Here is a 121,896-nt window from a genome sequence, read left to right on the forward strand (position 1 = left end):
CATAACCCTAGCCATTTTTGCTTGAAAATCATTAAGCAATGAAAAGCTGTAATATATATATTCTGACAATATTATAACTTTTTTTTTATTCAAACTCATTTTCTGCTTGTACAGAAACCTTTTTTTTCATCCTGAAAATCAAATTTTGTTCATTTTTGTTTTAGCATGAATTCATTTTTGATGAAGTGTTTGATGAAGCCTGCAGCAATGAAGATGTGTACATTCGTGCGGCCAGGCCTCTTATCAACTGTATATTTGAAGGGTAAGCAAAGGGAAAAGTTATACATATATATATATATATATATATACATATTGTTGTGAATTGAATTAACATTTTCTTAAACATCATCAGTGGTGGTAGTGATGAACTAGTAACCCTTGTATATTTCCTGTAGAGGAAGTGCGACCTGTTTTGCGTATGGACAGACGGGAGCGGGTAAGACGCATACTATGATTGGCTCACGGGAGGTGCCGGGCCTGTACCTGCTGGCATCACATGACATCTTCTCCATCATAGAGTCCGGGAGATATGGGCAGGGTATTCGTGTCTGGGTCAGCTATTTTGAAATTTACTGTGGAAACCTGTATGACCTCCTGAACAAAAGAAATAGGTAAATATAAGAATTTATTTAGTAAAATGTATGTTTTTTAAATTTTCTCAGGAAAACTGCATAAAAAAGACATTTTTTGTTTTGATATTTTATTCTCCTTGTTTTTTTAACTGACTTTTAACATTGAGATGTTGTATATTAGTTTCCTTTCAATACTGTATACAGGGAAATAATCGCCCCCATTTATTTTTCCCCCTTTCATCCTTTTTGTCAGCAGGCATTTTAAGACTGGGCAAATTCCAAAATCTCAAATTATCTTAAAAGTTTCTTTAAACACAACTGTGTCTTGGGGAATTCAAGATGGATGGAAACTGCAAGTGTAGAAAAATCAGCGATAGTACAACTGAGCTCAGACTTAAACCTTCAGAATTTCCTAACACACTGGGATGTGCTTGTGTTAAGTTTTTAAAAAGTATCTCCTCAATCTAACCCTAGAAGCAGCAAATCAAATGACATTTTCACCCCTAATGTATGTAAAATATATTACCCCTTTCTTAAATTTGGCATACCACAATTGTTTGATGGTTAAGTAGCTTGCTGTTTTTAATTAGCTTTGTTTTACATGTGCCGCCTGATATGAATGAAGAATTGGAACTACCAGTACATAAAAGAGGGGCGACAACTTCTCAGTATTTATTATTGTGAGTTTTCTATAAAACAGACTCCATGCTCGTGAGGATGGTTCCCACAAAGTGTGCATTGCCGGTCTGACAGAAACCGAGGCCACGGACGTCCAGTCTCTACTGCAGGTAAGACCGGAGACCATGAAGGGTTTAGTGATGACCATCTGATAGATGTTTAGGACCTTATCAGCATGCTACACAAAGCTGTGTGCTCCCCACGCTGAATCACTTATTTTCTAACAGAAAACCTAAAATATTTACTTTTGTAATAGAACTAAGATGCAGATATATTTTACTTTAGGATGCTGATCAGGTTTATCTTCATTGATTCCTGTTTTTCTCAGTTACAAAAAATTACCAACAGAACTTACAATTCTCTATGTTCATAGGGAATATATTGACAAAATCCTGCATATAATGTGTAAATGAATTGCTCCTTTTCCTGTAGATTTTGGAATATGGTAATTCTGTTCGGAGTAAAGGAGCAACTGGAGTAAATCCGGACTCATCTCGCTCCCACGCCATTCTCCAGCTGGAAGTCAGAAACACAAATGACAAAAAACTTGGACGGTAATAAGCCCTCTTAAATTGTCTTTTAAAATGGTTTGTTTATGGATCAGATAGAATAATGCAGCAAAAATACTGTACATAAAAGCATTATACAATTCATATTATGAATTTTATCTGTTTGAGACATGTACAAACAAGCATCTTGAGTGATCAAGATGCTGCACCAGCCATTGTGTGGCTCAGATCTTTACTGGAGTTATCACTCTTGTACTGTCCAACACAAAAGCCTTAGGAATTGTCTTGTCACAGAACTTGTGATTAAAGGATTGAAACTGTTTATTTTAAATAAATCAAAGTTGTGTTGATATTTGGTTGATTTTTGTGCGTGGTGATTTCAGACGGAGAACATTCAGTGGTTCTCCAGAACTCGATCATCATGGCAGAAACTGATTCCTGTTCCTGTGTTTTGTTTTGATAGAATGTCTTTCATTGACCTGGCGGGTAGTGAACGAGCTTCTGATGTGACTGACACAGACAAACAAACTCGCATGGAGGGAGCCGAAATTAACCAAAGCCTCCTGGCGGTAGGTCCATAGTAAATTCCTAAATCCAAGTCACATATCAGAAAACTGTTACTGGTATATTCATATTGATAAGAATTTCAAAGTCTTTATTTTGATTTTTTTTCTAAATTGTTCATCCATTTTCCTCTGTTAACATGTACTTGTGAGAAAATTAACAGGAAATCTAAAACATCCTATATTTACACATTCAGCTGAAGGAGTGTATTCGCTCCATTGACCAGGAGAGTAAACACAAGCCGTTCCGCCAGAGCAAGCTAACCCACATCCTGAAGGATTCCTTTGTGGGGAATTCCCGTACCTGTATGATCGCTAATATCTCCCCCATCCAGTCCTCATGTGAACACACACTCAACACTCTCAGATACGCTGACAGGTAAAGCCTGCGTGTTCAATCAATCAATATTAGTGATATACATAACTAAAGGAGGTAACTTCTGAATGCTCTATTGAAAGTGATATATTGTAAATTCTACAGAGTTCAAAGTAAAATCATGAATGTCTTGCATGAATTGGATGGAAGAGTTACATTGAGCAGTGTCTTGTATGAAAACAGAATTATTCTAACCACCTCTTTGTTCATAAACTGATGAATATATAATGCAACCAACTATCCGCACATGAATTTCATTTCATTTGAAAAGAGCATTCATTCCAATTTCACTGGAAATTTCACATGAAATTCACTTCACATGATTTTTCACAAGAATTTTTCCCACAAAATATGTCACATGCACTTAAGTTGAAATTTACTTTTCATGAAATTCACATTTTATTTTCTCATGTGATACATTTTGTCATGTTAAAATGCCAGTGCTCTCTTGTGAATTTTATGTGAGGTATGATTTTCTATACATGTATGTTTGCTATTCTCTGTTCTTTACATGTAACTAAAGAATAAGTGTAATACTGTATACTATTTTCCCATTCATTGACTGCTATGTGTCTGTTGTCTCCAGGGTGAAGGAACTACGACGTGAATCCTCCTCAGGGATGAGAGCCAGCACAGCCAGTAACATCCTAATGAACATCCCACTGACAGCGCCATCTGTGTTCCAGCCTGGAAACATCCTGTGTTCCTCCACCCCTATCAAACCCAAAGCAACCAGACACTCCGTGGCCCGGGCATCCATGCAGGATCTCCATCTGGATCCCAATGAAACCCCAATCAAGGGTCACGGGGTCAAGAGGAAGACCAAGCCTGCGTCTGCCTCCTCCTCAACCTCCTCTGTCACCAAACCTCAGATCCGAAAGCCTAGTGCTACTGTGGCTAGTCGCCTGTCAGTGGTCAGGCACACACCCCCACCCCAGGAGACAATGAGGGTCAACCCCCAGCAACAGCGCCCTCTTGAGGACAGTGACTCCAATCACACTGACTCAGACTCCTGTAATGTCAGCGAGAAACGAAATGTGAAACCAACCAAAGACATTCATGTGATAAAATCTACAGACACAGAAAATGATTTCCCTACGACTGATTTCAATAATGAGGTGGAACTGAATGACTTAAACAGAACAGGAGGACAAAATGGTCCTCCTGTTGGTGATGTTCTACAGAGTGTGCCCTCGGTGAAAAATGCTAGAGTTCATTTGTCTTCCTCCGGTCACCCTTTACCTGTCATTGAGAACCAAGAATATTCAAATCCTAGCGCTGGTCGTTCGTCCAAACACAGGGGGGCCTCACCTCAGAGGGGGACCTCACCACAAAGGGGGACCTCACCTCAGAGGGGAAACTCTCCCCAAGGTCCATCACGCCCTAGTCCTCCCGTCCTCAGAAAGAAGATTTACACAGATCCTTCTACTCAGTCCTCATCCAACATGGCTACAGAGGCAAGTCAAAGAAATCCAGTCAGGAACTTACCCTTGAACAATAACTTTATGACAAACACCAACAATAACGTCCCTAGGGTGTCTGAGGTGTCTCAGAATAACTCAGGAAGGACTGAGAATTCTGGGAAACCTGTGCTAAGACATTCCCCTGTATCGCTGGAAAGTTTTGCTGATGATCTGTTGTTTGATGGGGGTCCTGGTCCCTCCTCTCCGTCACAGAGAACACCTAGAACCCCCGGCACTGGGGATATGAACTCCTTGGTGTTGGGCCTCAGTAGGGGGAACAGCGTTCAACTGAAGACCCCACAGGACCCCTCTGTGGACCCCGTTCTGCCTGCTGTCATGACAGCAAAGAGTAGTGACTTGACAACATTTTCACAAAGGTCTCCTGGCAGATTTGGAAGATATAACCCGAATCCCCCTCCCCCTCCATTTTCCCTGGCCCTGGTAAACCCAACAGAATCTCAACCCCGAATACTACGTACTCCGCCCCCCTGTCAACCTGAGGTTCAGGATGGGGTAGAGTACTACACTCCTCCCCGCCAGTATAGGGACAGGGATACCCCTCCCACTCAGCAGAATCGGAACTCAAGCCCGTATCAGAGGTACGATGAACGAAGAGTTCCAACCCCAAAGGAAACTCCTCCCCAGGAAAGGAGGAAGCTAGATGGCAGAGGTACGCCTGGGTCTGAAGATGGGTACCAGTCATATGACAATTCGGGCAACAACGAGGTCGAGTTCACTCAAAACGGTCAGTATACTGGATCTAATATTGAACATGATGTGGATGATGGACATAATGTAGACAGGAGGAATTCAGGACAGATGGACAGTGAGAAAAGAGATGGACAGTTTGTAGATTTTTACAACGGACAAGAGAAGCCCTCATTGGTTGAGGTGGACCCCCTCTCCACCAATGACTGGTACAGCACCCCTGCTAACCTCGCAGTACACATCTACTCCTCAGTCCAAAAGTCGACCTCCAACCTAGACTATCACCTTCACCCCGCCACGGTGCAGACTAAACCGGACCACGAGATGCCAGAGAAACCTTTGGAGGCTGACAAGGACATAAATGACAAGTTTGATACAGGTCTCAGTGAGTTTCTACCCATTCAGAAAAGATCTGGTTACTATGATGATAAACCTGCTACATCAAGGAAAGATGTGGCCTCCAGATTGCGGTCTGTATTTTTTAAAGATGCCTCAGATAGACCACAGCAGCCATCAACTACCGTCCCTAGTCCTGTTTATAAATCTAACGTGTCCTCATCGAGTGACTACAGAGAAGCAACATCTACACACACCACGGCCAGGCAAGACAACACACAGACCAAACACAGGGGGACGGACGACAGGAGTGGAGCCGACACCTCGGGAAGCAGTCAGAGTTCCTCCAACAGATTCAATAGCTCTGCTATCAAAACAGAGAAGCTGGAGGGAGGGGGTAGGACAGGCTCAGCCTTTCTCCCCATTCACCCCCAGCCAGTGACCAGCACCCCAGTCACCAAACACCTGGTTGACCCAGGGACCAAGGGTAAGCCTGTCCCCCAGGACTCGGACCAGGAGCCCGGGCAGGCAGAGGAAGATAGTCCCCAGACAGACAACAGGTAATAAATGGTCCTCACACAAAGAACTGATTATGAACCTATACATACAGGCACTGTAGAATATCTGTAATAGAAAAGTCACCTTCAGCGAAGGTGCTCTACTCGTGTTACATCTTAGCCTATAGAAAAGTCACTGTGAAAGTATGTTGAGATGTTTTAGTTTGGGTCAAGGATAGATTTCATTTATAAAAAAAAAAAGGGGGTGACAGCATTAACATTGTTTTGCAGCAAAGCTTATATAGTGACATTTAAGGCATTTAAATTGGACAAATTCAAGGGGAAGGGGATCATCAACAACTAATTCTTGTCATCTCATTTTTCGTTTATCATTTCAGGCAGATGATTATTTCTGCCCATGAGGAACAGTTAGCAACAATTACCTCCCTTTGTAAACAGGAAATGAAGCTGTTGCTTGGGGCCAAGGCAGGGCAAAGAGTGAGTACAAGGGCAGATAATTCTGGAGCAAACTGACATACTGTAAATTCCTAATTAAACGCGTGGAATTAATATCCGCGTAAAATCGCGAGAAGCCCATCACACGAATTTTAAAATCTCACTTTTAATTTTCAAACATATGTAAACTACATGAAACTATGATAAAATTTTGGCATTCGCGATTTTATGTTCTGGCGATTTGATGGAAAACCATTGAATTGCAGAATTAAGTACTCGCGTAAAATAAGGAATCTACAGTATTTGGAATACAAATGATGATAAAACATTTTAGTTATTAAACGCTTGTAAATAAATGATTGGAGATTGTGTTAAGAGCAAAAGAAAAGAACACATGTACAGTAAAGCTTGATTAAAGACTTAAATTATAGCAAAGTCCTAGACACATCAGAATTTACCTTGCTTTATCCTAATTTGTCAAATCCATATAATGAATTCGTTATTATAGGGATTTTGCAGTAGTAAGAATATTTTCTTCACATTGCTCATGGACGTATTAGAATGATATGAAATACCTACTTGGAATTGTCAGATTGTAAATTGAAAGATTTGTGTAGATTAAAAGAATGAAAGTGAATTAAATATTGTTAAACTTTTTAAAAAAATCTGTTATTAGAAATAAATTTATTATTCTTCAGCACCAAAAAATTCAATTTTTTGATCCATAGATATTTTATATCCTAGTTAGTTATAAAATGATATTTGAAATGGTAATTTTTAAGAATTTTGATAGGAACCACATAAAAAATTTAATATATTTGTGAATTCACTACATTTTCGTACTAAAAGAGTTTTACTGCATGCAAGTAATGAGGAAGTTGTTGATTTATCAGGGATATTGACCATAAATTGTACGTTGACAACTTCCAGTGAACGAGATCAGGGTGAAGGGAACTGTATTTGACCGAGAAATGATACGGCTCTCTGTGATCGGAGTTTGATTTTTCTATTGACTTCTGAAAGCTTGACATTTTAATGATCTGTCTATCCCCACTTCCTTTTACTTACTATCGAGTGGATATTGGACGAGATCTCTCATGTCATGCACAGAGGAAAGCCGCAATTATCGTGGGATTAGACATATTGTCCATTTCTCTCAATCCATTAATTTCATAATCATAATCACACAGTGGACATGTTTATAGTGATAGTTATGAGAGATTTCACATAAAAAAGGCATTTTTATCACTTATGTGGGTACAGGAATTCAAGTTTGCCTTGTGGAATCAAGGCTACAGCTTCAGTGTCTGGTAGGCTAGTACACCATCGGTCATGCTGTTACATTAAAGTCAAAGAATTCAAAACTATCTATGAGGCCTGGTGTATCTTTTCTCATTTCTTACATCTTTTGTCTACTCTATTTTAGATTCTTTGGTTTAAATACTGAATGTCGCGTCCAAATCAGACAGTCTGGCTGACCTCTTGACATGCATACTGGTTTTACCTCAAATTGTGTTCAAGGATCTGACACTTTTGTGATAGACTAATCCACCATTTTTATGTAAATAGAATTTACTGTTATCTTCAGACAATGGAATGTATAACCAAATCAAAACATTGTTTTAGACTAAGATTTTGCCAGATTTTATAAGTACAATTCAGTATTCATGTAAGTCTCATCTTAAGAGCTAGGCAATGGTCATTTCTACTCATCATTCGTTAATTGTAAACCTATCTTGTTCATGTTCCTTGATGAGAATGAACTAAAAAATTTTAGTGTGCATACATGTATATGCCTTTTTGCCTCACTTTTGCAAATTTTCCCAAAACGATTTCATTAGCGTGTGGAGTGTCTTAACTATGATTACCTAATGGTCATAAAAACTTTTCTCAGTTTTCTTTTCTTCTAAAAAATTGATTTAACAAAATTCCTGAACATAGCCCTCGCACCCTCCCCCCCCCCCCCCCCCCCCCGGCCCGGAAAACAACCCCACCCCCCCCCCCACCCCCCAGAAAAAAATTCCTGGATCCACGCATGTACTATATAGTTTTTTGAAAGAGGAACTCTTGTATGGTTTTTTTTTTTTCACCAAATATAGGGGATGGTCATTGTTTTAATAATTTTGACTTTAGAAATTAATATTTGACAGATCTTTTAATATTGTGATATTTTTAAAGATTTACTCATTTTTTGACAATGTGTGGTATCTTTAACTTTGCAGTGAACATATTTTTTGTAGAATGACAGCGAGTACATTAGAAAAATCAGCCACATTTTGACTCAGAAACTCAAGGCCATTCAGATCCTACAAGACAAGATAGAACACTACCAGTCATCGACCGTCTCTTACTGAGAACGAGGCTCCAGGACTGGTCCAGGATCACCCACTTACAGCTCGTCTATAGGCTCGTCTGTGATTGTTTAAAACACGGGACAGTGACGTGTACTTTACTGCAGTGCCGTAGAACATTTATTAAATTTCTGAAATGTTTCATGAGCGTATTTGCAGAAGAAATATATCCATTGTGATTGTAATATTATCGTAATTCCGTCCAACAATTTCATAAAACATAGTATTTCTAATGGGAGAAGTTTTTTTTAATTTTTGTAATGAGCATCTGAGGAATTGACGTTTTCTTCCGTCATAAATCTGCAAGCTCCTACAAATAAATTGGGAGAAGTCAAGAAGAGGTCTAAACTCACAGCTGTACACTCTCCACAGGCAGCCAACCAACTTCCTCTTTTTTTCTGAAACAAATGATGAGCCACACGGAAATGTGTTTTGATATTGAAAATAATGCAGTGAAATTGTAATCAATATTTACGGCTCGTCAACTGCTACATGCTGACATTTGATCACAGTCACAGTAGCTAGTCTAGTAGATGAAACCCGCCCTATCATTTACATGACAATGTATTAACGAGGATGGAAAAAGGGAATATTTGTATTTTTTTTTTACCTAAAGATGGTCATTTGGTCAGACCATTTTCGGATGTTTTTCAGTTGCTTAACTTTTGAAAGCTCACTCATCGGTCTTTACATGTACCAGACGGGAAGTGAACTTCATTAGTGTCCATACTGCTTCCTGTAAAACATACCGGGAACGCCCCTACTGGACTGAATGTCGCGTTCTGGAAATGTTTCTTCTTACGAGAAGCCTTATTATACTAGTTCACTATATGGTGGTAATGGGGGGGGGGGGGGGGGGGTTGTCACACTGTACTGAGCTAGATATGATAAGGTCAAATGTATACAAGTGGACTTGCTCCAGTCACCTGACTTCGTTCATAAAAATATATATATTAAAATATATGGTGAGCCACATAATCATATATTAGAACCATTTTAACACGAGCTTGGGCTTTGGGTAGTTGTGTCAAACAGCAATGTGACGTAAGCTTGTCTATTTCATTGTAGGCCACTCAGTCATGGCTCTTTCAAATCAACAAGATTTGTCTGGCTTTTGATCTAGATCTACGCAATTTGTGTATATTTCATGTGAAACCAGCGTCATTCTTGACTTTTTTTATGCAAGAAAAAGATAGTTACATCCATCCGAAAGTCCAAGGTCTTGTTAAAATGGTTCTAGCACTTAGTAAAGCTTTTTAAGTGTGTAGACCAATATTTTGGAGAAAGGGTTTATTTTCTTTTGTATCTGGTCACGTGATATAATCGCGTTTGGATGGTCTCCGTTTCATACAGTGTTCCTTGTTACGTTAATTACATTGTTTAGTTTTGTGTTAATGAAATTTATTTATAATATATAACTTTATTTATTTACATTTGTCAATATCTCAGTATTTCATGAGAAGAAATTAAATAATGACAATTTTGTATGAATTTGTTAATTATTTTTGCCGTGATTTATTTACCATAGTTTTATTTTGATTTATTATGCTACTGATATCTTATTGGTTTAGACACAATTTATAATTCGTTTTATTATACTTTCATGTTAAATACTGAACTCTGATTGGTTGAGACGCAGTTCATAATCCGTTCTATTACCCTCAGCGTTAGCAACGCACTTTGCAACGGGTAACATTAAAGATTGTTACATGCGCGAAAATTATGCGCGTACGGTTTGCCGTAGAATTTACGTTATTCCTATGTAAAAGCATTTAAGTTCTCTTTAAAATTAAGACATTCAGTATAACAAAATAAATAGTGCCTGTTTGGTAGGATAACAGTTGAAATTGACACCCCGAGAAAACCATTGTCAACCGACGCTTCGCGGAGATTGACAATGGTTTTCTCGGGGTGTCAATTTCAACTGTTACCCTCCCAAAAAGGCACTATTTATATACTATTACTCTCAGCGTTAGCAACAGACTTGGCAGTTAGCAACTGGTAGCACTATATACATTTTTAAGAAAATTTTACTGCTATTATATAGGAATAACGTGAATTCTACAAAGAACCGTACGCGCATAATTTTCGCGCATGTAACAATTTGTTATGTTACCCGTTGCTAAGTGCGTTGCTAACGCTGAGGGTAATAGAACGGATTATGAACTGCGTCTCAACCAATCAGATTTCAGTATTTAACATGAAAGTATAACAAAAAAAATTATTACATGCGCGTAAATTATGCTCGTACGATTCGCAGTAGATTTCAAGTCATTTCCCAAAGAAGTCAGTAAAGTTTTCTTTTAAAATTATTAATAAGTCATTCAGTATATTAAAACTAATAGTGCCTGTTTGAGAGGACAATAGTTGAAACTGACATCCCCGAGAAAACCATTGTCAACCGACGCGAAGCCTCCCAAACAGGCATTATTTATATATTGTTCATGAACATGGTTTTGTTTGCATGTACATTTCACGCAGTTTTTGCAACGCATGCATTAGTTCTTCCTGACCAATCGGCTGGACAATGACTGTTCATTTTCATTCACACGTTCATTTATTTTTCAACAGAACAATTAGACTGATCTAGAATAAACATGAAATAAAGCATTCTTGAATGAAAGTCAAACGAGAGATCACAATCCGTTTCTTAATGGGGAAACAATCCAAATAGTTTTGAAAAAGTAAAATTTAATTTATTCAGCACTGTAGATGAACTTGCACAAGCTTTTTATCAAATGAATATCTTGAAACCAAAGCGATCACCAGTAAGTGCGGCACACCGCTGATAAAGAGGCATTAAACTGGTTCGAACCATAAACCGCAGTGTCCGTAAGGAAGAACAAGCAACATTCTCAGTTTTCCTTTGAAATAAAACGAAAACCCTTCTGATACTGTAGAAGTTTGTCTGGAGCCTGACAATCCCATAAAGTAACTTAAATGGCCATTTCATTGGTGACTTCATGTATCGAAAGACAAAATGAGAGGTAGACGACTCAAGATGACCTCATGTTGTTAAAAAAGAGGAACAAATGTGTCCATTGCGGGCAGTGGATGTTGACCCTGGCCGACTACGATCTCTGGTGATTACTGGTCATCTCCCCCAGGTAAGACGTCCAATAAATGATCCCGTTCATCCACGATACGCAAATTGGTTACTTATTAATTCCACGGCTTTTGGCACTTGTCAGATTTCGCTCGGAGAAAAATATATTTTGGTGCCCATTGTTTTTTTTCTAAATTAACGTGTAAAACCGCACATTTATTTTCAGACGTATACCATTAAACCGCCATAAACCGGAGGAATGATACCGGTATCTTATCAATAATGGATAGCAAATTGCCAAGATTGGCTGCAGGACATGATGTTTTATACATCCACTGATGTATTCAATAAGTATTAACATGACATACCGAGTTGGTGTCTCCACTGTATCATAATTGAAAATCTTTCTTAATAAAAGCAGTGAATACTTTATATTAGCGTTTCCTATGAAAAGTTTAATTAAAACTGATCCCAGACTCTCCACACTTTTTTTTAAAAAGACGAATTAAGTCCATCTTATTTTTATCTAAGGTTACCGTAGCAAATTGTCAGAAGTATCTTTATTAAGTTTGGTAACTGATTCTTCGTGTTCACAGATATTCCATCCTCACAATGTCAGGGGTCCTTAGTCCACTCGTGTCCGTGGGACCCCTGATAAACTTAATTGGTCAGGGGTCCCACGGCCACAAGTGGACTCAGGACCCCTGACATTGTGAGGATGCAGCTATTCTGACTGCCCTGCATATGTATTCTCTATAATATCTTATCAGAAACAATTCACACTTTTCTCTTTATACATTGCTCTGTCGTAAATAAGTTGTGCACATACATGTATCTATCAAACTTAGGCAATTTTCTTTTGAATCTTTGTAGAACTCTTCCTTATTTAAAGCCAAGCGACAATCAATAAAACTGTACAACAAGACAGATAGAGCAACCTAAATAAATCTTCTTGAAAAGAAAAGCAGAACATAACATACAAATTTTTGAAGTTTTCATTTACTAAATATTGCCAGTAGTTCATAGCTAGCTGAATCATATCTAAACTTATCTTTAAAATAGCCAGGTCAACACATCACATTTATAGCAAAACATTTCAACGGGCAACCAGATCGTACCAATAACAAAAATACAGCCAAATTAATAAATCATGTTTTTACAAAAATAGTCCGCTTGGGAATATATGATAGCCACATTACAAAGGTTGCTATTTAGATTATCAGAAAGTCATTCCGAAGTTAATAAGTTTCTATAGATAACTAATTATATACATAAACCAAAGCTAGATGAATAATCATTTACTATGGCGAGATCTAACCATTGTTAAATTAACATTTCTTCTGTATCAACGGGTAACTTTATAACAGACCTTGGGGAAAAAGTCAAGAAAATAATTTTTTTGCAGCCATTCTTCAAAATACTAGGGCTTTGACTTTCATAATTCTCTTAATGAGATAGGTAGGATAATAACGACGTTCTACAGTTGATTAAAATGATGTTAATGATAGTTAAACTTGCTTATCACGTAAAATTTTGGAGTCTTTTTACTCACATATTAAGATGCTGATAGTTAATATAAACTAATGATTATAGAAAATATTACTTTGAGAGGTAAAATTTCTTACGGCACGGATCAGCAATGTTCTCATAATTCTAAAATGGAAAACAATCTACCTACTGTATATATATTCAGAATGCGTTACCTGAAATTAGGACAGAAAAACCTTTTTCATCCAATCACTAATATCTATATACGTTCTATAAGTGATGTTTTTATTCTTACTTGTTAAATGTATATTTCTTGAACTGAGATATTATCGATCAATGCATTACTACTGGACGGGTTATTTCTTTGAAGTGCATTGGATATTTTAATAATAAGTTTATGTATCGTGTTCACTACTATCAATTCCTCCACTTTTCGTGTTGGAGTTCCTATATATTGCAATTGGAAATCACAAACTTCCTAAATGAGAAAGATTGACCATAGACAAGATAATCAAACGAAAGTACAAGCTTTACCAGGGACATAGTAACGGGATTGATTTGAATTTATGTAGCATTTCATTTAAAATTTACTAGTGGATAAAGTATTATGGTTAATCGAAGGTTATAAATAAATCTAGACCTCCCAATTTATTGATAACTTAGACTTGATCAGTGGGCAGATTTCAATTACAAGTATGATAGTCAGAATTGATTTATAGTTGTATGCCTTGGCAATATCTTGTGGGTTGATAAGAACTACAACATTCTCCAGCCGGAGTAACTGACACACTCAATTGTAAGTGCGATTCTCTGCCATTTTTGAAGCCTCTCTCCTGGTATCCGAAAGACCCCTACCCTGTCTACATTACAATGGCGATCAGTGTTGAGATATAACTGGAACAAGTATCAATGTCGATTTAGCTGCAATGATTCGCAGCCTACACCATGCTCAATTTTCGGTATCAGCGTATATTGTTTGAATTTTAATTGACAGAACTTCAGAAAACATCAAGGCCTATAAACTACGATGGATTGTCAAATACTCAAGTCGTGTTGCAGTAGCTGAATTATTTAAAAAATCAAATCATGTAGAAGTTAACTTATTTCTGACATAAATGTGTATCACATCTGTCGGAATCCGCGTTGAAATTATACATGTATAATATATATCGTAACTGTATAAGTTAAAACACAACAACACATTCAATCATACTGTAGCTGACTAGTCAGGTCAAGAAAAATAGTGTTTGCAGTTCCTCGACCAACCTTAGATAATTGAATTCCGACCCAAAATAGAACCGACAGACATGTATTTTGCCGTAAGTACAAATGATCATGTTTGGTTTCACTTTAAGAAATATCTGTGATGAGATTATTTGAAACGTCTAAGGAAGGGCTGCAAAACTGACCAAGTTTGAAAGTGATAATAAAATGTTAAATACATACTGTATATGAACTGAAACAAACCGTTTTTTCATATTGACCTCACGGCCTGACATAGACGTCTGAAACGTCCACGATTTACATAGATAGGATGGTGGCCCGCATCATCAGCACCTGCACCCCCCCCCCCCCTCCAACAAAGGTTTCCCGGCATTCCCGCATGTTCTGTTGCCGTCCTATCATCCTGAGCTATTCCGGGACAGATAGTCGTTATCTCTCACATTCTAGATTCAAGAGTATATCCTTCAAATTATTCTGTGTTTTTCGTCGAAAATGGATGAACATCTTTCGACTAACGAAAGTACTAGTCTTCCGAGTTATCTGAAATTCAGCGACAACTACGCTCACTCCATCATTTCTCTGGGTGTGGTTTTCCTGATCGGTGCTCTGGGGAACATTGCGTTCTTCGTCACTCTACTGTGCAGCAAGAACCGGAAGTCCCCGACAAACTTCTTCCTGTTACATTTGTCGTCTGCTGATCTGCTGGTTATGTTCGTTATTCCTGTAGGGGAGATGATCCACAACGCTACCATCGCATGGCTAGGTGGGAACTTCCTTTGCAAGCTGTACCACTTCCTGTGGAACTTTGGGCAGTACGTCACCACCTTCCTCCTGTGCTGTATCAGCATTGACCGGTACCTGGCTTTTGTGTTTCCACTGAGGTCTCTCACCCAGTCTCCTCGCACTCGCTCCTTCATGGCTTCCACCGCCTGGGTCCTCAGTGCTATCCTGAGCGCCCCCGAGGTAAGCGTTTCTTACACGTCACAATGATGTACCCAGAGTTCTCGCCACAGCTTAATTTTGAATGTTAGATTGTGATGTTACATTGCAATGACGAGAACTATAAAAATTGGTACTTGGCTTGCACTGGTCATTGACCAACATAGCAAGCTTTCCCCCGGGGAAATCTGTACTTAAGCCAACAATACAACTTTTTTGTTTGTTAACAAGTTTTAATTTTCAACTTAGCCAATAATCATTAATTGTTAATCTAATTAAACTTAATTTTTTATACGGATACATTTGTAAGAGAAAGCATTATGATATTTAAGATATTTAATGTACAATCTTTGCTCCTTTGGACATTAGAACAACACACTATATCAGTGTCATAATGTTGGTAAAAGGGCAACGAATGGACTGCTAGCGGAAATCTTTATTGCATTGTAATGGTAATTTCTACATTATACATGTTTTACAGTGAATGGACCTCATTTAGAACTTTAATATATGTGTGCTACATGTAAAGATGACGTTCCACTTCGTTTTATTTAATTGTACCTCAAATATTTCAAATCAAACAACATTGCCACTGCTATATCTATTAAAAAACCAATTCTAAATGCACTTCATTTATTTCCAATTAAATCCGCCTGTCTATGTTTAGTATTAACTGATATGGGTTTTTTTTAATTTACACTCTGTTTTAAACTGGGTGCTAGTTTATCCTTGGTGGGGTATTTGTCAGATTTTATTGTAATCTTACCTTTAGTTCTTTATGTCTGTTCTATCCACCATGTTGCAGTGCTGCAGTTTGTTATGCTTTAAGTTCATGGTGACTGAGTATTATGGTGACTAGTTTTATAACAATCAAAAACGCCAAGGAGCAAAGAAAAATAGAGAGGCAAACGTTCACATACTAAAATTAGAAACGAGAATGCTCGCTCAAAGACATGTTTTAAAAGTGCTTAAAAAACCAAAAAATGGCTCTATAATTTTTAAGATTCTGTTCCATACTTTGAACGAATAAAATAGGAATGTATTTTAAATTTCCGACAAATGCATTGTAACAAACACGGCAGATCGACAGGTATGAGAATCGTATTTTTATGGATCTATGTGGTGTACAGCAGTAATTACTAAGAGCGTAATTCTTACAGCTAATAACGTGTTGAATAATAGTGCATCGATTTAATATATATATATAGGTTGCTGATAAAAAAAACCCAATTAATTCAGATATTCCGACTTAATGGTAAATGTAACAGGAGATGAAGTTTAATTTTACGATGTACAATGCACCAGCAGTTGCAGTACGTATATTAGTTTATATTTTTGTAGCGATAATTGTAATTTTGATATCAATGATAAATCAGCTATAGGATGGTCTTGTGCGTGAAATAAATTGATATCAGTAACAATTAATGATACGTTATTCGAATTCTCTTAAAACAAAAATGTCAGGATTATAAATAAATGTCATAATGATAAAAAAAAAGATGCGATGTGAGATCTGGTGAGAGAGAAAGAATGGTATGCCAATACATAAACGATGGATGTGTTCCGAATGTCAAGTCTTTCGTAATTTTACAAATTTTACAACCATTCAAGATCTGTAGAGTAACGTCACTGTTTTGATTGATGACAAAACATGCATTCTCATTAAGAGGTGTCACTGTTCATCAGTCAAGGCAGCCTTAAATCTTAACCAAAAAACGGAGACGATGTTTTATTATTAAAAAAAACCCACAAACTATTGCTTTTTTTGCAAACATCAAAGAAACCATCTGACAATGAAAAGGTTGGCCCAGCGATTCGATAGGAACTATGGGTAAAATCTTTAAAATCAACATGTTATTCGTTAAGAACCTGCCGTACATGTGTCTCCTACACTCTGAGATGTTAATAAAACATAGAAGACGAACTTGCAATGCAAGTCTTGCATCAATACAAGTGATTTCTTGATATATGGATACTATTATAAGTACTATAAATGTTATGATTTATTCTGACGCACTAATGCGCAACTTCCGATTTATCCGCTCACGTGAAGACAGTTTTTAATTGAATGCTACGACGTCAAAAATAAACAATTCCATGCTTATGTTTTCGTACATTTCTTAATAAGTTTAATTATGTTTCTTTAAATATTTTTTTTAAAACTAGCGCAAAGAGCGAATGCATATGGCGATAGATAAAATACATGTAGTTACACAAAGATACTAGTAAGGCGTGGTGCTGTAAGTTGGTATTATTCTTATTTATATTGTATCGCGCACAAAAAATATAAATCAATGTAAGTTTTTAGAAAAATGTTTACTGTATGTACAATTTTTTTACCAACTACAATATCCTCCTCTTAAGGGGATAGAAAATCAGTTTCTTTGTCGGCACTGACGAATTAAAATCTGCTCCTTTTAGATATAAAGTTAATTCTATCGAAGATCTGGTATTATAGATGTGGCTTGAGAGTATGCCACTGAACAAAAGCTTGGGAAAATTGTTAAAGAATCTTAGTATGTAAATGATTTATTTTGCATTTTTTTCATTGTAATTTCTCAACTTCCTTTTATCTTTTAAATAATTATTTGTGGCTTTTTTCTCGTGATACGCGATTTATTATCGATTATTTTAAGGTCAGTGTGAGTAATCCAAACAGAACAACGAACGAACGAGTAAACCGTCTTACATACGAACAAGTTAACCGTCTTACATACGAACGAGTTAACCGTCTTACATACGAACAAGTTAACCGTCTTACATACGAACGAGTTAACCGTCTTACATACGAACGAGTTAACCGTCTTACATACGAACGAGTGAACCGTCTTACATACGAACGAGTTAACCGTCTTACATACGAACAAGTTAACCGTCTTACATACGAACGAGTTAACCGTCTTACGTACGAACGAGTTAACCGTCTTACATACGAACAAGTTAACCAACTTACATACGAACGAGTTAACCGTCTTACACACGAACGAGTTAACCGTCTTACATACGAACAAGTTAACCGTCTTACATACGAACGAGTTAACCGTCTTACATACGAACGAGTTAACCGTCTTACAAACGAACAAGTAAACCGTCTTATGTACGAACAAGTAAACAGTCTTACGTACGAACGAGTTAACCATCTTACGTACGAACGAGTTAACCGTCTTACGTACGAACGAATTAACCGTCTTACTTACGAACAAGTTAACCAACTTACATACGAACGAGTTAACCGTCTTACATACGAACGAGTTAACCGTCTTACATACGAACGAGTTAACCGTCTTACATACGAACAAGTTAACCAACTTACATACGAACAAGTTAACCGTCTTACATACGAACGAGTTAACCGTCTTACATACGAACGAGTTAACCGTCTTACTAGCGAGCGAGTTAACCGTCATACGTACGAACAAGTTAACCGTCTTACGTACGAACGAGTTAACCGTCTTACAAACGAACAAGTAAACCGTCTTATGTACGAACAAGTAAACAGTCTTACGTACGAACGAGTTAACCATCTTACGTACGAACGAGTTAACCGTCTTACGTACGAACGAATTAACCGTCTTACGAGCGAACGAGTTAACCGTCATACGTACGAACGAGTTAACCGTCTTACGTACGAACGAATTAACCGTCTTACGTACGAACGAGTTAACCGTCTTACGTACGAACGAATTAACCGTCTTATGTACGAACGAGTTAACCGTCTTACTGACGAACGAGTTAACCGTCTTACTTACGAACGAGTTAACCGTCTTACTGACGAACGAGTTAACCGTCTTACTTACGAACGAGTTAACCGTCTTACGTACGAACGAGTTAACCGTCTTACGAACGAACAAGTTAACCGTCTTACGTACGAACGAGTTAACCGTCTTACTTACGAACGAGTTAACCGTCTTACGTACGAACGAGTTAACCGTCTTACGAACGAACAAGTTAACCGTCATACGTACCGTCTTACGTACGAACGAGTTAACCGTCTTACGTACGAACCGTCTTACGTACGAACGAGTTAACTGTCTTACGAACGAACGAGTTAACTGTCTTACGAACGAACGAGTTAACCGTCTTACGTACGAACGAGTTAACCGTCTTACGTACGAACAAGTTAACCGTCTTACGTACGAACGAGTTAACCGTCTTACGTACAAACGAGTTAACCGTCTTCACTCGTTCAAGGAAGGTATTAAGCCAAGATTACTTTCGTCTGCGAGTATTTTTTAATTGACCCTCTTACATACCTCGAAATATGTGCACATGCATCCAGCCTGTGTGTTAACGTTATCAAATACGCTTAGGTACACTGTAATGTTTATTTATTGCTTGAATAAATCGTTACATAAACAGGTTGACACATTTATCTTAATCATTTTTGTTTGAATCATGTAACATGAATAATTTTAAACAGTAAGAAAGAGAGGGCGACATAAGAGGCTTGAAATAAAATATGTTCACCCTACCGAACCAGACGTAATATGATAGACCACGACCATTGTTCGATCATTTTTAGAACCATTCCCATATTATTGAATTCGTAATTGTATATATCCGCCACTGTATTTTGCCTGTCAACTTTAACGTATGTTAATTGCTATATGCAGAACTTTTCTCCGCAGCATGTCTTGCCGTGAATTTTATTACATGAGATACATCAAGTTCTGTAAAGTCAAAGGAAGTGAGTATTGTCATAAACTGATTTCCCGACGTCTGTTAGACTGTCTGGTAATAAAGTCTGCACTAGGTGCAGGGATGCGGTAAAGACATGGTGAAGTTTGTCATCACCTCAATGCTTCCAAAGAACTCAACCCCAGACAGTGGGTTGGTCCGGAATTTGTATACAGGAAAGAATTTGTTTAACAGGTCAGGGGTCAAGGTCATACTTAGTACTGCTGCTGGTCTTATTTTGGCCGATTAAAAATCGTAGTGGTGCTCTGCGCATGTTACAGGTCCCCTTCCGCCGAACCATTCTAGCCTTGCTATATCTTTGTACACTTGAAATTCTGGCATAACAGAGGCTAAAAACCACGTGATATTTGACGAAAATGTTGCTGAGAACCTTGCGTTATTTTTAGATATCGTATACGTAGTATCGGTCATCCTTATCGCTGCCTTGGTCGCGTTTAACTTGTAAACAAGCTCCGACGACACGCTGTTAACCTCACTGTCCTCGTACAACACGACTTTATAGTTCAGTGGCGCACCGCCTGCCTCTCGCCGAACAAAAGGAATATCAAACTTGTACTCCAAGAAGTTGGACCGCAGCCATGATGGATGGATTGGTCCACAGTCCAGCTCGCGGCCGATCTCCATCAAAACCGGATGTTTGTCTTCAGGCCACGCCTCCCACGGGGGTCTCATCAGCTCCGCGGGGGGATCGGTGCTGGTGTCTACAAAATGAGTGATAAAGCTTGGTCACATTCCTTATGTTACACCTTTTCCCACTCATATACGCAAACAAGAGAATAGACCCGGAATGCGTACATATCACTAAGACTATGGTTGAAAGAGGGAGGAGTTATCATGATATCTGTGCCTGTGAAAAAAAGGTTTAGATTTTAATTTACAGAAGGTAAATTATTTTCAAGTCACTAAGTATTTATCCTGTGTAGATGATGATGATGATGATGATGATGATGATGATGATGATGATGATGATGATGATGATGATGATGATGATAAACATCATCATCATGAAGAAAAGAGAGAGAGAAAGTTAGAGAAATCAGTGCACATCTTGGGAAAATGCATCAGGACAGAAACACTACGTTGACTTACATTTAACCATTTCGCGCACGTTGGTGATTGGTAGAGGAATTATTACCCACCATGCATGATATGTCCCTCTTATGACATCATCACTTGTCGTCACATGATCCCAGAAGAATGCCACACAAAGTAATCGCCACATACCCCCGAAGGTCATACTGAAACCTACATATACATAAAATCTATCGAGACAACTGCACTGAATTGCAAGCAAACTTTATCATAAAATAAATTTTGACTGATTAAAGTGATTGGTAATAATGTGTGATTGATATTCTGATAGGTTTATCTACTTCCGGTTACCGACATATTTGACGCGTATAAACGGGATGAAGAGGCTCTCGGCACATCGTAGTGTGAATTACGTATTTAGTATTCCGAACGGATTTGTTACACCATTAAAAAGATGGTACAAAATTCCTTCGAATCTCTGCACTACTCACCTGTTTGCTGGAATGGAACCCAGGTACACACTGATCATTCACTGAGATAAAGCGCCTTATCTCTTCTGCCCCGCGACTTGTTACTATTTGCCCTTTATAAAAGGCAGGCACCTGTGTGTGTTCGGAACCTCTCATAAAAACCTAACTTAAATCTATCTCATTTCACCTGGAGCTTTTTGTCTCATCAACCAATTGAATGTGATACACCCTCCACACTATGATTCGTTATAGAAATGTATGTGGAGAGGTTTGGTATACTTTGATCTGTTATATCAATCCGAAGTGAACAAGTCAAACCGATTAGCTCAGTAGATTTTACATTGACAGTTATAATGCGTTCTTTACCAATAATGATATCAGAGAACAAAACTTGTGGTAGCCATTTATGATGTGCTTGTCTATCTCTTGACATAAAAGGGTTTTATGGATTTTAACAAAGTATGCCGTAAAGATTATCGTTTAAAAGAATGCATACAAGTTAATTTTACTTTGTTTGAATGCCTTATTAGTCCCCTACCGGTTTTCACCGGAGGGGACTATAGCTTTCCTCTGCGTCCGTCAGTCCGTCCTTCCGTCCGTCTGTCTGTCCCACTTCAGTTTTCCACACTTTTTTTCTTTATGCGTTTGAGGAATAATATGAAATTTGCTGAACAGCTTCAAAATGTCAAACTACAGATCAAGTTTACACTTTTGTAGCGTCTGGTTGACATATTTTCGAGAAAAATAATTTTTTATATTCCAATTTTTTAATGTTCGTGTTCGATATTCTGCATAACAGTGCATTGTTTTCACAATTTCCACAAACCGGTAGGGGACGTGTAGTGCTTATGCAATACTCTCAGAATGCTTGTTTGATTGGTTATATGGAACAATATGTAAGGAACTTAGTATACACAACACGACAAATGAATTGATCGATCTAGATTTCCAACTTTTTAAAAAATAATACATGTAATGAGATATGATTTTGCATTGCCTTTCTTTCATGTTTTAACATCCATGAATAAGTGAATATTTTTTTTACTGTGTCACCATACCTGCCTCTATCCATGCCACCTATTGCCCCTGAACAAAAAAGACAAAATATAATCAAAATTCAAACCAAAAGAGATTTTAATTTAAGGATTTAAATTTTTATTGGATAATTTTCCGCATGTAATTAGAATCTGGACCCTGATTTGGGTATAATGTTGCTTTCTGTCAATATGACAATTGAGCGACCGGGCCGCCATATGATTCTTGTCATATCCGATAATAGTAAAAGACATAGCCTACACTTAATTTAATGTCAAACAAACATTAAGCATTTCTTATAAATCGATAGTTTCCTGGTAAATATGAACTGTTGATGGTGTTGGCCCAGAGCATCAATGTTTACAATCAAATTGGTGCAATTTTGGTACTATTTCGGTACTATGTCGATACTATTTCGGGTACTATGTCAATACTATTTCAACTCTGTGATAATACTATTACGGTACAAGTATGTTATATTGAAAAGGACAGACTCTATTGGTTAAAAGAATGTGTGCGGGTGGGTGTAAATACAGGAAATTTTGCTGCAGCTGCTTAGCAAAAAAAAAACAACCCGTAGACATGTGGAATACATGAATAATATTGAATTTTAATCAATTACGAATGTTGGAGATGAGATCTTTGTCATTTTTCCTTTTCCTGGTTTTGATTGAGCAAAAACATTTGGAGTTTTGAATAACTTCTTTGCCGAACCTAAGAGTTTATTGGCCCATGCTTGTCTGTTCGTGACATGAATATGATCACGTCCATTTCCTGTCACATACATGTGATGGCGGCCATGTCGGTGAGAAATCGGCATTGGGGTTTCTAACCTCCAGGAGCTACTTCCCTGGCGTTACTATACGAATTTTTGAAAATACACACACATGGGTAATCGATTGAAATGGAAGCGAATGGAAAACTCCAAAATTTCTTTGTTGACTCTTCATCTATTCGGAGAAATTAATATTTCCCGGAAATTAAAAATTATTATACGTATCGGAAAATATGACATCTTTTCTACTCTTGGAGGTACTGTCATGTTGTAAAGTTTGGATTTACCAGGTGGTAATAAATACAAAAATAAATTTTGTACGAATTACCACCCGGTATATTCAAAATTTACTAATTTTGAATTTACCTGGTAAACTTACAAATTTTGAATTTACCGGCAGTAAATACAAAATTTGTATTTTTTGCAATTACTGCGACCCGGTATAAATCTAAAATTTACAACATGGCAATACTCAAGACACCTTGTATTTAAACCTGACAAGCTAGATGGGGCTTTTCAACGGGAAAATCTATTTTCCCATTATTAAATTAACATCGTTTGAACCCCTATACTTTATAAACAACGCGTATTTAAGTATAAATGTGACGTGAAAATAATTTGGGACATCCTATAAATTACAAAAATACAATATTTTGTTTGGTGTGACGAAGTCGCGATCAAGAGGCGTCTAATTAACTACTGTGGAAAAAGCGGGAGATGAGATGCATGGTCAAATGACCATTATAATAGAAAATATTATATCGAGCACGACATAGGCGTCATCGTACGTAAGCTTGTAATATACTTGATAAGTAATTGTGTTTTGTTATAATATCATAGTATGACAACGAGGACAACAAAGGTTTATAGCAGAAGCATATAGTATACGCACTGTTTTCGTGTCTTTGAGTTTGTTTCCATATTTTTAACTGTGTCTGGATAAGTCGGTTGAAATGGAGCATGAAGTTTGTGTACAGATAATTAAACAAAACCCATTCCTCGCAATCCGCCCATCCCGACAGACGTTAACGTCACTCTCGTTACAGACGAGACTTCATCGACATTACCAAGACAGGAACTAAATACTTACCCACCTCTCTCAAATAGTTCCCAGTAGAATTATTTTAACAATACAAGACAACTATTTACTCAATCCATCTCCTAAGGCGTCAGGGTGAAGGGGGGGGGGGGGGGGGGGAGTGGGGTTAAACGACAATTCTTGCTTAACGCGATTCCTTTGGTGGATTTCATCAGAGCTTCATCGATGAATCAAAACTGTTAAGATAAAAGGCCATGTCTTGAATTTTTTTAATAACAAAAAAAAATCTGAATAACTCGGTGATTTTCTAAAGCCGTTGCTTTATGAATAAGCAGTAAGAACTAATTCTTTTAAAGGCAATTTCAACATGCATAAGAAATAGATCCGGAGTCGATGTTCCTTCTAGACATTCCGGTTATAAAATTCTTTATGGAAATATTTTCCCGCTTCTTTCCGACTGAAGGATTTTTTTTCAATGGCAATAAAACATTACTTGAAATTTATCTGTGTGTATTGAACTCAGGCTTCCAAAAAGCCTTCCTTGCTTACATTAAAAAAGATTCTCAGAATTCCACTGCTTCTAATATCGATAAATCTTGAAAAGGGACACCGGAAGTAATGCTTCCCGTCATACTTAGCGGTAGAATTTTCCTCTGTTCGGTCGTTTTTGATTGGTCGCTGAAAACGTTCAAATTTTGTAGGCGATAAGAATCTTACAATTTTAATGCCAACTCTTGGTCTGATATAAACAAATTATTTCAATATTTTTTACGTTTGGTTTCATTTTACATTTCAACACACTCTGTAATAAATGGCATGTTTTCTTTTTACAATAATTTTTCTCCCCTTTTTCTCCCAGGAGGAGCAGCAGACCAGTAACGATGTTAGATTTCAGGTTAGGTTGGGGGAAGGGGGGGGGCTGCTTTAAATGAGAGAGGGTATCGTTTTGCAATTGATAAGCTCATAAGTTACGAGTTCTTTTAAAAATCCAGTTTATTCTGATAACTTTTTAATCATAATCCCCAGCAACCAGGAAGAAATTTTACGAAGTACACGTCACTGTAATATTTTTTGCTTATTAGGATATGTCGTACATACAATCTTTACAATCTGGAAACTCCACGGGGAGAAGGTCAGTCATTCGATGGTATAATGTGAATTTACCAACATACATGTACAAATACATGTAAAATATATTGAAAAACAGAAAATTGTCAATTAAGAAGGGCCCAATCGTTGTATTGATGATACATCTGTAGCTCACGCGTTTCTAATAGTTGGATAATATAAAGTCTGAAGTTTACTAATCAGAAAAAGACACAAACAGGTTTAAAGAGCGTGTTGATTTACAGAAACTTTAAGATACGTGCACAGATACAGCGTGTGACACAGATCTATGACGCTCACGATTACTAATAAAACCAAAGTACCCCCCCCCCCCCACCCCCGGCGTTTTCCAACTGTTTAAATGAAAGTCTGAGAGTCGCGTGATCTGTTTAAATGTAAAGAGACTGATTTCAGAGTTACATGACTTTTGATTGTACATAAAGTCCATGTTCGTATTTTTTTTTTAAAATCCGCGATACCACGTGTCCATACATTTAAACAGATCATGCGACTCTCAGACTTTCATTTAAACAGTTGGAAAACGGCGGGGTGGGGGGGGGGCACTTTGGTTTTATTAGTAATCGTGAGCATCATAGATTTGATGACATTCAAGAGTACGTAAATTCGTCGATAATAATCCTAATATGTAAATGGTGTGACCGTTGGACCGAGCGCAGATTTAACACAGTGCAGTTTGATTTTGTAGAACAAAATTTATTTGAAACGCACGCAGTAGGATCCGCCTGGTTGCCAACTCAAATCATTAGCCAAAGTTTAACTAAACGTCGCGTGCTCAGTCTACATTATGACGTCATGTTTCAGACGTAAAACGTACCAATCTCTCACCAGAGGGCGTATTACGCTGTGCTTCAACACCTTTATTAGTGAAGCTTGCGGAACGCGCCCTCTGGTGAGAGATTGAAAACGTACACGTTTTGTCTTCGGAAATAGCCGTAGAGAGTTACCTTTTTCCGAACTTTTTATTATTTCTTTTTTCATTGTTTATCAACTTAATTCATATAATTCATATAATTCATATATTCGCGCTAATAAAATTGAATACCTTATTCAGTATCTAAAAGATCAGTTCCTTAATGTTTTTATTTTCCATCTGATAAATTGATAAGACATGCATAGAACTAGTCGTGTTTCTTGATTGAAGCACTATTGAAACTTATCTTGTGTCATCTTTCATTTCCTTTAATTCAAATTACCTTCTTTTGAAACACTGGAACATTCGAATCGAGTTTAGGGGCAATAAACATCGATAAGTACCAGTCAGTCAATGGTCGAACTAACACTTCAAAAACAAAATGGCGCCTAGGGCTGGAAGAATTTTTTTTTTTGGCCTTAGTACCCCTGATTCAATTTTTATTTTTCACTGATCTTCTCATATATACGTGTTACCATTAATCCTCGCTTCGCTGCGCTCGGTAATATGTAAACGGTGTGACCGTTGGACCGAGCTCAGACTTAACACAGTGCAGTTTGATTTTTGTAGTACAAAATTTATTTGAAACGCACACAGTACTAGGATCCGCCAGCATGGTTGCCTACTCAAGTAATTCGTCAAAGTTAAACTAAACGTCGCATGCTCAGTCTGCATTATGACGTCATATTTCAGACGTAAAACGTTCAAGTTTTGTCTTCGGAAATAGCCGAAGCGAGTTACGTGATTCCGAATCTTTTTTTTATTTCTTCTTTCATTGCTTATCAATTTAATTCATATGAATGCCAATGTAATAAAATTGAATACTTCATTCAGAACCAACTTTTGCTATGACGTATGTGTGTACATGTATAACTGATTGAATGTTGCCTACGTCATTGTAAGATAAACGTCAAAAACGTTCGATCCGTCTGACGTTACGTTTGACTTTCATACAATTTGACGTCATTTTTAAAACTAAATACAAAAAATATAAATTATAAGCAATGAATTCCATATTGAATTTTTGGGGGAGGGTGTAAATCTTTTTATTTTGTGGTTTTATTTTTCTCTTTTCTTTTCGGTTTTTTTTTTATCGATTCTCTTCTTTTTTGGTTTTTTTGGTTTGTTTGTTTTTTTGGGTTTTTTTATCTTCTCTATTCCATTCATTGTTTACATGTACTGATGGCCTTTAACCGAGGTAATTAAATCAGAATCTTCAAATCTTCACCTATTGGACTTCCGATGCCATGCAATTAGAATATCAAAGAGAAAATTATTTTATTACACCTTAACATAACGACCGTAAGCTCACCCTTCCCAACCCTCCAAGTGACACACTTCTCCTTTTTTCATCAAAAAGAGCGATTCTACATCACACTCTCAAATAATGAAAATGATTCTGTCACCGTTATCATAATTGTAATGACAAGAAGTGATTAATTAGTTTAAACAATTGTAAAGAGAACTAGAAATATAAAGCTCAATCTACGGATATTTCATTACTGTTCCCATTTATAGTTTAAAACTTGATATATGTGGATACAATCACGACCACTGACCGTTGATTAAATACATGTACATAAAATGCCCTTGCGTTACTAGATTGAGCTGATACATATATAAACAGCTGCCCGGGAAATCATCAATACATACGTACGATTCACCACAGCGAGAAGAGAAATCCCGGATTGCAGCGTGGAGCATTGATTGCGTACAGCACGGCTCCATTCACTAGGCCGGTCACTGGAATAACGCCGCCAAATTCTTACACTCAGCATCGCTTTCCAGTTATATAAAACTGCGGATTATTTAAAGAGTTTTAAAAAGTTTAAAAAAAGTTTTACTTAAAAATTTTGGTTCTTTATGAAATCCTTAAAGTCTGTTAGAAATAAAAATTTTTATTATCCGCTTGGATATCAGAGGAACATCGCAGATGAATTCCGACGCGGATGCGGATACTACAATTCGATTCAACCAAAGTTCCCTCTACGAAGATGTGTATTCTACAGCCCCAAATGACGGCGTCCTTCTAATGAAATTTACCTGTGAAAATGGTTTCGATGAATTTCAGAAAAACGGTTCCTGTCAGAACAACACCACGGAAATGTTGCCGATGGACCTGGTGTTCACAGACGAAAACATGGTCACTATCGTGGCCTACACGTGCATGTTCATCGTGGCGGCGTGCGGGAACCTGACCGTGTTCATCACGCTGTTCAGGAACCGTAACATCAAATCACGCGTGAATCAGTTCATCTTCCACCTGTCCATCGCCGACCTGGTGGTCACCTTCATCATGCTACCCCTAGAGATCATCTGGAACATCACGGTGGCCTGGAAGGCTGGGGACCCCGCCTGTAGGATCCTCATGTTTTTCCGCATTCTGGGATTGTACCTGTCGTCTTTCATCCTGGTTACCATTAGTTTGGACAGGTACTTTGCCATTGTTCACCCCCTTAGTCTGAACGATGCGGACAAGCGGGGCCGGATCATGCTGATTCTGGCCTGGTGTTTTAGCATTGTAGCCAGCATTCCACAAGTAAGTTTTCCTTAACCCCAATTTTTTTACACAAATCAAATCCAATTAAAGCAAAGTCGGAAAAAGTAAAACCATCAATCTTAAAAAGGTATCGAAAAGTCTTACTTAAATTATAGATTCTAGTCAACATTTCAATTGGTACATATAAATTTACCTGAACCCTTAAAATCCAGAAATCTAATCTAATTAATACAATAACAGATTTGTTTAATTTTTAAAATTATAGAATTAGATTTTGTCTTTAAGAGAGCTAGTTGGGTGTAGTTTTATAACTAATCTCCTTTATGTGAAGAGGACTGTATAAAGATATAGGAAAATATTCAAATTTTGAATCGAAAATATTTGGATTTTTCTTTCTTTACTTATAGATAGTTTGTGCTCAAAATTGCATATCAAAACTTTTTTTAAAAATTAAAATTTTAAACCCTATCTGATTAGTATTTTCTTGACCATCCGGCCTGCTTATCATAAAGATTTGAGCAGTAAAAAGCTATTGTTAAAGAACTCTTTCGAGTTAAAGTAATTTACCTGTACAGAGAAAAAAGTTTATCACTTCTCTTAATAATGATGCGATTCATTCCAAATTATATACGGTATAATGAAACACTATAGGGTTTTCTAAATTTTGACCATTAATATTGAGAATTATTCATAAATCCGTTAAGATACTTTCCGCTGGGACAATTCCATGCTTATAATTGCAATTAGAGTACACTCAAGTGTCCAGCATGTCTGATCAACAGTGATAATCGGCAAAATAAGTATCAAATTAAAAAGATGAGATGGCTTAGTGATGGTCAACGCTGAGGTCAGATGGCTGAAGGAGGCTGGCTTAGATGACAAATAAACCATCAGATCTTCCTGAATTTTAAGATAAAAATAGTTAAGCTATAAATAATAATGTAGTCAAGAAAAATTCCATAGATTTTTCATTTTAGAATTAGGAACTTTCCTAAAATTTAAAATGGAGTTCTTCTTTTAAAGGAGATCAATAAGGTCTAATAATTGCCACGACCATCGAGCCCCCTTAATGATGGTCAACGCTACCGTCCGAACATGAGGTTTGCCAGTTATGAACTACACTACAGGCACGTAGCATCGTTTTTGAAAGTGGGGGGGCCAGACTCTTCCAAAAACTCTTGACAAGCAAAAAAAAAAAGGAAATTTACACTTTTCCAAAATCTTCAAAATCCTAATCCGGGGGGGGGGGGGGGGTAGTGTAGTATATAACTTCAATTTCACTCCTAATTTCCTTATTTTCATATCAATTTTTACATACTCCCAAAAAAGTGGGGGGGGGGGGGGCAACTCCATGATAATTCAATTTTTTATATGAAAATTTTAAAAAATTTGTTGCTGCGAGAAAAAGTACATTTCAGGCAATATAGCCCCCTTGGACAATATATATTGCCCTGTTGTATATATCGCATTGGGTAATATTTCATCCCCCGGAGACTAACAAAAACAGTATTGATATCTACCCTAGTTAATATATTTTAGTAAAAGGCCCATCGAGCAGATCTTATATCTATCGACAAAATACATATGTGCAAACAAATCATAACGGACTAACAAGCGTTACTCATTTTGTATGCACATACCGCTGCAGTTATGAATCTTTTCTCAATAGAACTAAATAATGATTCAAAGTTTGAAATCCTAACTTTTTCACATATGATACATGAAACTGGATGTCATGTCCATCTTCTAATTGACAAATTAATTCTGATAACGAAAGCCTCAACGTCCTTCTATGGTCGTATAAATAACGGTAACCATAGGAAATTCGCCTTGATTATAATAATGAATATTGTTATTGTTCTCTCAAAATTGGGTTAGCTACTGCTGACCATTCTTCAAGCAAAGAAAAGGTCAACAATATACCTTGTATACTAGTACATTTACTTACATGTACACGTATCTGTGAGTTCATAACGATTAGTCAAAAGAATTAAGGGAGCAGCATAGAAAAAAAATGCAAAAAGGGATAAAAGAAATATCATAACAATTAATAGTAAAAATTATAATCATATTTTAAAAAAGATTTAACCGATTTGGATAATATCTAATAAGTATGTAACTGCAGAAAACAATTCATTAATAATATAAGTACATGTATAAGTATCATTGCTCTTTTACAATTTTTCGACTCAAATATAGATATAATGCAGCATTTCTTCCCATGAAAATACTGGTTATCTTGGTGAGCAACATGTATTTTTACGAGACATTGTTCACACAATATTTTTTTTTTTTTTTGCATAATGTGTTAAACTAAAAAAAAAATATCTTGGGGAAAATTATTGCATCTAGAAATTAAGGCGTTGACATCAGATAAATTCCTGTGTAGAGGACTCGGATTAAAATTAAAACTTGGATGTTTTTGAACGGCATCAGCTGTGATTTATTCTAGCTTTTTCTCTCTGCTGTCTCTCCGGTAGCAGTGGTGATGCTTTCATCTAGTTTTTAACGTTGTAACAATGTACTTTAGTCTTTATTTTCTCATTACGTCGTGTAAAACAAGCTTGGGTTGCCGGTGTAATAGAAATAGTCTCCGTTGATGCCATTTCTACAAGTTCCAGAAATCACGGTGTAGGGCTAAACCACGGCCACACTATTGGTAATTCACGGGTACTTTGTCCGGAAAACAGCGCCGATTTTTGCAGAATCTCTGACTGCTCCGGGGTGTTTTGTTTTTTTTAACTGCATGGATTCTTATAACAACAAAAACACCCCGAACTCGGTGTGACTTTCAGTTCTGACACTGGAAGCTTAGAAGCTTCCTCAACACGTCGGTGGACGTTTTCATACAAGTCCGGCCGTCACAATAAACGTGTTCTGCACGGCTATTACCTGATCGCGGGGCTTGTAAAGCATCGACATTGATTCCTTATAATCACACCATTAGTGCTGTTGTTATGGTCGTAGAATTCATACTGCGTTTTGATAATTTACATGTAATTCTCTTTTAGAGACTTAAAATAAGCAAATTCCGATAAAGTACACCTCTAACAAAATCTACATTTCTGATGGAACGTGAATTTGAATGTTGACTGAATTCTATGGTTTGCTAAATTTTCATTTTTATCCAAGCACGTCCACGTTATTTTTAATAGATTTAAATACTAGATAAATACCCTTCTAAAGCAAGCTGACATTTTTTCTAAATCATCTTTATGCTCATCAATATATCCAGGTATCTATAAATATTTACAGAATATCAGTATCCTTTTTATCGTAAACACGCTCTTTGCAACGATTTTGATATCTGGGGAAAACTGAGTTTTCGGGTGATTAGCCGAGTCGAAGTGCTTTACCCCAGTGGTTCAATTTTCGTGTATCTATGATTTCCTGTCTAATAAAACTAGAAGCGGATGATTTACTCAGACATATTGACTGACAGATGAATAGAAACAATTTTATCTTTATGCTTTATTATTCTACTGTTATAGCATGTTTGTTACCGAGCTATCAAATCCAATGGTTTTGAAGGTATATAAATCATATAAATAAAAAACCGTATGTTTCTGTCATAAAAAGTCAGAAACCAAATAAATGACCGGATGTAAATAGATTTCAACATCATATCGATGATGAACGACGCTTTTTTTTGTTAGCATTTTTCTATCCAGTTTAAACACATATTGACTGTTTAACTTGCTAATTTATAGCTTCTGAGTCGTAGATTCATTGTGTCCTGTCAACAGAGATCAGTCATTTGTGGATCAAACACAAAGTCCGTAGACCGTATCACATGGTCTTTACCGAAACCAAATCACTTCCGGTTAAGAATTTCAATCACCTTCGATAGGATCATTGTCGCTTAGGTAATATGCGAATTCGCTGCGGCCATTAATTCCATGCTTTGGAACTGTGTTATAAACTCAATCTTCTGAATTTAAGACCTATGATTTGTTAAGTCGAAGCTGGATTCATTTCATGTAGCGTTTACATAAAACCTCATCTCCCGGCAGAAAACGGATATTGAAATTACCCCAAAATATTGTTTTTGATCGCTTCATTTCCAATGAACTGTAGAGAACTTTTATGGGTAATATATCGGTTATGTAGAATGAAAAGGTGTCATATATCGTACATACACGTGTGTTACATCAGCAATAGTATAGGTACGTTTATGCCTAAAAAATATCAATTATTTTAGAATTTGATTTGGCATAATTTTTCAAAAATATAATGCTTTAACAAAACGGTATATAGAGTGCGCCACGAAATGTAACCTGCATTAAATTGTATTTTTATGAAACTGTAGTGCAAGGCAGACATACAAGTAAAATGAATTAGTTGTATTTTACAACACAGTGTACATGTATCTCCAACTGCAGTAATAGTACATGCCCCTTTTTCAAGTACCTTCTGTTCAGGCGTTCAGGCGGGTGAGGCTTCGCATTGATTTTTGTCTCTAAGATGAGTTCTGATTTATTCTTTATGTCAGTAATTTCTGTTCCTTTGTCTTTAATTCCCATCGCCGTAATGAAAAAACTTGGGTGAAACAACTATAAAAAGGTGCCCTGTTATTAATAAGAAACATCTAGCCTTATTGTCTTAGCTAAAGATGCGTACCTTTTTATCCTCTGTACTTCGTGTTTTGTGAAATAAGTGCCAGCCAGTTCTTCAAATCAAGACTGTATTACACAATATATGTATTTTTTGCTTGTTTTGTTTTGTTTTCTCGTCTATTAATGTTAGTATTTTTGAATTCAACCTTTTGGGTTTTTTTTAATAAAATATAAATCTAATGACAAACATTTAAAAAAAATTTGGAGGTGGTTGCAGAACACAGAGACGGTATGACCTCTGGTGACCTTTGAACCCTTGACCTTGATCTCTGTCTGACCACTGTCTTCCAGACCTAAAGTCTTTTTCTTTCATGTCAAAACCTGTCATATCTACACGTCTGGTCGAAGCAAATGTAAATGTTGACCTTTTGTTACGCACGCCAAATCCCCCGCAACGGATATTTTTGTTCGACCGTCGTAATTCATCTAGGGCTTGAGGAAAGTTGTATGTTTCTGATGGTTCCATTGATTAAGAGCTACTAGTTTTGTCATCACTCTACAAGAGAAATATACACTGACCCCTGTTGACCAGTGATTTGGCATGTCATGGGTAACACGGCCGGGAACCAGTTTTGCCTTCGGCAACTTATGAAGAGTAGTGATATTACACAACAGTTCTGAACATGAATAGACAACCTTGGCTGAGTGACCGTCTGAAATATTGAATGATGCAAGACAAGGATTAATGTATCTGTAAAGTCATGTCTCTTGCATACGATTGTCGCCATCCTATCCTTTCTCTTTGGTTGAAGTGGCTCATGAAGCAGATGATTAAAGAATACATGGCAACCAGTTCATATTAGGTACTGAGTCTCTCAGGTTTGGATCTGCATGGTCAAATAATGTAAACTTTGCCAAGTCGAAAATGATAAAACTTTTCCGTAAAACGTTTGCACAAGTTTGACCTGACCTTTACAAATGACCTTCAATTAATTAGGCAATTCTGCCAGTTACTGATTTTGACCATTCCATTGTCGTCAGTACCAGCTAACCAATACCTGACAAAATAGATATGGTCAGTCAGCCCAGGGATAGCCTATGAATAGACCTTTGACCTTTGTCTTTGATTTGGATTTATCCATTACATACACCTATGATTTATATGCCGTATACTTTACATGTAGAAAATATACCCTTTTGTGTGAAGTAAAGGTGTTGATGGACAGGTTTTATTATAACCTTGAGCATACACTTTTAAAAACTTACGAAAAAAACATCAGGAAACGTATGACGGTAAATGTAAAACTTTAGAAGAAACTCGGAACGGCAGGTCATATATCACTTCGGCGTCGTAAGACTGTCTTAGCCCTTACTTAAATTAAATATATGTATGTCAGCTCTGACCCCGACAAGCGAAACCCTAATCAGTTATCTCTGACAAGGTCAAATGTTTTAAAATGACTACGCTGGCACAACCTTCAAAAGATCTTAATTAGTCGAAGATAATTACGAGACAGGTTAAAACAAATGAATCCGTTACCATCCCGAGGGATTCTACGGCTCCAGAAGCAATGTACTCCAAAACCATGGCAAGAGCGCCTCAGCGAACAACGGAGAGAGGTGAGGGCTTGCCAAGCTAATAAACCTAATGAAAAATGTAATAAAATCTTTTTAAAACTAGCAGCTTTTATTACCCGGATGTTTTATGGGGTAGTAAACACTGCATGGCGGATAATTATGATGTCGTTGTTTTGATGCTGTGTATGAAGTTTAGCGGATTTTTGGCTGTTAGTTTTGAAAGTTATCCATCATAGACGTGTCTGACTTCATACAATGTTATGACACATTTTAATGTTAATGTAATGATTCGGCGGTTGGTTTCGACTTTTATACATATAAAGTGAATCTCCAGCGGGGAGTTATAAGATACAAGTGATAGACAGCCATTGACGTTTACTCCTGTCCTGAGCAGACGAGATCAAAATGACCATTCATGGAACCAATTCACGGGCCTTCAATCTAGTTAAAGGGTCTCTAAATTGATTACCATGACTAAGATGAAATCCATCGCTCGGCAACAAATTGACAACCATTCTCATTCAAATGCAACTCTAAAATTTGTATAATCTCCTGGCTATCAAGACCGAGATTGGTTGGCTGGAGAATATGCAGAATATAACGGGGTTTTGGTGAGAGTGGTTATGGTGTAAAGGTATCACACCGGTAATTGTTTTCACTATATAGCACTATAGAGGGGAAAAATTCTTAAAAATCATTTTGTATTTCTCATGACAAAATATTCGGAGGAAATATTATCTGTTACCTATCTCATCAGCTAACACCATAAAAAGGGCAAGTGATACGGCATTTTCTCAAAATGTCTAGCTCCAAACAGGTCTACCCTCAAAACCACGTGTTTTCCATTTGTATGTAAACAGACTGCACACTCCCCAGGAAGCTGCTGCATGTGCCCTGAAAGAAGTAGTCCCTGTGAAAAAAGATCACCACCTAACAAAATACATGAAATATCCTACTCAGTGGTACAAAAATTTTTAAAACTGAGTAAAGGAAAATGTAAAAATGAAGTCAAGGAAAAAAATAATTCTGAAGTATATATGAACTACAATTGGTAGCAGTTGTCTGATGGGGCACCTACAGGACACCGTCAACGCTGACCGTTTCCTCTCTTATCTTATCTCATCCTTTTTTGCAACCTCCCTTTTAAAAACAATAGCCGGGATTCATTTATTGTTTACTGTGTGACATGACGCACCATTGATGTTCATCAAATTCAAACTGAAGTCAGGAAATAATTCCTTTCTGCATTTACGGTCAAATTTCTGCTTTCTTTCGTTTCATGATTTGTGAAGCTACTTCATCATTATAGCCTTAAATGTCTGTGTAAATTCCTTCTATCTTCTGCTTTAATATCATAAAACTTTCATCAAAAAAACCATCAAAGAATTCAAATACTCATTTTTTTCGCATCTTTAAAAACTTGAGTCAATTCTTCTTAACATTACTACAATTTTAAAGCACCTATATTGTCAAAATGACTTAAAATTGTGTCTGTTGTTTATTTAAAATTGAAATAATTGGAAAGCTGATGGTGAATTTTAATTTTATTTTTTTATTCTAGGATAGTTTTTTAGCCTCCACCGTTGGATTCTGGCATTAGAAAGTAATTGATGTATACAGTACCTAACTTTTTTCCGCTAAGATTATGCAATGTGTGAGGTGTTGAAGGCTCTCAGATATATCTATTAGGCCTTAAGATGCCAGTTTTTACGTTATTAATGTACGAATTGTTGTGAAAAGCTTTTCTGTTATAAAGACCACCGATGAGGAATTTTAAAACCTCGCTCACTCTTTTAATTATTGAAGAGGGCTGTGTTAAAAATGACTGCAGGTATTACTCAAGCTACGGGTCCTCCTCTGATATTAATGCAATCTAGTATTCACAAAATTAAATGAATTTTAATGTCTAATTACCTGTATAAATTCTCCATTTTTTTAGTTGATATGTTGTCTTATCTCCATTGATGGGCTTTCTGTTTCTGTCCTTTTCAAAATAAAATAGTTGACTTTGATACATGTAATTGTATGAGTAAAAATAAAAATTCAACAAAACTTTGAGTTTCTCTAAAATGTTCTGAAGTTTTTAAACTGTTTCACTTCATTTTGTGTATTTTGGAAGAAATTCAAAATAAAAATTGCTATTCTTAAATTTACGGCGGATTAACGAAGGGCGCAGTATTCGTAACATGAAGAGTGAACGGTTTCTCTTGTATTTGTCGGGGTCAAATTACTTACTTTGGAAGCGGAATGAAATATAACAGACATTATACTTGATTACAGTAGAGGGGGAGGATATGAGTTTTAGAAAATGTAGGTAACACAAAGAAATATCTTTATCACTTATGATACCAATGACAGCGTCATCAACGTAATAAACTCTTTCTGAGAATCGACATTGATTGCAAATTTATTGAACACGTGTTTTCTCTCTTTTGATAACAAGCAATACCTGTACAATCTGTCCAAAGACATGATCCGTCTGTCCGTCTGTCTGTCCGCCCGCCCGTCTTTGGATTGGATTTTCCGTTGTATTATAAGGAGTGTTTATCGTAAACGTCTCCTCCCCGGTAAGCATACCCCATGTAATACGCCAATCAGAGATACATTACAATCTTGTTTGTCGGAGTAGATTAGATGAGGCTAGTTAAGCATCCATTTCTCAGCGAAACCCCTGCCACTCGATTCTCTGGAGTTAAGATGGCAAATAATACTTATTAGATGTGTTGGCCTTGCTGGTTAAGATAAATTCACCGATTGAAGCCATGTCTTGTTATCCAATTATGACGTCATTAACAAATATGTCAATTACCAAGATATCCAGCAATGCCAATTTTTCTATAAAAATTAACACAGCTTTCTAATTAATATACAAACAACTAAAGAAAATTAAATATTCCATAATCTTTTTAAGTCATAATTAACGCAATATTAAAATTGGCAGAATTGACTGTAGTACATCCAATGGCATACGTAATAACGCTCTAACCTGGGGGTTTTCCATAGCATTCAATCTACGTCAGACTCCCGAAATGAATGATAAAGAAATTTTAAAAATATTTTCAAATTGAAATAACGCACATTTTTTATCTTATAATGAGAGGAAGGGTGGTTGTTTTTAGAGTTAAATTTGCAAGATACATTGCGACTTTTCAATTGTTTATCTCCTTCAAAGATCTGTAAACTAAATGGGGGTGGAAACAATTACAATTCTAATTTCAACTTATATAAAAGATCATAAACCAATAACCAGGTCCCTTAATGCTTTATACTGTAACAAGGATTGTTTCACGAACCCAACACAGCGCGGAAACCTGATGTTTAAAAAAAATATCGAGGGATACATGTAAAACTAAGAAGTTGTGTATATAATTAATATTATATACATTTTATTACTCTGTTTTCTCTGATAGCCACGCAGTAGAAGGACGACTTACAAACTCTGTACAAATTTCAGAAGAAACAGTGTGAGGGTATTAGACAGGGATCACAGTGTGAGGGTATAAGACAGTTATCACATTGTGAGGGTATAAGACAGTTATCACATTGTGAGGGTATAAGACAGGGATCACAGTGTGAGGGTATTAGACAGGGATCACAAAGCAGCTGTTATAGTCTTTTGTTGTGATAGGTCAAGAACATCAGGCTTCTCTTAATCCCCCAGTATCTGGTCAGTGACTTAATCCCCCAGTATCTGGTCAGTGATGTTTACGTCGCCATGAAAAAACAATAAAGACGATGATTGATCCATGTGAACAGAGATTATGAATTCTGCTAAAAACTTTTCATATTTCATACCCGTAATTGAAATTTCGCATTATCTCAGAAACCCGCAAATAAAAATAATAATTTACAAGCAAACAATATCAACTGATCTAGGTTATCATATTTTTTCAATCTAGACAATCATATGACGACACTGTAATCTGATGCCTGACATCGTACTAAATGAAAAGAAAACAATCCACCGCTGCTATTTGGCTATCATCTTCAGGTTCATTACCTAATCACTGTGACGCGGCGCTAGTTTTAATTAATCGCACCACGTGACCGTCCTCTCGACCAGAGACCCGGATATTCAGTAATTACTTGCTGTTTCCCGGACCGTGTGGACGTTCCTGATTTCATCATTTGTCGAGACGTCACTACTGGAGGACAGCCTCGTTCTCCTTTCTCGTCTTAGTCATGTTAACGCTTGAAGAGTAGGTGAGAGCTTTATCTGTGCAATATCAATGAGTAGTGGTCGACGATAGAGGGGAGGAAAGCAACAGCTCATTTAGCGGGCATAATGAAAGTGCAATTCACTTTGGGTTCAAAAAGCGAGCCCAATATTTCATTATAGCTATTAAAGAGAGCGCGTATCTCTAACTTCTTGTTGGCGTGTGACTGCATGGGGACGATTGTGTAAACTGTCACGCGACTTTTATTTAAGTGAATGATGCCCGGATTAAAAAACCCACCTCTCTCCTAAACAGAAATTATCTCAATGCTTGTTCCTTTTCACACCAAAAAATCAACATCTTAATTTGTCGAAGATGCATCACGCAATGTCGAAGAAACCATCCTAGTATCTTAATCTAATTTAGTTTCCCAAGGAGATTTGTCCTTTTCAATTAGTGGATTGATTTATGGGCAGGGGTGATCACCGGGTGCTATAAAACAACAAACAAAAGGCACACGGACTAGTACAGTTAAACTTGGGTCTTCCGACTATAGGATCAGAGATCCAAGAAAAGTACTAGTCCACGTCATTATGTTAAGAGTATAAAAGTACTCCCAAGTCTGTTAATGAAGATAATTACCCATAGGAGATCTGACTTTGATGACCTTGGTTAAGCCACCCAAATTGAAAAAAAGTGGAAAAGATTCAGAACGATTTGCGCAGTGTTGTAGCCCTGGAGTTTAGAAGCTTGTACATCTACTACTTACTGGGTTATAAAACGCATTTTATTGCAGTAGTTCGCAACTTTTACGACACAAAAGGGGAAGTTTATGTTAAGTTAATGATCAGAACTTTAACTTCTGCAGTAGGCTCGACAAGAAGCACCAGAAGGGGAGAAGGCATGCTTGCATTTTTGGGTTTTTAGGGATCTAATTTGAAGTCGTAAAACGAGCGCCTAGAGGTGGACAACAAAGTCTTTAATTTTTGGTATAGGAACTCCTTTTTTACGACCAGTCTCTGACAGCGGTTCCTTCCCCCGGGTCGGCGGCCTAGACCGTCTTCTCGGAAGAATCCGGAAGCGAGGCGGATTACTCATTCAATAACATTCAAATACCGACATGCACTGAATTTTTTTGAAATAATTTTTTTGCGTTGGCGTCATGTGTTGTTTTAACAATAAGAAGGTCATTGACAAGACACCGATATGTCACCCTGGTAACCATTCAATCCAGGCCTCGCGGAGTGATGATTCCTTCTATGAGTGTTTTCTTGAAGCTTATTATCGCCTCCATCTTATGATTAACACGGCTGAAATTGGAGATGTCATTTTAACCATTGTTTTGATTATTCCTTGAAAACAACTATGTTTATAAAGACGACTGTTGTAAAAATCTTAAACGGACTTGGATGCGTAAATCAATATAATTATTAAAATGGCTTCGGTCCAATGTATGTATCTAAGTTTCTGATTCAATGAAGCAATACCGTATATGGTGCTGTAATGGTCTCGTTGTCTTTTATGACCACTTGGACATGGTACACGCTATTTTCATGGTGTAAAGGGGCGGGGGGCGGGGTAATTTGAGCCCATTTGCTTAAAAACACGGCACTTGCAAGGTTCAAAATATTCAGATGTGTATAATGTGAGATGGCTGGTAGATGTTGAGATACATGAGGACAATTGACTACTGGATGTAGATTTCTGTCTTTACGTCTTGACATTGAATGAAGACCGTTTAAGACTATGTAAAAGATTGACCTACATCTACACCAGTAGATAAAATCTCAGACCAGTCCAGTTGATTTTTACCTGGCTAGTCACAGTAAAACTGGCTTATATATTTTCTTATGATAAATAAATATGCTTCTGCCTTGTGTGATATTAGGAAGGAGTAAATAGTTTTATTGTGAGAACACTATATAACGCCAGGTGCCTGTGTGGCTAGTCTGTGTTGATTGGTCACGTGTGGAATGGCCAGCAGATAGAGACTGTTGACTTTGATCCGTTCAATATAGTGTAAAATGATATTTGTTCTTACGCTAATCTATAGACTTTCAACTTCCAGTCTTATTCCTAGATAGTGAGTAACCGGTACAATATGCAAATAACACGTGACTTCCGGTCTGGTCAGTAAAGGGCGGGTGACTACCAGCCTGACCGATACGCCTTTGTTTACAGTGTTTTTTCATCAAAATCTTAAATGCTTTCTCCGGTGATAGTTGATTTAATTTCAAACTAGATATCATAACATTATGAAGGTTTTTTTTTAATGTGTTATTTAATGATAGAATCTAAATAGATTTTTAAGCTCAGTGAGAGTTTTTTTCAATCTAGATTTGTAACATTTGATGGATGAACTTTTGATGACACATATCAATTCTTCCTATTGACATTCTTTGATAATTATTCACCATTACTTAAAAATTTCCAAAAATAATAACACACGTTAAACAACTATTCCACCACACTCCGATAAGCAGTAGTCGTACATCAATCATTCAGTTACCGGGGTACTCCATTTCTGGGCTGAGTCTAGGTCACCAGTAAAACAGAAAAAATACCTCGTTGGTAGATTTTTTTTTCTGAATCCCAAAGAGACATACTTATCTGCATCATTTACAGTATCTGAACCATAGCCATTAATTTTTCGAAACATTCGTTTCAGTGAAACAGAAAGACTCTTTAGAGCGGATCTCATTCCAAAAATAATCTCTGATCTTTCAAACACAAAGAGAAGTGATTTATAGCGCCGTGGTGAGGACTTCTCCGTAATGAGGATCAGTAAAAATAACTTGGACGATTCCTAATAAGAGATCTGATATTGTTCCCGATCCCGTTACGATTCCCTGCGACCATATCCTAATCCCTTTTCCCATTAACACCAGAAATCATTTTTCCTGTCTCAATTGAAAAGTATCTATCATTACGAAATATGATATCGTTGCTCCGAATTTCTGATGCTTGTCAGATTGTCAGATTTTTCTTGGATGTTTCAAAAAAATATTTTGAGAAGTGATTTTTGTTGTAGTGTTAATATCTGATTGACGGTTGGACTTTGTATACTATACACATGTATATATGTGAGTGATGATAATGTCACTGACCCGGACATCATTTTATCATAACAGGATCAAAAAGTGAAGATTTACATAAAAATGTAATTGGTTATTTCAGAATATTGTTAATAGCTTGTAATGGGGCTAATCATCCGAAATCAGAGGTTTTGGGGGATCATGTTTAACACAGGCATATAGGATGGATCCCCTGTAAATGTCTCTTTCGGCGAACCCAGGTTGTTTCATACATTATAAGCTTATCTTTTTTATGTTTATTCGGGCGAGGGATAATCTCTTAATTGCTGTTTCAATTAATCTTTCAGTGTTGTCACTATATAGCTTTGTTTGCATTGGTGTTTGTCTATATGATGAATGCATTCTGTCACCTTGTACACGCTTTTCCTCAGAGTACACGTGCCAGTTTTACAATAATTTTCCAACAATTTTCCAATAATTTGACAAATGAACAATTACCCCTGCCATCATTTTTGATGGTAACCGTTTTAAGTTTGATAAGTTGATACAGGAATACATGTTTTTACCGAGAACAATAGCCGAGGCGAAAGTCATGACATAAGAGTTTGTCAAACCGCCATGTTAAATCGCTGATAGTTTTGTGGGATTCAGCGATTGATACTGGTAAAAGAGTAAGATTTTAGGATAAAAAAAATGGAAATGCTGGTATTTTTATCTGGTCCTATAACCTTATCCGGGTATGGTTTGAATCTCTGACATAAAGCACCCAGCTTCCACTGATATTTGTAATGGAACATTAAGGTTTAGCTGTAAAAACCATACCAAATGGTATACATGCATACGATGTTATTTGTATCAGCGCTTCCGTTATCTAATATACAGATAAGAATCCGTTGCAGGGAATTACGGAAATACTAGAATTTCTTATTTTGCATATCAATATTTAATTCCGAACTTGTTTCCGGCGATAAGCCGAGATGTAGACATTGTACAAAAACTCCCCATCGGGACGAGCAATTGCCATTTACTGACAAAATGATTGGTATCACGCGCTAACTAGAATATATAGGACATTTTATGTAAATTCATCGAATGCAGATGAAATACAGGAATGGTGTGCATAAATGATACAGATATGTATTTTTTTTAAAGTATAAATATGTATAAAATCAAGTTGGCATTATTGCACCCGTCTGATGTGCAGCAGGTTTTTAAAAATAAAATATATCAAATGATACACTATTGCTTTAAGAATTTAAAACAAGTTTTGTTTTTTTAATCTCATCAGTCATAAATTGATCTTTAGAAGTTGTGTTAGATAAAAATTATTTTTAACAAATACACTTCACATAAAATATTTTCATGGGTAAATATTTTGCAGGTGAGATGAAGCACAAAAACAAAAAAATAATGATTTGTAAGTACTCTCTACACACTGACTTATTGTGTGACATGTACATAATATTTTACACTGTATTTATTTTGTACCTTGAATGTGTGTCAAAAAACCACTTTGGCATTGGGATAATTATCCTGTAGTGTTCTGTAATGCTTAGATAGTCTAAACTGTTCCTTTCTGTCAGTAAAACTCGGATATTATTGTCTACCCATTAAAAAAATAAAAACAAGTAACTTGTGGGATAAAAGCCTCGCCAGCAAATTGCTATAAATTCATAGAGAGGTTTTCTTAGATTTCTGTAACAGGTCTGCAGGCATGGTAAAAAAAAAAGGACAAGCATACATACATGAATTGCATCTTCAATCATATTTAAATATATTTTTAAGCAGGCCATATGAACTTTAATTCAGGTGTACCGAGATTTGAAAGTAAAAAAAAGAAAAGATCGATAGATAAAATTCGGATTATTGTCCGAAAACAACTATTGTTATAGATATTGGCTTAGCAAACTCACTATCTAATATGTGTACCAACCATAATGCCAAACAATTTTGCAGTGATGTTTTTATCACTGTCTATCATCACCAATGTAACCTCTATAGCCGCCACGTTAAACAATTGGGAAAATCTGATCCATGATTTATGCATGTCCTTGTATTTATCATTATAAATATGAAAAGTAATTGATAAAAGCCAAGTAATTGATAAATGCCTAATTATTTTATGCTATTTTAAAGATAGGAAATGTGAAATGACAATCCATATAGACAGAAACTAAGGACATGTAATTCGACGAGTTGACAGATTATTGGGTAAACAGCTGACATGTCGATAGTGTAACGAGTTGATATGGTGGTTGACAAGACGACAGTCTGACAAGTCAACGGGTAAATAGGTCAACGGTTCAACAATATGATTAATAATTCAAGCAAGTTCACGAGGAAAATACCCAGACAATTTGATTAGTGGAGAGGCTGACAGGTCGACATTTTGACAAGTCAAACGGTTGATAATTCAACGGTTTAATTAATCGAAGGGTTAAAATATGGACAGTTTGACAATTTGACCGAATAACATATTGAAAGCTTGACAACTTGACTGGACAACGGTTTGTTTAGTTGACAAATTTCCCATGGCGACGGTTTGGTTGACAACTTGACAGATTGACAAGTTTTCGGGGTATTTGACAAGTAAACAGTTTAATAAACCAACGAATTGGTTGACATATCGACAGTTTAGGCAGAAGGGCCGTCATGTGGACAGGAAATAGAAAGGTAGAGGGGAAGACGGGTATCCATCTCCACATTTCTCATGATGTCGCGAAAAAAAAAATCCTGTGTATCATGGTCAATAAGGTGTTTAGCTACTTTAAGGAAATCCTTATCGTCCAATACCAAATAGCATTTATTTATTTCTAATTAAAATACATTAACTTATTAATAAACATGCGCAGTCATACCAACCAGGTGATAACACGAATCAGCATGTAGAGGAGAAACGGACAAAATTCATTCGAAACATTACATTCTTAGTCTCTGTCAGGACTGTCTAGGATGTAGAGTCATAGATTATGAATAATAAGTATTTTGAAAGTTGTAAGTTTCTTCGTATTACTCGAGATTTACGACCTTGTGTTTTAATTTTTATTCTTCACAATCTACTTTTGTCTCATATCACCTAAGTGCAAGTGAAATGTACATAGTGATTCAAATATGTTTATGGTTTTGTTTGTAATCGTGTTTGAGGGTCATGGTATCAAACTGGAAAGATTTACGATTTTGTCGTTCTTTTGTAAAATGATGTACAGACTATATTTTTCTCGCATTATCACCGGTGGGAGATCCGTCTGCCCAGTGTGACATCAGTCTGCCCGGTGTGAGATCAGTCTGCCCAGTGTGACATCAGTCTGCCCGGTGTGAGATCAGTCTGCCCAGTGTGACATCAGTCTGCCCGGTGTGAGATCAGTCTGCCCAGTGTGACATCAGTCTGCCCGGTGTGAGATCAGTCTGCCCGGTGTGAGATCAGTCTGCCCGGTGTTTTATCAGTCTGCCCGGTGTGAGATCAGTCTGCCCGGTGTGAGATCAGTCTGCCCGGTGTGAGATCAGTCTGCCCGGTGTTTTATCAGTCTGCCCGGTGTGAGATCAGTCTGCCCGGTGTGAGATCAGTCTGCCCGGTGTGAGATCAGTCTGCCCGATGTGAGACAGCATGTGAGATCTTTCTGTCTTACACTGTGTATTGCTACGCCGCTTTTAAACGCAAACAAACCTTCTCTGCTGTACGGAAATGCAAAATTATGGATTGAGATTATCCATCAAGTAATTGTTTTGCTTAATTAATTACAATTTATCATAATTTTATTTGTAAAAAACTGCCGTATGCTCTAATTTTGACTTACACTATTTGAAGTACGCGGAGGGACAAATCGAAAGTGATCTTTTGAACGTTATAACAGAAAGTTTTCAGACATCATTTTTAACGTAAAATAATTTATGCCCATACATTGATCTTAACAATTACCAATAAAGCCTTTTCCATTAATAGACTTAAATCTTTTGTTCCATCTATGAACTGCAGCTTGTTAATTTTTTACCTTAAAAAACAACTAAAAAGTCATAGACGAAATAATGTCATTTATTAATGACGAATCAAAAACTTGTACAAATAAACCACATCACAAACAGGGAGATCCCTGACAAAGTCAGTACTTAAATTTTATTAAAATGACTTATGTAACACGTACTGTAGGATCTCCCTTATTAGTTAAAAACACCTGAAAAAATAATGTGTGGAAATTGATTATTCATTATATACCGGCACTCACGTGGGATAGTGAAATTCGACCTCGAGGCCAAGATTCACGACCGTGAATCTTGTCCCCTCTAAGAAAATTTACTATCCCACACTCGTAATAAAGAATAATTCTACTTGTCTTTTACCATTTTTTTCTTCAACTGAATTATAACGATAGGGAAAGTTGATTACATACAAAAAATTATTGAACAATCCTGATGACGTCTATTATTTCATAGTAGTTCATACTCAAATGATATTATAGATTTCTGTTCAATCTAGTTAAAGCCTATTATAGAAAAAAACCGTGTATCATCAAATGTGTAACTAACATTTAAGGTAAGGTTTGCGGCTTGCATTTTTTAGAGGTTGTACCAAAGTTACATACCATTTTGTTCACTATACTAAAGTCTTTTTTCTCATGAAATTCAAATGAATATTGCCCGTCCCGTTTTATAACTACAAAAGGTCAAAGTTCATGATTTCCAATTTTCATTTTGATGAAATGTAAACAATTTCGTGAAAATATGTACATTTTATATGTGACTATTATGGGGTTTATTTATGCTTAAAATGTTCGAAAATAATATCACTATTAATATCATGATTCACTTTTATTAATTTCTGATGAACTATCTAAAAATAGAATAAAATGCAACAAAAGTCTTAATTTTGGACTACTATTATGTAAACGAAAACATCTTATTTGAAACCTTTCCAAGTCCACCGATTTCAGGAAAAACGTATCTTAGAATATGTGTAATCTGATGTTTCTAAAACACTATTCAAAACCATTATGATGCGGATTTCGTTTTCGTTGAAATTGATAAAATGCTTGTGTCCTCTTATTTTTTCATTGAAACTAAAAAACCCCGCGAAAAAAAAAAACCTGAAATCAATTATGACGTAATATAAATTTTGACGTCATAACTGAAATAAAGGGTAGTTGGTGTTACGTCACAATGAAAATGTGTGAGTTATCTCCCTGTAACCGCAAACCTTACCTTAAAAACTTAACACACTTGTAATTAAAGACTAAATTCTGCGTCATATTTCTTGGTAAGGAGATTAAAGTAGTGCTATTAAATGAATAGCGACCATGACAAACCCTTAACTTAGTTAGAGCCTCATAATTCAATATCCAACCAATTGGCGGTTTTTGATGAAGTGTGATTTAGAATAATGTTATTCTTAGCTCTAATGTCATGTTAAGCCCACGGGTACCAATAATTCTACGTGAAGAATGGTTCAGTTCTGGATACCTCACATTACTATAAAAATCAGATGTAGTCTGCATTTAATGGTGATATATGATAGCTTTATTTAAGGACTATACCTACAGCAATAATAGCAAGATGATACTGTAATCTCTAGACTAATACAATTTCTTACTCATAAGATCTAATCTATCTGCCCCCTTTTTGCACTTGATTACATATCATCTTAGAACAATTTTACTCAGTCCTGAGAAAATTAAGTAAACTTTAGTTTTCTACAACAATAAATACAATCTAAAGAACCTGGTAATTTAGACCAATGATTTTCAGAATTGTCAGTCCTGATTGCGACCGAGAGAGAAATGACCACGGGCGGTCGACAACTGGACTTGAATGCCCCCTGTCAGGAATATTGATATGTATTGATCAAAGACACCGGAGTTTAGCCTTTCTATGTTCACGTACATTATTGAGATTTATAACAAATTTTAAATACATGTACTTCATATCGTTAAAAATGCATTCCAAAATTTTTGATACACTTGCTATAAATGATGCAGAATAAGATTAAATTTACAGCTTTTAAATTCATTATATGCAGTTGCGTAGGAACCAAATTGAAAGGGGGGGGGCTAGACTTATCAAAAATCTTGACAAGCAAAATAAAAAGGTCTTTGGTTATGGTTATGTATAACTTTGCACAAAACTAGCGCCCCCTCCCGTTTCCGACGCCTATGCGATGTTAAGAAATTTGTCCATTTAATCCCCCCCCCCCCCCCCCCCCCCGCTTTCAATGTATTTGTCAATGTATTTGTTTGGTGTGTCGATCGGTAGAGTATTGTCGGATCAATATCCATCAGGGATGGTTTAAACAAAGAAGATGGGCCATAATGATTTCGAAATTATGAAGTCAAAGGCCAAGGTCAATTGCATATCTAACTACTACCGACATAAGACGATAATGTCCGCTAAATATCATGAGATTCATTCGCGGAATAAACACCAACATCGACAGACTGGTGTCTACTACAAGGTATATGACCCTTAACAATTTTAAGGCCAAGAGGTTAAAGGTTAAGTTAAGAATCAAGGTACTTTGAACATAATATAATTATGTACTTGTTTAATTGTTCATTAGCATACTAGTACTTGGTTTGTATTTTGTTTGTGATGGCTTTTTTCGAAAGTTTCTTTGATTTTTTTAAAATTCCTTGAGAAAATTTAATCAGTGTGTATCGTGGTATGACCTGTTATACATGCCAGTTTTACTAAAGGTCCCAGAAGTCTAACTGTTTACGTAATTTGCAGCGGCGTTAAAGCATGCGTGCAGTTGAAAGCTGCTTTGCAAATATTCGCCTTTGCTGTTCGCCCACATTCTTCACACTTTCATTAGAAATCGTTTTATGACTACGCGCAGTGGTGTGCAGATAGTCAATATAATGTTTTATGAGACAGAAATTAGTTGAAATTATTTTTAAAATGTTTTATAAGCCAAAAGTCATAAAACGGACGCAGCGAGGAGGAGGGTGCCTACACGTGCGGATCGGCGTCATTTGACGGCAACGTTAGGGCACTAGCATCAACTACTTAAGTGTAAATAATTTAAACAGAAAAAAAACCTTGCAAAACATGCTAGCCCTCTAGTGAGGAAAAATATCATAGAGGTTTATGAATGTGTCAATTATTAACCAAAATAATGAAAGTTTGGTAAAAAGAAACTAAAATAACCCGTTTAGCCACAACATTGGAGTGGATTCTTAAGATTTTCTTGACTGTTTCGACTTGCTCAGGAGGAGAGTATCTGTTAGAAATCAAACCCAGTAAGTAATGGAGAAATCAGTAAAAAAAAAAGTTATCTTGAATAGGATCTGATGAAGATGAACCGTCTGTAATCTGGCTAGCAGAGCCTTATACTGGAGCAGGCAACCAAAACGGATCGACAGGCTTAGTGATATGGACAGCTGCTATTATTTTTGGTGATTGGCAATTCGGTAAACAAAATTTATCTGCCGTAACATCACCTCTGTGTGATGCAAAAATTCATCTTAAAGCTCCGATGACGCTAAGGGGCCACGAACCTTATGAATGAATCGACCGTGTGAATATGGTCACAGATCGACAGTTGTAACGAGTTGGTCATTTGCACATACATGTATATATACTTGGTCCCAGCATCAATTAACTATGTATTTCATCAATATCTACCCATTTATATGTATGCTGTTGGTAAATGGCGATTTTGTCTGTCCGTCTGACTGTGTCGCCTAGGTTACGATGCTCTCCGGTATATATCCAGAAGAAACATTTCTTTAAAAAAAAAAGGTCGTGTCGCAGATCAAACTAATTCATGCATCTGTTTATATACATTCTAACCTCTTGGGAACAAGTTCTTTACTGATCATTAAATAGCTGTAGAAGTGATCGCTCATCTCAAAAACTCTGTTTGACAGACACAATAGCCTCACCGGAAACCCACCGCAAGTCTCGTATTTTGAACATTTTGCTGAGCTTTTTCATTCTCATGAATAATCCTTACCCTTCCTGATCAAACGACTCCTATAAGCGTGTCATCATATTCAGTTACACGTTGCTGATGCTAATGCTTTTGCTACTGTTTAACTTACAAAATGGGGATCGTAATGGAGTTCTCGATAAAAGAATGTTGTCTTTTTTGGTCCGATATTTCTTGATGACAAATAATCGTACAAAAAATATATAACTTTAACAGTACTTTACGCATTCAAAATGTGTTCAAAGTACATGTATGTAAAAAATTGAACGGCAATTTACGAGCTCAGGAGAGTTTCGGCGCCCTGTGCATTTCTTACATTTGCAAAATGAGAGGATCACCTACATATATATATATATATATATATATATATATATATATATATATATATGTATATCAATCTACAATCACTTTAAGTTTCACGTCTTTACTTGTAACATTAATATACTAATCGAGGAGTTATTCTTCTAAAATTCATCTATTTCAAATAACATATAGCGCCTTCGATGTTTTATTGATACTAAATTAAGTGAAAATCGGACCAATCACAAAACTTGCAATTAATGCTTCTGCATGAATCTATAAAAATCACACGAATTGTTTCATAAACCAAATAAATCAGTGAGTTTGCCAACGGTAAGTAAGAAGTTTCGCTCATAGAATCAAAGTACTTGATGTACTCATGGGTGTTAAGCTTTCAATTCAATGAAAGACATATATCAATTTAAGACAGCTTTTCAAAAAATATGTAATAATTAATATATTTTCCGTTATATAACGCACACGTTGGATGCATTATATATCAACTCTACTCTACCTCTCTAATAGTCAAGTACCTAATAGTCAATGTCCAGAAATGTCGCGGGGGTATTAAGGAAGCATATGGCCAATATGCCGTCTTATTTTGACTGTTGTATTCAAAATCGTGAAATTAAATAATTATATTGAATAAGATCAAAAACTTAGTATCATCCTTTAAAATAGATGTCAGTGCAATAAAATCGGGTAGTACATCACTGCCACATTGGTGCATTATCACGTGACAACTATAAATAGCTTACGTATATTCCTTAACATAAAATGTGATAGAACAACACTACCCCGCGGTTTCCAAAATAAAATAAACATACGAAGTGAAGGCAAAACATCTCAGTTTAATCAAAACCGCTGCTAGAATCCTATGTTTTTCCTTATTAAAAAGTTATTCATCCGGTTCTCGTAAAACCTTCCCAACTTTTATAAAGTTTGCACGGAAAACGGCAAATTGCATTAAAACAACACACTACATGGGATTCTAGCAGCACTTTTCAATTTAAACATCGATCAAACTAACGATACGTATAAAATTTAAAGTTCAATATACACGGGGTAGTGTTGTTCTAGTCAGATTTTTATATCGTAAACAACGACAGAGGAAAGCCTGGCCAAGAAATAAAAGCAAATTTACATACCTTTTAGCGAATGATTGATAAAACTAACATCTCCCCCAGTATTCTTATGTTCAATTCTCAATAAATCACACCACAATACTTTATTAGAGTTCTTAGATTAGTTATATTTTGAATGTGTTTACCATGCTTTCCGATCAAATTCACACGACATTCAACTTTTAGTCATGACGTCATCAATGTGTAAATCTACGTAATACAAACTAATTTCTGGCAAAAATTATCTTCAGTGTTTTTTATTTGTTTTTGGTCTACGTTTCGTTGCTTATATATTTGAATATGTACATAATATCTAAGATTTGTGATTTCACGGAATTACATGTAACTCAGATTCCATATGCTTCCTTAACACCCCCGCGGTGTTAATAGATCGCTTTACTGCAATACCCACGATAATGCTCACACATTTTTCAGAACCCATAATGTAAAAATTCTCAGTTTTTTATTTAAACATATTTTTTTTTACAAATTGTAGGATGAAAACAAAATATTTCATAGTGTTTAATTTTATAAGTGAATGCATAAACTTGCATAATTATCATTGTGGTATACACGAGTAAATTAGTGTAATCACTAAACTAATCAGTACCCATTTTTACTGGTATATGAAATCACTGCGATGTGTCTGCTTGGCGGTTATGGAAGTGGTTCACCTCCTAAAGGACAAAACTTTCAGCCTCTGAGAAAATTCGGAAAATGATCCCAACATAAGCCTACATTAGCGAAGGGGGTGTTGATTGTATAATACGGAACTAAAGCTAGATATGGTTTCCATAATCAACACTAATTTTCCTGTAGAGTTACAATTCTGTGGTGTCGACTACTGTATCCAATTTTCATCAAAAGACAATTATCCATTGTTTGTTTTGCTTATAGTCATTTATAATAGGTTATGGCTTCTAAGTTAAAGGTAATTTCGGGACACGCTTTACTTTGTAGGAAAATTTGTCTTTTTTTTCGTTGCTGTTCGCAGTTGAACATTCTTTGGGCCACATCAATAACGCGTTAATTAAGACTTTAAAATCGCACTTTGCAAGGTTCTACACAATTATTCTTGTATATCGTACGTGTACATAAACAGTTTTATCTTTACTTGCGGCAAAATTTGCTTTTTAAGGTAATTTGTTGTTGTTGCAATACCTTGTAATTACAGGTATCTGAAAAGAATTTTAGAATTTCTTTTCTCTGCATTTATATTTTGTTTATTTTTTATGCGCTGATTATTGTCTGAATGTTTTCTTAAATGAATGACAGTTCTTAGATTATCCCACATTACTGAGTCATAAAAATTATCAAGAGGGACCCAATAGAGAACGCCAGAAAATAGAAGCAGAAGAAGTTGTCTTTGCCGGAAAACATTTTTATTAATTCTTTTGAAATCTGATTGCATTTCTCCCACCTGAAACTACAAAAATGAGCAATCTTCTTTCAAAAATGAATCAAAAACATTGAAATTTCTAGCCTCAAAAAAAAACGAGAAACATTACGAAATTGATACGTCCTTAGGTGTTTAGATACTTCAACTTCAGACTTAAGGTATTTGAAATAATTGCTGATTTGGCTGACAGTGTGCCTGTAGAGGGCGCCTTTGACTATATTAATACCACGTCAGATAAATTAAAGAAAGATGAAATGAGTTACATATCAGCATTTAGCGGATGTACCAGGTAGCATTTCATTGCTCTAAATGGACAATTTATGATGATTATTTTTGGATCAAAGCTGCCTTATTACAAAAAGGTTCTATATGAATGTCATTTCTCTTCCCGTTTATCACTAGTAATGTTACGGAAGCATACTAATTATAAGTATAAATCATCAATTTGATACTTACTGCTGACCCCCCCCCCCCCCCCCCGCCAGCGACACCAATTACTTTAACGACAGTAAATTACTTTGGTTTTATTTTGTCCTTCATTAATTCCTTTGTTAGGGTGATTTCTTTCGGAAACAAGGATCTATGGTTCTCTTCTGTTCAACAAGCAACTGTGAGAGATCCTACGTCACGTGATGCTCTAAGTAACCACGCCGTTCTGTTCTTTTTTCAGAGCGTTATATTCCACGTGGAGACCCACCCTAAGTACCGGACCTTTAGGCAGTGCGTGACGTTCAACTTTTTCCCGTCACACAACCACGAGCTGGCCTACAACCTGTTCAACCTGATCACCCTGTATGCCTTACCCCTCTTGATCATCACCACCTCCTACTCGCTCATACTCTGGGAGATCTCCAAAAAGACGAAGCAATGCAAAGGTAAATATATAAAAACATTGCAGAGGTAAACCTTAAAAAAGAATAAACAACGGAAAGGTAAATCTACCAAGTAACACAAAGGTAACTCTCCAAACAAGCCCAATAACCTATGTAAAGGTCAATGTTGTAAAGGGTTAACATCGAAACAAAGCAAATAACCTATGTGGTATGTAAAAATCAATGATGTAAAGAGTAAACCTCCACACAAACCAAATAGCCTGTGTTAAGGGTAACCTCCAAAGAAACCAAATAACCTATGTAAAAGGTAAACCCCCAAACAAACTAAGTAACCTACGTAAAGGTCAATACTGTAAAGGGTAAACCTCTAAACCAACCAAATAACCTATGTAAAGGGTATCCTCCAAACAAACCAAATGACCTATGTAAAGGTCAATGCTGTTAAGAATTAATCTTTCAAAAGCATTTCAAACGTAAACCCACAACAATTACCAAAACATTAAATTGGTAATTTATAAGTTGAAAGTATCATTTAATCTTACAATAGTTAATATACTCAAAATGCGTGATGACGTTTATACTGTTCTCCAGGCGAATGGATTGGCTAAGTTTATTGTCAGAAAATTGAACGTCGCATATTTCGAAAGCAAACACAAGGGGAAATACCATGTTCACTGAATGTAAATATAAAACAATTACTGTTTTATTTTCTGTACAAACAATACATATGTACTCTTAATGGAGGGAGGCGGAACCTTTGTCTGGAGGACTATATATACCTTACTTATTACATAGTCCCCTTTTAACCTGGATAAGTTGTCGCCATCGTATCTACATAGTTACAAAAAAATATATAGATTAATGTATCAGCAAATAATGAAACACAGCGAAAATGTGCTACCTAGTCAAGACAGTTGTTCACTGTTTGCTCTCTCTTGAAACTGATGGAACATAAAATTTTGGGTTTATGGCAGAAACCGTGTACCTGCAGAATATTATGACAGCTATCATTTGTAGAAGTGCATCAGGCATTTACCGGCCCGATATGCAGGGGCAGCAAAATTCCTTTTATCATTACCGAACTCCCCAAGTTTACGACTTTAACATTACATTTGTCTATTCCCGCTAGTGTGTCAAGTTGTTCTACTGTTGTTCAATCGTCAATTTATGACTCAAATTCATTTGTACTCGAGATGTACGGATTTTATGTGCAAAGCTTGAATTTTAGGGCAAATTGTTGCATTTTTTGCGGGTAAACGGATTATTTGGAATTTGAGTGGAACATTTGCCTCAGAACGCGCTAAACCAATCGGAACTCCTAGCTAATTTTCCATTACAAAGCAATAAATCAGTCTCTTCTTTTTTCCACACCTGTGAATAGTTTTATACCAAAAAGAAATCATCCGTCCACTTTTTGCAAAAGACAATACTAATCTTTTTATAAATGGGTTAAATGCTGGCGATGTTGGGTTGATTTACTACTGCCCCGCCGGCTGTTTTCGACTTCATTAGCCTTCTACCGGAAGTTTATATTTCTTCTCCTTAAATAAAAAGACTTTATCCGTTACGCAAAAGAAGAGATGACTAATGAACGCAGCTTATTATAGACATTAATGTACCTGAAGCCGACAGAAGACGAAGTTTGACTGATAGCAGTGAATTACTTCTGTTGCAGTTCTCTCCGAATGCTTCTACGATTCAACAAAGATAGCATTGATTAAACCTGTAAGAAATAATTTCGTGCCTTTGTACAGATCACAGTCGAAAAGCGAGAGCGATATCTTTGGTTTAGCACATAGATTGGCTGTACCATCAATCAAATTCTGTGATATCCTTTTATATTTTTTTCAGAAGAAACGAAATGCCTTTCAACTCGGTCGCGCCTGCGTCGCTCCTCGGTTGGAAACATGGAGAGAGCACGAATACGAACTCTGAAAATGACACTTGTGATAGGTAAACTTAATATCATTGTCTGAATAGTTGTAAAAAGCATGCATACCCACTGTGAACATACATGGCCATGTTTAAATATAAGCTAATTCCTCATATACTGTTAATATAAGGTGTGTATATGTCATGGCTTTTAGTACGAATGCAGGAAAACATATCATGTATGGAAATGTAACAAAGGTCTATTAGTTAGGGGAAAATTAACCCGTTATTGAATTTGTGGCCTTCTTACGTGTTAGCCGTAGGGAAGTACCCATAGGAATAGCTTTTTTATGTAGATCAGCAATTATCATAAACACTTAATTGTCACTTAATATTTCCTTCCTACATTTATCTTTATTTTTATTTCTGGCAGTCAGCGTGTTCGTGATCTGTTGGACGCCATACTTTGTTCTCTCGGCTTGGTGGTGGTTTGACAGGTGCGTATACGTCACTTCCGGTCTAAATTTTTTTTTTAAATTCAAGATTGATATGTTTCTAGAAAAGACCTTATCTTACATCTTTAGCTTATACCTGCATTATGAATTCACTCCAAAACTAGCTGCCTTTCGCTAGTAAATGACGGATTAAGATTTCAATAAATAGCTGGATTTGTCTTCCGCCCCTATGTTACATTATTTATACTTGTCGATTGAGTGGCTACATTAATAAAGCCGAACTCTGTGGGTGTCAGGAGATGATTTAGCATGACAATGACCTCTTAATATCTTTAATCAAGACAGAGTCTTACATTGGCAGAGTCTTCATCGGCAGAGTCTTACATCGGAGTAAAATGAGCGCGATCCTTTGTGTTTGATTTTCTCATTGCTATCCTTGAGTTTGTTGGCTCTCTGAAAGCTCTTTGCTAACATGTTTACACTCCAACCCCAGTATCAGGGCCTGATGGATAGTTACCCGATGGGTGGAGGCTTGTCTCGGGTCAATGTTGACTACCGATCCTAACGTTTATTATACTTAACGTTACATAATTAAAATTTATATATGTTCATAAAATTGCGCTGTTTTGTTTTAATTTAATATTCATCTGGAATACACTAAACAGAATTGTATTATGATTAGATAAGATGTATGAAACAGTATACACACATTATGTCTAATGTTAATCTATTCTGCGTAACACGTTATATGTGCTTAAAATAACTTTAATGACATGTAACAATAGGTATATAATATGTAGCAATTGCATTCATGGAGTAATGAACGGAATTGAAGGCTGAAAATGAACCAACGCTAGTACATGTAATTATATGCAAATATTGAAATTTGACAGAGAAGGTAATAACATCCAATAGTTACAATAGACATGAAAGTGATAAAATCATATGTGTGTCGTTTATACATTCAATGTAAGATATCAAATATTTCAGAAAAATATTCTGCTTATAAAATAGAAAGTAAAAGTGATATTACTCTCACTTACAGAAGAAGGGCTGCATAATATTGGCGCAATTAGCATTCCAGCAACTATTTGACAATCAGAAAAATGGTCAACATATATCGAAATTTCGAGTTTCGTCAGCCATTGTCCGGATTCCGGATATTAACCAATCTGGTGCTATAAAAGCTTAATAGTCACACAAGGCTACTTCCGTTGCTCTTGGTCGTTAAAAAGACGAAAAACTGTTCTGTGTTTGTTTAGTCATTTAATTTCCTGTCAGATTCTACGATATATTAACGTTTTGTCTGTATTTCAGTGATTCTGCCAGTCAGCTAGACCCCAAGGTACAGAGGGGGCTGTTTCTTTTCGCTGTGTCCAACTCATGCATGGATCCTATTGTTTATGGTACGTATAGCATGAATTACATGTATTTTGGTGTCTTGAAAGATGTATGAATTTATTACTATACACAAAGCAACGAGGGAATTGTCCATGAATTAATTAGTCGAATGAAACATTTATTTGAAGGGTAAAAACTGATACTTGTAATTAACTAATAATTAAATTTGTTACGAACGTAATACGGACTTTGTTTGATATGCTGGTACCTGTAATTGCTCTTTGAAATAATCAATGATTGTTAGTACTTTTGAGGTTCTTGTTCGCATGATAGCAGTTTAATTATACTAAATAGGGACAGTTAACGGGGTTGGGAATACAGTACTTTAATGCATTTAATACCTCTATCATATTATCAATCGCAAGGCTTCTTAAGACTGACTGAATAAACGATGTGCGTAGTTTGTTTTTGTTCTTTTCCCCTCTTTAATCCCTCGACCTCAAGATTTAATAAGCTTGGGCCTCGTTTTAACTCCTAACGCATTACTTTTATAAGTTACTTCCTTATAACCGTTTTATTTAATAACATGGGAATTATTCATTACTGTGTTAAACTGTAGCTGCAGGTCTGTAGCTTCAGGCCTGAAAAAATTCCGATGGACGACCTGGGATCTACAGTGCCACCTATTGGACAAATTATGTATTTACAGCGCAAAAAAACGCTCACTAGTTTTCGACTGATTAACCTTATTTATACGCAAATTCTGTGAAAACAATTAGTACCATTTAATTATTCATGCATTTAACTACTGATATCATCTCTTTACTTGCCTCTGATAATCTTTTAAACACCATCACCAGCCCTGTAAATCGAAGTGGTGCAGTTTGTTTACATATAAAAATGGCGACTCTCGATTTCGATGTAAATTTAACATACTTGATTTTCCGATGTCGGTAGCGCGTTCTAGAGAAAGTCTGAGGCAAGTAAAGTGTCGATATCACTAGTAAATTGCAAGTATAGTTTATTGATACTAATTGTTTTCACAGAATTTGCGTATAAATAAGATTAATCAGTCCAAAACTAGCGCATGTTTTTCTGCGCAATAGATATACAATTTTTTCATTGGGTGGCACTGTAGCTCCAAGGTCGCCCATCCGAATTTTTTCAGACCGGGAGCTACAGAATTGCAGCTAGTTAAACTGTTGAATATTCTTTTCTGTGTCTTTTCTGGGACATTTGTTATTAATGACCAGATCACACGCCTAGGTGGCAATTCACCTTCACCGTCCTCAAAAGCAACTTAGTGTCTGCACACTCTGATGTAGCTTAAGAAATCTCTCTTTTTATCCTCCCCCTCCCCTTCATTTTTCCTTTCTAGATGTTTTAGATTTGAGTTACCCTTTTCTTCCCTTTGTTAAATCTTTATGACGTATATCAGTGGATAGAGTTTGAGTGAATCCGGATGTCCGTATATTGTAGGGATGTTCACTACCACCTTCCGGCGGGAAACTCAAAAATGGGGGCGGTGGCTATAGCAACACTAAATAAGACCGAACCTTCTCCCTCCACACCCTGGATAGAGAACCTCCTCACTCTTCTCTACTTCTTCCTCTAGGTATGTTTACCATTAACTTCAAACGGGAGTTCGTTCGATGCTGTTGCTGCCTGAAAACTTCCTGGAAGCGCCACAAGCTCCAGCGACTTACCGGGAAATTCCAGACGTCCACTGGAGTCCAAAGGGGTCCGCTCTCACACACAGCCTCCAACAACTCCTGCCGTTCACTTCCGGGCACCAACGTCGTCAAGTTCTTCGATGACGCCGCCATTTGTGGAAATGGCGGAAGTCCGGTCTTGTCACGTGACTTATTAAAGCCGAAGCTGGACACCGGAAGTAGAAGAGCAAATGTGAATAACTTTATGAAAGTGAACCTGCCCGCCTTAGAGAAGTCAGTGACGATGGACAAGCACTGAACTCTAACTATTACAGTATGTTGATGTGATGTTATTTGTTGATCAATACAATAAAATACGTGTTTTATGGAATGCTTGCTATATTCATGCAAAATACAAATAAAGATAAAAACATAATAAAAAGAACAAGCTGCTTTGAGTGATTGTTGTGATTATAAGTTAATTGTCTGATGAGATGAAAAGTTCTGATTTATATAAACAGTTCAAACGCACTTGCGTTAATAAATTGATTAGGTTAGCAACAAAGTGACGTCATCAATTTAATAACAATTACTTCATTTATTTTTGTTATTATTTACTTATTGATTTTTAAAATTTCTCTTTTTTAAAACTAAGTTTATAAATTTGTTTGGAAGTATGCTGTAAAAATATTTTCCAGTCTTAATTTATCATTTAGAGAGAGAGGGGGGGGGGGAGATTTGGTTAAGAATCCTCAGTTTAGAGGGGTGATTCATGTATTTCATAATGGATAAGAAAACCAGTTGTGATCAAACTCGGTTCAAGGTTCAGTAGGAAAAACACCTTGAATCCAGAAGCTAAGACTTATGCGTTAGGCCTATATACACCTTGTTTGTATCAAATAAAAAGGGGAGGAATCTGTGTATGCATGTAAAGAAATGTTTTGACGTGAAGGGTTAATATGAAAGATTATGCTGCCCTTTATAAGAATGGAAAGCAGGTGCATGTGTCTTTTCAACAGAAAGGTGCTCTTACTTTTTGATTTTTTCTCTTTTTTCTATTGTCTTCGCTTCGATGTCTCCAGGATATAAATACGAAATGTAATGCCACGGAAAAAAACTTGCTTAATTTGCTTTTGAAGAGACGTGTGTTCAGACATTCTAGGAAAGGTTTCTTTATAATGAAATAAAAATTGTCTTTTGTCTAGACTTGGCATTTTCCTGTAGAATATTGATAAATGGATTAAAAATAGACGGACTAAAGCTGAAAACAACTTTACTAACATAATAGTGTACTTTTTTCCAGAATTTTCTTTTCAAAAATAATTCAACACGAATACTCAAGGGTGATTGCAATGTGATCATTACCTTTGGCATTATATTTTGAAATACTTTAGAATTAATTTAATTTAAAGGAAAGTTGTTCATTTTTATCTCAATCATATATTATGTTCCCTTACCCATTAATTACATGTAAAACACAACACAGTTTAACCCACTGCTGACGAGTGAAAGCCAGACTGCTGAAGTCTGGCAGCCTCAACACATAATACGGTAAACAAACTGTAATTGGCGTAGGAGATATATTCGCGAGGTTCGCAAGAGCCAACTTGTCGAGAATATTGCTCGCTGTTAACTGGTCTTTTAAAGTCTCTCGTATAAACGAAAATCCTAATCGTGATAAGTAGTCGCTGCAAACATATATATATGTATATCTGGTAAATCGCGAAATAAAGTCGCAGCGAATAAAGTTGGTTCACAGTATCATCTTGGTGACAAATCGAAAAAATCCGAAATCTGTTTGAAAATCAATATCATAGACGACTATAAACCACTCTCGTGAATCTGCTTCTCAATCGTAAGCTAAACAATATACTGGTATGTTCTTAGATTTTTTTAATGCGTACCATACATGTATATTGGGGCGAACTTATTTACGGATTTTGTCTGATTTTGATCGGATTGACAAAACGAAGTTAACAATCTTAAGTTAACTACTCCCTAACACGGGGTCTTTAATTAGAACCAATTTAACAGGAGCTTGGACTTTTTAGATGTAGTTGTGTCAAACAGTAATGTGACATAGACCTGTCTATTTCATTGTAGACTACGCAGCCATGGCGCTTTGAAATCAATAAGATTTCTCTGGCTTTTGAGCTAAGACTTGACAATCTGTGCCACACCAGCGACATGTTTAACTTGTTTTGATGCAAGAAATAGATAGTTACGTCATAATGAAAGTCCACTGTGTTAAATGGTTCTATACTTTTGATTCGCTTGATCGCCTCCGTTGATTAGTAAAAAATACCGGCGTTCCTTCAAGCTTCAGCCCATACAGAAAGAAATCTCATTATTTTCATCATTTTGATTAGCAAAATGCAAGGATTGAGGCACAATTCTTCGAGTTGATTTTGGACCGGGGGAATTTCATGTTTTAGTTTTATAGTCTGAAATATCTGACGTTTTTCTGGCTTTTTTAACGATTTTGATATTTTACTTGCCTAGCATGTAACATATCAAAATGAAATCGTTTATAAGGCTAAATATATACAAGTCTGTCCCAAAATATTTATGCCGCACGTTTTCTTAAATTGATTAAATATAAATACAAAAAAATGTACATCTGGGTTCATTCAATAATATAAACAACCAGACTGGAATCTACACGCCCTGTTTAGCGACTGGTCGAAATCTACAGCGGCTGAAACTGACGAGAAACAGACAGGACTGATATTGACACGCCCTGTTTATCGATTGGTCGAGACAAACAACTACGTAAGAAAAATGACGGACTGCACGAAATAACCATGATGATGTCAAACTCAAAGTCTCACAGGAAACGAATTGGCTGTTTCTTTTAGCTATCGTACTTATGTACGTTAACAGTAATTTAGTGAATTTTACTTATTCTTTACGCTCAATTACTTAATTAGTAAAAAAAAAGAAAAAGATTTTAACATAAACAATAAAATGTTTTCTTTAATGATTCATGCGGGTTATGAAGGTAGCGATCATTGCAGAAAAAATTTACATTGTATTTTTTCTGCAATGTCGCTACCTTCATATCCCGAATGACTCACCAAAGAAAGCATATTATTGTTTAAGTATTAAAAAAAATCCCAAGATTTCCCCTTGGAAACGCTCCCTCTAGGCTATCAGATTTTAATCCATGGCTAAAAATTAAAAAAAAATCTACGGGAATTTCCCACTGCAAAAGAAATGAAGGTACCCGGATGATAATTTTGAAAAATTGTGCGAGGTATTCCAAGTGACTTCCGAATGGAGAAAAGATGTAAACATTACCCATTACAAGCTTATCTTTTAAAAAAGATTGGTGAGCTAGCGCTGTAGCAATCATAAAACACAGAAGCAGATTTCTAAAATATTGGTTTAATTTTCTGAATCGATTAATTAACAATAGGAAGGCACAGTGGTGTACTGGAATTGTGCTGGAGTGGGGTCTCAATTTGAAATTGTGAATCTAGAGTGGGCTACACATCGGCAATGACATAGCTCATTGGCTGTGCCTTAATCATAATGTATCTCCTGTAATTTCAATTTCGAGATGAATTTTTTCAGGAACCATTGGTACTGTTTTTTAACAATCGTATCTTCTCGGGCCTTTCCGGCAAGCTCGGAAAACATATCCGAAGTTGTCTTCCGAACTTGAAGGAATTTAAGATAAAGCTAGCTACATGTTATTTATTATAATATTGAAAATAACTTTGCATTATAAGACCGAAGCTACTGTTACTTTTTGACATTAACGATAAAACACAAAATTTCACGTGAAGATGATAAAACGAAATTAAAATGGTACAGTTTATCTACAGTAGTACAGTATTCCCAGAATCCCCTACTATGGAGTCGAGCATGCGTATTCCAGTGAAAAGGACTAACATAGAGCGCTAGCAATAAATCTAGCTTCGTAAGATGTCGTTAATCTCTTTTTTTCCGGGTGAAAAACAAAAATGTGTCAATGAACATATCTTAGAAATTTTCCCCCTCATCGATTTCAATTGCACTTCCTTATCAGGTATGTGTATTTTTATTAATAATCGTCTAAATGTGCGGCATAAATATCTTGAGACAGAATTTAGGAAAACGTCAGATATTTCGGAATAGTTTTAGTTTGACTGCGCTTTTCTTTTATAAAAAAAACCGAGAACTATTCTATGTATGTGCATCAATTCGAATGCATGTATTTGAACAAAAAATGTTATAAATACAAAATAAATTTTTATCTTTGAAAAATAAGATAATTTATTGTTGATATTCCCTTAACTTCTGAATTCTATATTTCCATTGACCAATACAAGTACAATAAATATTATTACGCTGTACACCAATGAAATTTTATTTATTCTATAGAATTATTCTGTATAAGATTTCTTCTACTTGACTTTGTATTTGGGAGTCTTTTGCTGAAATCCTTTTGAAAATTCACTAATCGAAATGTATGCATGAATTTAAAAAAAAAACCACATCAAATTATGCTGATTTAGCTGCATCGTCGGAGACCCAAGATCGATCTCAACGGTCGGTAAGGGGAGAGGTTCCCGGAGGTAAGGGGAGAGGTTCCCGGTGGTAAGGGGAGAGGTTCCCAGTGGTAAGGGGAGAGGTTCCCGGTGGTAAGGGGAGAGGTTCACAGTGGTAAGGGGAGAGGTTCCCAGTGGTAAGGGGAGAGGTTCCCGGTGGTAAGGGGAGAGGTTCCCAGTGGTAAGGGGAGAGGTTCCCAGTGGTAAGGGGAGAGGGGAGAGGTTCCCGGTGGTAAAAGGAGAGGTTCCCAGTGGTAAGGGGAGAGGTTCCCGGTGGTAAGGGGAGAGGTCCCCGGTGGTAAGGGGAGAGGTCCCCGGTGGTAAGGGCAGAGGTTCCCAGTGGAAAGGGGAGAGGTGGTAAGGGGAGAGGTCCCCAGTGGTAAGGGGAGAGGTTCCCGGTGGTAAGGGGAGAGGTTCCCGGTGGTAAGGGGAGAGGTTCCCAGTGGTAAGGGAAGAGGTTCCCGGCGGTAAGGGGAGAGGTTCCCGGTGGTAAGGAGAGATGTTCCCGGTGGTAAGGGGAGAGGTTCCCAGTGGTAAGGGGAGAGGTTCCCAGTGGTAAGGGGAGAGGTTCCCGTTGGTAAGGGGAGAGATTCCCGGTGGTAAGGGGAGAGGTTCCCGGTGGTAAGGGGAGAGGTTCCCGGTGGTGGTTTAACAGCTAGGGGCGTAGTCTCATTTCAAAATTGGGGCACTTTACAAAATTTTGGATCGTGGTAGGAAAGATAACTCTGGAAGTCTCAACTTGCACTATATGATATAATTCAGGGCTAGGGTTATGCAAACATGTAGCTCTCTCCTGATTTTTTTTTTTTTTTTTGGGGGGGGGGGGGTTAAAACATATAGTAAACATCAGAAATTTAAAAAAAAATCGGAGAGAGCTCCATTATTGCAGCTACTATTATAAAACGCGTACACAAGGATGCTGTTTATTTTTTTCTATCGCACAATATGGGTTATCAAATTACTACGAAACTCTATTTAATTTACATTCATAATCGAAAAAGTTGAATATGACCCATTTATTTATTTTGTGAAATGTACGTGTCGCTTTTCAGTTTCGCTGTCAGAACTTAATTATTATTAAAATATCAAAATTAAAAGATACTAAAAAGACAATCCTCTATACATTTATCATAGTGGCCAGTGGGATTGAGCTTTACATAATTATATGACATCAAGTGTTTTCCATATTACATGCAAGAAAAAAGTATATAATTTCTTTAGATGTTGATAGAAAAAGTTCATTTATTTTATCCACAACTAGCAACTTGTGATTAATCCTCGATGTGAATTAACACAGTGTGATTAGTGTTACTGTGAATTTCTATTTGAGTTTATGTACCCTACCAAGGTAGGGTTTCAAAAATAAGTCTATAGACTCATTTTATGTTCCTCTCCACGGAAATCTTTAGTAAAAGGCGAAAGATTTAAGCGTGGATTGAAGAGAAACCAGAGTACCTGTCATCTGGTTTAATGAACCTATATAGTCTAATAAGAAATCAATTTTAAAGTTTTTAAGATTAACTACCAAAATATATCTTGTTTTTATAATAACCCTAACAATTAATTTTAAAAAGAATTTAACTTAAGATTTATATTAATTAAATATGTATTCTTGTATATTTGTAATCTTTATATCATCACTATTAAATCTATAAAAACCAATAAAAGGGTTTAAATAAGAATTATACGTAAGGGAAGTAACTGCGGTCAATGCCCTGGCGTTACATACATACTAACTACATACCTGAAGTAAGATTAGGATTAAATGTTAACCCCCCCAGCATTGGCCCATCGCCTGGAACAGGTACTCTTATTATGACTAAACCCTCCCACACCTGACCTGAGATTATTCTACAACCCTGCCTGCTCTTAATCAACTTTATTTATTTTTCTTGTAAAGGGCGGATTACTTTTACATGTACTTATATGTACATGTATATTTAATCACTGATATTCATTTTATAAAATAAAATAATCGTTATAATGAGAATTTTTACATTGATTTTTTTTCAAAGTATAATATATTTATAACAAGTTATTTTTTTCTAATAGACTAAATAATGATCGTCACCGCTATTAAAAAAGAAGAAAAAGAAAGCGAATTTGTCGGTAACGAAAATATACATTTTAAGAAAATTTTATTCTATAACAGGCATGTACCAGCCGCTATTTTAAAATTTTACATCTGATGCATGCAATATTTTATCTATTCAAACTCTCCGTTTTATCTACACAATTAACAGGTAAACTGCAAGAGCCTCACAGCTAGCATGGTTTACGGTCCGCTGATTAAAATATTCCAATGACCTATAAATGTAACCAGCCAATCGAATCGCGCATAACATAAACAGTTTTGCCCAAACCGGTGAAAAATGAATGAGTAAGAGAGCCTGCAGTGGTTTGAGGGCCGCGCTGTTAGAGAGAGACAGGTATTTGTGGGACTGAGCAGCGAACAGGAGACGGAGAAACAGGTAAGAATACTCCAACAATGTACTAGTCCCTCACAGAAATCACAGGTGTACACCCAGCGATCCGGTCTCCAAGTCCACAGATTGCTGAATCGATAGGTGGTGGACGTCTACTTTCACTTTCCCGGTTTTTCTTTGTCTCAGTTTTTGTGTTGGTGCATTTCTCTACAAGCTAGGATTATAGAAGCTCTTACATAGCGTCTGTAGTGTGTACTTTCGCCAGATCGATAAACCCATGTCTGGGGCGAGGAGTGCGGAATTAATAATTCAGTGATATAACAGCTTTTTATCTCCTTCGCTTTTCTGAAATGGCGAGATTTCTTATTCAACCTGGATTAAATTCAGATTTCACACCAACACTCAGACTGCCTGTGTCTGAGATAGATGGTATTAATGTTCATAGCAATGTCAAGTGGAGACAGCTCTCAACTCATCACAGGGAACATTGTTTCAATCATTTTATAACTGGTACATATGTCGTTGAGGGGGTGTTGTTCGTGCTCAAACTACAAACCATTGTCTTTTTCATTCTATCTAAAAGCAAAATGAGCTGTATTTTTTAGAATTTAATTTTGCTGCATAAACCTTCTAGAACGATAAGTCTGCATGTAACTTAAACTTTTATGATAAATAGGATTTGAAAACATGCATCATTAATTTTTGTCAAAAGAAAGATTCCTCTATTAAGTATAGCAGATCAATTTTTGTACAGGACAATTATTATAATTCAATTTTGCTCCAATTATATAAGGCTTCTTGACGGCTTTTTTCCACAAACATATGGCTCATAGAAATTTACAAACCATGATATTTTTTGTCATTTTAGTTGAAAATAACATATTTGTGAAAACAAATTACACATGAAAATTGCAGCTTATATATTGCTTTAATTAGTAAAATTCACCAAAAAACAGCTGTGAAGATGTCACAGCCTTTTCTAGCGGGCGTATTCATTACAATTTGACAGCGTGTTGTTTTTTCAAAGACTGAAAATTGATGGTCTATTATTCTTCTTATAAACAGAAACCATGACAACAGAAAAAGAGGAGGAAGAGAAAAGACTGGAGGAGAAAATGAAAGAGCTGGAAAATGATTCAGGTAAAACTAGGGACAATATGAGTCGAAAAATTAGTATATATTCCTGGAAAAAATGGTTTTGGTAAAGCTAAGGAGGACCCATTTGCGTATGAATCAAAATATTCCTCAAAATGGTTTTGATAAAACTAGAGACCATAACAATTAAAATAACCCGGAAAATTGTTAAGGAATATATAGGAGCCAGATTCATATAAATTAGGTACCGAGTGAATGAAAATATTGATTGAAACGAGTCAGGTGTACAGTTAGGTTGTACATGTAGGTGAGTATGGGTCGTCAGTGAACAAAATTGCTTGGATGAGGAACTTTAGGTCTGGGTAAACTCTGGATGAAAGTTACAGCTGAGCCTGAGGATTCCGCTAAATTAAATTATATTCTAATAAACAAAGACAGTGCCATCCTTGGAAATCCATGGCTAGTCTCTCAAACACTAAGTGACCGTGGACCAACTAATGAAACTTGGTCATCATGAATAATAATCATATTTCAACCATTTCAACCACCAATTAGGAATTGCTTCTTCTTGTCGAGAGTAAATAGTAACAAACTGAATACCAGCATAATAAAATACCAAAAAGTACTGATGACATTATAGATAGTGGGACAAGTAAGTTATTAACTCTGATGGGCCAAATAAAGATTACCCAATACTGGTCAAGGGTATTTACCAGACCCTGTGCATATAACGATTAACTGATTTGGTAAATTGGGGTAAATCTGCATTGAATCAGACATCTCCATCAGATCTGAACAACCTATTAACATTTAGTCCTCTCGTCATACGCCCAGAACACAATGGAAATCAGACCAATATATCTATTCAGATAGTGAAGTCATTCAGATAGTGAAGTTATTCAGAAAACAGAGGTATATCCGACGGGAAATCCGCGGCCATTGTGGTAGAAAATTCGATTTACCTGTGTTTACCTGTCCGACACCTTAGCACAGGTAACACCCAGACCCCGGGCCACAGAGACGTTAGTAAATTCCCAGCTGGTCATGTTAGGTCACGTGTGAGTGAGGCAAGCAGAAAAGTTTGATAATGAGAAATGATGAAACAGGGCCTCAGTTTGATGATGGATAGGTACATGCCTGTCTCCTGACCCGCCACTGGATAACCCCGTCATAAAATTCACTCTTGCAATTTATCTGTTACTTTTACTGTCCAATCAAGATAAAACCCTTTAAAGCTGTATTTTATCTTGGCGATTTGACGCCAGCTTTTGTAATATAGGTGAAACATATTATAAGAAGATCTAGCAGTATCTTCTTATGAACATACATACTTATTTCGGTTGTTGCCATTTCAGGGTTTAACCAACCAATGGAAACCGGAGTGGTGATCCCAACTCCTGACAAAAACAATAAGAAGAACCTTGTCTTTGACGAAGAGAGATTCGAGGACACCTTTCTGAAATGCTTGATCTGTCGAGAAACGTTTGACGAGGATGAAAAGATGCCAAAAATGTTGCCATGTCACCATACATTTTGCCTGGATTGCCTGAAGCAGATGTTCCGAGTGGAGGGCGAGTTTCGGCGCAATCTGACGTCAGCGTTTCGTAGCATGCCCGTGGCTGTCAAAATATCGTGCCCGACTTGTCGGGAGGGACTTATTGCATCAGAAGCAGAGATTTTACGGCTTCCAAATGATCACACAGTCCGCGAACTAGTGGCGTTCGTCAGATGCACGGGGAAGCCGGATGTCGCCTACTGCAAGAAGCACCAGATGCAGCCGCTGAACTTTTTCTGTGAGCCGTGTATCACCCCCGTGTGTAGGGATTGCACCGTTATTGACCACAAGGAGAAGAATGGGCACATCGTGATGAACGTGGAAGAGGCCCTCCACAAGTACGTGCCAGTCTTAGACGAAACTTTAACAGAGATGGAAAGCGAGGAGAAGACGCTCCACGACAAGCGGATGGCTCTAGAGAAAGCGTCCGACAACCTGGAGCAGATTCAAAAAGAGCTCGGAGTCCAGATCAGACAAACGTTTGACCGTATCCGCGACGCCATTGATGAGCGGGAGAGGGAACTCTACACAGCGGCGGAGCACGAGATCGACAAAAAACGTCAGGAGATCTCAGACCAGCTAGAGTTAGCTTTAAATCGTGAAGAGACTTTCAAATCGGAGAGAATGAAATTAAACACTGCCAAAGAAACAAAAAACATTGCTGCCATGTTTTCGAACCATCAGTCGGCGCGTGAAGCCCTCATGGAGAAGGTTACAGTTCACGGTCCTTCTCGCGCAATTCGAGATTTCGCCGTGAGCTTCCAGTTTAACAGTCGACAGGAAAATAATATCCGGCATTACATCTCAAATTTTGGTGACGTCACGTTCAAGAATGCATGATCAAGAAAAAACCAAAGAATCTCTGCGAGCTTTTCAATCCAATAGAATTTTGCAAACAAGGCATAGAACTCATGTAATTGTTTGATGAAGATTCAGTTAACGAATCTTCAAAATGGAACAGTTTGGTTCAATATCATATACCTTAATTGAAGTAAAGAGTTTATCTTGTTCCCTTAAGTGCGATATTTATCCCAATCATAATTTATATTTTCAAATTTAAAAAAAAAGACATATATGATAATACCTTTATTTATAATCGTTCAATGACGAACGATATGAATTTTTTTATGCGAGTAGGGTTAAATAAATTCAGACTGAATTCTTAATTATTGGTGGTGAATTGTGTATAAATTGTTGCTTTCTTTGTCACGGACTGTGGCGATGTTATAATATTGATTTAATAAATCAGCTTTTACCTTTCCATCAATATGTTGTTAACGAAAGGCATAAGTTAAATGTTTCTAACTGTGATCATCCAATTGTTGGTGAATCTAGATCTGATGTGGGAAAAAAAAAGAAAGTCAGGAGTTGTGTTTGGTAAGCACGAATGCATCCCACCATAGACAGCTTGGGATGTAAGCAATAGTTCCTTTACAGAATATATTCTAGTATATAACAAAGGGGTTTGAGCGGACAAAGTTATACAAGTACCGCGTTAAATGTGTGGCTAGAATTAGTTCATCGTTCAAGAACCCCCTATCTACCAAGGATGTGAGCTGATTATCATTTCCATCGATTAGGTTTTTTTTATTGATCCCTGAAAAACAGACAACGACTGGGATTTTGATCTAAGTACATCAAAAGTTTGGTGCGTGACAAACTTGGAAGGAACCCACAGTACCACAGTTCAGTAAAAGTTATAGTCACGAGCTGCAGTGAATTCTAAAGTTATTAATATAATAGCTATATAATAATAATATTTCACAGACGTTTTTTTATACTAAGAGGACAACTATTTACCCCACCCCGACCACCTTCGAGGACATAAATGGTTGTTGCAGAGAGAAGGGGGGGGGGGGGGGGGTGCATTCATTAATCGGAGTTAGAAAATAAAATAAGCAACTAAATGTTTATTTTTAATCGTGTTTTATTTTCTGAAATTAGATTATCATATTATTACATATTCATACGGTTAAACCTGACCGTTTCATATGGATAGGCGCCCGCAGTGTTTTTGGTGTAGGTCGCTAACAATCGATAGAAAGATTTTCGTTACACCCTGCAGAGCCTCAAAGATACGCCTCGATGGTTTCAATAGATTACGTATCACCTTTGTCAAAGGCAGACAATAAACACTCCCCTCTCAATTTAAATAAGTAGGCAATTTAACTTTAAAGAACTTTGAACGCATGCGTATGATTTATGTTATTGGTATAAACCGGATGGTTATCAGGTTCCTGCGCGCGCACTCTATAAATCATTTCAGACCAGACGACAGACCTTATAGAAAAATGGAGTAATCCTTTTGCATGGTGAATCCCGCCCTTCGTGCTAAAACGGGGCGCGCGTAAGGTAAGGAAGATGTGATGTTGAATTTGGAAGGTAAAGTTATTAATTGTACATACATGACAAAATTTACGAGCCTGACGGTCAACAATACCCCCGGGTTAAACTGAGTCCGTGCGCGCGATTATTGATGTAAACACGGGCCCCTAACGTGGTGCAGTACATGGTCTATATACGCTGAATGATGAATGCTATTTTTTTATGTATATAAAATAATCTACGTTCGTTCTTGGGCTGACCAAAACGCAGCAGGTCAAATAAAATTTAAATCTCAAGCGGTACGTCGTTGTTCCGGAATTTGTGATGCAAACACCACCTGGGGACACACTCAGATATATGTGTGATCTGCATAAATTATATAGAGCTTGTTGTTCAAACAAACAGCGTAGTTTACTGGGAAAATCTGGCTTTCTAGGGCTGGCTCCGCACTCCCCATCCTGCACATGCACTGTTTTATAGTGTTTGGCATATGCACACAAATCGATAGCTATAAAACAATCGATTTACAACACTGAACATGGAATAGCGGATAGAGAATTTGTCCCATGTCGCAAAACCGGAGTAGAAGGGAACCTGTTGTAGAAAGCCGTGGGTGTAAGTTATCTGGCTCGCATAACACCGGTGTTAGAGAAATCCTCTGGCTGAAAGAATAACATTAACAATCCCTCATAGGTGTGCTATGTAAATTTTTGTCGAGATTTAGTTCAAGGAGATTATAATTTCGAAAAATAACAATTAAAAAAACCCTATGAATAACACCATGCTTCGAGAGTATTTGTAAGATGTAACAGGATCTAAAGCTGATCAACGATAAATAAATTTGTATCTGTTCTTTGATATTTTGGTCCAAAGACCGCCCACTCTTCCCGGCTGGCCACTCTCCCAGACCGGACTTCGCCACTGCACCTTGTGTCGTTCTACCGCGTGATTTAAACCCGGGGGATTATTGGCCGTCTAATCTCACGGAACAATTTACCTTTTGTCCTCTGTGCATAAATACGACTGGATCTGGAGGCTAGACTAGTTATATATATCACTTAACCCATTGTGATGTATTTCCAAAGTGTAAGAGTTAAAAAACGAAAGTTATACCTCCAAGAACAAGAAAACTGGAATAGTTTATTATGCAACAAGTTCTGTACAGTTTACGCACACTGTCTATTAGAATTTGATATTAATTGGTTTGATTGTGTTGTTATTGATTTTGTTGTCTGGTGTTATTATTTTGAAATTATAGACTGCACTTCTTAAAAGCAATAAAACACTTTCTACTTGGCACAGTATAATCATGCTATATTCTCTGTTTTGTTGCGGTGTAAATCTACATATTGCCTCATTATTCTCTGCTTGGCTGTTGTAGGCCTGTCTTATGTAACTCTGTAATCACTGCTTGCTCTCTCTCTGACTGCTTTATTGGGGAGATATGATCTGTGTGACTTTTTAACACGACAATATCACGTAAGAACGAAAGAAATAATTTATAAAACATGCATGATACATCAGAAAATTACGTGTTCTGGGGCTATACACAAACTGATCAAAGTGTCTTACGTTTACTTACTGGACTAAGTGTGCATATTATATAAAAGAATGAGATTATACACTTCCTTTGTTTTAACCCAAAATCTCCGAAGAGTTTCCAATAAAAACAGAGTAAACCATGTAATCAGAAAAATATATTTTTTGTTTGAAGGAGTGTTTTGTTTGTCAGCTTTGTATAAAATAACCAGAAAAACCATGAATTCTTAAATAAAACCTGTCAAGTGATCCCTTTCGATTTTACAGAATAAACAGGAAGTGACATCATCACAAACATGGCGTCTGCTATTGCAGAATCCTCCAAGGTTGTCTCACCCATACGAAAAAGAACTGCGTCAGAAGGTATAATCATGTTTAGAAAAAAAATTTAAAATGTTTTGGCAAAACAGTTCTGACTTTAGTTAAGAACCTAAGTTTTCCTGATTTTGCAAAGCATATTTGACGGAATTCTTAATGCAACAATGATAACCCCAAACCAACGCAATATCCTTCTTTTCCTCTATTTCTTTAACCACAATAAAATATAAACAATATATCCCTCTATGTTTCCTTGGTATCTTCCTCAGCACAACATTCCTCTCCTTTACTCCGGCATGATCTGCCTCGGTGTTAACTCTCTAGAGGCCTGTGTACTTGCTTTCACAGCTAGGACATATACATGTTTGGGGGAGATATGCTATGTTTCTGTATCATGTGCATGTCGGTGTCTCTAGTTTTTGTCTTAACGACATTTCTGTTTGTTTAATAGTAAGGATTAAAAATCTGTCTGTATAATGTCCTGTCTGTTAATTGAGATTATTTTAATAATATACTCATCAACAATAACACGTTCAGTATTGTGATCACAAATTGCACCGTATGTTAAATATTTTTGTATCTTTTTTACTTAAATATAAACTAAAATTTTGACATACAAGTTGTGATAATTTTGACAAATGCTGCACATTTTCAGCCATCACTTGCACAATCTGAACTGCTAACTTCTCGCATCCCTCAGTTAACGTTATATCCATATTCCAACGTGCCTATGCATTAACGATAGGACAGGCAAATTATGAACAGTATTTTTAAGTTACTTTCTCTCTCCCAATCTTACAGAGGAGACGCTGCAGTCGTTACGGACAGAGTTTGACTTTCAGCAGAAGCAGAAGTTGTTGAAAGACAACAGGAGTATCCTAGTGGACGAGGAGAGTTTTATCGAGACCTTCCTTAAATGTTTGATCTGTCGGGAGCTGTACGACGACGTCGTCCATCCGCCCAAACTCCTCCACTGCCACCACTCTCTCTGTCTTCAGTGCATCCTTCTCATTTTTCAGAAAGAGGCTGAATACAGGACGAGCCTCACGCCTGCGTACAGTGAACTTCCGACTGCTGTGACGGTCATCTGTCCCACGTGTCGTACGAACTTTATCACGACCCAGGACGGTATACGGGAACTCCCAACAGATCACCGTATCATACAACTCATAGACTTCGTCAGTCACACCGAACGTTATACTACCGACTTCTGTCCGCTTCATAAATTTCAGCCAATCAACTTCTTCTGTGAGCGTTGTACCACTTACGTGTGTCGAGACTGCACCATTGTAGATCACCAAGAAGCGTTAGGTCATACCGTGGTAGACTTCGAAGGTGCAATAAAGAAGTACATTCCAATTCTCGATAAAGCCATAAAAGAAATGGATTCAGAAAAAGACGCCATTAAGACAAAGCATAAGGCTGTCGAGGACGCCATAGAGAATCTAGACGAAGAGGAAAACAAAGTATCGAACGAAATCAAGGAAACCTTTGCCAAGCTGAAAAAGATCCTAGAAGAGAGGGAGCAGGAAGTCCTACAGATGGCGAAAAGGGAAGTCGGAAACGAGAAAAACAAACTAAAAGAGAAATTGACTGAAATGGAAAAACGGACTGAGGAGCTCGATCAGAACATAAACGAGATAGAGAAGACGAAGGAGGACGGAAAGCTGGAGACTCTGTACCGAACGTCCCGGACCTACTCCGGCTACCGGTCCGAGCCCGTCGTCAAAGTCCGCGAGGTAGACGAAGGGGTGGTGGCCAAATTCTCATTCAACAGCAGAGACGAGAACACGCTGGCCAACAAACTCCAGAACTTCGGCGACGTGTCCTCTTACACCGAGTCTGTGTACACCAGGTCTACTTCCGGTAGGCCGGCGCTGAGCGAAGACCGCTATGGCGGCTCCAGGTACAGCACGCTGAGTGATAGCAGGTACTCGTCTTCAACGTCATCATCGTCTTACTCATCGCGTTACTCATCGCCCTACAACAGGTACTCCTACCGGACGTGACGTCAGCAAATGTCATTGCATGGGAGAACATTTCAAGTTGCATTTAACTTTCATTTTTTAACATAGCTGATATGATTTATAATGTATATTTTCTATACATTGGTTTTTGTTAATTTTTACATTGATTGTGTAAGCCATGATTATAGAGGCCCTGGGATTTGATAATTATTATATTTGTTTCTGAGAAATTTTTATATAATACTTTGCCTTTTAATGTTTTATGTGCCACAGTCTTACTATGCCAATATATACCATTATTTTGAATATTCTTTATTAATAGCTTGATATTAAAGCATAATATGTATGATAATAAACACTAAAACATTTCTCTTGGTTTTTATTTTTCATTTTTATAAATCAATGCGAAAGATGCCAAGAAAGCTTTTTCTAGATAAATGAAAAATTGAAACATGAGACGATTCGTAATTCTTTATTTCAATCTCCTTTAATTAAACTCTTCACACTTTTTTGTTTGGAGACTAATGCTAAGGCACTCATTAAATGAAACCCAACACGTTTTGTTTTTGTTTTTTTGCTTTTTTTTTTCATTTTGCGACTAATGCGAAGGTATTATTTTGCAACAACATAAACTTGTTGACATGCTGATGAAGTTTCATTAACATTTTGTAGGTACGTACAATGTATTTACTTTCCAGAGCGTTTTAATTTTCGGCATTAAAATTACTAAACACCTAACAAAGGAGAGTTTCTCCCTCACAGCGTCTATATGGCAACAGAAATCATCGTCTTTATTAACCTTTCTTTGTCATTATAAAATACTTAAATTTGTTGTTGAATTTTCTTTCGGCTAAAAAAACTGCACCCGATTTTCATATAGTTTTACATTATCTGAAAGCAGTTTATTTTTACCTTTTTCTAAAAGAACCAAACTAAGTTTTTGAATTAATATTAAGAAGAAAAGGAATTCATTTAACAGTTACAAATGCACAATTGTGTTTGAAGTGATTTATACTTGTATTCATGTTTAATTTTAAATGGAGGCTTGGAGAGGAAACTGAACCACAGAACCACCCACGCAAATACTATAAGGAAACTCCCTTTCACATCTGGAAGTGAACAAAATTAATACAATGCATGGTTAGGACGGCTGGGTGATCGTGGCCATTTTAAGACTGTCTTTATCTCCTTTAGAGGAAGAGTTCTATATAAAGATATAGGAAAATACTCATATTTAAAATCTAATATTGATTTATGGATTTTTCATGACTAAATAATGATTTAAAATAATGATTGAAAATTAATTATATTAACTTTTTGCAATCAATTTATTATTTTGTTAAAAGAAAGATGTAAATATATACAATAAAATGCTGTCTTTGATTATTCATGCGGGTTATGAAGGTAGCGATCATTGCAGAAAAAAATTACATAACTCGCTAACGCTTCTGCAATGTCGCCACCTTCATATCCCGCATGAATCACCAAAGTAAGCATTTTATTGACTTTGTTGTACAATGGACCGTGGTGTGCATGGCTAACCCGATTTATAGGGATACGTTACTAACACATGAGGGGAAACATGGCCACACATTGTAATATAATACAAGTAGGTAAATTATGGGGTAATACATGGCCAACACATTGTAATATAATAGGTTAATGTGTGAGGGAAGACATGGCCAGCACATTGTGTTACAATCGGTAAATGTGTGAGGGGATACATGGCCAACATATTGTATTATAATTGGTTAATGTGTAAAAAGATATATGACCAACACATTGTAAAAAATAGCTAAATTTATGCAGTAATACATGGCCAACATATTGTAATATAAATTATATAATAATTGGTAAATGTGTGAGGTAATATATGGCCAACACATTGTGTTATAATCGTTAAACATGTAAGGGGATACGTGATCAACACATTGTGTTACAATCGGTAAACATGGCCAAATCATTGTGTTACAATTAGCGATGTGTAAGGGGATATGTGGCCAACACATCGTGTTACAATCGGTAAATGTGTAAGGGGATACATGGCAGCACATTAATTAATATTGTTATATAATATAGGAATATGCGTAAAGGGATGAATGGCGAAAACATTGTGTTCAAATCGGTATACAATCGGTATACATGGCCAAAACATTGTAATATATATTGGGTTAATGTGTGAGAAAATTCCAAAACTTAACGCACTATGGAAATCGGTCTTTACAATAAGTTGATTTGGTCGCAAAAGTGCGTATTTTTTTCAATGTGCATTGCCACACAGTTATCTAACAGCATTCGGCAGTTTCAAAAGCATAACTGTCGCCAGCGTAGCGCGACACTTGCATTAATAAGGTTTCCATTACACTACTAAAGTTCTCATATTTCACAGAAAGTCAAAAATGGGGGAAAATATTTTTTAAAGTCATAAATAGGGGAAAAATGTTTTTTTAAAGAAACGTAGCCACAACAAGCCAATAAATCACAAGCTCGTGATATCATGACTCACTTCCACTGGTTTCTTCACAATCATCTAGAGACCCTTTCTCGTTATTTACCATGTTACCTTATTCCCCCGATGATGTAAATACATGTACATGTTCATGTAACTGTAAGAAAGGCAATCGATTGCAAAATTGCCAGTCGGTTAATCGCAATTCGCTCCAATCTAATTAAAATTAGATCTTTGATCTGCTCCTAATCTATAGGAGCGGATCAAAGATCTAATTTTAATTAGATTGAATATCGCTCCGACTTATAGACCGGTTACTCGAATTGCGATTAACCGGTTCCTCCTATTAAATACACAAAACTTGTGTATTTTTAAACTATCATATACACAGCATAAGCTACAACAAAATTGTTGAAATGCTCTGTTTAAGTATAAAACTGAAAACTATATATGAAATGTATTTATCAAAATAATTAATATTTTATTTTTACAAAATACAAAAGAAAGAACAAACAGTCGTCAAATAATGATCTTGGCGATGGGTCACAATTTCATAGGAAGTTCAACTTCTTTAAAAATATATAAAAAGATAAAAAAAAGATCGATTTGGTAGAGGCATCATTGCGTATAATAAACATACAATGTGTTTATCAGTAAGATGGAATAGATTTGAAAGGTGCATTAATTCTAACCTTTAATAATTGAGCCACAGGAGGCAGTGGTCCTAACTTGTATTCCACTCTCTCTATTGGTGTAACTAACCAAAACCAAGTCAGATAGTTTCGATGGAGTTAATTAAACAATGATTTTTTTTTCTTCGGTGATTCATATGGGGTATGAAGGTGGCCACATTGCAAAAAAAAAAAAAAAAAAAAAAAAATACATAACCCCCGATAGTATTTTTTTTCTGCAATGGTCGCTACCTTTTTAACCCGTATGAATCATCAAAGAAAGAATTTTATTGTTTATATTTACATCTTTCTTTTAGAAAATTAATAAATTGATTAAAAGTAAGTAAAATGAACTAAATCGCTGTTTATGAACATCAGTACGTAGGGTAAAAGAAACAGCCAAATTGTCTCATAAGGATTTTAGGTCTGACATCATGTTTATTTCGTGCAGTCTATGAACGGGGCGTGTAGATTTCAGCCCTGCCAGTTTCCACAGAGCTATGAATTGCAATCGGTTTTCGTAAGAAACAGAGGGGGTTACCCGATAAATGTAAATATTAATGTTTGAAGCTCAACATACTATTTTCATGAAAGCCCTATATCAATTGTTGCTTTATACCAAGTTCAGTTGAAACTGAATCATGCAAAGATTTAGTAAAGTAAAAATGTATAAACTTAACCGTCATACACAAAAAGAGGACGGAAAAGAGGTGATCAGAAAAACCTTCAGATACAACATAACACTATAGTTTCAATGCATTTGTTTATTAAAGTTAACATTTACCATTCCATGTGCTTCACATGATATCTTGTAAAACATTTAGCCGTGTGCACCATGTAAAACATTGGGTCATGTGAGTAGCCGCCTCATTTACCACAGTACATGCCGAGGTCAGACTCAACAGCTATGCTACTCCCAACACAATAATGCAGTCAGAAACAGGAGAGAGTTATTTCCCTTCTACATGTATGCCATTCATGAACAGTTTGTATGTCTAGTTTACATGCTCTTACACAAATAAAATTTATGAATTTTATTTTATTCACATCATTATTCTTTAAAAAAAATCAAAAAAGCTTAGCTTTCAATTAAGACAAAATGATAAATTATCAAATCAAGAACTGATGGTTGTAAATATGAGTCTGTCATTGGGCTGCTCTGTCTAATAAAATGCGAGTCTAGTCTCACCGCTAGCGGCAGGGGGTCAATACCCTGGAATGCTTGCCCAGACTTTATGCCCAAAACATGGAATGTGAGGATTAAAACAAGTCAGCACAGAGTATGACCTCTGTTAATAGGGTCATTACAGTACCTATGTACAATTTCAATCATTGATTTCAGAAACATATTTACAAACTCATTCATAAACAACCAACATGCATAAAAAATGAAATCAATACTCTTGTAAATAATTTGTTGAGCAAAATAAAACATTGATAACTTGGCAGGGCATTCAGTGGTTCTATGTATTTGTGTGTCATGTGTCCAGTGTCTGAGGTTTGTGTCAAATAGGCCAATACAAGAGATTTCAGTCTGTCTACACCCCAGGGGTCAATGTCTGTTAAGTTTTGATAAATTACACACAAGATAAACAATTTGGTTTCAAATATAAATAAGTTTTATACAATTATATTGGTTCCAAGTCTTTTTAAATCATTTTTTTTAAAAAATCAGATCAGGCATCCATTTGATAACTATTAGCATTATCAATGCTCGACATTTTTTGTTTTCAAAGCAGAAGAGAACAGCTGCTGTAGCACTGGTCTACAAAATCATGTGGTCTCCCATGACTGACCACACAACTCAAAAATTGTTATACTGTTACCTAGTAATTAAGAATTGAGTCATGCCAAAGGTCAGGGTGAACAGATACCCTGTATCTGTAAGCATAGCAACTAGAATTTCAAGTTCACAACAGGATTCAACCAATGAGAGCAGGCTAAATGAATGGCGTGAGACTCGCTAACACTCGGGAGTAGAGAAAGCTTCATTTACACCGTCACACCCACACACACAGACGCACACCCACACACATTTATATATATCACAAAACAATAAATACAGAAAAAATGTCACAGTCTCCAGAACATTTCCATGAAAACTTCAAGACGCCTCGCGTAATCATTACATGTATTTACTGTATACTCTCCTACACAGTGGTCACACTGTTAATTTGCTTGATTTCTTATAGAGCCCTATATCTAGCCCAATCTACAGACATTCTCTGCCCTATAGAGAGTGAGGTTCTGGAGGATTTACCCTGAATGCCAAGTGAATCACTCTTTGGTCTGACTATCAAATATCTATAGGTATTAAAATAATTAAGTTCTAAAAATATTAGACCCTATCCTAACTATTGATATCCAACATCTCTTTAAACAGCTTCCCTTTTGATACACACAATGTTCTATCGTTGCCCCATCAAACAGGAAATCTCCTCTTATATCATTAGTAAATGTGCTCATAGTTTGATTTATAATCACAGAATATCATTTTCAATCACAGACCATTGTTTCCTGTTTAATGACTTTCAACTGATAACCAATCCCTCCTTTTTTTTGCTATTTTTATACATATATACATTGTATATACATTGTTTTTTTTATTTTTTACGATTTTTTTGTACTTTTATGGAAAGACTGGTTATCGTTCACTCACACACGAAAAACTGGATATATCAATGATGCCATAATTGGATAAAAAAATCTCTGTACCCTAGATGTACGATACAGCCTTCAGATCAAGATCAGAACAACTCAACGATGGCAATAAATAGATGAATAAATAAATAGCAACTGTCAACAAATCGGGTTTAGCAATGAGCTAAATAAATTAAAGTATTACCTCCCTTTGCCTTCAATAAACCAGCGATATCACCCTAACCTTATCTGATGCAAGTTTTGCAGGTGCTGACAATTTTTCAGTTTTGAGATCTAAGTATCAACCAAATTTTAAGACGTCATGAATACATATAAATAATTTCAGATCATTTGCAGATTTGAGGTCCAGCACCCATGACAGAGTTTTATCTAAGTCGAACGGCACAGGGAGTTTGTTTAAACCAATGACACGATAAATTAAGAAAATGGCCTCCATAAAAAGAGGACACCAGATGAAACCGTAACTGTTAAGTTGTGACACAGTTCTAGTAAGGCACTTGATGCTGAAGAAGTTTGATGTACTTATATAAATACAGCACTACCATTCACTCACCAATATACTTCATTTCAGATAAAAACAAACACAGAGAGAAAATATCACTATGTACAAAAAAATCACAACTGTCACTTTATAAGTGACCCAATTATGCTAAAATTAATAAGCTTTTCAAGATGCTGTTTTCTTTGAGTGTAAAGAGATATCAACATGTAACAAGATATCAGATATCAGCATGTAACTATATCAGCTAACCTCCAATATCTTTTCTTCTCTCTATCCAACTGTACGACACTCAGAGTGCCTTGACAAGTAGTCATGGAAACTCATGGAAATAATTGCAACATTGTTTTCAGTTTCTAGGTCAGATCCATGGGCAATCAGTTTTTTTTTATCAATTATAATGAAAATACATTATTTTGGGGGGAATCATTCAATTGGGGAGTCTTAGCGGAGGAAACACCCCTCTGTCGGCCTTGGTCATGTCTGGACATTGTTATGAAAAAAATTATTATCAAAGAATAGTTTGTCATCATAAGTGAATGGCAGAGAGATACACAAACTCACATGTAATGCCCTCGACAATGGACAGTCTGGCAACCACACACAGCGCAATGATTGGACGATGCTGTACTGACAATTAGTCCAGTTCAATATTTGTTAACTCACGGTCAAGATCTAGTCATTTAGTTCCTACTCCATTCATCTAGGGTAAAATTATCTCTAAACTCAATTCTATGATTTTAAAATGTGTATTAGACTAAGTAAGTAATCAATATGTTTAAAGTTTTGCTTAAGTTTTCACTTCTAAGTGTTTTTCAATAAAATCATATTGAGTATATTTAAGTCAAAAATGCAAAGTTATTTCATAAAATGGAAGAGCCTGGTATCATCACAACTAGGATGGATGCAGTGTCCCTGCTTGACTAGATCTTAACCCATGTATCTAGTACACACATGTAGTATATACACAGTTATGCAGTTGATGAATATCACATTGTGAACATACAACCAGGACTGTCGGAACAACATTTACATAAGTCTGCCACCAGGTGGACTCGATACAAACACACACAAACTTAAAGAACTCAGTAGATGGCCAACTCTCCACCCTAGAGGAGGATCCCGGGGGGAGGAGGCATGGAGACCTTTATAAGGCAGGGAACTGAATCACATGTATTTATGGAATCACAGACAGCAGACAGGACCAGGGCCGGTACAGTGGGGGGGATACACTCCGCCTGACCCCCAGCTATGACACCGTCGTCTGGCTGTTGTCGTAGTCCAGGATCAGCCGCTTAATGTGACCCAGTTTTTTGTGCAGGTACTCGAATCTTTTCTTTTGCTCCATGTATTTGTGATCATCTTTCTGATATTTGTATTCTTGTCGTATCTTATTTTTCAGATTCTGTAAAGCAAGACGTAGAATCAGGATCCGTATAGAACATAGTCAACAAAGGGTATTGTCTTTGAACAGATAAAGCCGGTTATATAAGTAAGTGTTGTATTTTAAGGTATCAGTAATTCCAAGATCAACTTAAATCTCAAAATAAAAATTTCACTGCATTAATATCACAAACAATTCTGATATGAGTACAGAATGTTGATAACTGTCAGCACAGACTGTAAAATGTGAACATTTTCCCTGAGATATTTGAGACGTTGAGTCCCTACCTCATACTCTTCAGTCCCTGGCTGAGCTTGTCTCATTAACGTCTCGAGCTCAGCAAACTTTTTTGTCACTTTCTCCACGTTATCGTGTAAATCTCTATACTCCTGGTACTCGGCATTAAAGTCCTGTTTATATTTGGCTCGCTGGGGACCATTTGATATTGCTATGTATTTACTGCAAAATAAATTTTAAAAAACTAAAAAAAATTCATATTTTCTAATGCTATATAAGAACAAGAATTAAATTTTAAGTCCATTTAATTTTAAATGTGAAACCCCAACCCCATAAAACTTTATCACAAATTCCTGATTTATGAACTTTGATTCCATCGACTTACAGGAAGTAGTCGGGGGTCTCCGATGTAGAGGAAGCCTCATCAGCAGAATCTGAAATTCAACGAAAAATAATATAAACTTCAAAATCAATCTCTGTGTAAATCAGTCAATGTGGCTGATGGACCAATACATATATATATATATATATATATATATATATATATATATATATATATATATATATATATATATTGACAATCACACAATGCCTTTAAAAATCATATTATTATTCTCTTCAACTCAACAAAATTGGAGGATATAAAAAGGGAAAAACATTACAAAATTAGGGTTTGATATTAGAAGATATGATAAATGTGCTCGGTTATTAGAAGCTGCCTCACATAACAATAAATCAATATACAGAGGAAGCATTTCCTGTGTATCCAATTCAGTCAATTCTTTGTGAATTTCATTGACTAGAATAAGTTCTGGTCAATGACTGAACAAACATACTGTGTTACATGGTACTATTGACCCTCTGGTTGTGACCTTTCATAACTCCTACTACAACTACTACTGCTACTATTACTACAGCTTCAGGCGCTATAAACCCAGCTTTGTACGATAAATCAACAGATCAATATTACGGGATGGGTCGTCTCCCTATAGAGAGCGACACTCCTAGCCTTCATATGGCCTTGTTCTGGGAATTTACACTTTAAACATTCATGAATGGAACAGATCTATGAAAAAGAATCTGTCACATCAAACAAATCATTAAATACTGATTCATTGTTTTTTAATTTTAAGTTCATTAAAAAGTATCATTTGTGTATTGAGAAGATATTGTTGGCAGCACATTTAATACATTTTCCCAATATAGCAAACTATTTCAGCTTCCATTTGCACAAAAAAACACTTATGTGTATTATACATCATTGCTTATTATGAAACATTATATATTGTATATTGATGTGCATTACACAACATTGCGTATTAGAACCAATGCATAATGTATTAACTAAGAAATAAATGCATAATAGAAACCAATATGCATGATAAACAAAGCCGATTGAAGTATATCGTTAATTATTTCTCTTCTTACAGGGTATACAAGAAGTGATTTTCTGTGGCTATATCTACATATGTATGTTGTATATGTGACATGTGGCATACTCCACCTCCCCCACCTTTCCCCAAGGACTACTATTATATAAATATAAAATCCAAACGATTTAACCATGTAAAAAATAAAGACGACAACAGGACTAGGAGAGCTTGTCCCTCTCACCATCAATGTTCTCCTTTTTGTAGGTGCGGTCGTTCACGGGTATCTCCCGATTCTCTGCGGTTTCAGCCAGCGCCGGCCTGTTCTCCTTGCTGTAGTGAGATATTCGCTGTTTCTTTGACGGCTGACCAACTTCTGGTTGCTCGCATGGCCGTTTCTGAAATTAAATGTAACAAAAATCTTGTACATTTACAGAAAAGAAATAAATCTTCATGTTAATTCACGCTTATTGGCAAACAGGTAGACAAGACCATGAGGACTGCCGACTTTCACCTGTGTACTACTGGTAGGGCTGGCTTTGGGGGAGGGGTGACTGGCTGCCGGGGAAGACACGGGGGACAAACTCTGGAGTTTCCTACAAACACAGATTTCAAATATTTGTTAAATACATCAATACTGATATTTCAAACCAACAGAATGGAAATGTTACAACAAAAATATCCAATATTACTTGTTCCATTACTTAAAAATATCACATAAAATTCACAAAAAACTAATTCATATATCAATGAATATAAATATTTGCCAATTTTATTTTTTATACGAACAACATCTTTGTTTCTTTGTAAATTTATGGATCAAGAGGTCATCTTTGCATCATGGTGGCTTATTGTTTTAGAAGAATTCAAACATTCAGTCATCTGTCTACACAACAGACACTGAACAGACAGTCTATACAACAGCATAAGACATGGGGTACCACTAAGGTACAAACATTGAATCAAGGTCAACCAAGGTGACCCTGGCTTGACTGGACAGGTACAGGGTTATATAATAGGTGACCACACTGCAGGGGTCAAACAGTGCGCTATATATAGCCCACTCCTTTATAATAACTGACCCTGGGGACAATCCTTACACTAGGCAGCCCAACCCCAAGGGATCAAGCAGTGCCCTAGATATAGCCAAATCCCCTAAAAATTGACCCTGGGGACAATCCTTACACTAGACAGCCCGACCCCAAGGGATCAAGCAGTGCCCTAGATATAGCCAAATCCCCTATAAATTGACCCTAGGGACAATCCTTACACTAAGCGGCCTGATGGAAAGGGATCAAGCAGTGCCGTAGATATAACCTTGCCCCTGATTCTGAGAGTTACCCTGCCAGGGACTACATGTGATTGACCCTGAGGTTGGTGCCACGGAGCTGCTATGGGCACGATATCAACAGCACCCATCTACTAAATGTCAGGAGTGAAGTATATAGGTGATATCGTCTGATCACAACAATGGTGTCCTTGTGTATCTATATATATCTACTGAACAATTATTCCATCATGAAATTGTCTGCACTGGCAGGAAATATACATCATCTGTCATTCTTTAAATTCATATCATATTTGATATACGAGTTTATGGATCAATAATTAAGTTTTGCAACAAGTGCATTTATCCTTAATAACATTCTGAAAATCATTAACTAGGATTCCTAGAAAAAAAGGAATAGGGTTGTGAACCGATGCTGTGACTTTAATATGATCAGGTTCTGTGGTATGTATAACGATGGAAGACAGAAGCTGACCTGGATCGATTCCAAAGGATTATCATGTGTCTAACTGTAACATACTGTCAATCTAGGTGACCTCAAATACACATGTGTTTACCTTTTATAAAGATTTTTTTCTACATAAATCTTTTTTATTTCTATATCTTTTCTATTCTTTGACTTTAAAATTTGTAATATTTTTTCTATATCCTTAATCTTCCTACTCTTCGATATTTGTTATCCATCTAATCTTTCTTTTTTCCCCCAAATATACCTATAATTATTTTTTCTTAGTTTTAAATAAAACCCTTCTTTAATATCTAATATATCCACATTATCTCCCCTTTTTTCTATATCCTGGAAATTCCTAAATTTTTCTTTTATATTCTAGATCTCTATTTTGATATCTACATTACCTCTGGGTTTTTTTTTTAATTAACATTATCTATTTTTTCTTCTATATCTGTTATATTTCTTTTTCTCTTTATATAATTGATCTTAATTAAGATATCCCAACTATCTACTTATTTTTACAAGTTCTATTTTTCTGTATTCTGGATTATTGGGTTTTTTTTTAAAGATTTCCTTCATGTTCCTTGAGATGTCCAAGTGACCTCATTTTAATTCATTTTTGGTATCCTGATTACATTTTAATTTTCTAATATACCCCTAATTCCTTGAGATATCCATGTCACCAACTTTTTATTTGTTTTTCTATGTAATCTTGATATATATTTTTTTCTAAAACTAGCCCTTGTTCCTTAAGATATCCAAATAACCTACTTTCTAATATTCTCTAGTATCCTGGCCTGGATATATTTATTATTCTTGAGATATCCACATTACCTTTGTTTTTAAAAAATATTTTTTTCTGTATCTGGGATCTATGGGATCTATACTATCTTCTAAAACTACTTCCTGTTCCTGGAGATATCTGCATGACCTATTTTTAATATTTTTCTGTATCCTGGATATATTTTTTTCTACAACTACCTCCTGTTTATTGAGATATCCCTTTGACCTACTTTTTGACTGCTTCTTTCTCCTGTTCTGTGTAATGGGGCCAGTCAGGCTTGACTTCAGAGAACGCGTGCTTTGACAGACTGTAGCGAAGATCCTTCTGATTTTGAACTGCGATGTCGTCTAAATTAAACGTACTGTACTCCTTTCGATCAGAATCACTCAATCCATCTACAAAATCAGTCAACCATTAACGCATCAGATCACTGATATCATCATAATCAACATCAGAGGTATTCACCCAGGCTTTATCAGCTGAACATTTGTTTATTTGCATAGTATGCTAAGGAGTACTGGCATTTCAATGTCAAATACGAACAAATATGTAACATGATGATATACAGAATTTTAATTTAGGTCCATTTACAAATATAAACCATCAAGAGATAAAACCATCTATTTAAATATATCTAATGGCTAATGCTTGAAAAAACAAGGTAGACAAGAATTCAAATAAATCCAGAAAAATCAACAAAAATCACAAAAACTAACAGACTCAGCGACAGTAACACTGCAACAGGTGTTTACAATAAATAGATGTTAAAAACAAACAAAAGATAGCCTCAGGAGAATACACTATGAAATAACAGAAAAATCAGTTGTTGTTCTATAAATAGGCTAATACAATACTTCATTTACATTTATTCATTGTAGATTTATGCAGGCCAGGAAATTGAAAATAAACATAGCTTTTATTATGGCAGGTGAAAATGTCACAGACTTCGTAATTTTTCATCAGAATAATTCTCCCTAAATGCTGCCCTGTCATTTTATTTCTAACATAGAACTCCTCTATATAACAATGGCTCCTCTCTCATTATGAATTTTTATGATTAGTACGTTCCTTCCGTATTCAATTAAAATACTCCAGACCAGAGTCTGCAGCCACATTGCCGAGTCTAAACCAAAACCCAATTTCTAATCAGTATCAGTATATTTCAATAGTCTGTAGTTCTAAATGTTTCAATTGCAACTGCTTAAAAAGACGCATGCCAAATCTTCCTTCGCTTTCTAATTATTATTTTTTTGGGGGGGGGGGGGGGGGGGGGGGGTTTAATCCCCATCTGTTGGAGGCTGAAATGTACCGGGCTACTAAGTGTGTTGGGGGGGGGGGGGGGGAGGTGGCGAAATGGTCGAGTTGTTGGAAAAGTATCCAGTGTCACAATCAGCTGGTTCACTTGCCAGAAATCATGTCAACTAAATCACAACATGTGTTGCCCCCTGGCAGGCATCACACGAATTATCTATCAAATTGTAAGTTATCACCCGTCTCTCACACATACACTGTGTAACCCTGCCTATCCCTGGCGACATCAAATACACCCTGGCCTATGCCTAGCTCAATCAAATATACACCCGATACTTGGCTCTATACTTCTTAGTTCTATACTTAACTGTATGAAATACACATCGGATTCTTAGCAATCTACTTAAAATTAGACCTCTAAGATACACTAATATCCTAAAGCATATCATAGAGGAGCGGATTTACAAGTCTAATTTTAATTAGATTGGATTCTTAGCTCCATCAAAATACACACCTTAAAGTTAGCTTCATCATATACGCACCCAATCAGAATGCCCCTACTAGATCAGATTGCCCCACTAGTTGCTGCACTTTTGTGGATGACCCTTTGAAACAACTTGACATTAATGATCTCAATGAGAGCATACAGAAGTATAGAGTGCACTGTGAGCCCTCCCCTGGGCCCTCGGTACTCCTGTTCTGATTGTGTCCTTACTACACTACAGCACTAGTGGGGTCCTTGAAGCACTCGGTAGCTACCAATAACAGCCACATCTGATCGGACTGATCTAACCACTCTAATTATCATGTTGTCCTTTGTTTACTACTGTAAGATCGCATCACATTTATACTACACTAATTAACTTTAGTAGGTACTGGTTTACTATGGGAAAAAGATTTAAAATGATGGAAAGAGAGAAAAGAGGTTCTCAATACTGGCTAAAGTTAAGTGTGTATACAAAAGTAAATGAACAAGATTTTACAACTACCAGTTACTGTACATTGTAAGATTTGACTACTACCAGGTAATGACCACTGTAAGATTTGACTACTACCAGGTAATGACCACTGTAAGATTTTACTACTACCAAGTAATGACCACTGTAAGATTTTACTACTACCAGGCAATGACCACTGTAAGATTTTACTACTACCAGGTAATGACCACTGTAAGATTTTACTACTACCAGGTAATGACCACTGTAAGATTTTACAACTATCAGGTAATGACCACTGTAAGATTTTACTACTACCAGGTAATGACCACTGTAAGATTTTACTACTACCAGGTAATGACCACTGTAAGATTTTACTACTACCAGGTAATGACCACTGTAAGATTTTACAACTATCAGGTAAAGACCACTGTAAGATTTTACTACTACCAGGTAATGACCACTGTAAGATTTTACACCTATCAGGTAATGACCACTGTAAGATTTTACTACTACCAGGTAATGACCACTGTAAGATTTTACAACTATCAGTCACTGTAAATCTCAGTAGACAATAAGCTTACCTTTCATTAGGCGTACATATAACTCAGGCTTTTTATAGGAACGGAGAGCAAGCAAATGGACAATTCTTTCTCTGCAAAATAGAAAGCCATTATCTATTGCAATCGTTAAACAAATAGAAAAAAAATAGTTCAATAGAAATATTTGAACACTCATTGCTTTACAATAAACTATTTCAGTGCGCTGACCTGATGGGTACAGCCATGACAGCAGATTTGGTTTTGACAGATTGACTGGAAGAATAAGAAGGGGAGGGCACCCCGCCGGTCGTGGACGAGACTTCGTGGGGCGACTGGGCAGGACTGACTTTACGAGAGGACGAGTTGTTGTTGTTAGTAAAAGGGGAGACAACAGCAGTGGTTTTGTTTGTTTTTATTGCACTGGTCTGACAAGAGGGGTTCACTCGACTGTTGTTGGCACTGGGTTGCTGGTGATGATGAAGTTGCTGGTGTTGCTGGTGCATCATCTGTCGGATGTCCACGTCACGCTTCGCCTCCTGAATTCGACTCTTGAGATCCGATTCTCGCTCCCGCTCCTGTCTTGTGGGGGGGATGGGGTTTTTGAGTTCCGATTCACGTTTGACACGCTTGATTTTGCGGCTAATGTTTCTCCCACTGGGCTTGATTTCTTGTGTCCTACAAACACAAACTCCAATCATTTCACAGCAACAATTCAAATATCAACTTTTATTCACAGCTACTGTATACAGGGGTTTTTTTGCCCCGTGTTATTTTTGCCCTTCAACACTTGCAAACGGTTTCGCCCCGTCTTAAATTCGCCCAGACTTGCTTGTGTATTATAGAGATAACTTGGAACAATGGAATTCGACCAGTCTTAAATTCGCCCACTGACAACGAGGGCTAAAGGGGTGAAAATAAAACGGGGGCGAATATTTCCCTGTATACAGTATATATAACTTCTTATGGAACTTTACAATGTACAAGTTGTACAAGTCCTAGCATTATAACATGTCCCTCTCTATAAGGTTAGCACACTAGTTACAATTCCAGCTGAGCTCAGCAACCCCTGGCCAATTTTTCCCTGTGTTACGTAATTCAGCAGAGCATGTTTGATACAATACTTTCTGCAGTTTTTACCACAGCTTATTGCATAATATTTTATCATTAATACATGAAATTATGTAAAATATCTCCAGTTTCAACCAAACAGTCTCTAGTAATGTGTATGTGATTATTTATGTGATTATTTAATATGTGCATGTGGTGACAGCACATGTAGTCAGGTACTGCATGACATTGCTAACCAAGTAGATATATTAATGCTGGCAGAACATTTCTTAAATCCTTGTTTACATATTAGTCTGTTCTATTAATCTGATTAATATGTCACAAAGCCTTAATCAACCCCTGATGTGCTTGATTGCCCCTGTACAGTTTCACGTTACACTAGCATTGATTGATCAATATCATCCCAGAGCCTTGGTTTTATTTTACGCTCCAATAATTTGATGTATTTATGATGACAAATTATACATCAGTGTGGTAATTAAAAACATATATCAAATACACCATCAAATCAAAACAACTGTCCCAAGTTCTTGCTTCCATCACTTTCTGATGATTTTTATTAAAAAATATACATACCTGTGAAAGAAGTACAATTGAAATTGATGAAATGGAAAAAATCCAAGATATCTTCATTGATAAATTATCTCTTTTCACTCATGTTTACAGGAAGGAAAAAAATTTCTTACGGAGATTTATAATGGTAAATGTTTACATCTTTTCTCCATTCGGAAGTACTCGGAATACCTCGCGCAATTTTTCAACGCTTCCATCTGGGCTTATTAAGGTGGTATGGGACTTCTGTTGATATCAGTGTTGATTAAAGTACATTATAATTGAAATACTTTCATCGGTTAAGAATTTTCAAATTTTACAATATTTAACCAAAAAATAGCCTTTAAAAAATTTGTAGAGCTAAAAATTGTAAAACCCCGAGCAGGATGCGAACTCATGGCTTACAGATTTGTATTAAACCCTCTAACCCACTTTGCTACGATGTTAGGTGACAATATTGGGAAAGAAACTACTTATATAATAAGACTTCATTTTATTGTTTATTTCGATAAAAAATATGTCACAACATGAAAGTATCCCATACCACCTTAATAGCTGATGCAATGCAAAATCCTCGTAGACTTTTTATTTTGGGATGCGAAACCTGAAGCCCTAGAGAGGGCATTACAAAACAGATAATCTGGACATTTTTCACATTAGTGGATGAACGGAGTTTGAGAACAAAGGTATTTATTATTACCAAAATATCAAGCGAAAAGTGGTGGAAGCAAAAACTCGGGGCAGGGTATAAGTGTTTGTAACATTTGTCTACAGTACTATAATAGAAAGGGGGTGCTTGATAGAAAAAAAATAAAATTAATTCATGGATAAATTCAAAAATGAAATCCTGTGGAGGATTGAGATTAGTTTCACATCAGATGACAGCTTGCCATATACCGGTACAGTTTCTGCAAGAGGACAATTTAATAGCACTTTGTAATGGTTTCTGTTCTGTTCCTAGAACAGCTTAACTTTAATAATTCTTCAAAACTGTTAGAAACATCCCATGACTTGTAGAGAAGAAACAGAGTCATGATTTGTCATTTGTCTTTGCATCAACCTGACTTTGGAATTCTCAGGCCTTTCATCCTAACATTTCTACATATTATATGTGTACCTGTAGATTTAATGCATGTTTATACACCCATACACACCTGACTTTCGTCCATTCCTCTTGAGCAGTTTTCATTGTTTCCTTCGTCTGTCTGAACACATCCGATGTCGCATGGACAGCTATTTTGGTGGACATCGTTCCTAAATTGATCAGCTGGTTTCCATTTCTGGAAAACAGGAGACATTGTACATTATGATGTATATCTTGTTTTTACTAGGAATCTACATATAGGCAACGTGACAGAATAAGTCTGGTGATATAAGTCATTACATATTATCTGTGGATGCATGTTAAATGATGCGTCTAGTTACTAATCTAAATGTTCTGGGATTTCAACCATACCAGCAAACCAAAACAATACCGTCTGTCTGTGGAAAACTTTTGATATAGCTTGTGAACTAAAATTGGAACACCAAGGTCACTGAATGACATCAATTCAAAATGTATCCCTGTAATATCAACAGCTAAATGCTCTAGAACTGCAATTATTTACAAATTGTGTGATGCCTTCATGCTCTAGTTCCTTTTACTAATTATCAGCTATAACATGATTTTCTTTCGTTTGTGGCATGATATATTCTCTCTAAAAAAAAATTTAGTAGTGACATCTATTTCAAAAAGCAATAAAATCTTGCATCCCTTTTGGCATAAGTTTTACAACTCAAGCATTATCTATCTCTTAATATGCATGTATATACCGGTATACATATATTTGTATGACATTTATTTGGAAAAAAAATCATTTCATAATCTAAAACCTTGACCTGATATACTTCATCAACAATAGTTAAGAAGACTATTAAGGCAGCTAGCTTACAAAAACTCTTATCCATGTATCATTCTGTTGGTAAATTATACTATTGATCTACGGGTCAAGGTGGTATTCTCCTTGTAAACAGGTACTTGTACACCAATTATTTCTGTCGGTGAGATCTGAAGTGGGTCTCTACATTTAAAGAAACCTCACACAGAGGCAGCACTGCATTCGATCTCTAAATAATGCTGAAAAAGTATGAAATCATTGTGTCCCCTATACATTATGCTGTAGAAGTAGCATTGAGTTCTCTCTGTTTAAATAATGGAGTAGAAAAAAGGGCAGCATTTTGTTCTCTATCTATATATAAATAATGGTGTCTAAATGAAAGGACAACATTGCATGTGTTCTCTCTAAATATATATTAAATGATGCTGCAGATGAAAGGGTAACATGCTCTTGATGTATTGACAGCACTGCATTCTGTCTATAAATAATGCTGTATATGGAATCGCAGCATTATATTATCTGCATATTGATAATGCTGTAGATACAGATAGTGTGTATGTATGCATCTAAATTATGCTGTAGATGAAAGGTCATCATTTTGTAATCTCTAATATAGATGTAAGGACAGCATTACGTTTTCTCTATATAAATCATAATTTAGATTTAGGAGTAGCATTTTATTCTCCCTCTTCACGTAAACTAAAATAATGCTGTAAATGGAATGACTTTTTCCAAAGAACACATTCTGTACTTTCTCTTGATCTTCCTTCAAATGGATTTGATGACTATACAACAAATTGTGCACTCTTTCTGGGTTCCAACAATTTGTGACTCCATCCCTGTCACAGCCCCGAGCCCCCTCTCCCACTGAAGTGTGTTCCGCGTTTCCTTAATCTGGCTGTGGACGCCCACCTCACCGCTGTATTAGAATGGCACTAGCTGTGTGTTATATTCATAATATCCTCAACTTGTATACTACACAAATGTACAACTTAATGTAGCGTACAACTTTATAATATTTACTTCCCTGTGGGAAATAATTCATGACTGTAATAAGAATTCCACGGACAACACAACAACTCTAAATCACAACAATAAGCCATTTATTCCCTCCATCAACAGAACAGGAGGAGGCCAATTATCAATATATAAATGTACTCCTTCTTATGAAAATTTTGAGAAATCCCTTCCCAAAACCAAATACATGTATACTAATCTGGCCAATTCCATGAAAGTGGTTATTAGTTTCATGTTTTTATTTTCAAAATCTTATTCACTACCCCCCCCCCCCCCCCCCCCCCTTTCTTCACCATTCCCTTCAAAATTTTGAAAATCACTGATATATTAAAGGTCTGCACATAAAGTACATGGCATGTTCCCTGTACAATCACACAGATAGGACCTGGAGAGAGTGTTGACTTGTCTGGGACTATTTTCACCAAATAATGATCCGGCTGCACAGAGCATGCTTCCTGTATATCAACTACTAATCAAATTGGGTTTTTTTCTCAAGCAGATGAGAAATTGAGGTTTGGCTTAATTTGTGTCAAGGCCAGATGGTCTGTCCAGGCAACCAAACACAAACCACTAATAAATCTGTAATTCACTGGCCATGTTTAGGAACAGGCCGGCAGCAGTGTGGTCAGCAATTGGTCACTCCCTGAACCAATCATATGGCCACAAAATGCAGGGTAAATGAAGATGAAAGCTTCTTCCATACCTGTCACTGTATCTCCCTCACACTTTTCATCACTCAACTACTATAGACACCCACAATTAATAAGATTTTTATGAATATTGCCACTTTTGATGGTCATCATTTCCCTAACCTTTGTCAGCAGTAGTGGGATTATTTCTAGCCATGGGATGATGAACAATGAAGAATTGTTTACATTCCCTAAAATTCAAAGTATACCTGACAGATGGACTGCCTGGTATACAGGGCTAAAATTCGGTTGAACATCAATGAAAAAAAAACTACAAATATTTTAACCTTACTAACATAGAACGGACTAAAAATGATGTCCATGCAAATTCAGTGATGTTAATTTCACCTAGTAAGATGATGTCACTTTAGGAACAGTAATGTTACTATCACTAGTAATGGAACTTTGAGAAAAGTGATGTAAATTAAACGATGCAATGATGTCACTATCAGTACAGTGATGTCACTATCAGTAGTGATGTCACTATTAGTAGATGTCATTATCAGTACAATGATGTCTCTATCAGTACATTTATGTGCAGTGATGTCACTTTCAGTGATTGATGTCATTATCAGTACAGTGATGTCACTTTCAGTTCATAATGTCACCATCAGTATATTTATATGCAGTGATGTCACTATCAGTACAGTGATGTCACTATCAATACATTTATGTGCAATGTCAATATCAATTCATTTCTGTGCAGTGATGTCACTATCAGTACAGTGATGTCACTATCAGTACATTTATGTGCAGTGATGTCAATATCAATGCATTTCTGTGCAGTGATGTCACTATCAGTACAGTGATGTCACTATAACAACAGTGATGTCATATGTTGTCTTACTTGGAGTCCATCTGCTGGACACAGTCCAGACCGTTGGCATCGGCGACTCGAGACACAGTGAACTGGAATGTCTTGGAATTGTCCGAGTCCCGGGCAGGGATATTGATGACCTGAACAAAAAATCAAGTTATTGATACATGTTCATCAGTTAATGAACAGAACCAGAATCGGAAACATATCTAAACTCTTTTTATTAAACATTTAACAACAGATTAAATTGGGGTGTATGTTGGTGTGAAGGGGGCATGATGCGGGTCAAAGCCCGAGTACAGCCACTACTGACTGCAGGGATCAAACCTGGGGAGCTATATCCATGTAGCAGTTAGAAGGGAGTGCATTATCCACTGCACTACACAGACACGATCATACAGTAGCTGTCACTAGGTGTCAGGATCATTGTGATCTTAACTCAATGTGTTCCTAAAATCAGCTAATATGTGTTACCGGTATGTTATTTTAAAGGGCAAAGATAGTACAAATAGATTCTAATGATATAACAGTTAAATTGAGTGCACTATGTTTTAGAGTACATGCAAGCACATTAATGAAATTCAGCCAACTAGATCCATGTAGACCAGTGTACTTTTAATAAATACACTCTGTACCACTGGTTGTGAAGAAAATCAGACACTGTGAGCTCAATTTGATCGAAACCATTCAAAGAAAAAAATACCTGGTAAGCTGCCTGAACATTGCTGAATGAATGTGTTTTGTTTAATGTCGCTACATGGTAGTTTTTGTTTCAATACATGTTTTATCAGTTTTGTACAAGTTTCACTGAACCTTTATAACAGGACATTCACCCCCAGACAGATCACATGACCTCAAGGTGTTTTTGTACTGTGTGTGTCCAGGTGTGATCTGTGTGATCCCTCCTCTACACTGTACAGCTATAGTATAGCTGTAAGTCTGGTCTTCTCTCCATCTACCATCCCATGCTTTCATTTCTTTATTCTGATGGTATGTGCAGCTTACAGTTATATTAATCAAAGGGTAATAGCATCTTAAGATTAACTTCCAACTGATGGTAAGGACCAAGAAGTAGTCATCCTGGTTCTTCTCTGTCATGTACAATGCTGCTGCGACCTTATAACTACCCTCTCTCTATACACTACTGTATTATACATTACGAGGCAATGTTCTAGGCCACTGTTGGAGAAGCCGTTGTGTAATTGTCTGAAAAAGTGCAGACTGGTGCTCGACTTCTGGAGGCTGTGTCTACAGGAAAAGGCAGTGACCTTGGAGGCAGACACTTACAACTCCATCAAAGTACTGAACCTACACACATCCACACAAAGAACCTTGTACTGACACTTGTAACATAGACTCCATCAAAGTCCTGAACCAACAGACAGCCACACAAATAACCTTGGAGTAAGATGAAGGTCTGACAAGGTCAGCTGCCATCAATGTAACCTACCTACACACTGCTCCCCATTAATGTCCCTGCATTCTTCTCAGTGGGCTGTATTTAGCCTACCTACATGATGAGTTATATCTACACCTGACCTAATCATGCTCATCTCGGAACTTGTACCGCAACATAAAATTCAGTTTCAAATTTATTCCTCTTGAATTATATTTTTAAACAATCCTGTCAACTGGCTTTGAAGGGCTATTAAAATTAAATGTGTCAATGTTCAGTGGTACTGTCATTCATACATAAAATCCTGATGATTGTGGCAATTTTCATCAATTTTAAAAGTCTTTCAACTTACCCCTTGGTTGCCATTAAAGGAAATGGAAGGCTTTTTGGACTTGTCCTGAAAAGAGATCATATTTTTATGTAAACATTTATGTAAATAAAAAAAAACAACATATCTACATGAAGCTTTGATAAGACAGTGTGTTTTTCTCCCTGTTCTATTCCACTGGTATTTTAGACCTTTATATCACATTTATCTGTACATCAGTATTATCTGATCACTCCAAACAAGCTTTCATTTTTGTACCAATTTCTCAAAAAACAGAGTTTGCTCCCTTTGAAAAGACTGAGTACTGGGTGTGTGGGCTCAACAAGTGCTTGTTTTAACTGTTATCAATGTAATCATGTAACTTGCAATCACTGCAAGTGAAGTAATCAATATAATTCATATTTCAGTAATTTCAGTTGTAATCATTGTTCCAGTTGTAATCTTCATAATCATTGTAAATAGTGTAACCACAAAATTATTGTTACCTCAGTATGTGTTGTGATCATTATAATTCTTGTAATTGGTGTAACCATTGTAATTATTGTAGCCAGTGTAATCACGTTTACATGAACTGTTGATATCATTATAAATAATTGTAATCACTTGTCAATGATGTAATTCCTACATTGTCTGAACATTAACAGTTACCTAGATCTGTATATATTTGTATGTATACATACTTCTGTAGTTATTGTTGTTTAAAGGGTGGAATTTCTTCAGTGAGGGCTGTAGTGGAATTGAGTTACATGTACATACCAGTAATCATTCACCATATAAATGCATTCACTCTTACAGGTACTTTGATTCAAGTTCCTCTTTTACAGCAAAACAGGATTTTTTTTAAGTTTCATATTTGACATTTGTATAATCTGACAGGATTGAATGTTGAAAGATGTTATATTGGTATTTCTATAGTAGATATGTTCCTGGCATATTTATCAGTCAATGATGATGTATGTTGGTTAATTAGAATGTCAGTCACTCTTTCATCATTCATCTCTTGACCAAGATTGACCATGTAGTCACAAATAATGAATATATCACTAGTATTTTCAGGTTTTTAACTGACATACATCATAATATTAAATTGAATCTTTCCATCTTATATCAGTGAGAATCATTGTTTTCTGTAGCCAAAGCTTCGCTTTAATATTCCTTTAATATGATGTATTATGCTACTCTTCAGAAGCTAGCCATGCAGGGACAGACAAGGATGGAGAACCCTCATTGCTGTCCTATACACCCGACGTGTTACGGGTCCCAAGTAAGATTAACCAGTATGCTTCTATTACTGTTAAGATGGTATGGGACACCTGTCAATATTGATGTGGATAAAAGCATTTTATAATCAATTTACTTTCACAATTTTAAGATTTTCAAGTTTTACAATATTTGACCCAAAAATATATTTGAAAATTGTTTGGAAAGGTAATAAGAAATCTTAAAAACCCAGCCGGATTCGAACTCATGACTTACAGATTCGTTAAGCTAACGCTCTAACCCATTGCGCTACAGAGTTAGGTAATAGTTTCAGGAAAGAAAAAGCTAATAAAATTATGCTTGATTTTATTATTCATTTCAATTAGAAGTATGTCACAATATGAAGGTGTCCCATACCACCTTAATAATCTAACATTTCCTCACTGCATGTCAGATTTTTTAATACAGAAACAGAGAACTAAAAGATTCTGGATACGTCACTAAAGATATATTTGTGGTTACATCATGTTACAGCCTCACGCGCCGTTGTATTTGTCTGTAATTCCACCCCTCTGACGAGAACAATAATCCCACACTTATAGCGCCAGGAAAGTTTCACATCTCTCTTTGTAAAAAATCCCTGTTAATATATGCTATCATGCTAAAACAACCAACCAATATAGATACTTCAGAGAGATCTATACCCAGTTAATGGGTCTCCCACACATCTCCACTCAGCATCTAGTCTACAAAATCTTTTTCAACTAATATCTACATATATAGTGGGGGAGACAAAAAAGATTAAAATATAGTCACTAATATAGCCTCAGTGTGGCCTTTTCTGCATGTCAATGTGAATACATTAAGATTTATGCAATTTAAAATCAGTACATGTAAATAGATTTAAAAGATTACATGTGGTATACATTGTCTTAGACTTATTCAACTCAATCAATACACAAATACTTCATGATACATGGCAGTAAGACGACCTGACAACATAACATGGAATCATAACGTAGTTGTTCCAGAAATAAATCGCACACAGAATGGTACCTATTGGATGAGGAGACTTACTGTGCTCATTTAATATTTATCACCCAATGTCTGAGAACACAACAGTTTACGTGTTGGGACAAAAGCAAAGTGGGTGAATTTCTTGGTGATAAAAGAAAGGTTTAGCAAATAAAAGCTATTTATACAAATAATAAGCAGACCCAAAAATAAGTGTTCTACATTACACAACTATTTATTCAATGAAGTTATTTCGTTTATTTAGCTTATTTTGGCGTACGTTTATTTCCTTAGGCTTACAACTGGTGCGGGGGGGGGGGGGGGGGGGGGGGGGGGGCCTGATGTCATATAGGTAGTGAGGTCACTGCCACGGTCTAAGGAAATGTATATGGAAATAAAATGACTTTTAATGTCACACCAACAAATCATTTCATCATTTTGACAAAGCCAGAAAAATTCAGAGATGGCTTCAGCTGTGTCAATGGTATGACGTCAACAGAGCAAGCAGGGTTTCAAGGCCTGTTTACAAACATCAGAGTCAACAATTGTTTTGTTCCTTTACACCTTCCCTTTTTTAAGAAATTCTTCAACGGAATCAAACTTTCCAAGATTTCAATTCTCTTATAAGATTCTGATTCTCTTTTAACAATGATCATGTTTGTGTTACTTTTGATAGATAGAATTGAATATTTTTGCTGCCTTTTTGGAATTGGCTTGTCAATGATAATTTTTTGCATTCAAAACCATACAAAGATGCACTGTTTTTGGTTTTGTATTAATCATGTAAATAAATTCATGAGCTCATCAGGTGAAAAATGATAGCTATAATTAATATTCCAAAATTTAATCATTTGCACATAAAATAAATGAACTTAAGCAAAAACACTTTCTACAGGGAAATTCGTAATTTGACAACTTGGATCTAAGATCACGCCAGAGCAGCTAGATTCCAATACAATCTCCTGTCATAATAAATCAACATGAAGTTTTTAAATTCCAGAAAATAGGCTACGCTGTCACCATAGCGTACCTATGGCCTTAATTCAGACTGCAATTGTTCACAACTTTTAATCACCTGACTTTTTGGGGCCATACAAATCAAATGATTCACATCCAAACATCAAACACCTTGTTCCGATGCATACTCAACATAAATTGACTCTGGTTTTTTCGGCATTGATGCATGTTAGATAAAATTGAACAAATAAAATAAAAGTGTACACGGTTTATTAGCTTGCTGCTCAAGGAAACGCTCCATCAGAAGATTAATGTGTCGGTGTTCTACATGTCATAACAATGACATATATTAGACTTGGGTTTTGAGATGCAACAAAAGAGACTTATCAAGTCTGAGTAACTATTGACAAATACAGGACCAAATTTTTCAGTTCCACATACATCAACATTGATTTCAAGGACCTTAAATCAAGAGGCCTATTTATTAGCTACCGGTATATGTACTGTAGTGAACCGGTATATGTAATGTAGTGGCGGTATATGTAATGTAGCATCTTCCTGAGAAACTGCACATCTAGTCATTCAGACAGATAGCACAACAATAAAAAATAACTCACAGGTTCAACTTAATGAAACAGACTAAAAGATACACCTATATATACACTGTAAACTAAAGAGAATTTAGTCTTTGACTCCCACTATCTTTTCCATTGGGTACCATGCGCCCTGGCAAAGACTCAAAGCCGTAATCAGTAAAGAATATATATGGACTAGTTTACTATGGCAGTGTTACGATTGGACCCGCAGAAATAGAAAGGAAGAGTAACACACTCTACTCTTATCTTGCAGCTGCACCATGGCCTTTTCAATGAGTTCATTGGTGTTGTGTTCACAGCCAGATAGTCTTTTGTGTGCACCTGTCCTCAAAAATAGCCCCTTACACTCTTTATGCTTCTGCTTAAATAAATTCTGGTAAACATCTGCATGTTGATCAATAATACAAATGAAAGATGTTCTCAGCATTATTGACACCTGAATGCAGCAGCATAAAAAAGACCAATAGAGAAACCTTGTAAACTAGTAGCATTGTATTTACACAACTTCAGTGTTGCAGCATTGTAAACACCTTTGGTGTAGCAGCGTTGTAAACACCTTCAGTGTAGCAGCATTATAAACACCTTCAGTGTAGCAGCGTTGTAAACACCTTCAGTGTAGCAGCGTTGTAAACACCTTCAGTGTAGCAGCGTTGTAAACACCTTCAGTGAAGCAGCGTTGTAAACACCTTCAGTGAAGCAGCATTACTAGTATATTATACATGAAGAGTTACAACATTATAAACAAATGAGTGCAGTTAAAGATATGTGTGAAGTGCACAAACATGAAAAACAGCAGCATTTTTGCATTTAAAGTGAAAAATCATTATAAACACCTGAAGTAGACCAACATTGAAATAACTTAAGTTAAAAATAAATATAAACACATGAAGGGAAGCAGCATTAAAACACTTAAAACACAGCAGCATTATTAACACCAGCAGAACAGCATAACTAAAACTCCTAAGGTGAAGCAAATTAACTAACAACTCATGAATGCACCAGCATTGTTAGCACATAAAGTGCAGCAGCATTAGAAAGCCTAAAGCACAGCAGATTTGCAAACACCGAAAAAGTGGCAGTATTAGAACACATTAAGTGCAGCAAAATTATATATAAACACTTGAAGAGCTGTGGCATAAAAACACCTGAGGTCTGACTCCGTAGGTCTTAGGATTGTGATTTTTTCAGTGATTTATGGACATGGTCTGACTTTGTGGCGTTTCTATATACATGTACTTATATCAAATGTCACTTGGTCTCTGGAAACGATTAACTTGAGAAATAAATTAATAACTTTATCATTTAACTTTCATCTGATGAATTGTGTTCATCATAGTGTGTTGTAGTGGTTCAAATATCCAAAGTAATTCCTAACACAGACTAAGGTTTTACCAGAAATAAAGATAATTTCATTGAAAAGTATGTGACACTTTGCAAATAAAACCAGAATCAGCACCCATTCAATGGACCTGACCAGATTAAATCATACCAACGTATATTTTATTCCCTTGCTTTTTATTTGCTTTGATTTATAATTTAAGAATTATAAATCCCAGTACATGTTCTGACTGTAATTGCAAATGGAGTAGGGTTTAGTGATAAAGCTGACAGACAATTACAAGTATGAACTGTTATATACTAATTGTAATGGTGTCATAATGGAGAGCTATGCTGGTGGAGCCACTCATGGTAAGAATTCCTGAAGTAAGATGACTTGTCTGAGGATATCACACTAGACACAAGTACAGGTCTGGGAGTATGTCTTCACCTAATGATTCCTGATTCCCTATCTGGTCTGGGAGTATGTCTTCACCTAATGATTCCTGATTCCCTATTTGGTCTGGGAGTATGTCTTCACCTAATGATTCCTGATTCCCTATCTAGTCTGGGAGTATGTCTTCACCTAATGATTCCTGATTCCCTATTTGGTCTGGGAGTATGTCTTCACCTAATGATTCCTGATTCCCTATCGTACAAAGGTTGTAAAAACACTCTATATACTATAAATAGGGTCAGGATATGTATATAAGGATGTATTATGATAAAAAAAACAACAACATAGAAACCATTATAGCAGAGTTCTAAGTTCATTTACAAGTGTTTGTGCCAATGAGACCAGGAATAGTTTGCTGCCCCCTACCCCCCCCCCCCTTCAGACCAACCCTTTGGTTTCCTGATTTGGCATGTAGCCTCTACTTTTGGCCAATACCACTGATAATATGGAGTCCTTACATAACCCAGGTATGACCTGATTGACAGAAATCCTTTGTTTTCAGAACAACCAAAGGTGATAAACTGCCCACAAATAGATCATTCCCCACACTGTGACCCTTTGTATTCAGGACAGCTCTTAATGTGTAGCCTAATAACAGACTGAACCCAAGCACCAAACCACAGTACAGCAATGGTTGAAAATGTACCTTCTTGACCAAGCTCATGGAACACACTCACAAAGCCAGCAGGGATTGTTTGACATCATTTGAAAGCTTTCATGATCAGGACAGTAGAACACCTTAAACAAGCAAGCACTGCAATTGTTGACATTGTAAAAATCTAGTAGAAGATACTAAACAAAGCTAGGACTGCAATGGTTGACATTGTATAAAACTAGTTGAACATACCAAACAAAGCTAGGACTGCAATGGTTGACATTGTACAAAACTAGCTGAACATACCAAACAAAGCTAGGACTGCAATGGTTGACATTGTACAAAACTAGCTGAACATACCAAACAAAGCTAGGACTGCAATGGTTGACATTGTACAAAACTAGCTGAACATACCAAACAAAGCTAGGACTGCAATGGTTGACATTGTACAAAACTAGCTGAACATACCAAACAAAGCTAGGACTGCAATGGTTGACATTGTACATGTACAAAACTAGTTGAACATACCAAACAAAGCTAGGACTGCAATGGTTGACATTGTACAAAACTAGTTGAACATACCAAACAAAGCTAGGACTGCAATGGTTGACATTGTACATGTACAAAACTAGTTGAACATACCAAACAAAGCTAGGACTGCAATGGTTGACATTGTACAAAACTAGTTGAACATACCAAACAAAGCTAGGACTGCAATGGTTGACATTGTATAAAACTAGCTGAACATACCAAACAAAGCTAGGACTGCGATGGTTAACATTGATTAAAACTAGTAAAAGATACTTAACAAAGCTAGGACTGCAATGGTTGACATTGTAAAAAACTTGTTGCACATGCTAAACAAAGCCAATTTTGCAGTGGTTGATCTTAATGAAATATTATAGGGCAAGGTTGCAGAACACAACAAACCAAGCCAGCATTTATATGATTGACAATTCACAGGAAGCTCAAGGTGCACAATCTCCGTATTTACCAGTTTGATCCAGTTATTATGCACTTTAGTGGCCATTATGGATATATTAGGCAATCATTGGGTCATGATTTTATATATACATATACTTTAATGGTCATGAATTTTTTAGTCAAGCAGTTCAGAAGTCATGATGTTACATTAGTATTTCTGGGGGTTTCATAAACATTAGAGTACAGGTGATGAGAAATAAACACCTGGCTAACCGTCACCTGATAGAACCATATATATAATCCTCCAATAGATAACCATCTACTGATAAACACAGGTACTGGTTTTTTTTGTTTAATCATCAAGGATTAAACTGATACTGTTATTTATCATTTACTTTCAAAAAATCAAACCAGTCAGCAAAAACCTGATCCGACTGATAAGACAATGGACACAAAGGCAAGGAGTGATGGTATACGACCTTGACCTTTCACCTTAACACAACCTCTGGAAACTTAAGCCAACAAAGGAATCACCGTCACATATTGATTTCTTCATTACATGACAAGATGCAACCAATATTCTTACATGCATGTATTTAGTAGCAAACATTTTTATTACATCAATTCAAGTCTCTTTTTCTTTTTTCAGTCATCTTGTATCTCCAATGACGACTAAAAATAGTCTGCATGCTTTGCAGAGTTTTCATTGAGTTTGACACAAAAGACTTCATCTTAAACTTTTCCCCATGATAATGGAAACCAAGTTTTCTCTCTTCCCCGCTTAATCTATAAAAGAACATTCCCTTTAATATCATTTAAAGTAATTAAAAATTAACATGAATCCTATTTTAAACTATGTTTCCCAACTAGATTTACATGTACAGTTGAACTTGGATATCCGAAACACTGATATCTCAATTACAATTGATATGTCGAAGTGATTTGTAAGTCGACACCACCTAATTGTAAGTATTTTACCCTCAATATCCTGAATACTTGGATATCTCAAAGTTTTTGAACAGCCCCATCTAGTTTGAGACAATGAAGTTTGACTGTATTTTATTTCTGAATCATATCTGTCTTATTTAACTCTGTCAAACAATAATGATACTCAATTCAGTCCAATATCTGTAATACAGTCATTACAAAGGTTCAATTCACACATGTTTAAGTAAAATACCTATATAACCTGTCTGTGACACTACTGTGTAACATTACGTACTATAATCATTACATATGTCAAAAGCACCCTACATATGGTATAATTATTGTGTATTCCTGGTATAGATGAGTTTAGATGTACACAACATAAGCTAACATAAGCCTCTCATTTGTTTATATGGGCAAAGTTTGCACCTGTCGTGCACCTATACAGTACAGGTGTGTCAAATTTAACCCTAAGGCATCCTTTAAATGTTAAATTCATAGTCCAAAATTGACTGACATGGTCTGATATGAATGAGTTCCATTAATTATCGCATAAAATCTTGATAAGCGTTTTATCTATCTAACAGTGTTACTTATGCATCATATGTTTGTTTTGGTATAGATCTCAGCAGCATGGGGCGACACTGGTCCCAGTGACATAATACATGTACTCGATAGGTATAAATACATGTACTAAATATGGTACAATTCTAACTCCCATTCCCCAACACTACCATCTACAGTAAAACACGATTATAGCGAACACGCTTATAATGAATTGACGTTTACAGCGAAGTGAATTTCATTCCCCAAGACTCCATTTCATGTTGTAAACTTGACGGATATAATGAATTACGCTTATAACGAAGTTAAATTGCCCGTCCCTGGGACTTCGTTATAAGCGTGTTTTACTGTATATAGTCATAGACTTGGTTTCATATTTCCTCCCATTCTTGTTATGTGATTTGCTCATTTTATACTCCTTTAACTGGTATCCAATGCGCTAAGTCCGGCTTTGTTAGTGTAGATATTGCCACACAACCTTTTTTTAATTAATGTTAATTAATACCACTGCAGTGTTCTGTCTTTTAAATGAAATAAATCACATGTTAATGATATTCATCAAGCACCAATTTCAGGCATAGAATAATAATCTGATTTTTAAATGACACTGCATTTCATTATACTATAACAATACAATCAAAAGTGAGGATATTTAATGAATGTTTATCAATGAAAACTGCACGTATTGATTAAACAACAACCCACAGTTCTCTAGTAGTATAAAGGCACTCCTTTAAAACAACGCGATGATTGCCTACACACAGTCTGTCAAATCTACACATATAAGGATACCAGATTTTTACAAGTATATATCAATGCAGTGTGGGATAGATGATCCACATAGTGGGATATTGGATGTATACATAACACTAGCCTACACAGAGTGGGGTTGTATCAAAAAGTCTTAAAGCTAACAGAGGGATAGTTGAATTAGAGAGAGAAGTATCCGGTCAAAGATTCTCCACCTAATATTATTATTTTGTTAATAATCAGCTGTTGTCCTTGGGCATTATCTCTGTTTTAAATAAATAATATCATGTAATATTCTATGTATAAGGCTTGACTAGTTTACATCTAAACATCTGGATAACACATCACTGCCTGGATTAAGAGGAAAATCAAACTAATCCCTGACCAATGACCACTAATTAGATCTTATCCACATTCCCTGGGCCATGTTTTAGCAGCCATCAGCTGGACACACTAGCCCCAGGGGGTGCAGAGCTAAGGTGTCACTGACATAGCAGACAGGGGGTCAGGGATGTAAACAAGAACCATAGGGGTCTGTTCAAAATACACAAATTGCCTCTACATCGCACATAACCCATCAACATGGCCATAAATGACTGAAACCTTGATAAAACAACAAGCAGAACCAAATTTTATCAGGGCATTTCTAAAACTGGTATATATTCAAAAGCTCTAAAAAAATTATAATAATTTCAAATTTTAGACTTAAAAATTTGCAATTTTTCCTTATTAATAATTTTTTCTTGCAAAAATAAGTTATTGTACCTTAAATGTTAAGGTTGGATCAAACGGGTAATTTGTTTGCTATCCAGCCTCCTTAAATGCACAATAATTGATAATACACAAACTTAACCCCTATGACGTAGTAACAGACTTCAGGAAATCAGTGATTAGTGCGGTGCATGTGCCGCCACAGCTCCGTCTAAAAGTTGTGATGCAGTCAAAAAACTCTGTTTACCAGCGATTACCAGATTGTAAATGCACTCAACAGGGTTCAGAATTAAACACTCAATAAAAAAATACACCATTTCCCATCTTTGAAGCACAGTTTTAGGTGTATAACTATTTCATATATTAAAAGCTTGGTATCAACATTAAATAACCTGCATTTTATGCAACTCACTGCATTATATGTATTATATGTTCAGCTGACTTGTTAGAAAATGTTAGTCTTTTTTTGGGATAAAATTATCATTAAGACAACTTTTACAAGGTGCACATGCAGTTGGATTCTAAATAGCCCTATGATTAGTGAAAATGAGCTTCTGTAACATGTATACACCCTGTATGTAAAGTCAACAATTCTGTTTGTTATTTACTCTTTATAAATACATATTGGCAATTTTACTGGGCGGTGGTTGGGTGAATATTTTAGAGAAGTTGAAGTTGGTTTAAATCTGAGAGGATGTTAGATTACAGAAAAGATTTGTGGATATGAAAGAAAAGAATTATAGCATGAGAGGTAGGGATATATACCCGAGGTGACCGTTATGTCTGTAGGACAATTATTCTGATAGATGGATGGGTATGAGAGACAAAATCTTGTATTTGGGTACGAGTTAGTATCAACTGAGCAACATTATCATTGGTTTTGTGCTTACAGTGGTACTCTCTTCTGATGACCTTGCTAACAAACTGTGACCTAATTACCCAGAAATATCAGAGGTATAGATACTCTGTTGTGTATCTGTGATCGTCTACATCTGTCACAGTATTACTATCATAAACAGATCATATTCTTTCATTTATCACTTCAGCCATATGTGTGTATTACATGCAAAACTCGGAGATGATCCAGTGTCAGCATGAAATATAACATACTTGTAACACAATAAACATTTGAAAACATATTCAGCTAGGACCCCCTACCCACCCTAACCCATCCTCTCCAAATACAAAACATCCATCTGCTCCCACCCCATCAGCTCTTGTTGTTTTTGTCCTTACTGCCTTATCTTTTTTGGTATTCTGAACACTTAAATGTATACTCTAAAGTAATTAACTGAAACATCAGCAAAGTAAAGAAAGAAGCTTTTATATCAGTGTGGTGTATATATTCATTTGTTTTGGTTTTTATAAGAAAAAGAGTAAAAATAAGGGACATGAGAGATAAGTCCGAATCGTCCAAACTACATATAATAGATTACAAGATTTAAAAAAAAAAGCAAAGTCATGGCCATTTGGTATGTCTTCATCAGGATGTGTACATATTCTACGTGAACCCTCTATTGTACCGGTCAACAACATATCCCAGTGTCACTGTCAAGATTTACTCTCCATTCTATTTACACAGAAAAGTTTATCTAATCATAGAATTTTATTCAAACACTTTAAGTATTTGTACGAATATCTCGTTGAAAAACTTTAATATTTACCAACTTAAAATTATGTTAAATGTCTGGGCTATGTAATTCATAAAAATGTAAAATAACAGATTGGAATTGTCACTCGAGTGATTATCATGGCAACATATGGAGCACAAAAAATGGCTGTCAAACTACGGCAAAAAGAATGAGAATGTGAGTTAGGAGAACAAAATAAAGCAATTCCTAATGATATGAGTTTCTTTCATCGTTCTATAGAGGCGAATTCATCAAAAAATGTTACATAAAGTCAGAAGAAACAAAACCAACCGACATTCCCAAAAATGGAGAAAGCCATATTGCCAATGGTTGTGACAGAGAACACGTACCGAAAACCGAACGAGAAAAAAGTCCAATAAGTCACAGTTACTCTTTATCACTGAATATATTCACTACAAGGTTCACTTTCATTTAATATAACACAAGTAACTGAAAAATAAGTAAGAGACCAAAATACTTCTGCCATATTGTTGAGTGGGCAAAATTCCGTCGCTTAGAGGGTTCACTTTCGAGTGAAATATCTAGTTAACTAAGAAAGATAAAAACTTCATACCTTGCATCTAAGTACATCTTCTATTGCCTTCAATGCGGAATCAGTTAATTTCACATGGACTACGCTTTTTTGCTCGTAATTTGCTGAAGTGGAAGATAGCCCATATTTTTCACCCTCCACCAGCGTAGCCATATTGGAGCTCTTCAATGTGCTACTTGTAGATGGGGGCGATCTCAAGATAATAAAAACCTTCTTCCGGTCTAGATACGTGAAGTCGAAATTTTATGTTTTGGTCCTATGTTTTCGTTTTGTAGTAGGGATTTATGATATTATGATAACATACGATATTTATAATTTTTAGAATTTTTTTTTTATATAAACAAATATAAAATGTTATGAAATATTGTATTTTGAGAAAACCAGGATCAAGTTTCACAGAGAGAGAGAGAGAAAGAGAGAGAGAGAGAGAGAGAGAGAGAGAGAGAGAGAGAGAGAGAGAGAGAGAGAGAGAGAGAGAGAGAGAGAGAGAGAGAGAGATTTAAGCATTGTTTAAATGGCGTCAATATTAGCTGCAACAATTATGTAGCCCTCAACGATTTGTTTTAAACAGTTTTTTATACTTCAAATGATCAATGTTATCTAGCTTGTACAAGTAAAAATTCTGGCCGTGTATTTGAAGTATTAATAAGTATTCTACATATAGGTGCTTAAATTCACAGCATATTAAGAATTTACAAACGAATTCAAATTATGGATGTTAATATACATGTATATTTTTGTTTTAAAAAAATGAAATGACTAAAAAATATTCTCAAACCAGGACTTGAGGATGAACTGAGAAAAACTATAATAAATGTAAAGGGTGTGTACACATGAGAAGTAACAAGAAAAGGAAATCCCCACAAATACAGTCATTAAAATGGTGATTTTGTAGAGTACATGCTAATTACCAATCTTTTAAGGAAGTGTTCTTTAGCGGCACTGTTATGCACGGGTGATGCACATCACTGCGCGTTGACAGCGTTTATTGCCGTATGAACGTAATACTACAACCGCCACTGGCACATCATGATCGACAGCTAGGGGGGTCGGGCAGCCGTACGTGTATATGTAACAGATCGAGTTTTCACGCAATTAAGGCATTCTCTGCATTTTGAAAAATGCAAATTCACCGACACCATCTTCATCATATTTAAGATACATTGCCATTCCATATTTTACATATACATTTTATATTGTTATACTCAGTTCTAGATTCTCAAGTTTTCTTTTATTTTTTCTTTATTTTTTCTTTAAGATTAAATCATCCCTACGTCCTTATCACACTGTAAAATAAATCTCTTAATCAACAGAAAAGCAGGCGCCATCCTAATTAAACTATATAAATATAATAGTAAATAATGTTCTAAGTTTTTTAACTTTCTGTTTTACTTTTACTTTTTAAAAAAAATCTTAAACACAACATTTTTTGTGAAAAGTATGCTTTGATCATATTTCCTCGAGTTATTACATGTACATGCATACAAATACTATGAAGAAAAAGAGAAGGGCAACAACTCGAGCAATGCAGCTTTTATATTTTTAACATCTCGAATTATGTTTCTTGTATCAACAAACAACCAATAACGCGTAAAGGCTTGTGTCATAAAAACGATAAATCTCTCTCTCTCTCTCTCTCTCTCTCTCTCTCTCTCTCTCTCTCTCTCTCTCTCATATATATCATAATGGCTTTTTCCCCTCATGCAGGTAATTTTATGATAATAAATCGTGTTTTACATTTGTATATGAATTTACTTACATCAGCATCTTGTCAAGAGACATATATATTTCAAAGGGGCATGGACACAATTTTTATAAAAAATTATTTATCCGATTTTATTGTTTACAATGCTTCAGTAAGGCATTTTTGATAAGCAACTAAAATTTGAGTGTCATTTGCTGAGTATTAAGCGAGTTACAGGGCTTGAAACTCTTTACCTTGTAAACAAAGCGTTTGTTTACATTTCAGATGCTGAACTAAAAATTTCAGTTTTAGACCTAAAATGAATGTGTTAAACTTAGGAACTGTTTATTTATGCTTAAAATGAATAAAAAGATAAACAAATCAGCTCAAAAAAGATGTTTTAATGGTATATTGAACCTATGTAAACAAAAACAGGGCACGAGCCTTGTTTACGCGATAAAGAATGGTGAACCTGTATCTTGCTTATAACTCTAAGAATGACTCTCAAATTTCATTTGATCATTAGAAATGCATTCCTAAAGTATTTTAAATAATAAAAACAGAAAAATAGAATTTGACCAAAATCGTGACCATGCCCCTTTCATAATGTCGACCCTAAAAGGCATCTCGTGGTTAAAAGGCTTGGATAGAGAATTAGTTAAAATAGAGAATAAAGACATAATCAAAATGTAAGATGGTATCACAGTCACCTGACGGTATCGATATTATTTTTAAATACCGGTATATATAAACTCTACTGAAATTGTTTTTTCATTATAAGAAAAAATATAAATAAAAATCAGTGTCTGGGAGTGACCATCGATATCCTCCACCATACAGTTTGTGGACTCAAACTTACTGAGGTTTTCGACGACAGTGGGTGGCAAACAGGTGTACAATTAATTGAAATACAGGTATGTCAAAGGCCAATGACTGTTTCATCTCATTTAAACATATTTTAGATTAGACATGCTATTAGGCCATACATGTACATCCACAAAACAGTCTTTCAAATAATAGATTATTCCCAATCAAATTATACTATTGGAGAAAACACACACATTATTATATTAAGATGGTAGCTTCATTACTTGTACATATCATAACGGTGTTAATTTATTATTGTCGAACCTTTTTAAGGACTGAAAAAAAAATACATATGCATAATTCACGTTGATCTATATTGAAAACATTTAGTGTACAGAAGAACTTTTAGAAAATGATATCATATTTATAAAAAAGTTGCAAATATGGAGTTTATCTGTAGTTTATTGACATTCATTACTCATAGTAGTCATAGTCCCAGCCCCCCCCCCCCCCCCCCCCCCCCCCCCCACCCCCCCCCCCCCCCCCCCCCCCCCCCCCCCCCGCAAAAAAATATTGATTTAAGACAGCAAAGTTTTGACAAAAAGAAAGTGCATGCATTTACTTTGAATAGAATATGATAAAAAATGCATTTAATTGCCAGTAATATCTACTTGGTAATATGGACTGGCACGTAATTTTAAGAATGACTAATAAATACAGTTGTACATAACAGATCCAGTTTATTCTATTTCATATCAAACAAATACAATTAATTAAAAAAAATTAATTTTGTAAACCGTTGCTAAGTCTTGATAATAAATGTCAAATATAGAGGACGAGCGTATAAATAAAAAAAATAACAAGCATATAGATATAATTTTGATTCTATACTTTGTATAAAGATAATATGGCCTTTAGAGCATTGTTCACTTCTCTCTTCTCTCTCTCTCTCTCTCTCTCTCTCTCTCTCTCTCTCTCTCTCTCTCTCTCTCTCTCTCTCTCTCTCTCTCTCTCTCTCCTCTCCCTCTCTCTCCTCTCCCTCTCTCTCTCTCTCTCTCTCTCTCTCTCTCTCTCTCTCTCTCTCTCTCTCTCTCACTCTCTCTCTCTCTCTCTCTCTCTAAATACATGGTAAGTAAATTCAAAATTCTCTAATATTATCAACATATACATAAACGAACGGTTCTACTAATTCAACCAGTAAAATTTTGCTGCGTTTTGTTGAATTCTACTTTTTCCTGTCTGTAACATCTAACAACTCCATAACAGAAAAACACTAACAGCATGGCCCCAAGCATGGACCCAAAAATGATGGCCAACTCATGGTCGAAATCGTCCTCGGAGTCCTCTCTAGAGGAGGCGTCACCCTTCGGCGGTATTGTCGGTGAGTTTGTGTCCGTCTTTGTTGTCCGACTAGAGAGGGTCACTGGTTTTGTCGTTGTTGTTGTCGTCGTTGTTGTTGTTGTGTATTCAGATGTTGTTGTCACATGACTGCCAGTCGTCACTGTTGTTGTAGTTGTTGTTTGTGGCGTGGTTGTTGTTTGTGGCGTGGTTGTTGTTTGTGGCGTGGTTGTTGTTTGTGGTGTGGTTGTTGTTTGTGGCGTGGTTGTTGTTTCTATTGTTGTGGATGGCACCGGACTGGTTGTTGCTGAGTTGATTGCGTTAGTCTGTGCTGAGTTGATTTCGTCAGTCTGTGATACAGTAGATGTATACATTGACGGTCGGTCTGTTGTCAGTGCCATCATGTTATGTGGAGTCCCTGGGTCATCCGCCGACCTTTTGGCATTGACCTTTAACCCCATCAGTTCAATGAAAAGCGGGTTCAGGCGGAGCTGACGAGGTTCTTCAATCTGTGACTGGCCCTAAAGAGAAAATGCAATCATTCAGAATGTTGTTTACGCGCATCAGAGAGCATGTACCCACTTGACAATACACAGGTTCCACCAATGATCGTGTAAAATACCGGGTATGTTTCTTGCTCAATCGCCTGCATCACGAATATGTGGAAAAACTGATTAAAAACATATTCCATTCACAAGAATTAGATGAACATATTGCAGAGATAAACGTTCTGGAAAACCACGTTATTTGCTAAAAACGACAAAATTTAATGTAAGAGGAATTCAAGACACAAATATTGTGGACACCCATCCCCCAACCAACACAAGATAATGTAAGAAAAAAAATCAGATATTTTTTTATCCATGTATGCCGTGTTTGTAGTTTGTCAATCAAGAAAAATGTTTTAAATGAGAGCAAGATAGGAGACAATCGATCCATTCGCATTAAGCACTACACCTGTAGCTTATCACGGATATGCATTTTTGGAATTTTCAGGAAGGTCTGACGAAGCTATCATTATACTATAGATTGCACACAGATCAATTTCATATCATAATGACATTTATGTTACATGCGTGGATCTAGAGGGGGGCAGGGGGTCAATCAAAAAACTATTATTGAAAAATTTGAATTTAAGGGAAAAAAAATATCTTAAGGCAATTTAGCCCTTTTGGGTGTACAGCCAAAATACATATATAATTTTTTACCTTTTTTCTGGTAAAACATTTAAAACCGTATCCGATGTATCATAATTATCTTATTCTATTGTATTCTTCTAGCTTGGACTTAATCATTTTCCGTGATAATTTGCTAGTTTGTCGAACGAATAGGCCTGTACCATATGATGAAAACATGATATAATCATGTAGATAAACTATAATTAAATCAGTGCTATGTTGCAACGCACTTTGAATTAAAATTAAAAGGTTCATTTTTCAAAGTCGAAAAAAGTAAAAACTAAATCTAACATACTTGTTTTCTGTTCAATGTCAACATTATACAAGCTGACAAAATGATTTTAATAAAGATAATTTGCTTCCGATTTAATTTTGAACATATCAAATATTCATCTCATCCATTTGTACATAGAAGGAAGTACTGCTCCATGACCGGAATGCAGAAGTCTGTGACAGTTCCTTACCTTACAGACAGCGGGCACCGTCAGGGCTAATAGGACAGCCCATTGGGCCCAGGCCGCCCGGATGGACACTGCATGGACTTCCATTCATAGGACAACGGCGGGATTCCCTGCACTCTTCCTCACTGACCACTAACACAGAGCAGGGAGGGATCTTGTGTATAAAGCGGGGACCGGTAGCGCCTGTACACCTGCTGTACAACCAATACCTGCGTCGTCAAGTTGACGCGAGCGTGTTGAAAAAGATAACAATTTTACATACTTTTTTTCTGTTTATAATCAAACCATTTTTAGATAACTGCCAATATCTGTTAACATTTAGTTAATATTAAATACTACTGGAATTAATGTACTCTCCAAAACTTCATTCTTTAAAGACGAAATAAAATCGTATGAAACATGTTGCCAATTACCTGTGGGTTTTTTTTACTTGACTGTCGACCGTTATCGTATGTTGTTTGATTTTATGTCGACACTTTAAAATATCAGTATGATAAATATATACCATATTAAATTCACATTTTTAGACAAGATACCTTATGCAGTTGTATCCGTTCAAAATTTATTGAAAGAAAATGTTAAAAGACGTAAAGTTATCAATTATATTGTAAATTCTTGATTTGATTCATAATTTTCAATTGAATCGGAGTTTTCGACATTAGAGTTTTATTTGCTAAATGTTCTAGTCGTAGATATTAAACAATAAAAAGGTGAATATGTTCTTGGTTGATGGTAATAACATTGTAAAAATCCATCTAAATTACAGAATATCCTTGATCAAGTAATGTTATATAGGTATACTGGGCTGAATTCTTTATCAGAAAGTCTCCACATCTGTGTAGAAGAAATACGACCAAACAACTCTCTTTGGCATATCTCTTTTATCATTACAAATGCAATGAAATCCTTTTAAAATTGTTAAATTTCCATCCCCTCTCTTATAGGGGTCAAATATAGAAATGCAGATTGATATATATATATATATATATATAAAAAGAAGAACAACGTTGTCTACCCTTGTTGTCGTAAGATCGAACAATATTATACATGTAACTGTGTATAAACACAAAATTCAACATCAAACAAATATTTCATCACTATTTTCAGGCACGTTTTTCAGTTTTTGACACATGGGAATCGCCAGTCACACGGTTGTCAAAATTAATGCACAAAATAAATCCTTGAAAGCTATCCACATGGCTTATATAAATAAAATACATGCATGTAAACACTGATGAACAATACCTCACAGCCGTCTACTTTACACATAAATCCATTCAGCAATATCGTAAGTCCAAGTCCATCACTCATACATTTAAGTTCAGCGAATCTCTCTCACAAGTTTATCACAATCGTCAGAACTTGGACATTTTGATGGAAATGTCTCCTCCTCCCTCCATGTAGGCCTGTTTTTGGTCGTTTTTGTAACACCGGTACACACAGAAGATAAACACCGCCAGAACCATCAGTCCAAACATCACACCGAAGATAATGGCCAACTCGTGGTCGTAGTTAGGCGAGGAACTGGCGGCCGGCGTCACCGGAACAGAGGTCGAAGAAGAGGGTCCGGAAGTTGACGTGGGTGCCTGTGTGGTGGGTCCGGAAATACTTGGCTGTTGGGTTGTAGAGCGTTCAGATGTCTGGATAGTAGGCGAGGGTGTTGGTCCCTGGGTGGAAATACTAGGCTGTGTTTGAACTGATCCTAACGGAACTGCAGTTATTGTAGTCGACGAGTTTGATGACGAGTCTGTTCTTGTTGTCGTCGTCGGTGTTGTTGTTGTTGAAGTGGGTGTTGTTGTTGTTGTATTGGGTGTTGTTGTTGTTGTAGTGGGTGTTGTTGTTGTATTGGGTGTTGTTGTATTGGGTGTTGTTGTTGTTGTAGTGGGTGTTGTTGTCGTTGTAGTGGGTGTTGTTGTTGTTGTATTGGGTGTTGTTGTTGTAGTGGGTGTTGTTGTTGTAGTGGGTGTTGTTGTTGTATTGGGTGTTGTTGTTGTTGTAGTGGGTGTTGTTGTTGTTGTTGTATTGGGTGTTGTTGTCGTTGTAGTGGGTGTTGTTGTTGTCGTGGGTATTGTTGTTGTTGTCTTCTGTGATGTAGTAGTGGATTCTGTTGGTTTCGTCGGCGTCGTCGGTGTTGTTGCTGTAGATGTTGTTGTTGTTGGATTTGATTCAGTTGTTGGATTTGCTATTCCTTCTACCTAAAATAAAGAATATACCAATAAGGTAAACAGTTGAGCTTGGTTATATCAAGTGTAAATGCATCGTTAAATTATATATTCTTTACATCATTCAATATATTTTCATGTCTACCTCTTATTTTTGGTATGTATGCATTATCCATAACCTTAAACAAAAGTAACTACTTGGGACCACAGTTTTACTTAAATATACAATAAATGTTAATGTCCACTTACCCGACACACTGCAGCAACACAGAGAAGGGTGAAGAACCTGTAAAATCTCATGGTGACTATATAAGTACTGACACACCGTCTACTGTATATACTAATGTGTCGTCATCACGGAGTAACTCTGATCTGATAACGACAGAAGGCGCCCTTATCAGAACTAAAGTTCAGGACAGGCCGAGGTGGGTGTGTCTCCATTATAGAGATCCGCCATTCCTTCCCGACATTCCTCGGTCGTCCGGGACGGACCGGGAAATCATTGATTCCAGATCGCTTCCTCCCGACACAGCTATCATCGTTAAAGTAAACGTCTACAAGGGCTGTATTTAATGGCCACTTTATCTTGTAACCGTTGTGCAGCTTACGATCTCCTCCCTCCTTAGTCAACACCCGTACGCGTGTTTATTGTAATTTAACAAATCGACTAATTAATTTCAGTTTAATGCTGATATAAATGACACGTTTTAACTTCTTTTTTAATTCTATCAGATAACACTGAGCTCACAAGACTATTACGTAATAAATGGACTTTAAAACCATTCCTGGCGCAAGATGAGTAATGCAACAAAATAAACATGTCTGATACTATTAAAACAAAAAAGACTTCTGTTTTAATATCAATTAAAACATGGAGGCATTGTTCTCAATTCATCATTTACGAGAAATGTGAACATAAAATACTAGTAATTAATCATATTTTACAAATGTCTCACAGTCGTATATATTCAGCATTCAATGTTTTAGACCCGGATTCTTCCAATAAAGACTGTCTGTGAATCATTTTCTACCCGGATTTATTTTCAATGTCCGCCAATCTCTGGTGGAAAACCTTTAGATCCGCCCTGTGCTTCATCAGGAACTGGCCGTTGAGGTGGAACACGGGAATGTCGTATCTGTAATTCTTATACCACTCCTTGTTTTCTGGTAGCGATATGTCCACTGTCTCCAACTCAAACTAAAACCAAATCAACGCCATTGTCAGAACAGATCAACACAAATTATACATTAGGCTATAGCTGTCTTAAGTTAGTCCTATGTTAAACGTCACCCACACGCGTAGATTAGGAGAAAACATCGAGAAATCGTCGTTTTAAAAATTCAATCAAAGTCCTATTTTTAATTTAATTTTTTGCAACAAAAATACTGCAATCTGTAGGAATAAAATATGTTTGGGGCACAATGGTTGATATATAGTGGACGCTCAATTTGGATTGTCGTTAACGGTCGTAGCCGACAAGAGAGAACATTAAAATGTTGGTCTACATATAGCAAGAATACTCACTGTGTTTGTACAGTGTGTCTATGTAAATAAATAAAAACCATTCGTTTCAAAGTTTTGTTTTATCTTTTATTGGTTTGGTATTTGACAGCGACGTTAAACGTAAAAACCTTAATTTTATCCGCGTGATTCTGATACAGTTCTTATGTGAAGACGCTAGATGATAACCATGCAAACGGTTACACAGCCAAAAGTGCTTAAAGTGAAACAAATATCCTCACGATATGCACGTGAAATTTTCCTTCATTGAATACCGCGAGAAATATTTGATGTAAAACCAATCATGTCCACTTAACATAAATTCGATAAATATGAATTCACTTTACATTTTTTTTTCAAATGAAAAAGTGAAATTCTCATTTCAGGTGATAAAAAACGTTCAGGTCATTCTATGTGAAGTTAATTTCACTTGATTCAGAATTGACTGGTAGCTGGTGGATGTAATGTCTGTTAGTTGTAATGTCTAAAATATATTTGTACCTTATGGATGTATTTTTTAAGGATACAATGACCTTGTAGCTGTAATGTCAAGGATATATTTATCTTGAAGATTTTATGTTTCTAGACTGAAATTATCAAGTGGTTGTTGTCTAGGATATATTTCCCTGGTGTTTGTGAAGTCTAGGATATTTTTACCTGACGGTTGCCATGTTTAGGATATATATTTCCCTGGTGTTTGCTATGTTTAGGATATATCTACCTTGTAGTTGTATTGTCTAGGATATCTTTACCTTGTGGTTGTATTGTCTAGGATATATTTACCTTGTGGTTGTACTGTCTAGGATATATTTACCTTGTGGTTGTACTGTCTAGGATATATTTACCTTGTGGTTGTAATGTCTAGGATGTATTTACCTTATGGTTGTATTGTCTAGGATATATTTACCTGGTTGTTGTATTGTCTAGGATATATTTACCTTGTGGTTGTATTGTCTAGGATGTATTTACCTTGTGGTTGTAATGTCTAGGATGTATTTACCTGGTGGTTGTATTGTCTAGGATGTATTTACCTGGTGGTTGTATTGTCTAGGATGTATTTACCTTGTGGTTGTATTGTCTAGGATGTATTTACCTGGTGGTTGTAATGTCTAGGATGTATTTACCTGGTGGTTGTATTGTCTAGGATATATATTTACCTTGTGGTTGTATTGTCTAGGATAGATTTACCTTGTGGTTGTATTGTCTAGGATAGATTTACCTTGTGGTTGTATTGTCTAGGATATATCTACCTGTGGTTGTATTGTCTAGGATAGATGTACCTTTGATTGTATTGTCTAGGATAGATTTACCTTGTGGTTGTATTGTCTAGGATAGATTTACCTTGTGGTTGTATTGTCTAGGATATATTTACCTTGTGGTTGTATTGTCTAGGATGTATTTACCTTATGGTTGTATTGTCTAGGATATATTTACCTGGTTGTTGTATTGTCTAGGATATATTTACCTTGTGGTTGTATTGTCTAGGATGTATTTACCTTGTGGTTGTAATGTCTAGGATGTATTTACCTGGTGGTTGTATTGTCTAGGATATATTAACCTGGTGGTTGTATTGTCTAGGATGTATTTACCTTGTGGTTGTATTGTCTAGGATGTATTTACCTTGTGGTTGTATTGTCTAGGATGTATTTACCTTGTGGTTGTATTGTCTAGGATGTATTTACCTTGTGGTTGTAATGTCTAGGATGTATTTACCTGGTGGTTGTATTGTCTAGGATATATATTTACCTTGTGGTTGTATTGTCTAGGATAGATTTACCTTGTGGTTGTATTGTCTAGGATAGATTTACCTTGTGGTTGTATTGTCTAGGATATATCTACCTGTGGTTGTATTGTCTAGGATAGATTTACCTTTGATTGTATTGTCTAGGATAGATTTACCTTGTGGTTGTATTGTCTAGGATAGATTTACCTTGTGGTTGTATTGTCTAGGATATATTTACCTTGTGGTTGTATTGTCTAGGATATATTTACCTTGTGGTTGTATTGCCTAGGATAGATTTACCTTATGGTTGTATTGTCTAGGATAGATTTACCTGGTGGTTGTATTGTCTAGGATATATATTTATCTGGTGGTTGAAATGTGTAAAGTAAGTTAGTTAGCCTTTAAGGCATGATACACAATATTGAGTGATTGTATTAAGTTCCAAGCTTGATCAACTAATGACTGTTAGTTTGTATTATCTTAGATAGACATGATAGATAACCAAGTTGATTTTAGGTTTGAAATAGTCTAAGATTAGCTAATGATTGCAAAGTCCAAGATATTATAACTGGTTGTCATAAGGTTTCAGAATTTGCTAATGTTGTAAAGTACAAGATAGATAACCTGATTTTCGTAAGATCTGTGATAGATTAGCTGGCTGTTAGAAAGTCTAATATAGATTAGCTGATGATTGCAGTGTCTGAGATAGATAGTAAAGCTGCAGATAGTTGTAAAGTCTGTGATAAATAAGTTTGTTGCTGTAACATCCTGGATAGACTATAGGTGGTAGGTTAGCATAAATTAGGTAAATTGGTGGTTGTAATATGTATTTCTGATTGTTCACCTAACGGTTTTATGGTCTAATCAATTATTTCAATAAGACCGTAAGGTCGATCTGAGCTAGATTACCTGGTGGTTGTAAGGTTTGAGGACCTCTAACGCTTTATCACAGAGACTGCAGTCCTCTTTCGTATACAGTGTCAGTACCGGCAACTTCCTTGATCCAAAGGCCGTGGACTGCGTAACACGTAGCGGGAGGATTGACAACAATACATTCACCCTTAACAAACTCCTCATTCTTCAGTCAGCGTTTATAAATACACATGTAACTGTCTCTTCAATATATGAGTTCCCAAAAAACTCAAACTTCTTTTTTCTTGACTATCATTATACTTATCTGAAACAAAAAATGAATATCTATAGATATAGTTACACCAGGGACATATAAAAACAGGTCTGATTTCTTAAAACTACATGTATTTACTCTCTTGAAATTCTGAATCCATGCTTATTCGGATTACTATTTTAATAAGTTTGTTTTAATTTAGAGAAGAAACACTGATAAATGTGGTCGCTTATCGACACCGTCAGTGTGTCGCCAGTTTACCTGCCGATCCAGGTGATTCTACTTTCACTTTTGAGATGAACAACTCGGACATGAATGTTTAGAACTTGAGAATGTAAAATAGTGTGCCATGGCTATGGATAGATCAGTGCACTGCTATTATTATTTATGCCCTGTGGTTAATAAAATGTGATAATCAATGCGGAAGAGCTTCAATGAAGCATACGTTTCCAAGAGGCCCATGGACCACAAAGCTCACCTGAGCAACACAATCAATATTATGAACACTTTAGAGTTTACACCATAGCTGGATGCTTTCATATAACTCACAAATGGATGTTCAGAAGAAATATTTTTTGGGGGGTGGGTGGGGGTGGGCGTTGGGGTGTTATACTCCTATGTGGAACTTTGCATCCCTCCTTGGGCCACTCCATTGGTCTGTTGGTCATAGAGACGCTCTGT

General features: G+C 36.3%; 9 protein-coding genes, 1 non-coding gene and 1 pseudogene across 13 annotated transcripts in view; 4 read left to right on the forward strand and 7 right to left on the reverse strand.

Annotated features, from left to right (window-relative positions):
• Positions 1 to 9,994, forward strand: part of LOC128176645 (kinesin-like protein KIF24) — an 11,721-nt gene extending 1,727 nt beyond the window's left edge. The window contains exons 3-11 of the mRNA XM_052843112.1: positions 165 to 262; positions 396 to 611; positions 1,273 to 1,360; positions 1,683 to 1,804; positions 2,223 to 2,328; positions 2,520 to 2,701; positions 3,285 to 5,765; positions 6,101 to 6,200; positions 8,399 to 9,994. Coding sequence (XP_052699072.1) covers positions 165 to 262; positions 396 to 611; positions 1,273 to 1,360; positions 1,683 to 1,804; positions 2,223 to 2,328; positions 2,520 to 2,701; positions 3,285 to 5,765; positions 6,101 to 6,200; positions 8,399 to 8,512 — 3,507 coding nt within the window. The 3' untranslated portion in view covers positions 8,513 to 9,994. The remainder of the gene's footprint in view (positions 1 to 164; positions 263 to 395; positions 612 to 1,272; positions 1,361 to 1,682; positions 1,805 to 2,222; positions 2,329 to 2,519; positions 2,702 to 3,284; positions 5,766 to 6,100; positions 6,201 to 8,398) is intronic.
• Positions 9,995 to 14,663: 4,669 nt separating this feature from the next.
• Positions 14,664 to 59,461, forward strand: LOC128178389 (adipokinetic hormone/corazonin-related peptide receptor variant I-like). 3 transcript variants are annotated; one of them, XM_052845525.1, is made up of 6 exons: positions 14,664 to 15,230; positions 53,531 to 53,735; positions 55,545 to 55,646; positions 55,999 to 56,062; positions 57,338 to 57,426; positions 58,977 to 59,461. In XM_052845525.1, the coding sequence occupies exons 1-6, from the start codon at positions 14,760 to 14,762 to the stop codon at positions 59,330 to 59,332; spliced, it is 1,287 nt and encodes a 428-aa protein (XP_052701485.1). In that variant the 5' UTR covers positions 14,664 to 14,759; the 3' UTR covers positions 59,333 to 59,461. The 3 variants fall into 3 exon arrangements, with proteins under 3 accessions (XP_052701485.1, XP_052701484.1, XP_052701486.1); XM_052845524.1 differs by lacking the exon at positions 14,664 to 15,230 and adding an exon at positions 27,958 to 28,832; XM_052845526.1 differs by lacking the exon at positions 14,664 to 15,230 and adding an exon at positions 27,958 to 28,832 and having other exon boundaries at positions 58,841 to 59,117.
• Positions 19,563 to 21,455, reverse strand: LOC128178390 (uncharacterized; annotated as a pseudogene).
• A 4,082-nt stretch (positions 59,462 to 63,543) lies between the features above and the next one.
• Positions 63,544 to 64,538, reverse strand: LOC128176979 (uncharacterized). The gene is made up of 2 exons (XM_052843486.1): positions 64,533 to 64,538; positions 63,544 to 64,203 (listed from the first exon to the last, which is right to left on the reverse strand). The coding sequence occupies exons 1-2, from the start codon at positions 64,536 to 64,538 to the stop codon at positions 63,544 to 63,546; spliced, it is 666 nt and encodes a 221-aa protein (XP_052699446.1).
• Positions 64,539 to 64,885: 347 nt separating this feature from the next.
• Positions 64,886 to 65,003, reverse strand: LOC128179107 (U5 spliceosomal RNA). The gene has a single exon (XR_008243040.1). It is a non-coding gene; the product is annotated as a U5 spliceosomal RNA (small nuclear RNA).
• Positions 65,004 to 65,861: 858 nt separating this feature from the next.
• On the forward strand, positions 65,862 to 69,930 carry LOC128178618 (tripartite motif-containing protein 59-like). 2 transcript variants are annotated; one of them, XM_052845867.1, is made up of 3 exons: positions 65,862 to 66,019; positions 67,040 to 67,114; positions 68,425 to 69,930. In XM_052845867.1, exons 2-3 carry the CDS (start codon positions 67,045 to 67,047, stop codon positions 69,462 to 69,464), a joined length of 1,110 nt encoding a protein of 369 aa, XP_052701827.1. In that variant the 5' UTR covers positions 65,862 to 66,019; positions 67,040 to 67,044; the 3' UTR covers positions 69,465 to 69,930. The 2 variants fall into 2 exon arrangements, with proteins under 2 accessions (XP_052701827.1, XP_052701826.1); XM_052845866.1 differs by lacking the exon at positions 65,862 to 66,019 and adding an exon at positions 66,315 to 66,484.
• Positions 69,931 to 70,827: 897 nt separating this feature from the next.
• LOC128178156 (tripartite motif-containing protein 2-like) lies at positions 70,828 to 75,141 on the forward strand. Its single transcript, XM_052845193.1, has 3 exons — positions 70,828 to 70,976; positions 72,756 to 72,851; positions 73,608 to 75,141. The coding sequence occupies exons 2-3, from the start codon at positions 72,785 to 72,787 to the stop codon at positions 74,813 to 74,815; spliced, it is 1,275 nt and encodes a 424-aa protein (XP_052701153.1). The 5' UTR covers positions 70,828 to 70,976; positions 72,756 to 72,784; the 3' UTR covers positions 74,816 to 75,141.
• A 3,501-nt stretch (positions 75,142 to 78,642) lies between these two features.
• On the reverse strand, positions 78,643 to 109,418 carry LOC128175983 (RNA polymerase II elongation factor ELL-like). Its single transcript, XM_052841923.1, has 12 exons — positions 109,257 to 109,418; positions 97,064 to 97,108; positions 95,346 to 95,455; positions 92,070 to 92,195; positions 89,524 to 89,970; positions 89,338 to 89,408; positions 86,797 to 86,962; positions 84,559 to 84,640; positions 84,289 to 84,442; positions 83,060 to 83,108; positions 82,725 to 82,896; positions 78,643 to 82,458 (listed from the first exon to the last, which is right to left on the reverse strand). The coding sequence occupies exons 1-12, from the start codon at positions 109,386 to 109,388 to the stop codon at positions 82,303 to 82,305; spliced, it is 1,710 nt and encodes a 569-aa protein (XP_052697883.1). The 5' UTR covers positions 109,389 to 109,418; the 3' UTR covers positions 78,643 to 82,302.
• Positions 109,419 to 112,777: 3,359 nt separating this feature from the next.
• LOC128178294 (integumentary mucin C.1-like) lies at positions 112,778 to 114,940 on the reverse strand. Its single transcript, XM_052845398.1, has 2 exons — positions 114,707 to 114,940; positions 112,778 to 113,585 (listed from the first exon to the last, which is right to left on the reverse strand). Exons 1-2 carry the CDS (start codon positions 114,788 to 114,790, stop codon positions 112,917 to 112,919), a joined length of 753 nt encoding a protein of 250 aa, XP_052701358.1. The 5' UTR covers positions 114,791 to 114,940; the 3' UTR covers positions 112,778 to 112,916.
• A 629-nt stretch (positions 114,941 to 115,569) lies between these two features.
• LOC128178293 (uncharacterized) lies at positions 115,570 to 117,547 on the reverse strand. The gene is made up of 2 exons (XM_052845397.1): positions 117,115 to 117,547; positions 115,570 to 116,898 (listed from the first exon to the last, which is right to left on the reverse strand). The coding sequence occupies exons 1-2, from the start codon at positions 117,163 to 117,165 to the stop codon at positions 116,059 to 116,061; spliced, it is 891 nt and encodes a 296-aa protein (XP_052701357.1). The 5' UTR covers positions 117,166 to 117,547; the 3' UTR covers positions 115,570 to 116,058.
• Positions 117,548 to 117,691: 144 nt separating this feature from the next.
• LOC128178295 (glutaredoxin-like protein C5orf63 homolog) lies at positions 117,692 to 121,510 on the reverse strand. The gene is made up of 3 exons (XM_052845399.1): positions 121,477 to 121,510; positions 120,999 to 121,266; positions 117,692 to 118,063 (listed from the first exon to the last, which is right to left on the reverse strand). Exons 2-3 carry the CDS (start codon positions 121,164 to 121,166, stop codon positions 117,893 to 117,895), a joined length of 339 nt encoding a protein of 112 aa, XP_052701359.1. The 5' UTR covers positions 121,167 to 121,266; positions 121,477 to 121,510; the 3' UTR covers positions 117,692 to 117,892.
• Positions 121,511 to 121,896: the final 386 nt, after the last annotated feature.

Source organism: Crassostrea angulata, chromosome 3 (genome assembly GCF_025612915.1).
Source record: "Crassostrea angulata isolate pt1a10 chromosome 3, ASM2561291v2, whole genome shotgun sequence".
Lineage (NCBI taxonomy): Eukaryota > Metazoa > Mollusca > Bivalvia > Ostreida > Ostreidae > Magallana > Magallana angulata.

What these genes read in the sequence shown, in the direction of transcription:
- LOC128178293 (XM_052845397.1), bottom strand. Translation starts at nt 117,165, where the DNA reads ATGAGATTTTACAGGTTCTTCACCCTTCTCTGTGTTGCTGCAGTGTGT. An exon ending in GTGTTGCTGCAGTGTGTCGG is followed by an intron (nt 116,899 to 117,114) that starts GTAAGTGGACAT and finishes TCTTTATTTTAG; the next exon opens with GTAGAAGGAATAGCAAATCC.
- LOC128178295 (XM_052845399.1), bottom strand. Translation starts at nt 121,166, where the DNA reads ATGAGGAGTTTGTTAAGGGTGAATGTATTGTTGTCAATCCTCCCGCTA. An exon ending in TCAAACCTTACAACCACCAG is followed by an intron (nt 118,064 to 120,998) that starts GTAATCTAGCTC and finishes ATTTGGTTTTAG; the next exon opens with TTTGAGTTGGAGACAGTGGA.
- LOC128178389 (XM_052845524.1), top strand. Translation starts at nt 28,227, where the DNA reads ATGAATTCCGACGCGGATGCGGATACTACAATTCGATTCAACCAAAGT. An exon ending in TTGTAGCCAGCATTCCACAA is followed by an intron (nt 28,833 to 53,530) that starts GTAAGTTTTCCT and finishes TTCTTTTTTCAG; the next exon opens with AGCGTTATATTCCACGTGGA. An exon ending in AAAGACGAAGCAATGCAAAG is followed by an intron (nt 53,736 to 55,544) that starts GTAAATATATAA and finishes TATTTTTTTCAG; the next exon opens with AAGAAACGAAATGCCTTTCA.
- LOC128178294 (XM_052845398.1), bottom strand. Translation starts at nt 114,790, where the DNA reads ATGGAAGTCCATGCAGTGTCCATCCGGGCGGCCTGGGCCCAATGGGCT. An exon ending in CGGTGCCCGCTGTCTGTAAG is followed by an intron (nt 113,586 to 114,706) that starts GTAAGGAACTGT and finishes TTTTCTCTTTAG; the next exon opens with GGCCAGTCACAGATTGAAGA.
- LOC128178618 (XM_052845866.1), top strand. Translation starts at nt 66,325, where the DNA reads ATGGCGAGATTTCTTATTCAACCTGGATTAAATTCAGATTTCACACCA. An exon ending in TTTCAATCATTTTATAACTG is followed by an intron (nt 66,485 to 67,039) that starts GTACATATGTCG and finishes TCTTATAAACAG; the next exon opens with AAACCATGACAACAGAAAAA. An exon ending in AGAGCTGGAAAATGATTCAG is followed by an intron (nt 67,115 to 68,424) that starts GTAAAACTAGGG and finishes TTGCCATTTCAG; the next exon opens with GGTTTAACCAACCAATGGAA.
- LOC128178156 (XM_052845193.1), top strand. Translation starts at nt 72,785, where the DNA reads ATGGCGTCTGCTATTGCAGAATCCTCCAAGGTTGTCTCACCCATACGA. An exon ending in AAAAAGAACTGCGTCAGAAG is followed by an intron (nt 72,852 to 73,607) that starts GTATAATCATGT and finishes CCAATCTTACAG; the next exon opens with AGGAGACGCTGCAGTCGTTA.
- LOC128175983 (XM_052841923.1), bottom strand. Translation starts at nt 109,388, where the DNA reads ATGGCTACGCTGGTGGAGGGTGAAAAATATGGGCTATCTTCCACTTCA. An exon ending in GTCCAGCAGATGGACTCCAA is followed by an intron (nt 92,196 to 95,345) that starts GTAAGACAACAT and finishes CCTGTTTTCCAG; the next exon opens with AAATGGAAACCAGCTGATCA. An exon ending in ATATGTACGCCTAATGAAAG is followed by an intron (nt 86,963 to 89,337) that starts GTAAGCTTATTG and finishes CTGATTTTGTAG; the next exon opens with ATGGATTGAGTGATTCTGAT.